This window comes from Ptychodera flava, chromosome 4 (genome assembly GCF_041260155.1).
Source record: "Ptychodera flava strain L36383 chromosome 4, AS_Pfla_20210202, whole genome shotgun sequence".
Classification (NCBI taxonomy): Eukaryota; Metazoa; Hemichordata; class Enteropneusta; family Ptychoderidae; genus Ptychodera; species Ptychodera flava.
The window spans coordinates 43,579,505-43,708,077 of NC_091931.1; the positions used below are offsets into that span (position 1 = coordinate 43,579,505).

The 128,573-nt window shown below is 39.0% G+C and overlaps 4 protein-coding genes and 1 long non-coding RNA gene across 8 annotated transcripts; 4 read left to right on the forward strand and 1 right to left on the reverse strand.

Moving 5' to 3' along the window:
* Nucleotides 1–11,930: 11,930 nt before the first annotated feature.
* Nucleotides 11,931–30,489, reverse strand: LOC139131874 (sodium- and chloride-dependent glycine transporter 1-like). The gene is made up of 15 exons (XM_070698169.1): nt 30,350–30,489; nt 27,604–27,878; nt 21,949–22,024; nt 20,168–20,327; nt 19,778–19,909; nt 18,695–18,971; nt 18,117–18,249; nt 17,410–17,648; nt 16,759–16,883; nt 16,385–16,497; nt 15,867–15,995; nt 15,208–15,307; nt 14,367–14,473; nt 13,509–13,682; nt 11,931–12,345 (listed from the first exon to the last, which is right to left on the reverse strand). Exons 2-15 carry the CDS (start codon nt 27,867–27,869, stop codon nt 12,214–12,216), a joined length of 2,163 nt encoding a protein of 720 aa, XP_070554270.1. The 5' UTR covers nt 27,870–27,878; nt 30,350–30,489; the 3' UTR covers nt 11,931–12,213.
* Nucleotides 30,490–35,256: 4,767 nt separating this feature from the next.
* LOC139131882 (kelch-like protein 8) lies at nt 35,257–83,022 on the forward strand. 4 transcript variants are annotated; one of them, XM_070698174.1, is made up of 9 exons: nt 35,298–35,418; nt 38,832–39,000; nt 50,684–51,650; nt 67,078–67,221; nt 67,383–67,494; nt 68,129–68,313; nt 68,551–68,694; nt 76,321–76,522; nt 78,837–83,022. In XM_070698174.1, exons 3-9 carry the CDS (start codon nt 50,735–50,737, stop codon nt 78,952–78,954), a joined length of 1,821 nt encoding a protein of 606 aa, XP_070554275.1. In that variant the 5' UTR covers nt 35,298–35,418; nt 38,832–39,000; nt 50,684–50,734; the 3' UTR covers nt 78,955–83,022. The 4 variants fall into 4 exon arrangements, with proteins under 4 accessions (XP_070554274.1, XP_070554278.1, XP_070554275.1 ...); XM_070698173.1 differs by lacking the exon at nt 38,832–39,000 and having other exon boundaries at nt 35,257–35,418; XM_070698176.1 differs by lacking the exons at nt 35,298–35,418; nt 38,832–39,000 and adding an exon at nt 50,063–50,220.
* Nucleotides 83,023–97,967: 14,945 nt separating this feature from the next.
* On the forward strand, nt 97,968–100,218 carry LOC139132304 (uncharacterized). The gene is made up of 3 exons (XM_070698694.1): nt 97,968–98,105; nt 98,672–99,676; nt 99,751–100,218. Exons 1-3 carry the CDS (start codon nt 97,968–97,970, stop codon nt 100,216–100,218), a joined length of 1,611 nt encoding a protein of 536 aa, XP_070554795.1.
* A 510-nt stretch (nt 100,219–100,728) lies between these two features.
* On the forward strand, nt 100,729–101,526 carry LOC139132305 (uncharacterized). The gene has a single exon (XM_070698695.1). The coding sequence runs from the start codon at nt 100,729–100,731 to the stop codon at nt 101,524–101,526; it is 798 nt and encodes a 265-aa protein (XP_070554796.1).
* Nucleotides 101,527–108,395: 6,869 nt separating this feature from the next.
* Nucleotides 108,396–117,262, forward strand: LOC139131875 (uncharacterized). Its single transcript, XR_011552207.1, has 2 exons — nt 108,396–108,669; nt 116,649–117,262. It is a non-coding gene; the product is annotated as an uncharacterized lncRNA (long non-coding RNA).
* The last annotated feature ends 11,311 nt before the right edge of the window (nt 117,263–128,573 follow it).

Consider the following 128,573-nt stretch of genomic DNA (forward strand, 5'->3'; position numbering starts at 1 on the left):
ACAAGGCCATTCAAACTGTTTTCGACAATGTAATAATGCAAGTCGAGGTTTAACTCGCCAATGACTTTAGTTAGGTCAGGTAAATGTAATATTTTGCCTTGATGCCTCCCAATGGACATCATTTGTAAATTGCAAAAAAATCATTACAACTCAAAAAACTAAATGACAGAATTACAAAATAGCTTAAGACCTTTTATTTCTAGACCCGTTCCCACATCGCGACGGGAATATTGCTCATTGCTACTTGTTTAGTTTCGGGTATCCAGCTTTCCAGTATTTGGTCCACGAACTTTTCTCTTCGTTTTCACGAAAACCTTACCAATACGTAATGGACTCCTTGTCTTCAAAATTTCTGACCGACTCAAACTGCACTAAATTTGATGTATTTCCAGTGTTCTTTTCAGTGTTTGTACAGTATACGATCTAATTGTAGTCCGATAAATGATATCATAATAGCTATAATTACTCTTGTCCAACTTATCTCCCTCCCCTAAGCGACGTAGCAGTTCGGAAAAATCATAAAAACGGTATCATGCAAAATGAGGTAGCCGCTCTCAGCCGATGACTTAACTTTATTCCGGGTAGGTGTACGACCCATAATACACTGGGGTATAGTAAACTAATGCAAAGACCATGATGTACATGACGTCATACGTTTCAGACAGATTAGGCACTCTACAGTCAGGTTCAGCTCTGCAAATCTCATTGTTATGTAGGTCATTTCCCCCACACTCATCATGACCTGAGTTCAATTAGTCTAGAACATTCCCAAGGTCACTGCCTTGATGACCTCACAACCTTGAATTCAATTAGTCATGTTTGGAATGTTCTGGAAAGTTGATTAGTTGTGTAAGGGAGATAATTTTAGAACAGTAATTAGCATGTCAATAAAAGTTCTAGATTGTTCTTACATGCCTTTATAAAAGGGACGTGCTCAGCTTCCAGTCAGACTTTTGGGATCGTGTCTCTTGTGTGTTACTAAACTCCAGCAGTAGTCATTCTCAAGACTTTCAAGACCTTCACTGTCAACGCTGGATTTATACTGTGGACTTTGTGTAGCTTCAAGCCTGCAAACCAAAGGACTGTTCATTCATCCGACTGACTGTTACAACTCTGAGACTGGAGCTTTGCCGTCCCAGCTGAGATAAGTAGTCTGTACACTTTTAAAGCTTGTACTCTATCCCTGACTTAGCAATTAGTTTATTTTCGTAATAAATTTTGTTTAAACGTTAACTGCTGAGTTCACCCTTTTGTTCGTTTCTCTGCACGTAACAAATTGGGGGCTCGTCCGGGAGTACGAATATTTTGAGCCGTTTGACAACATTTTGACAGCCTTTTCAAAACTACTGTATACTGTGAACTCAGCGAAATTCAATCATGGCGGAATTCAAGCCAGACGAATTTATGGATGACCTTGATCAGGACACATTTAATTCCCTCAGAAAAGACAACCTCATAGCACTGGCAAATTTCCTTAAAGTAGATGTCAAAAGATCTATGCGCAAGCGAGAAATTCAGTTCAAGATTGCAAAACATTTAGTTAATTCTGGCCATTTTGAAGAGTCTGCCTTAAAAGATTATGAGCCTGAGTCTTCCTTCGAACTCAAAAATTAGAATTAGAAATACAGGCAGATTTGGAGCTTAAGAAATTGGAATTAGAAAAGGAAAAATTACAAATGAAAGACAAAGAATTACAAATGGAAGAAAGACAGAGAGAAAAGGAGAGAGAATTGGAAGAACATCGACTACAGTTAGAAATGAGACGTTTAGAGCTTGGACAGTCAGGAAAATTCTTCCCTTCAGACAAGTTTGACATCACTAAGCATTTCAGGTTAGTTCCCCCTTTCAAGAAAAGGATGTTGATAAATATTTCCTCCATTTTGAGAAAATTGCTCAGAGTCTGAATTGGCCTAAGGAGTCCTGGTCTATGCTTTTGCAGAGTGCTTTGGTGGGTAAAGCCAGAGAAATTTACATTCAGTTGTCAGTAGAGCAGGCTTCAGATTATGATTCTGTGAAGGAATTAATTCTCAAGGGCTATGAGTTGGTGCCTGAAGCTTATCGTCAGAAATTTAGGGATTGTGAGAAGGTGAAGGATCAAACTTATGTTGAATTTGCTCGAACAAAAGAACAACTGTTTGATCGTTGGTGTTCTTCGGAAAAGGTCAGTCAGAATTATGACAAATTACGACAACTTGTTTTGATTGAGGAATTTAAAAGGTGCATTCGGAGTGACATCAAGACGTTTATCAATGAACAAAAGGCAGATACATTGCAGGTTGCTGCACGTTTGCCGATGATTATTCATTGACCCACAAATCTTCATTTCTCAGCAAACCATCCCAGTCCTTTTCATACAGAAACAATGCAGGTAAATTTAACTCCTCCTTTTCATCCAAGAATTTCTCAAAGGAGAGTAGGAAATCAAATGACAGCAGTTCACACAGTTCAAGTAACACTCCCACATCATCAGATCCCAAGTCTCAATCTCCTTCTGACAAACAGTTCGGTACACTTTCTTGTAATTATTGCAAGAAAGACGGCCATTTAATGTCAGAGTGTTTCAAGTTGAAAAGAAAACGTGAAGGTGGTCAAAGTGGATCTAAGCCCACCGGCTTTATTTCTTCATCAACTCAATTAGAGTCTAATAATGTGTGTAACACATTGTCTGAGGTTAAACCCCTCTTATCCCCAATTAATGAGGTCAAGGTCAATTCTTCTCAAGATAGCATTATGGGTATTTTCGAACCATTTATTCACGATGGTTTTATATCACTTTCTAGTGATTTTTCTTCCGCTACCCCTGTCAAAATTTTAAGAGATACCGGGCTTCCCAGTCTCTTTGTTGGCAGATACCCTGCCGTTTTCTGAAAAGTCATTTTCAGGTTCTAAAGTTCTTATTAAGGGGGTAGATTGCAATGACTTTATTCCTGTTCCTCTCCATAATGTCTATTTGTCTTCGGACTTTGTTTCTGGACCTGTGGCTTTAGGTATTAGGCCTTTTTTGCCTTTTGAAGGGATTCACCTTCTTCTTGGAACGACCTTGCTGGGAACAAGGTCATTACTAATCCACTTGTGACTGATAATCCTAGTTTAGATCAGGATCCAGAGCCAATGAACAAGAGATACCCGATTTATTTCCTTCGTGTGCAATTACTCGAGCCATGTCAAAGAAAACTTCCGAGAATCAAAATACTCTCAAGAATAATGTCACAGATGTTGACTTAAATGACACCTTTCTCAGTCAGGTGTTTGACACGGATCATTCCGTTATCCCTCGTGGATTTGAAACTTCCAGTAAAACTTCTGCTGACCAAGTCAGACATTTTCTAGATCAAATCTCATTGCAGAACAACACAAAGACCCAGATATTTTGTCTTTGTTTGACAGGGTAGATGATGAAGGTAAAACTTCAGATAGCTCTGTTTCCTATTATACAAAATCTGGTATTCTCATGCGTAAATGGAGACCTCCAGATGTTTTGGTTGATGACGATTGGGCTATAAAACATCAAATTGTGGTTCCAAAGCCCTATCGTGCTGAAATATTGCGCCTGGCCCATGAAACCCCCTGGGCTGGTCACTTAGGAGTCAGGAAAACTTATCATAAAATTCTCAGTCACTTTTATTGGCCTAATCTCAGGCAGGATGTAGCACATTTCTGTAAAACTTGTCACACATGTCAAATGGTAGGAAAGCCAAATCAGACCATTCCAAAGGCCCCTTTACAGCCAATTCCTACATTTCAAGAACCATTTAGTAGGATACTAATAGACTGTGTTGGGCCCCTACCAAAAACAAGATCAGGAAATGAGTACATGTTGACAATTATGTGTACATCAACTCGGTTCCCAGAAGCCATACCACTGAGAAATATAAAGGCAAAGACTATAGTGAAAGCTTTAGTCAAATTTTTCACTTTATTTGGCCTCCCTAAATGTGTCCAGTCCGATCAAGGCTCCAACTTTATGTCTGGAATTTTTCAACAAGTAATGGATCAGCTAGGCATTAAACAGTATAGGTCATCCGCCTATCATCCAGAAAGTCAGGGTGCTCTTGAGCGATTTCATCAAACTTTGAAAAACATGATTAGGACCTACTGTTTTGACACAGAGAAGCAGTGGGATGAAGGAATTCATTTTTTGCTCTTTGCTGTTAGAGAGTCAATTCAAGAGTCTCTTGGTTTTAGCCCATTTGAGCTTGTATTTGGACATACAGTCCGTGGCCCACTTAAGCTCGTTAAAGAGAAATTCCTATCAGACGATGATGATTGTCTGAATATTTTGCAATATGTGTCAGATTTTCGTATGAAACTCTCTAAAGCATGTGAATTAGCCAGAGAAAATCTTGAGTCATCTCAGCAGTCAATGAAAACCAAATATGATAAAAACACCTCAAAACGGAAGTTTGAACCAGGTCAAAAAGTTCTTGTTCTACTTCCAATTCCTGGCAAACCACTCCATGCTCGTTACTTTGGGCCATACCTAATTGATAAGAAATTGAGTGATTTAAATTACATCATAATAACACCTGACAGGCGAAAACAAAAACAGCTATGTCACATAAATATGCTTAAGCCATATTTGGATAGGGATAATCCTACTATAACTCAGCCTGTCAGTGCAGTCAGTTCAAGCCATTATGAAGATAGTGATACTGAAACTGACTTGAGTGAAAATACTCTAAACTCAAAGCTGGGCTCGGTCAAGCTTCAGAACTCAGAAATCCTGGAGAAGCTGGAGTCTACAAAGTTGGCACACCTCCAGCCAGGACAACAACAACAGGTGAAAGAACTGCTCCACGAATATAAACACCTGTTTCAAGATGTTCCAACGAGGACGAACGTCATCTATCACGACGTTGATGTTGGGGACAGTAAGCCTGTTAAAACAACATCCATACAGACTGAATCCAACAAAAGCGAAATATCTCCAGGAAGAAGTCAAATACCTGCTGGACAATGACTTTATTGAACCCAGTAAAAGTAACTGGAGTTCGCCGTGCATACTTGTTCCCAAATCAGACCACAGTTATCGTATGTGCACGGACTTTAGGAAGGTCAACACTTTACAAAGACAGACACTTTCCCAATCCCGAGGATTGATGACTGCATCGACCGAGTGGGAAAAGCCAAGTATGTGACAAAATTTGACCTACTGAAGGGATTTTGGCAAGTCCCTCTGACGGATCGTGCTCGTGAAATATCCGCCTTTGTTACACCAGACGGATTGTTTCAGTACAAGGTGATGCCATTCGGAATGAAGAACTCTCCGGCAACGTTCCAACGGATGATCAACGACGTCATATCCGGGCTAGGAGGTGTGCAGCTTACGTTGACGACGTCGTCCTGTATAGTGACACCTGGGAGGAACACATCAAGCTCATGCGGAAGTTCTTTGAGAGACTGAGTAAAGCAATGTTGACTGTCAACCTTGCCAAATCTGAGTTTGGTTGGGCGAGGGTAACTTACCTCGGACATACTGTAGGACAGGGTGAGGTAAAACCTGTTGATGCCAAAATCAGTGCCATTTCAAGTTTTCCCATACCAAACTGCAAACGACAACTGATGCGCTTTCTCGGTATGGCTGGTTACTACAGAAAATTCTGTCCAAATTTCTCCACAATTACTGAGCCTTTGACTAACTTACTTAAAAAGAAAGTAAAGTTTGTTTGGTCAGAGCAATGCCAACAGGCATTTGATACACTTAAAGCCATACTGCAAAGTGCTCCAGTGTTGTCTGCACCAGATTTCACTTTGCCATTCAAATTAGCTGTGGATGCTAGTGATACGGCTGCTGGTGCTGTTTTATTGCAAGAGGATAGTCATGGTATAGATCATCCTGTTTGCTATTTTTCACGCAAATTTAACAAATCCCAGAGAAACTACTCTACAATTGAAAAAGAGTGTTTATCTTTGATATTAGCTTTACAGCATTTTGAAGTTTATGTTACTTCTTCAAATCAGCCAATAGTGGTTTATATTGATCACAACCCTCTTGTTTTTCTGCAGAAATTTAAAGGCAAAAATCAGAGATTGCTAAGATGGAGTTTAATGTTACAGGAGTTTAATCTTGACATTAGACATATCAAAGGCAGAGACAATTTAATTGCAGACTGTCTCTCTCGTATTTAGAAATTATTGTTGTTCACTTTCAAGAAATTTTATTGTTGTTCACTTTCAAGAAATTTTACTTTAGAGTAAACAAATTTTGAGTACTTAAATCTTTTTCAAGATTACATTTGTAAAAGAAAGATTTTTCTTTGAAAAATTTTCTTTTTTTGAAGAGGGGGGTGTGTTATGTAGGTCATTTCCCCCACACTCATCATGACCTGAGTTCAATTAGTCTAGAACATTCCCAAGGTCACTGCCCTTGATGACCTCACAACCTTGAATCAATTAGTCATGTTTGGAATGTTCTGGAAAGTTGATTAGTTGTGTAAGGGAGATAATTTTAGAACAGTAATTAGCATGTCAATAAAAGTTCTAGATTGTTCTTACATGCCTTTATAAAAGGGACGTGCTCAGCTTCCAGTCAGACTTTTGGGATCGTGTCTCTTGTGTGTTACTAAACTCCAGCAGTAGTCATTCTCAAGACTTTTCAAGACCTTCACTGTCAACGCTGGATTTATACTGTGGACTTTGTGTAGCTTCAAGCCTGCAAACCAAAGGACTGTTCATTCATCCGACTGACTGTTACAACTCTGAGACTGGAGCTTTGCCGTCCCAGCTGAGATAAGTAGTCTGTACACTTTTAAAGCTTGTACTCTATCCCTGACTTAGCAATTAGTTTTATTTTCGTAATAAATTTTGTTTAAACGTTAACTGCTGAGTTCACCCTTTTGTTCGTTTTCTCTGCACGTAACATCATATTAGATCGACATTGGTAGAAGACCTAAAATACGCTGTACATTTGACATTTGAAATACGGCAGACTTTTTACACTTTCGATCAACACAGCACATTCTAGATTAGACTGAAAGATCCGTCGCTCGAGGACGCTCCCTACGCTCCCCTCCTCTACGAGGCGGGGGGTTGGGGGGGGGGTTGGGTTTGAGAGCGCCCTCGAGCGACGGATCTTCCAGTCTAATTTTAGATCCGCACGTTTTGATTTTAAAGTCTGACATTGTGAACAATGAAAAATGAATAGCAAATTGAACATTTTAAGCATGTAAGTATTATGTATAAAATGTATATGTTTTCGGTCTGCACAGTGTATCACCCCTATTTGTAACAATCAACCCTATTTGTAACAAAACTTAATTTTCAAAAAAAACTTTGCCGTATATGTTGAAATATTAATAAAATATGCATATTTGTATGTTTGAGGGCAATTTTCTTTTTTTTTCCTTGTCAAAACTCATTTTTCCGAAACTGCTTTTGTTACAAATTGGGTTGATTGTTACAAATAGGGGTGACATGTCAACCCTATTTGTAACAATCAACCCTATTTGTAACAAAACCTAATTTTCAAAGAAACTTGGCCGTATTTGATGAAATCTTGATGAAATATACATATTTATATGTTTGGGGCAATTTTCTGTTTTTTTCCATGTCGAAACTCATTTTTTTCCCGAAAATGCTCGTTAGATTAAATTTCGTTGCGCAGGTTCCTAGGGATAAAAGGCCTACTCGTAAGATATAATCAAGTCGTGCAGATACATGCCAAAAGTTTGTTTCGTGGCAATTTTCACCAATTTCGGTCAAAAATGATTAAAATCTTGTTTTCTGACTGAAATCTTACTAAACCTATATGGGGTTAAATTTTGTTACAAATAGGGTTGACGTGTCAACCCTATTTGTAACAATCAACCCTATTTGTAACAAAAGTTAACACCATATAGGTTTAGTATGATTTCGGTCAGAAAACAAGATTTTTAACATTTTTGACCGAAATTGGTGAAAATTGCCCCAAAACAAACCTTTGACATGTATCTGTACAACTCGATACTAACGAGTAGGCCTCTTATACTAGGCAACCTGCACAACGAAAGTTAATCTAATGAGCATTTTCGGAAAAAATGAGTTTCGACAAGGAAAAAATAAGAATTGCCCCAAAACATACTAATATGTATATTTCATCAAGATTTCATCAATTACGGCCAAGTTTTTTTGAAAATTAGGTTTTCTTACAAATAGGGTTGACATGTCAACCCTATTTGTAACAATCAACCCAATTTGTAACAAAAGCAGTTTCGGAAAAATGAGTTTTGACAATGAAAAAAAAAACGAAAATTGCCCCCAAACATACAAATATGCATATTTTATTAATATTTCAACAAATACGGCAAAGCTTTTTTGAAAATTAAGTTTTGTTACAAATAGGCTTGATTGTTACAAATAGGGGTGATACACACAGCGAGGTCAACATTTTTTACATTTTTGGAATTTGAATTTGAAGAAGCAAACGAATCACACTGTGGACACGTTTTAAAATGGATCGACATTCTAGAGTTAGATTTCGGTAGATACCTATAAAAGAGATACACGTCAGACATTTTAGCCAAATTAGAACATATCAGTTCGGTAGACTCGGAACTCGTTTTAGCTGCCTCGTTAAAGATGGACCCTAAATGTGCGAAATTAACGTCGGTCCGACGGTCCGAGACCGACAGATTTCTCGTCGGGCCGAAAGTTTTTAGCAACATGTCGGTCCTTATGACCCACTAAAATTTGGAATAAATGATGAAAATTTCTCCGTCAAGACCTGTAACAGATGAAGATGATGACTGACTCTGAATCAAGTGATTCAGACTTGAATGCCATGCACCTATCAATGTTTTGCACCGTGGGAGTGCGGGGCAACAGGGGATATTGATCGCACTTCGAGTCCTGGTAGTGGGGAATTCGATCTCTATGGTACGCCAGACGGAGAGGGGTGGGGGTTGACAATGTCGCAACATAGTAATTTTTTGTCTTGCGACTTTTTTGCATTTACGAAGAGTCTAATCCCTCCGATCGACGCGCATAGCATGGTGCAGCTGATTACATTCAGATCAGTATGAATTACGTCCGTGCATGCAGATTCTAGCAATAGAATGAATTGATTTTTGTGCAACAATGCGATACAATATTATAATAATACTCGTCTAGTGAGTGTAACCCTGGTAATGTTAGCATATCTGTGTCATATGACAACAACACCCATTATCACTTCACTAGTTCCACACTTTAACTGTTCAAAATTTACATGTAACAAATGTACATAACACAGCCCTTCGTTTTATCAAACTGACTCCGTTTTCTTTGCTTTGTTTGATTTTCCATTGAAGCGTTCAAAACATAAACGGTTCATAGAAGAGTTTAAGACAAAAACCTACTAAGAGAACAGTGCTGTTGACTAATCATATTTGGTTTTGAACATGGAGGTATTTTTTTACCTCTATGGTTTTGAACTACGCCCGATACAAGGACTAGATGTTACGCGACAGCCCAATTGTGCTACTTGCAGTCGACAATCAAGTTCACGTTTCGCTGCGTTTGTTTGTGGACCGCTAGAACATCTTGCTTGCCCGTTGGTCTTTAACCAAAGTTCACAAGGCCAACTGTTACGATTTATCGACGTGATAATAAGTGTACATTTTATAAAACAGAGCTGTCTTATCATAACAGTTTTGTCGAGTTGCACGATCCGTCGTGTATACTCTCTGAGGCCGAGAGTAGGCCTTCAAATTGTTTCGATGTATACCGGTACCGTTTTACGACAGGCATGCAAAACTCACGTTCATCCTGGGCTGTAGGCCTAAATGTCGCAAAAAATACGTCTTTTAAGATTTTACGGTATCATTATCTGATCGGTCGATAGTTTTCAGCAGTATCGTGTATCTGTCAAACTTTTAATAACTCTAAGCTTTCAAAGGGCGATGACACCCAGCAATCGCTCAGGCAAAACTTTTCGATCAAAAAATATACATTCATTTCTGCGAGTGGCGTTTGCCATCCATGTTGTCTGCAATTTCTATAATCGAGAAAAAGTTACGATACTTGTCCGTTTAATTAAAAGTATAACTTCACCTGTGTCTTCATGAATGCAACAGGGGCCACATTTTAGCATATTTATTTTTTGAAAAATGTTGACAGTAATCCATACGTCATATCAAAATACATACCAAGTATTTTCTCCCTTCTGTTTAAAAAAGACGTAGTAATCAATGTTTGTATAAAAAAATATTCATACACTTATGACTGTTTTCAAGGTACTAAGTTATTCACTCACTCTTCTACCACTCGCGTTAGCTAATTTCAGAAGTGATCGATTTTCAGCTTGCCAACCATTTTCTAATCACAATATCACATGCCCTGGTGTAGTGTACATTTGTACACAGCAATGTAGATAACACCATTCCCCATGGAAAGTCATGAGAGACAAACTTTCTCGCTTTCATCAGCCACATGTAGCCAGTGCATGAGCTAGTATTTCCCGGCCCCTGGGTGTGTGACATCATTTTACATTTTTGTATAGTCCGAGAGTGGGGGATTTCCATGGCTAGAAAAACTGTCAAATTCTTCTGTTAGTCCCATAGTCCCCCCTCCCCCTATGGTGGAAAACATTGATAAATTTGTGCGCATGACAATGAGGAAGATGAGGGCTGTCATCTTTTTCAGATTCCAGATCATGCAGATGAATGATTCATGATCATTAGCCTACACTATTCTGCAATCTATGTTAACAATAGTCCTTTTGAGTGAATACTTACTGACTCTATTGATAAAAGGACACGAAAAATTAAATATAACAACATTCAAAAGCATAGTATTGGTGGAGAAGTTGACTTTAATGGTCGTTAACAACTGCATTTATTGAGGACCGGCAGTTTTCTGTAAGGACTTGAAGCTTTGGCTTGGTGCAGGCCATTATGACCTGAAGCTATTTTCTCTTAATTTCGCACACTGACGCTGACCCGAACTGCAATCTTCTGTTTACAGTGGGACTGTCGTGACTGAAATTTCTGTGTAGTTAGTTTGCTTTGTCCATCGTAGTAAGACTCTAGATTGTCACATGTGCGGACCTAAAATGTGTAGCGGGTAAAATTAAATGAGAAATCATTGACTTCTTGCAATGGTTGACAAGATAACAAAATAATGTATGCATTCGCTCATTACTTTCTCTTTATTTGCTACTCCTGCTGAATGAGTTGAACGACGGTCGCTTTGTCTTATAGTGACCACCAATCTAATAGGACACGGTGGCGGGAGGACTGTTTATGGTTTACCTAGCGAGTAATTTCGTTCTTGTGGTAATTTTCGCGCCCGTGACGCACTTTTAATATATCAGGTGGTAACCCGGGAAATTCACATTTTCTGTTTTAGTCGAAAAAAGCTGATTTCGTTAAAAAATGGAAGTGCATGCTACCTTAACACATAAACATTGATACATGTTTGTTACAGGCTGAACCACGGACTTCCTTATTGCAATAATAGAATCATAAAGTGGACCGGGCGAGTTCAGACCATGGGCATAAGCTAACAGAGACGTTTCTTCAGTGTTGTATATTTTCGTCTGACCTCGAGATACATGCTGCCTTATCGATTTGCTTTCAATTAACAGAATATGCATTGCTCAGTTTACAAGTACTTTTCGCATGTCACGACATGCAATATTTTCTAATTACGACCCTCATACACAGCGTCTATTGTTTTCAACTTTCTAAATTTCATCTGCAAAAAAATGCTTCCATATTATCTATTGTGTTCCTCGTGAAAGTAAATACTCCCATACACTGACTTTAAAAAAAAATGTAATTAAGCGATGTATTTAGATATCAGACACTGTCGTGTTTTTAATGTATTAAACCTCATATTTCGTTACTCAGCTAACCGTACTAGCAGCTCTGTGGATATGGGGTTTAAATTGCAGATATTCGGCCTCAAAAAAGTTTTGAAGAGACAGCGAACGAAAATATACAGAGATTACTAAATAATGGAGACACGTGAAGTAGAGTATCGCTATTATAAATGTTTAATGAACAAAATTTGACAAAAGTAATCTGGTAATAAATAAGACGGTGTCATGACAAGTAATTATGTTACTGAAGGACTTTAAAATACTACCACAAGAGTGTAACATATTTCTGAATAACACTGAATGTAACAAGGTGACTAATAATCTACGCGTAAAAGTACAAAAGAACAATAAAATATCAGAAATAATTTCTAAACTTTTACAAATGCCTTTATTGCCAGTGATAACAAGATTTTATAATTTCTCCAAACACGATATCATAGAGCACTTGATGCTGGGATCGTATCTTTCTCAGAGTAACTCATCGATTTCAAGGCATAGATACCAGTGCGATGTTTTGGCAGCGCTGGGCCCCACTTAGCGGTTGGTGACAACAAGAACTTCATTTTCTGTGGAAGGAAACAAAACACTTAACAAAATATTTACCATCGTGATTGAAGTAATAGGATGGTAAATGGAATGTAACTGTCGAAGGATCAAGAGAGGATTCACAGTGTTCTCATGGAGGGATTTGTACAGTCACCTGTAATCTAAATATGCCCATATATGGTCAAAGGGGCGTTCCTTGGTATTCAAAATGGCCATATGAGGGCGCCGTTTTTAAATATATAATGGAGACAAGTGAAAAAAAATTTGTGATTGGTCAGATTTTCTCTTTCCATGGTAACTTTGGCAAAATTGGAACCGGTGACAGTATACCTTTAAAGAAATCACATCAAACTTTTTTCTCATGGTCCAAGACTTGACATTCTATTTTGTGAGTAGACGGACCATGTGTACTTTTTTCAAAATATCCCACTCTTTTAACCTTTCAACTCATTCGACTATTGTCACAGTTCCATGACTCAACTTTAGATGAAAAGATAACAACAGTAGACTTTACGGATTGATATTCTATTCAGATCGTTCATCCATGGTAAAAGTGACTTTAAGGTAGTATGCGCCTCGACAGTGAAAGACGTAAACTTTTGCTAAAAGTTTTCTCAAGGAATCTTCCCACCATACCCTTTCAAAATTATATTGAATAGAATTCGGGGTTCACAGTGCAAATTTTGGTACTAGGGAAACAAATTATTCAAGATTTACTGGTATTTGAAATTCAAAGTGGCCGCAATCCCTGTGTTAACTCCATGAAGAAAAATACATTTTTCGATTTTCGAAAAATACGGTGAAAATTTTTCTTCTACCCAGAGCTTTAAAATGAACCCCCAGAAGAGGTAAATTTGAAAAGAATTGTAAAAATTTGACAACCCGAATATCTGTCCCCGAGGTGCATTCTACCTTAAGTGATCAACAATAACAGTATTTCCTTTTAAACCGCAGACTTCCTGTTCAGAATACACTTCACTAGGTGTATTCATAGACATCGTGAAGGGTTTATTGGGTTGCAAAGCGCCCTCGATTCACTTGTTGCCAGTTCGTTAATAAGCAATGTTTGGTTTTACAATTCTATTGTCGAGGGGCCGTTTAGCACTGAAGATTATGCGCTTACCTGTAAAAGCTATCAAACTCACAACTTGACGAGTACTAGAGCTCTCTAACCCTGACTTACCTCCAAAAAGTTGTCACCCTTGGCAACAAAGCAGTATTGCACAATCATGAACAATGGTATCATGGCGATGGAGGCAGCTGCTGTCAACCAACCAATGATTTCACCCCATTCCGGGTAGGTGTACGACCCATAATACACTGGAGTGTAGTCAACCAAGCCAAATATGATGATGAACTGTGGGCAAAAGAGTAAGTTGAGGTCTCAGAAACATCAAAATCGAAATATCAGCTGCACCTGTACCTTTTATCAGAATCTGTCACTCTTCATGAAGTTAAGTAAAATATATCATTTCTGCGATGTAATGACCATTGAAGTGCATGTTTCTCAATATGGCAAAGCATATGAAGCTGAGACAGTCACAGTTGTAAGTGCATCCTGTTGTACTCCTAGTAATATGCCAGTCTCATGAGTTGATCGTTTTCATGCTCATTAGAGAAAGGGCATTTCATGTCGCACCTAGAAATTGCAAGATTTAAACTTTGCTCAAACTTTCGATAGGAACCTCGAAACATTCCCTGTCGAAATCAAGAATAAAAATCCGGCGCAAAATTTGAAAAGAAAGAAATTACTCAATATTTACTGACTCTTGAAATTCAAAATGACCGTCATTCCTGGTTTAAATTCTATGGGGAAATGTATTTTCACAATGAGCCGGTGAAAACTTTGATTATTCCATGAGCTTCAAAATGAGCCCCTACAAGCGGTTGACCGAAAACGTATTGCAAAAGTTTGAGAGTCCGAATATCTGCCCTCGAGTTACATTCTACCATTAGACGAATGATCAACGAATATTGCATGTATTGCGCTAGAATCAAATCAATGTATTTAAGAAAACCAAACTTGATCAAAGAGGCTTACCAATATAATGGCAGGTGTGAAGAAACACCAACAGACCGTAAAATATGGCCACAGAATCGGTCGGAAGCCTAACATCATTTCAATGTCTTTCCAGAATCTACCAACGCCTGAAAGTTGATAAAAGTAGGTAATACACGATATCGGTTCGAAAAAACAAAAACATAAAACACTAATAAATGTCATTCCAAGTGTGGCTGATAGGTTCTGCCAAGCTTGATGCACAAAACTGTTGTAGTCACAGGTTCTTTAGCATGCAACACCTTGATTAGGGTCTTCTCGAATCAGCTGTCTTGCCTCCTGAGATAATCCAAGCACAAGAAATATCTCAGTCCAGGCATCATGGTGTTAAGTTATGTTACCTCCAGCATAGGCCGGTCAAATTATAGATCCTAATCTTACCGCCAGTGTTTCTCATGTTTGTATTAAATTTGTCGTCATACACTTTGGAGAACTGTCAGAGATTTGGAAGACCGACACGAGCATTTTTTGTTACAAAGAACATTCAGTGAAGAAATAATGATTTAGTAATCGAATATGTTTTCTGTTGGTGAAAAGACCCGAACCTTGGAGTGACAGGATGTACATGTACACTTGCAGACTGATGTATTAGATTGAACTGCAATTGTTCCCGTAAATCTCGTTTCCAATCCTGCATTTCGTTTTGCAAATTTGCAAAGCGAGTATTCATCGCAGCTCAAACATTCACTTCTTACAGACATTCAGCAATTTTTCTAATTGCCACATTTTGTCAAAGTACCGCCCCTTCAATCAACGAAATAATTTGGTCGAGTCCTTTTTCATACACAGTCCACTGACAGTGGACGGACATTTGAAAACTAACCGTAGATCCCCATGATTACAATGCATTCAAAAACAGAGACCAACATCAGAGAGATGCCGGCGCTGTACCAGTCCATAATTTGCAGAAGATACATTCCACCCTGAAAGGAAATCAATAACGGATTTGAATGAGTGATAATATGTACCAATCGGGAAGAGGATCGATAATCTCTGATTGATAAAATGATCTCTCTCACACACACACACACACACACACACACACACACACATATATATATATATATATATATATATATATATATATATATATATATATATATATACCAACACAACATGTCGACGTTGGCTATATCTTGTTAGTTTGAAAACAAAAGTTAAAAGTATCTCTGTTTCCGATACCAATATGTTTCCTTGTTCTTTCTCTCTAAATGATTTCGTTATTTCGATAACATAAACCTCAACTCTAGATCTAAAATTCACAATCAGCAATGCTTTTTACCTTCTCTTGGCAAGGGTGGCATCGCCAAAAGGTAACCCAGCAAGGGATGGTCCAGCATAGCAAAATAACATTAACTTGCCATCACAGCAGATTTCTAGACACCCCCTCATGTACTCAGGCTAATGACCCTAGCGATGCTTTCAAGTCCTCATAACATTTTCATTCACATTTAAAAGTTTGACATTGAGCATACAGCTCACCTCTGTGACCATGGGTAAGCCAAGAAGAAACAGGACCAAGCAGATGATAAAGACCCAGACACTCTTCCTTCGACGAAGTGATGGAAACTCATCCATTAAGGAGCTGATCACTGTTTCCACCATGGTGAACTGTTAATTGGAAAGGATTGGGACCATTGAAAAAAAATGTGTCGATAACAACCACTTTGCTCTCCAATAAATATTAGAATAATGTAACATTGTAATAATTTGTTTATATTGTATCAAATATTGCAATATAGAGACGATCCGATGTAGCTGAGTTTTCATGCCATGACGGATTCCTCTTTGAACCGTGTTTTTTTCTGGGCGTATATGTATGTAAATTTCACAAACAAACAAACATTCACACACATGCACATTCAAACATAAATACACACATACATACATACACACAGAGAGACACATACACACACAGAACGTGTGCATGAGTGTATTTAGGTTTGAGGTAAGCAACTACTAGGCTCAAGGCTTCCAAGACCTACACGAATATTTCATACCTGAGTGTCAAGGCCAAGTGTGAATACCATGAAGAAAAACAGAATTGACCAGATCTGTGAGACCGGAAGTCGGGAAACCACTTCAGGATACACAACGAAGAGAAGACCCGCTCCTGGGAATTGAAAGGTAAAATGGGAATCTTAGATCTCAATCTAGTCTAGGACCTCGAGTCCGTCTTTCGGCCGAAGTCCTAAGGACGAAGTCGAGGCTCAATGGCATTGAAGTGGATTGCGCATGTCCATCCCCTGCTTTCATACCATCTGTGTGCACGTTGATCTCAGGCATGTACATGGAATTGTTTACAAACTGGTGTGAATCAACACACTTCCTTGATGTCCGTTGTCTAATTTACTAAAGTAGATTATACGCTTACCTTGCTCAACAACTTTGTCGACTGGTGTGTTTAACTCGTGAGCCATGAAACCGATCACTGAGAACACCACAAAGCCCGCAAACACACTTGTGCTACAGTTGATCAATGGGATCATCAAAGCGTCTCTACACAACAAAAACAAGATATATCATATCATTCATATATATATATATATATATATATATATATATATATATATATATATATATATATATATATATATATTACAATAAATGTACGCTGTAAAGTTAACACGATGCCACGAAAGGCGTAACGATGTCTGAAGAAGAAGAAAATTATCAAGGACGCCAGCTGAATAGGAAAATTCGCATTGCTTAAAACACACTTTATTGCGGCATTCTATACTTCGCCACGTGTACCGTCACAATTAATATCCGGGCTGGCATAGGCACACACAAATGACCGCGGCTGATGGATGAAGATATATCCTGAAGGCATGCAAAAGCTACCTCGATGCAAATGTGAACTATTCATGGCTGCAAAAATTGTCTATGGCTCTCTCTCAGTTTTGTTTATGGTCATCTTGCTGTATCTCGTTATTTATTTTAAGATCCCAATAAAGTATATTTGTCCAACAGGAGTGTAAATAATGAAGCCAATTGTATTGTCGTGACGAGCTGCACGTATTACCTGAAACAGTTGTTATGGAACTTGTTATAACTGGCCATGGTCAGCAGTCCTCCCCAGGCAGGTCCGAGCGAATAGAATATCTGCGAGGCGGCGTCCTTCCATACCCTGGCGTTCTTCAGAGTCGTCCACTTTGGTTTCATGTAGAATTTTATTCCTTCGCCGGCACCAGGTAGCGTGACACCTCGGATGAACAAGATGATCAGAACGAGGTATGGAAAAGTCGCGGTGAAGTAGACCACCTATAGAGAGACGAAAACGGAAAGATTATTGTGTTCAATTCAGAATGTTTTACCGTGAAGTGTGATAGTCTAAATGTCTGCATATGTACGCATGTTTAAGAGAAATCATTCAATTCATAATCTGACTGGTCTTAAACAACATCCATTTAGCAATATAAGCTTGTCAAAGTTGCCATACCCACCCCTAGGCCGACCAAGGTGTCGCAAGAGGCGTAGGGCAACTTCAAATTCTAACTGCCATCAAGACACTTTCCCTGTAGAACTACTATGCCATACAACACTGGCATGGTAATATTCGCCCGTTCACAAACTTGAGCTCAGAAAACAATGGCCTTGTAAAACATGCCCCTGTGTATAAAATTTGCAACCCTCCAACGGGACTCCCTACTCAGTTTATTTATGTCCGGTCCACACCCTGAGGGGCGCTCGGGTCTTTTGTTAATATTCCAATACAGAGATCCAACAAACCTTGCCGGAGGATTTGACACCTTTCAAAAGACAGAGAAACACCACAGTCCAAGCGAAAAGGAGAGACAGAGCAATCTGCCATCTTACTGGTCCAAGATCGTCAAGACCGTCGCTGAGACGTAAAACTTCGTATCTGACATATCAAAAAAAAAAACCAAACCATTATCACCGAGAGTTTATTGATCAGTATCATGAACGACATATTATAAATGCTTCTATCGTTTTGACGAACAAGTGAATTAATGCAAAAAATATTCATACACGTGAACAAGTGTTACAGATAAACACATATCAAACTTTGCAAGTTACATATATATATATATATATATATATATATATATATATATATATATATGATGTGTGTGTGTCTGTAAAGTACAGGACGTCATTAATAGCTATTGGCAATTTAATCGTTTTTTCGTCACCACAGAAATGGAAAACCTGAGTGGTTACCATGGACACAAGTGGCCGAATTCCTTAAATATCAATACCTATATTAATTGTTTAATACCAATACTTTCACAGGAAAGACAGTACTAAAATTCATGACAACAGTAGTAAGATAGTTAGCTACGTACGTAAAAAATTCCTCACTGGGGGTTTGCCTCTTCACGGTTTCGTTCAAGGTCACATTCATGGTGTCGAGGATATCCTGCGGTATCCATTGCCCGTTAAGGACGGTTCCATTTGGCACAGGCGGGTATCCACAATCCTCGGTATTCCACGTGTTGTGGCATCCAACCCACGGCAAAACGTCCGCAAAAGAGGCAAACATGTAGTAGACAGAGTAGCAGATGATGACATTGTAGTAAATAGTGACAATACAAGATATCACAACCATTGAATATCCAACACCTGCAAGCATTGAATCAGACAGAGGTACAATTTAATGCAACTAATATAACCAAACCAAATCGTGAAAATTGGAACGTTACAAACAAAACTAATTACTTGCGGAGTTTTTTGGCAAGCAGTTAACTATTTTGTTTCATCTCTTGTTTCGTCTCGTCTCTGTATCCGCGCGTTGAAAACGGGGAAGGCAAAATCAGCAGCGTAACTGGACTTGGAATTCAGCTTGACTTGATAGAACAATGCTAGGAAGGCGGGTAAGGGGTATGATCCCGTCGTTTGCAGTGATTTGCCCATGGTAATAGTCATGTGGCGGCAGGGGAAGAGGGGAGATTTTCTCTGTTTATAAGGGAATTTCCCTATGGAGAGTTGGGAGAGAAGAAAACTTGTGGATGGGAGGGGAAACTTTTCAACTCATAGCTGGAGGGTATCGCGAATATCTTTCACAATCATCCTGCCAAAATTCAAGTTTGTCAAAAGCACCGTTTTTACATATTCTCGAGATCGTTCGGTTTGCCAGCTCTTTGACAGATTTCAAAGAGTTTAATAAAAAGTGAACTGGTGATTTTAGGTTTTTTATTATTGTCTTCATCGGGATTTTTCTGTTGACTTGTATCGAAAGATTTATTATTCTATAGACTAAAATGGGAGTACTCTGTGTGGATCTGCTGTCTTCTGAATGTGTCTTTTACCAAACACCGATCGGATGGCAACATCAAGATGAATTGAAGTGAATAGATTCTCTGAAAAGCTCTTCGGATAAATCATGAGTGACTATATTAACCGCAAAAATGACATTTTACACATCTCACCTTTAAATAGCGGACATATTTGCCATACTGTAGTCGGACCTTCGCTGGCAAACTGACCAAAAGCCAACTCCATGAAAAACAATGGAATCCCAGCGAGGAATAACATGATTGTATATGGAATTAAAAACGCTCCTGTAAGGAAAATAAATCAGTCTATAAAAATGACGTTAAAACAAATCCAATGACCAAACGAGTCCGGCGTTGTTTGATATTTAAGTTTACGAAAGAGAGTTCTTTCACATGACCGAGTTAGTACATAAAACATACAAATGAACATGTCAACGACAGACAAGTTATAGGAAACGATCTCAATTCAACTAGGTATTGTACAATGAAGAGATATCAAAAATGTGTGTGAGCTATGGCAGGATTGTCTTGGGGTATACTTACCTCCACCATTAGCATAGCAGAGATATGGAAACCGCCATATGTTTCCAAGTCCAACTGCGTACCCAATGCATGAGAGCAAGAAATCCACCTGTTTGGACCAGTTTCCACGTCCTATGTTCTCGTCACTGTCATCGGAAATGGAATCATCTTCGCGATACTTCTGTACATGAATAAAGGAAAGTGCATGTGACAGATAGAAGAACGATCATACGGACGGTTTTGTTTTTTTTTTGTTTTTTTCTCGCTGTTTCTATAATAGTATGGATGAGGTCTCGCCATGATAACAATAACTCCATAAAGAATTTACTCTTTATGCCTCTAGAACTATGTCTTCTTCGTTTAACTATTTTGGTCGTATGTGACCTGAAAGTACATGTGACAATACGCCCCCTGGTGTTGTTCTCACTGAGATCGACATTTCTTTCGACTAATACATAATAGAAGAGGGTCCCGGTATGTTTAATCTTCTTGTTTTTTCGACAGCTGTTTCGCATACACGTAATCCGGCCTACATATCACACTGTGTAGTATACATTCGTTTACCTGATATCAGAATGCGTACATCATTAAATAGGGTTGCGGTATGCACGCGCCTTATTCCGTCGAAAAAAGAATGAGCTTGATATTTTTTTTCAAGTGAAAAGTTGCACGCACTGTATTGATTTAATTGATTTTTCCCACTTTAAGAAATGAATGAGCTTAGAATATTGTTGTTTCCATCTTCGTCGTTATACATTCATGAGTTGCCCAAAATAAAGAACCACGCTTCAGTATGCAGTAACCATATACATTTTTAGACTTTTCTGAACTCGTAATTTGTGTACAACATTGTGTACCATCCGAACTGAGTGTTTTCTCTCTTTCTACAGAAGGAGGGGTCCGTTTCTAGACCTCTGTTAGATAGTCCCGTGGCCGAATAAAATCTTCCGGCGTTCCGCACGATGAGGGGCAGATGCAGTTCTGACGGAGTGTGAGGCGAATAACGTGGAGATATGCAAGGCATATACTCAGTTAACGGCCAGGATAAGAATGTAATAAGTAGACGTGAAGTCTACGCGTAACCAACGTCCGGTCGGCACGGCTTCATGGTTGTTAGGTCGCCGTAGCATATGGGCTCCCTAACCAACGAGGGAGTGTCCCTGCCCAAGTAAACACCCTTGGCTAGCGAAGTTTGCACGTAACCGTACACTGCAAGAATCCTAAGCAAGGGCCGGACGAGAACAGCACCACTCACTCACTGCGTTACGAATGAACGTTTTCTTATGGCCTATAGGCCTAACTTATACATTAAGCCTAAGGCCTTTGCGTTATTACGTGTCTTCAACACAAGAAACTTTTACACGTCGTATTAATCATTGGAGTCGTCTTTCCCTGTGCATACCATTGTACACCACCAAGGATCCCCTTCGCAAATGCTGTCTCATTTGCTTTGCTTCACAAATGGCGCGTAACGATTTAAAAAAGACAAGTGGCGCCTGCAAGGTTTTCTTGTCACCGATATTCTCTCTTTAGCTCTTGAAATAAAACTCACATATGTTACCGTCTAATCGTACGGTTTGCACATAAATATATATTTTAGATACAGGAAGTCAATAACGATGCCATGCAGCTATAGGTCCAAAAATGGCCCTTTCAATCTTTTTTTCAATTTTCTCTTGCCTTTCTTGACTGCGATATCTCTCTCTCTCTCTCTCTCTCTCTCTCTCTCTCTCTCTCTCTCTCTCTCTCTCTCTCTCTCTCTCTCTCTCTCTCTCTCTCTCTCTCTCTCAATCTTTTCTCACCTTCGACTTGTTTTCTACTGCCGTATCAACCTCAAAAGGTTCCATACCAGTAGTGCCGTTCTCACTCGTTTTCTTCCTGTGTTCGTAAAGAAATGTGTGTTCATGCATCATTGTCCAATATGATAGTATGGTATCAGTCAGGAAGGACGTGCCCACCAATATGATAGTATGGTATCAGTCAGGAAGGACGTGCCCACCAATTCCACTCGAAGGGTTATCGAAACCCATGTTCCAGCTGCCCACCGTTGTCTTCTGTTGTTGTTTACACAGGAAGTACGAGTTTCTTTTGTATAAGGTTAGAAGAATGTCAGTATATCGATCAGAGAACAAGGTGGAAGGATTTAGCGGATACTACACGGGTGTACATACCGCTGTTAATCGATTACGTTTCAACAGCAACAGAAATGTTGTATCATCGAGAACATCAAAAGCGACAACGTCAAACGTTTTGCAATATTTATTAGTAAAGTGACTGGAGCTGATCTTCCAGCATGAAATAAATATATAGGCCTAATTCTATTCAGATAATCCGTTCTCTAATTTCACTCTCCTATCAGTTTGTCAGTGGTTTGTTTCGCTATTGTAAACATGTTTCAAAACATTTGGGGTACAAGTCGATTTCATTGTCACATTTTTGGCAAAAGTATCACTCTGTCACCAAAATAAATGTATTTAATATATATATATATATATATATATATATATATATATATATATATATATATATATATATATATATATATATATCACATACCTCTGAACCTTTTTATTTTCTCTTTTTACATATATGTAGAATATTTGGTCCTATTATGGATGGCATGCAGTATTTGCACTGTAACCGTACGACTTAATAGTTTTCAGGAATTCATGATTCGTTATTGGCTTTTGAGTTAAAGCGAATTTCAGTTTCAATTGTATACTGACGAAGCCTTAGACTGTCGACATTCCCTTGTGCCTTTTCTTTTCTATTATTGGTATAGTCTCTCGCACATGCGGAAGTGGGGAATGCCGCAGACGTAGTGCAGGAGGCACAAAAGAGTCCCCCGTGCCTCGATCACTCTGTCATGCCTGCGGCAGTAACATTCCAAGCTCGCGCCTTCGGCGCTATGCTTGCGAACACCCCTCCCATGTGCGAGAGTCTACACCAATAATAGAAAAACAAAGGCACAAGGGAATGTTAACAGTCTAATGATAGTCTAAATGTTTGTTACACTTTGTTCATTATTTTGTGTTATTACTTTAAGCGCCTTCAAAGGTAATGGCTCTCGAAAGAGTCACCTTGCATTCATAAGTATCCTTTAGAGTACTGGTACTTTTTTCAAATTTCGAGTATACGGTGGGAACAATTTTGGACAGGTAGACCACCACGACACCAGTGGAAAACTGGTATTGTTTTAGAGCTTTTAAGGGTCACGGTGCTCCATCGTATCGTTAGACTAATATGCTATAGGGAGCTGAACAAGAACCCAGTTGATGGCTGAGAACAAAAATACTGCCCAATTATCAAAGTTAATAAAGTTACTGACCCTGTATATGCCACCACAATGAACATTTATAAACAATAATAATAATAATAACAACTGCCACTTCTATCTATATTATGTCAGTATATAAGTGATTGAAATACAAGATTTCTGTCGGCAACTTTCGTTTCGATCAAGATCAGTGTCAGCAAGAAATCCACAGGTGTCTGTAGCCCTGACCTGTTACAGTAATGTACGCGTCCAGGTACAAGACAGGCAAAATTTTCAGACAGCCATCATATATTAAAAGTTCCGTATATAGTCATGTACTACAGGTACTATAAGAATGGAAACTGGTACCATCCCGTTCCCTGCCTGCCACACTCCTGTGGTACAGATCACTGTTTACAGCATCAATGCCCTCGCAGCAGTGTATGCAGCTCTGTATACATTTTGTTGACACAGACCTGTATCACAGGGTATTATGTCAGGGCCTTCACAGGATCCACGACAGCGATGAATTATTTTGTTTCATGCTGTGGTTAGCATAGTGTTGTACTGAAACATTGTGCCATCATACCTCGTGAAAAAACACTGATCATGAAAGAAGCAGCAAAAGTAAATCAGGAAGCACAGGTAAACACTGAAAATCATTTAAAGAGACAGCTTTCTAGCTGTAACATTTTAATATTATTTTTACAGTGTGTGTTGTCCATTACGCTGGCTTGTTACTACTTTTCAGAACACGTTACTGCATACTCGTGCTATAATACACTAACTCTTGACAAGCCAAATACTTATTTTAGGCGGTAAACTGTTTACAAAAAAATATATATAGATTCTGAAAAATATCATCAAAATAGCAGTTACTGTCCCTTTCACAGGTCACCAATAAAAATAATATTACAGGCTGTGTTCGACAAAGTGATATTGGCATTTAGCATGTTTTGTGAGTGGAATGTTCTGAAAGAACATGCAATTGTTACACAGAACAAGCTGCAGTCTGCCATCATCATCATTTATGACAAACAACAGAGAAAACTAAACCAGGACTGAGAAAACAGAATGTCTTAAAAATAGGAATCATACTATCTGAAATATGGATGTATGATAAACACTGTTAGATATTATATTATAGCTTTGTCATACCAGTGAATTTTGTGACGTCATACCCCTGATAAATGTATCTGATTATCTAGCATTGTGGCTCCACAGCAAGCATAACTATACAAAGTTTTGTTCGTAAACAAATAAAGGAGTGGATATTTAAAAAGGGGGCAATATGGGGTGAACCATTCAATACATTAAACGATAAATCTTGATAATGGTGCACAATGTCCATAATAATGCCTTACTGTAAGAGTTATCAATTATTTCGAGTCCTCTTCCCGCATGCATTTATCGTCTGCTCTGTGTGGCTTGCGCCCAGCTGTCTCGGTCCGATACGCTGCAATGTGCAGTACTACATTGTTTACAACATGACTCGCTTCGTTGATGCATAGGTGAAACAGAACTTAGTACGCTTGCAAACTCCTAGATGGTGCTGGGTTTAACACGAGGTATATTATGTACGTCAGTTGCCATGTTAAAGGCACATGAGCTGCAACTTTTGGCATTATTTTCATGATTTTATATTTAGATGAAAATCAGTTCATAGAAATGTTCTTACTCAGAGATGTTTACTCAAGTAATAATTATCCACTGAGTGAAACTGCATTGGGAGGTTTCAGTGAGATAAATAAAAAACGGGTGCCGCACCCAAATATGGCCACCGCCATACAACTACATGATAATCAACATAAATGGTGCATGTACACATTTGAATCTTTACTACAAATACAACATGGTGCACACCACTGAAAGGACGGGAAAAAGAATCACTCCACTTTACAAAAAATTCTCTGTTTTTAACATAACATGGCAAGATTTTGAAAATGGCGGGAAATTTATAATGAAAAAAAATCTGTTCAATTTCTTGCCTATTCTGCCACAAGCAAACGTTGTTGAGGCATAGTTAATGACTATTTCATTCAATTTGCAGATTGCAATGACTATCTGAGATACCTTGTAGCTGGACAAATTTCACAGAGTTGCAGCTCATGGGCCTTTAACGAGGTAAGTGTGAAAAGCTATTCGAACAGCCACAACACGCACTGGCCAACAACGGCAGTTGTCATCAACCTCAGTGTCGGTAGCGTCTAGGGAAATGACTCGATTCAAAGTCTCGGTTCAAGGTCAGCTACGACCAGCAATCAATACGACCGTGGGCTCTCCGTTTATCTAACATCTCGGTTACCTATTTCCGATGCACCGGTTGTAAATCGGCGACATTTCATTATCGGTTTCGCTTGATACCTTTCAAGCACCAGTTTACGTCGAGTTTTCCCGTTCGCTAAATTACGATAGCTCTTCTCAAGAAGCCATCGAAAATTAAATCTAAAGACACAATTATTAATGAAATTTAAACATTTGAATAACATTGTTGAACTCTGTTGATATTGTTTGCAAATGAATGTTGTACTACTTGTGGCAATTACTGATAGTATCGATCAGTTGATACTATGCAGCTAGCTGCAACAAGCGTTGGTGTCGATGCATTAACATGCAGTTTTCTTTCACATGATATTGAAAGTTGATGTTTCAAGTTCGATATAGACGGCAGGGATGCAATTTCTTGTCACGGTCAGTTTATATTTTATTTTATATTCGTTTTCTACATCTACAAATTCGTTGGCATTACCAAAACTATAAATAATAGCAATTATAGGCTGGGATGGGGTATTGCTTAAATGAAGGCAGATTGTATGACCTGATTTGTAGATTTTGCCACCGACACGTTCATAGAGTGTAACCACGGTGTGAATAGTCAGTAGCCATATTAAAATTGGTATCTTTTCTCAATATATCAACGTCATTTTCTTGTACTAAAAACTTTTAAAACAATGTTGAAATGCTTCAAATTCAGCTTGGTTGCACAGCTTGCGTATGAATATGCACAGCGTAATTGACACATACAAAGGTGTACAAAATTCATATGCAGGCTGTGATTATAAGCTATATAATACAGATTTCAACATGATAAGGGTGTAAAACAAATGATCGGGGTGGACAAAAAGTACTAAAATACTGTAAAAAACAAGATATCAAAATCTTACTTTAATATTGTTGGCCACATAGTTATGAGGGGATTTGGAAGTTTTTGATCATGTAGAGGGTTGGGATTTGAAATTCTTAGGGTGTTGGGGGAATCTAAAACCAAGCTTTCAATAGCGATTCCTCCAGCGTCCCCCACCCCCGTCCACAGGTTATCGTAATGTTGCTTGGATAGTCGTTCGAGGCGGGCGGCCGCAGGTCGCCGTTTACTTGGAAAAATCTATTTTTTCCAAGTAAACGGCGACCTGCGGCCGCCCGCCTCGAACGACTATCCAAGCAACATTACGATAACCTGTGCCCCAGTATTTGAGAATGTCATCATCTTTTTTGAGCCACCGATGTTTGAAAGTAATTTTCTATCGCAAATCTTCATCAAGGATAGCCTCTAAATAGTATTTCTACCAATCCTTAGACCACAAAATCTCCGGTTTATAGAGCACATTTTAGACTGGACACACGACCCCAAGGACTTGCGAAGTCAACCGTGAAGTAACACTGTGACTTCTCTCCTGGCTTGACAATCAAAGTTCTCACGAGATCAAGCGAGATCGGGACTTCGCTGATGGTTCAGCCAACGCATCAGCTCGATAATTAATTAATTACCATAACAAAAGCCTTAGCAGAGTCAAAACAAGAGAGGTGTAGTGGCACTGCGCGCACTGTATACTGGTCTATATCTTATACATGGTGGGTCTGAGCTGAGCACTGCCGGATTACGTCCATGGTCAGAGCACGGTGGCTCATGTAGGGTCTGTGGTCTAAGATGTGCACGGTCTAGCTGTCTTGCATGGTGAGCATTGCAAAATTGATTTGATTTTACGCTAGAAACCCTGAAACGTTTCAGCGAATAGTTTTCATATTCTACTGCTGCGGCTTGCAAGCAAGAAGGTGATGATGTGTGCATGTTTTCATGGAAAAAACCTGAAAAAGTGCAACCTTGTCCATTTCAATCTTCGACCAGGAAAACGGTACCATGACGGTACAACAATAAACACCACGCCTAAGCTTATAGTATACCGGGATAGCATAGTATACTTACTTCATATAGTTTGCCTCGTGGACGATCAGACCAGCATGGCCCCGTAAGATACCACACATCAGGAGATCTTCCTTGGTTGCGACGCTGAGGGCGGCAGTCGAGTCGTAACCATTGCTCGCAAGGATTTCACTGTAACGGTCAAGCTGGGACTTCTTCAGAATTCGGCGGACCGAACTATTGATGTTAGCTGGTCGAAGAGGAGGTGGCTCCTGCTGGCTTTGACTCGGAGGGGCATCTTCGTCTTTGGAGATCTCTTTGTCACTCATGCCGATTCACTTTGGAGGGGAAAAGAATCTGAATTCAAAGAGGGCTTCTTACTCACAGTGAGGGTTTTGTTTGCCAGTGGGGACTAATTCTCAAATATTGTGTAGTAAAATATCATATTTTAATTTCCAAATTCAGCATGCAGACTTCTGAAACAAGCGATATTTATACCCATCAAGTCAATGGATGATTACAAGTCTTCGAACAATTTCGTAGTCCTCTCATATAATTGTATTGATAATAAACGATGATAAGAATAAGACTGGGTGATTAGAGCAAGACTGGGATGATTATGGTTTAGATCTCCATATCATCCAGACACCGTTGGCTGATATCTTGAAGCGGGCGTGTACGCAGGCCATGGAATAAGTTTAGACTTTATACAAATCTAACATAGTACGTGTAAGACATGTCTAGCATGGCCTCTGAAAGTTTTTTTAATACCATATCCGCCAGTAGTCGTAACTTATAATGGCATTTCTACAATTTTTTCCCACTTCAACTGCAAGTTCTACGCCTCAAAGAATGTTGAAGCGTCTATTGTTCTCACGAAAATTAAAAAAAACTCCACATGCTCCTCAATGCGTTCAACAAATCAGAAAGGACAGAGCATGTTGGTTAACCTATAAGCGGACGTGTACGTGGGCCATCGAAGAGGTTGGAGATTTTTTCCAATAATGATATTATGGTAAATATATAAAATAGTGAAAAAGTCGTCAAAGAGTTACAGCTACTGGCCCTTCAAGGTATTCTATCATCGTTGCAAAATCTTCTCTGATCGATGCTAAAACATCATACATCAATAATATTTGTAGATATGTACCGGTATGCAAGTGGTCTGAAGTGCCATGGGTATAAATTTGTGTCTAGCTTCTGCATTAACATGCTCTTTACTTTGTAATTTCCCTCCAAAATTGTGGTCTCTGAATTTGTCACCGCCAAATCGAGACATTTGATCACTTCCATACACTGACGTAATATGTTCACAAAACACTGCTCTTAACGTTAATATGCTGACTTTAAGGGCACAAAATCGATTTGCCACGTTCCCACAAAATGCTGTCAAATTTCCGACAGGGGAATCGTTATATTGTTACACAACAGTGGAAACTATAGTCGACAGTCTGTTTCAACACATTCATAGATTCAGGGAATCGGGTGGCGCTCATAAGCATTACAAGTGTTTTTACAAGTTATACAGAAAAAATAAGTTCTAAAAGAAAAAGTGACTTTTTGAGACAAGCATGTTTTATGATCGTATATGTCACTTCTAAAAGATGTCAAACAAGAAGGCTATAAAATCCACTCATCCATTTCTTCCTGGGCTCCACATGGTAGTAAAGAAAGGTATACTTTTTTCCTCGATACTTCTTGAGGAGTCTTGTGAACAAAAGTAGGTGGATGCATATACAATAGAGATTTACACGGAATGCGAAAGACTAAGTGCACATGAATAACATTCGTCAGATCAAAACAAAACCATCTACGATCGATATGTGGGGCTAAGACGGGTAAATATCGTCGAACAAAAACAGGGCTTATTGAATTCAGAACTGCGTATAGTCCGTTTTTGTCCGTCGCATTATGGAGTTTTAAAAATACGCGAATCCCAAAGATCGCATCTACCATGCATCACGGTCATTGGGAAAGTGCACCTTTTGCGGGCTCGACTACACCCATTTCAATTGAGTCAACGAGCCTATGTTGCGTAACGCCCTTATATCCTTGAGATTCAAGTCAGACCTGGAAATTATGGACACTTTTTTCTGCAATCTGATTGAAACCAGCTCTAGAGATGTGTCTGTCTTTTGCAAATCGTTTTATGACATTCTCTTCCGCCAGCCCCCACCCCCTCCCATTCCGCTTTTAATCAAACTGAAATATCTGAAGGATGTAGGGAACTATTTTCGAGGTAAACAACCCGATGAAGACTGTGGATTATTTCGTAAGTCTTTTGTAATTTGGTGGCTAACACCTTTGGGAATTTGTCCTCTTTTTTAAAGCAACAAACCAAACTGTCGGAACATCGACATTTCTCTGACCTGACATCGAAGATACCACGGCCAGCCTATAACTGAGTTCGCCAGACACATCTGACGCGGACCATCCTTTACGATTGTTGACGATTTTAACGATAAACACAGTCTAGTCCAATACTCCTACGGTGGGCATTTACCTACTGATTTGAGGACATGAATTTGAAACACTCAACTTCTCCAACGCAAGAAGAGATTTGTCAGTTACTGATGTCATTTGTATGATACATGATTGACAGATACACAGCAGGTAGGAGTAATTAATTGATTTCAATTAAGGGTGTTGTCATTGTGAAAAATCGGATGAGAGCGCCGTAAATTTGGGGAAATCCAGCCCATCCCAAAGGTGTGATTTGCCAACTGTAAGGAAATAAAATTCAGCGCAGATTTTATGGATTGCAAGGAGAAACCAAAATCTCTAAATACAAATCGTCCAGAAAACGTACCTTTGGCCTCGTCACCTCTCAGCTGGTCGTTGGACAGGTGAAATGAAGCCTGGAGATCGGAGAGGAGCGGCAGCTGTGTCCCGGCCCACCCTGGTCAGTGTTGACGATCAGTCCGCACAGAATGTTCTACTTGGAATTAGAACAGATCTATAGGCGGATGAAGATGGACAAAGTTCGGAAGCTACCTCACACACAGGGTTACTGGTTCGATGACACCAGGTACATTCACATTGTCTAGAGTAACATATAGTTGAAACTTTGTCAGCTTCATAAAATTCTTCTTTGGAACACCACATATGAGTAAATACACAACGTTTTTATCTTGAGGAAGTGCTGTGCACCCCTCCCACACAAATGGAATATCTTACAGATGACGTTAATGCAACTTCTTCCCAACTTAAGTTGCTCCGTAAAGGAACTCGAAGATCGATCGATCCCGCGATGCACTTTTATACGGCCTAGGAACTGAAAAGGAATTCGTAACTTATACAAGTAGCTTTCAGTCATTAATCAAAGATAGTCTGGCATGTCATTTGACCAAAACATACGATGACGTACATCTAATTTCGAGTCGCCACCAACAATTAAGAATTTAATTATACTCATTCAAACTCTTAGTTAGAGTATTGCAATGCACAATAGGCTTTAAAACCATGGTCTTTTCTTCAGAGATCTCGGAACAATGTTCCAATTGTCCTCTTGTCCTGGGTCGATTGTCGATATCGAAGGTTGACCCACCCAATTCGATCTACTCCGTGTAGACTAGTACTTATAACGTTATTGTCTTGGCGCCAATTCAATATCTTGCGCTGGGGTTTTCAATGAACAGTATAACCTTCTCGAGGGTGCTCCTAAAGTACGATAATTTTCCTACACTTTTTTAAATTAACCTCTGTCTCCGTCCCCACTAGGTCCCGCTCGTTTCAGTATCGAAGCATTTATTAAGAGGTGACACAAGACGCACGAATCGATCAGACGAGAATCCACAATGAGCAAAAATTCAAAAAACCAATAGAAGCATCACTGTTGCATGCATGTTACATCTAGACTTACCTATGAGTCTATCTGTCTGTATGTCTGTTTGTCTGTCCGTTCGTCTGCTACAGTAAGATTTAATCAATTTTAACAAGCAACTAAATACATTGGACCTGTACCTGTATTTCTTGTATATCTGTCATTTTCAGAAAATTCACACATTCGGGGTATAGATGTTAGCCCGTTAAGTCTTGCGAACAATTATTCTTTGTAGTGACCTTTCTCTAGTATGTTTTGACATGATGTATAACTCCATCATGATTGTTGATCATGAAACGAAATGGCCAAAACATTACAGTAAAATTGATTAACTTGTTTTTAAGAGTTTAAAGAAAAAGGACGTTTACAATTTATTGATATACGGAGACACATGGCAAGACACTTGTAGTCTACGTGAGTACGTGGTTCGATGGCAGGCTCCATCCCGCATCCAGCTGGACTGGAATGGAATCTGTTGAGTCTATACGTGATTGGAACTAATTTGGGAGAATTGGGTCTTCATATTGTTCAAATTTCTCAAAAGTGTTAGATGCCCTATAGCTGAACGTTTCAATTTTACAAATTACTCATAAAAGCAAGCGTATAGCTTAAAAAGAAAAGCAGATGAGCTACCATTTGCAGATTAAACCGACATAACTTCACTATCCAATTATCCCCACTTGAAATTAGTTCCAATCGTGTTTTGTGTATTTTCACAGTTTTTCGGCATAATAATAATATTTTCAATCACCTCACATTCTGAAGGCTGTTCAGAATATTTCCTCGTATTGTAATAACTCCTCCTGCGCGGTCTTCTTGTAAAGCGTATACGATTGCCACAAACTTTATTCAGCTTCATATTTTCTATTATATATCCTGCAATTGCCTATAGTCATGACGCCTGTGTGATCCTGATTATTTCATTTACATAATTTAGTGCAAGCCGAGATATAATAGGGCGTTCAGGAGTACATTGAGCTGTGGAATATTTCAAAGACGTACAGGGCGGGTATCTGCCTCGCTGAGTGAAACGCTTTTGAAAATTTATCTTATTTTGTTGCTAATTTATGCACTCTTACACCTTGAAAACTTGGAAAGACAACTTTGGTTGCGTATGATGATGAATAGAGATAGAGATAGCAATGATGATAAAGTGAATACCAGATTTTCTATATTGACTGATTCGAAGTAATAGAAAATGTAGGGGATTTAACATAAAACATCACGTGTACTTCAGTCCATAAACGCCAGAAAAATCTTTTTGTAGGTTTTATGTTCACTCTTGCTATAGTAAGGGTTTTTCCAGAACCTGAAAACAAGCTACTGGTATATTATAGAAAAAAGACATTACGGCTAATAGCAAGTGAAACAGCCCTGAAAAGCAGCCGGCATGTCATGTAAATAACTTGTATTCATTTGCAATATTTAGGTACAACAATATAACATCTCTTACTCGCCTTTTATCTTTCACTGTAAGTCTCACAAAAATGCATATATTTCTTGAGACCATATTACCTATCTCGTAGCCAGTCAATATGTGTATACATACTGTTCCACTTGAAGTTGTTCTGTCGTATTTACAACTACCAATCAGCCTGGCGACTTAGCACACATCTTTGGTTATACTTCTCTGCTGGAGAATACTGCAAATTATTGTGGTCAGACCGTAAGCATGAATTCTCAAATATTCTGCTCTTGACGAGAGGGAACACTGTAATCTATATGACTATGTTCTAACGTTCTCTTGGCACAACAAACTGGCTGAAGCAATTTCACGTGATTTGCGCTAACCTTTATGGATCATTGGATGTGAGGAAGAGCCTGTTTTAGCTCGCGTGTTCACGCACGTTACTGATGTCTATGTGCCTGTCTGTGTGTCAGCATTATTGTCTGCCTGTCTGTCTGTTGGCACAATATCTCAAGAAAGACTCATCGGATTGGAATCAAATCTGGTACACAGCTTCTCTTTTGAAATTGCATGGCAAGGATGTTACTGTTATCAGTTTTGATGGTTATGGCTTGCATAATTAAAAATAATTTGCATAATTATTTGCTCAGAAATAAAATATTATCAGAATGACAGTATCATATCTTGTGAATCTTCTTTTTGATGTTAATCAAGGAATCATACGATAGAGTTCAAGGTCATGTAGAAGTTTTATGACGATGGCACTGCTCCTTACCGTGTTTAATGAACTTTCCTAATTAGGGATATATATCTGGATTGATTTTACCAAAGTAGACGAAACTTGCTCTGTAGATTGAAGATTTTATACCAAGCTCATTATTAATTTGCATATTCCACGAACTTTTATAATTAGGGGTATATATGTAGATTTACTTTTCAAAAGTTGACGAAACTTGTTATATCCATTGAAGATCCTATGATAAAACATTCATGAAAAGTCGTTTAGCATTTTTAGATCAGCCCATAACTAATTTGCATATTTAACGAACTTTCCTAATTAGGATTATATGTCAAGATAGACTTGACCAAAGTTGATGAAACATGCTATGTATATTGTAGACACTATAACATTAACATTAATGACTGTCATCTAGAATTTTTACATCGGCATATTTAATAACCTTTACCAATTATGGACGCAAGACCGGAAGAACATGACCAAAGATGATGACATTTGCTATGTTGATGATATGATGATGTAAAAGTAGTGAAAGACATTTAGAATTTCCTCTTTAGCTAATTACTGATTTACATATTTAATTACCTTTACCAATTAGTGAAATTTAACTGGAAGGACTTGGCCAAAGTTAAGGTTAAGGAAACTTACTGTGTGTATATTGACGAGACAACATCATTGATGTAGTGAAAGACCTTTTGCATTTTCACGCCAGCTTATTGGAAATTTGCAATATTAATGAATTTTCAAAATTTGGCACACAAAACTTGAAAGACTTGACCAAAGAGTTCTCGTGATGTTGATTATAACAATTCAAATGAAGTTAAGAAATTGTAATAATATCAGATAAAAGTGTCAATGTACAGACAACTGCAACATATGCTGACACACGGGAGCACTTTCAGTCCATATCTGGCTGATATACCGTGACGGTATGTGTACAATATTCAGGCTTACACAAGACTGCGAATGATTTTGTTAAAACATTTATATTTTAGTTAATTTTTGTTTAATATTGATCCATTATGATACTTCCAATTAGCAGCATTGTATTTTATCGAGTCCCATTTCAGTCCCACAGAATATCCTCAGTTTATTTTCAAGTCCCCCACCAACATCAAGAGGTGTTTGTGAATGGAGCCAAACTTCTGTTATTCTAATATTAATAACATGGAAAGCGGAAAGTCAAATAAACGCAACTGTGAATACCTAAAGTACACAACTAAAAGTACAATGAAATGGTCTGGAAAAGTACTAGGTATTTGGCGTGAAAGATGAAAAAAAATATTTATAATGCTGCGTTCAAAAAAATGGTAAGGGGGGGGGGCTGGAGGAATCGCGATTGAAATCTCTTTTTCAGATCCTCTCTCATGACGGGTAATCTTAATGAAATCAAGAGTAACTGAATTATATTCCAAATTGTTACTGTTGCTCACGGTACTTGCCTAACTTTGAGGCATGACTTGGAGGCCGAGATGTGACGCCACCAATAGCCAGCAAGTAACAATTCTTTCGGAAAACAAACCTTCCAGCTAGCTGCTTTGCGTTATGTCTCTTCTATTCAAAATGAAACAATTTGAGCTAGAGTTGGTAGGAGAGCATTTTACAATAGCTTGATAAACTGTACTCATGAAAACATTTTGCAGTGTGTTTAAATACTTCGTAAGCATTGACAGGCCCAGCTTGGCACATCGTTACCCGCGCATGCGCGTCCAACATGCCCAGGTGTGTTCGTAGTATTTTTTTCAGTAAGCTATAGGGTCTCCTCAGCCTAAGGACAACATACAATAAACAGTAAAGTAAATTCTCCGTGGTCTTCGGAGCAGTGAGGCGAGTAGGCGTGCTGCAGTAGTTACGGCGCCGGCAGTGTGTGGCTCATTGCCTCGGTAACGGAATTTCCGAAGTATTGTGGTGAGTTTCACAGTCTCTAGACACTTGACTGCTTGTACGCTGACCCCAAAATCCCCCACACGTTTTAATTAAAACGCGAGGGAAGTTTGTTGTTCCTGGATCCTGTTGAACAAGTTACTGCTCATGGTCAAACTCCTGTGTCATTTATGACCGAAGGTTTTACCATGCTCAGTTTGTGAAAATCTATAGCCAAGAGCTCAAAATATTGCCGCCTAGCCGCCTGTGGCAGTAGGTCGTAGGTCAGTGTTTGTGTAAACATAGAGGGTCTGTGTTGTAAGTTATGATATTTCAAGGTAGAACTCCCCAGGAAAACGGATTTTTGGTTGTTGCCGTGTATGCTGATTTTAGCGGGAAGCTTCCCCGGCCGTAGAGAAGGGCAGATCGTCCATGTAGCCATACAGAAGACCACATCTTCTGTGAAATTCGTGAAATGGTAAGGAATGAAGGAAAGTCAAACACACAGTAATTAAGCTGTTTCGTCAAAGATCACATATCGCCACAGGCAGTAGACAAGGTCACTTCGCGATCGGTACTGATTCACAGTAGCCTAGCCCTGCGTACGATGCTGTGTGTTCCGCTACAGCTGAATACAAGAGAAGTCGGCCAGTTGCGAACTCGGCCAGTTGGAGAACTCGGCCAGTTACGAACTCGGCCAGTTGGAGAACTCGGCCAGTTACGAACTCGGCCAGTACAGTATGCACCCAATTAGAATATATGCTCCATTATAGTGTTTCTTTTTTTGAAGTTTTACTAAGGTTATATGCGAAAGCGATCTAAATGTCATTCATAAGATGAGCGTAATGTTTGCAAACTTCACAGATCACATTTCAACGCACGTAAAATTAAAGATGGCGGTGTATCACGATCGTGGTAGCGAGTTTTGCAGCCTTCGTCATAGTTACACTTGAAGTTCGTTAAAAAGTCATAGGAGATGGTGAAGCAAATTAGTTAAGAGTCATCAAGCCATGAATTTTACTGAAGAAATGGCATAATGTTTGCCTGAACTTTAACACGGTACGCGCGCGATCTGCAGAAACACTGAGGCAGACCGTACATGTTTTGCAGGGTGGACGTGGAGCTCTTTGACTTCGAGTTGTTTACTGAATGTTCGTAGTAGTATTAAACCGACAAAATAACAAAAACTATGGTAGTAAAAAGTTAAAATTGTTTGGCATATTCAACTGTTAAGAGAATGCGTATGCAATCATATTGCTTTGTTGTGAGTGGCCGACTTCTCCTGGCCGACTTCTCCCACTGGCCGAGTTGGTCGGCACCGGCGCTGGCCGAGTTCGCAACTGGCCGACTTCTCCAGTTACCCTACAGCTAATAGCCCCGCTCGTGGTGAGCGGGGCTATTAGCTGTAGCGGAACACACAGCATCGTACGCAGGGCTAACAGTAGCCCAGCTTCCCGTGCTGTGTGTTCCCGGCCTCCCACCACATATTCATGATATTGTGGGAGGCCGTATAACGCCGGGAACACACAGCACGGTACGCAGGGCTAAGATTCACAGTAAACAGAGAGAGAGAGAACTGCACTCTGAATCAGTACCGATCACGAAGCGACGTGTCCAGTGCCTGTGCATATCGCACACTCTCTTCGAAATGCAGACAATCTCTATATTTTCAATTGATGGTGCTGTTCTCTTTTCTTTTGACACCATCACCTCCCCATCCCCAAATGAAAATTTTGTAGTCACAAAACAACATTGATATGATCATGATTATAAATGCACCTGCATTTGTATTGTAGAAATTTACCTATACACACTCACAACATGCAATCTCTATACTATAGTGGCACTGCTATCAACAGTCTTTGTGCAGAGTGCCATAAATTATAAATTATCAAACTGACCTTTATTTCCGTACATCCATGAAGAATCACACCATTTTGTGCCACAGGCGCTCAATGGCTCACAGGCATCTTTATACACCCAACAATCCCCAAGGTATGAAAAGAACTTCTTTCTTGCAAAAAACTGAAAACCCTCCACAAAACTGGGCATAGAAAAATGATAGTTTTTCAGTGTCATGTTCCTCTCCAGGAAGAAAACTAAATTCAGCAGTGTCACACAGTAAAGATGATTGTGTGTCTAGAGACCATCTCTTATCCTTTATTTCAACAGCTACAATCAATGAAAAAATGTTTGTTAAAATGAAAAGCTATGTTAATTCAGGTAGATCGCGCCTCGGGGACAGATATTCAGACTCTCAACTTTTGCAATTCTTTTCTAATCTACCACTTGTGGGAACTCATTTTGACGCTCTTGAAGAAAGAAAAGCTTTTACCGGCTCAGTTTTTTGAAAATCGGAAATTTTATATTTTCTTCCTAGAGTTAACACAGGGATGGCGGCCATTTTGAATTTCAAATATCGGTTAATCTTGGGTGCTTTGTTTCTCTAGTACTAAAATTTGCACGGTGACCCCCAATTTTTATTCTTGATCTTGAAGGAGCATTGTTGAAAGATTCCTTTAGGAAAGTTTGAGCAAAAGTTTAAGTCTTTCACTTTTGAGGCGCATACTACCTTAAGTGTATACGTTGATATTCTGATATCTCTCAGCGTGATTACAATTGATTCCCATGGTTGAAGACACAGTGACATGTAAATAGGCACAAAAATGTATACGGGCATCAATCCTCCACTCAACACTTGAAGTTGGTTCTTCTGTGTCATAGAGAGGACAGGCAGCACATGTCCAGTCACTGTTGACTTGGTATTAGCATGGGCTGAGGTTTGGCATTATGTTGCTTTTATACATGTGTTGTGTACAGTGACATGATATAGTTAACTAATAATGAACTTTACACCTCTGTGCTACATCACATATACCTTTATTTCACTAGCATGCACCAATGTAACTGTGATAAAACCAGCAATAGGGCAATCAATGTCGTCAGCATCAAAAATATTCCAAATTTACCAAAACTTGAAAAAATGTTTATTTTACAATGTTGAACTCTGAAAACATTCAACCTGTTAACAAAGTACATCATGTACATAGGGTGTTATTGCTGAAATAGTAAACCTAACTGAGTTGTGTAATAGACAATTCTGCGGAGATCTTGAAAATAACTCCCCTTGCATACTGAATACAAATTTTACTGGTATGACCATTAATAATATGGAAAGGGGAAAGTCAAAATTGCATAACTGTAAATATGTAAATTAAACAAATAAAAGTACAAAGGAATGATCTGAAAATGTAGCCATGTGGCTTGCAAGATGAAAGAAATATTGATTAATACATATGTTCATCATTTACCTTTAAAGTTTAGCCACAAAATCAGCTTCTTTATTCAACTCATATTTCAGAAGCACTGGGTGTTGAAATGTACAAAAACTTGTAATTACAGCGGATAAGGGCAAGAAAAAAATAGAGACTTGTTAAATTGTTTCTGGTTCCTTACAGTTGACAGATGTGATGCACAGTGATGCAATTGTTGTGATTTCCTTCCCCTGGTCACTTAATAGCATATGAGATAACTGCTCCAGACATTTGATACTTCACCATGACTGCCTTTAGTGACCTGTCTTCCTTTGTAGCATTTTGTGGATTTTAAGAGAGGACAACTCTACATGTACGTATCGAATCTATTGACTTTCTATACAAGACTGTGAAGCGTGTATTAACTGTTCGTTTTGGAATGCTATGATGTACATGCATGTAAAGTTAGAATTTTGTCGAACACGCTAAAGGAGGAAAAAGAAGGAAATGCAGGTTTTCAAGTGATATAATAAGTGACAAGAATTAAACAAATCTAATATTTTTGGCCAAAATATAGCGTGAATACGTATTGTAGCCAGTAGAATTTCAAACTCCATGACTCTTGATAGTACAGAAAAGTGCCTGCTGACAAGTCTTTTCCATGAATGGTGATATGGCCTGTTTCACCAATTATGACTACTAATCATTACATAATAGATTCTGGAAAAAGATGTATATGGCCACATGTCATCAAATGAGGTCAAAGGTCATGGAGCCCTGATTAGCTTGTATAAAGTGAGAATCAAATCATCTGCATTATTCACTCCGCATCCCTCTATGATATCTACATGTCTTTCTGAAGAATAGTTTCTGGGGTAAGTGATGACAAGCATGAAAGCTTTTTTACCTGCAGGAAGTACTTTTTCATAAATTTGCCCCACCCTGTGAATTTGTATGGAATATGCTTTTGAAAACTTTGGAATGACTGAGGATGCTAGTAAATACTTGTCACCTTCATTTTAATGTAAATTAAAATACATATCACCTATTAACTAAAAATAGACAAAAATGGCAAGTGCTGGTCGTAAGAAATATCGTTGCACAGTTTCCCATAGTTCTGAACCATTAACCCAGCCATCAGTTAAATGCACAGATAGAATAGATATTTGTTGTTCATCGGACTGGGGTTCTTGCATGGCTTTCAAATCTGTCAAATGAGTTAGTCCAACCCAGTGAATATGTGTGGCAGAGTCGACCAAATTCTGATTACATCTAAGCTGTGTACAGGTTGCCTTTCTCACTAGTATGCCCCTCAAAAGTGAAAGACTTAAACTTTTGCTAAAATTTTTAAGGAATATATCAGCCATTCTCTTTCAAAATCAAAAATAAAAATAGGGGGTCACCATGCAAGTTTCGGTACTAGAAACAAATTATCCTAAATTTACCTATAATTGAAATTCAAAATGGCCGCCATCACTGTTTAACTCTACAGAGAAAAATAGAGTTTTCAGTTGTCGAAAAACTGAGATGGCAAAAAGTTTTCTTACGCCAAGAGTTTTAAAATGATCAGAAAAGAATTGTAAAAGTTTGAGTCTGAATATCTGAGGTGCATTCTACCTTAACCCTTTCACCACCATGGTTTGTCCCAAATCCATTGGTTTCTATGGTAAAGTTGGACCTGTATACAGGGAACTGGGGGGGGGGGGGGGGGTAAAAGGGTTAAGAGCAGACTTTACCTTTGTTGTGTTTTTATGTCAGCCTAATGGTACCGGTTACAAAACCATCGTGAGTCCCATACAAAAGAGTTTTGCAGACAAAGGCGAATTCCGGAAAACACTCTTTCAAATGGTTCTCCAAGGTTCAAAATCATAAACTCAAATCAAGTTTTGGATATTCATGAAATCGGTAAAAGTCAGTATTGGCATTTCTGAATACTTTTTGAACGTACTTGTGAAAATTGAGACCCTAAGAAAAAACACCAGTTTCGCAAGATCACATTGCAATACCTGTATCTAAGGAATCACTCCCTTCCCAAGATATGGAAACTGAATGTGACAGCCTGCCTTCCCCTTCCCCACTGAAACAAGCAGTTAATGTCACAACAGTGTTGTGAATTGACTCATAAAAAAATACCACCTCTTTCAAGTTGCTTGTGTTTATTGCACATTTTCATCACTAGTCAACATTCTCACAATTTCAAACGCTGCATGGTCACTTTATCTGATTTACACTGCTCTGAAATAGGGTCAAGTGATACCACTTCAGTTGGTTAACATTTCTTATGCAACGTAAAACGGAGAAAATTGTTCAATGCTGATCTCTGAACTGGTGCTCTTCAAATGTTTAGAACTGATGAAAGTTAACCGTTGTTAGAATGAATGTCATTTATTCTTGCAATGCAATTTTACTTTTGGAAATTGGTGAGTGTGTGGTTTCATTTCACAGCTAAATGGTCGGCCAAGGCTTGTTTCAAAGTCAACAGGAGAGGAAGCCTGTGTATAGTTTGCTGCCCATAGTTTGTTTTGGATACACTGTTGTAGCATGGTGGTTCAAGGTCAATGGAGGTCACAGGCTTCCCAGCAGCGTGTGACAATGATTGGTTTTGTGCTGTGCTCAGGGCAATGGCGATCTGGCGGTCACAATGCAAGACATTTCATTGTTTGTTTGTTTATTTTATTTGTAACAAGCTAAGCTGCTGTGTTTGTGCTTGGATACACACAGTGATTTAAAGTGACAAAGGTGCATTGTAATGTATATACATGTACAGTACAAGTTATGTTAAAAGCTACAATGTGTCTTTGACAGTGTGACACCTTCAGTGGCATATAAATTGAAATACTGGGAAGATTAAGAAATGTTCAAAATATATTTATAAATGGAACATGATGTATACATGTAGGTGAACACAGGCACATGGCTCAGTGCTTGTCAGTGGTCTTAAGGGACAAAGTCAGCCATTTTTTCATGAATTTTGTTTGATACAAGATACTACTTATATTATTTGACATGTTGAAAGATAGTGAATGAATGGGTGTCTAAAACCGGGGTCGAATATATGCATGGTCGTGACCATGCACATATTCGACCCTGGTTTTAGACACGATACATGAAACCATCATGACAATGAATTAATGGTCATGACCATTAATTCATTTTCGCGATGGTTCATTTAATTTGTCTAAAACCGGGGTCGAATGTATGCATGCATGGTCACCCATTCATTCACTATCTTTCAACATGTCAAATAATATAAGTAGTATCATGTATCAAACAAAATTCATGAAAAATGGCCGACTTTGTCCCTTAATAAACATGCGATGGAAATTATGAAGGCTAGTCTGCTTTGTTGTAAACAAAGGCAACAAACATAGTGTACCCATGGTGTGCCATGTATCCCACTATCCTTGGACTGACCTTTGGCACTTGATTCAGCTGAGTCGAGCTCTCCCACTTGCTGTTTGGTGAACTCACTAATTAATATCCATATGAAACATGTTTATACTGATATTGATGGAAGTTGTCTTCCCTGCTTTTCTTCTGATACCATATGTATTACCAAATAAATATTTTACCATGTATTTGTCAAAGTAAACATAATGCTTTGATTTGTTTTCATATATATGCCACCAGCAATGGAGTTCATCAAAACATGTCTGCTTAGATCTCGTGTGGTCTATAGTTCTGGCTTTATAATGCACACCTTTGTCAAGGGGGTAGTAATTGACCAATGAACATTCACTGAATGAAAATGAAAATATCTAATACAGAGTGTGAGAAAAAATAGATCCTACATTCGACTGCTCTGACCGTCCCAGCAAGTATCATATGATATACCTCGTATTGCTCACCCTTGTAACGCTATGGAGAAAGTGCCCTCAAATTTGTGCAGTAATATACAGTGTTCTCCCCCAGAGCTATTATAGAGTGGTGGCCGCCACTCTATAATTTTTGGTAAACAATAGAAACTCATTACCATAACAATTACATTTTTGTTATGCAAATTAGCCGCCACTCTATCAGAAAATCCTGGGGAGATCACTGTATTACGTATCATGATGCACAGCCCAGCTGCCCATATTTGGGCAAACTCATCCATTTGTGCTTCTCCATTTTTGTACATAGTTCAGAAATTGTCGTCTGCACTTTCAACAATTGCCAACAAGATCATTCAGTCGATGGTGAAATAAAGATAATTATATTCAAAGTCTGTATTTTGATAAAATATATAAAAAAGTGAAGAGCTGTTGAGTTCATCTCAATACAATCTGATCAATAATTAAATAAAAACATATTTTTATAAAATTTCATCATTAAAGGGATATAGTCGTCGGAACTGCGCCTGTGCCAGTTTCTTGTTTACAAACAATGTATTTTGTGCACGATATCAAGATGCACCTCATCATCATAGCTACAACATTTAAAGTATAGATGATAGATTATGACAGACATGTTTTAACTGTCATCAATCACCATTGTGCCTTGGATACATTGTTGCCATGGGTCATATGGGTCCCATACGACCTTTTAGCGTAGTTCCGACGACTATATCCCATTAATGTACTCGCTTTTTAAGAATAGAAATCGATTTTCAATACAAAGAGAGCTGTTGGATTGCTCAAAGTTACAGTAGCCAGTGTCAGTGACTCAAACCTCTTCAAAAAAAATTATGTGTGATTATACTGAATGTTATATGAAGAAACACCTGAGCGAACTCTACTTTCAGCATGGATGACAGTTTTAGCATGCATCAGTTACTATGGTATTCATGGTTTTACTCATCCTGTGTGGTCTCATTAGTCACGACACCGTGAACCTTTGATTCACCAAGGAGAAATTTTTCATCTTGCATAATACATGTACATACAGTACCCGGAAAATATCTGTATTTTACTATAGTGTCATGAAAATGCTATAAATGATTTATTCTGGGTCTATTGTGTTTTTTCATATGTTTGTATAAATCAAGGACAAGTTGGGTTTGTGACATATTTCCAGAACTCATATACATGTATGTTGTTTTGTAAATACACACATACACGCATATATATATATATATATATATATATATATATATATATATATATATTGTTTTGTAAATACACACATACACGCATATATATATATATATATATATATATATATATATATATATATATATATATATATAAATATATATATATATATATATATATATATATATATATATATATATATATATATATATATATAATATATATACCGTACTCGTCCGAGTATAAGCCCCCGGTTCAGCAACACTAGACAGCAATAAAACTAGGGGAGGGGCTTATACTCGAGCAACCCCATGTTTTCTGGCATGGACACTTAATTTATGCTAATTTTATGCACGATTTTTTTCAACACCACTCGATCTTTCTATCGCTTTCAAAATCGACTTACACATCCAAAGAAATTGATTGTACAATCTCTGAATACAGAAGTGAAATTTTGGTGAAATTTCAGCGTCGAAAAAAACCCCAAACTTGAAACAAAGACGTCATGTATGCTGCTGATCAACAGGGTCAGTAATGTGAACTGGCATGCATTGCCTACACGGAAAGGCAACTCAATATTCCAGTATCAAACTGTCTACATCTTGTGAAAACAACAACATAGCAGTGGAAATTGTAATAGTCACCAGGAAAAGTCTTCACAAATGAAAGGATAATTGCTTCAAACAAAAGAAATTGCATGTTTCAAGCATGAAAACATCGTGGCCGTGAATGAAAATAAACAATGGCGGACGTGAGTGAGACTATTCTATTTAGGTGACGGGGGGTGAGCAGGGTCAAAGAATCAAGATAGTACTGGAAAAACGCGTCATTTCCTTACAATATTGTCAAGGGAACTCCAGTTTCCCATTGTTTTAACATCTTTTAATAGTTTCTTTATTATCTAAAAGTAATTTTACCAAGTTAAATGACCAAATATACTCTCCTAACCTTTCTGTATTTGAGTTACACTAGGGTAGGGGCTTATACACGGATGTAATGCAGTTTCTAAAATCCTCTAAAATCAGTAGGGGGGCTTATACACGAGCAGGGGCTTATACTCGGACGAGTACGATATATATATATATATATATATATAAACCTATCTATTAAGGATATCTTCAGGAATGGAAAAGAGTCTTTTAATAGACAGGTGAAATTCTATTCAAAGTGTAACTTTTGGCTTGATAAATCTGTCATTAATAAAGAGGTGTCCTGATTAGAGAGGACCCATAAGGACAGATAATATCTGTTAAGTTTCATGCATCATGCAATCTTCAGACAGATCCAACTTTACTGTATGTCTCTTCTCTCATTTATATGCTGGGGACATACCATTATACCATGGACAGTGAAAGTGTATAGTGTCTTTGATTATATTATGTATATCATAACCATATAACTCAGAGAGAAAAGACATACATGTAAGGAAAAGGTAGATCTGTCTGAAGATTGCAAGATGCGTGAAACTTGATTAACAGATATTGTCACTTTGTACTTTTACTCATTTATGTTATTCTTTATAATAACATCGAGTCTGACAAAATTTGTGTGTTAAGATACATGTGTATCATGTACTATTCAGATCAGCGTTACTGATTTTACCACCTTAGACGATATCAACAGGTAAACACGGCAGATGGAGGAGTTAATCCTCCTTGCCCTCATATTTTTCTCCCTCTTTGACACACTGCCTGATTCACCATACTGTTATTAATCATAAGCACACATTATGAATTAATATGATTCATACTCAATGTGTACCCAAGGTTACCTGTGGTACATTTATAGATGTAGCTGGTACCCAGTCCTGCTAATTTAAGTTACACATCAGCTATATGAACCATTCATTCATCATGCGACACGGTACTATCCAACACCATGTCATTTCTATTCCCTTGTCTTTGGATCAACACCTGGTCCAGTGTAAAATGTGCATTGATAGTGTGACCTGCAAAAAAGCATCCATCAAAGACCTCAGTATTGCTGTAGAACTTTTACAACCAGGTAGGGTAAGTTTCCTGTGCTTTAGAATATACATACAGTGTTGTATATGCGAATGAAAGTTGGCTCCAATACTACTTGCACTGTACATGAGGTTAAACTCTTTTGAATACCAAGAATAGGGGACCAAATCTCAATTTTTTTTACTAAATCTCATCTTTTGATAATTTTTAGTTTCTATCCAGCTCCATCTCATACATGTACATGTATGATCACGATTTCTTCTGTTCAGACGATCTCTCATTCCCAGGTTGTCCTGTACAAATAAATCCAATTGTAGATTATCCTTTGGATGTAAGACAGCTGTGCTGTTAATCGCGTTCTGATAGCATTGGAAGTGGATTGTAAAACAAGGCCGTGACCCCTGTAATGTCGTCTTACTTTTGGTAAGCAAGACTTGGTGAGCCTTCCCCAGTGTTTGAAAGAGTGTAGTTACTGCAATGATAGCCTATAGTCAAGATAGTGAAATGATCATTGATCATTGATCTGTGAATTGATTTTGATGCCAAAAAATTATGGAGCATAGTGTGTTAAAAAGTTATAGAGAGAAATTTTAAGTCAAATACGTTATTACGTATCTTGCTGCTGTTCTTGTCCCAGTCAGAGTATACAGTTTTAGAGATGCCAAGTGTATTGTAGAGAGTTTTAGAAATGTCTAATGTATTTCAGAGACTGTAAGCTTTATGTGGATACCGGTATATTCATCATGCATACATGTACTTCCACTCCCATGGGAAAATTACTTGGCCATCAATAGCATGCCTGTAAGGCTATTGATACATGTATCTGCACGAATAGTGATTATACATAATGTTATTAGCTTTGATATAAGCCATGCTTACATAGTTGACATGCTTGTGCTATACCGCTTAACAGTATCAATGTCACTTGTTAATTTGATATGAAAAATATACCTTCAGTGTACTGACTGGTTTGCACTTACATGTACTCGTATCATGAGTGTCAGCTAGGTAGCTGCAGTGCTATAGCTCAAGGTTTTGCCTGGGTACGATTTCGCAGTCTGACCCATATACCTAGGCAAAAACTCGAGCTACAGCACTGCAACTATGGGCATGAGGTTGAGTGTGCGAGCTGGGTAAGGGTGAGGCTGTCAAAAGTGACAAGCTTGTCATCCAGATACATTTCCGAGAGAAGGAAATTTTAAATACATATACATAGTAGTTCGAATTTTAAAGATCCTAAGGATTCCCATGGCGGTTAAAATTTGCTGTGTTTGTTTCCGTAGTCGTCATGTTACTAGTGGTCAGACCAGCTGGTCTGGACGTTAGTTACACTCATCAATGGTGTGTGTACTTTATATGCAGACAGTGTGGTGAATAAGCTCAGATTCTGCCGGAAAGTTGCTGTACCATACAATACACCAAAAGTGAAAGTGTGATACACTGTATGTTGTTCATTGACCTCATTCAGTTTACATCAAGTGAAATACTCCAGTATTTGAAAAGGATGCATATTACATATAAGCATCAAAAGACACTCAACTTCATTTCATGAAAAGCAGTGAGAATAACACTTCACCAGCTGATCTCCAGATGTTGTTTAAAACATACCCATGTGTGATTTTGCCTTATATCAGTCCAAGTGCATACAGATATTGTATTAGACCCACTGATTATTTCCCAGTATTAGTGTAAACCAGTTCCTTTCACAAAACAAACCAAATGTCTTCAAGCCAAGGTGAAACTGCTGCTACGTTCAGACAGGTAAAAATTGAAACGCTTCCGCAACACTATTTGTAATTTGTAAACACAGGGGATTAATAGTTTGAGTCCGCTTACGTCCACACTCACAAAATTAAGCCATTGTTTTGGTGTTTAAGACGTCTTAATGCGCCCTCTTGAGTTCAACAGGTGTGTATGGCCAAGAATACGGCATTGAAACAAGATGGCTGAAATGAATGACGTGGTACTGGCTTGTCTTCTTTTATTTTACCTGCTGCATATGCGGTCCAGAAGGAGTCGTCGTCGCCCTAATGATCTGAATGCAGACCAAATGCAATCGTTAACCAATTTGATAAGTTCAGAACTGTAATGAAGGAAAGCGGCTCCACACATTGCCTACACTAGTTTTTCGTTCTCTGTGTTCATGGTTGATTTTGTGTGTTTGGCTATTGGTGTAGATATAAGCCATGGCAAGACGTAGCCGTAATCTGGCTGTCAAATGACAGCGTGATCTTTTGACGCTACGTTTTGAAACCAGTGTGTGGTTTCTTCCTCAGTTGCTTTTTGATATTTTCTCTCCTTGGATTTTTGTTTCATTGTTTGTGGCTTAACCATTGTCAGTGTTTTGTTCGTCCAGTGAGGAGGCTAGAGTATTTATATTCGAGTCAGTTTGTTGTTTTTCATTTTGTTCGGTCTTTTCTGTAAGATTGTGTACATGTACGTGTGCATTTATAAGTGTGTTGCCAATGTTTTGATTTCTTTTGTATGCGATGATCGTTTTCATCTTGAATAAATTATTTAGTGTTTGGTCATTTTCTATTTCTTGCCAGTTCTTCAGGAGTGCTTGTTTGATGTCTTTTGTTTTGATATGTGTACTATATGTGGGAGAAAATATCACTTTATTAGTGCTGTTGTTGTGTGTTTGTTCGTGATTTAAATGTGTTCTTCGTGTTGCGTAGTTTGTTTCCCCATTAATGTTCGATATTGCTTGTTGTGTATATCCTCGTTGTAGTATTTTTCATTAAATGTTTTGACTGTGTTGTTCAAGTCCTCTTCGTTGTTACATGTCCTCATGTACCTTAACGTTTCGCCTTTCATCAGGCCCTTGAAGGTTGATTTTGGATGACATGATTTTCTGTGTAAGAACTGGAATGTATCTGTTGGCTTTGTGTCCGTTCTAGTGTCTAGTACAATGTATGTTTTCGTTGTTGTATCGTTGACCTTTGTAAATAACTAGGTCAAGATATATTATTTCGTGTGAAGAACTTTCATATGAAAATTTGAAAGTAGGATGCATTTTGTTAATTAGTGTTATGAATTCGTTGAATTCGTGCTCTGTTACAATGAAGATTAGGAAAATATCGTCTCTTAATCTACACCATAGTGATATTTTTGTTGTGTGTTCACATATGATTTTCAGTTCTAATTGTGATACGTGGTGTCGGCAATCTCGGGTGACGATGGCGATCACATTGCCCACATGTTTGTTTGTAGAATTCGTTGTTAAATTCAAATGTGTTGTTTTTTCAGAATAATGTTTAGCATAGCTAACAGGTATTCTGTTGGTGTCACTACTGGGATTGACAGACGGCCGATTACCGAGGATCTGAGACAGTTCTTTGAAGAAAGGTATCGATATTCTGCCTCTGCCGCTCCGTCTGTTGCTGTCGACAACGTTCTTTGTATTTTAGCTTCAGTGCCTTGACTTGAGCTTGCAATGGCACTGATCTGCTGTCCAGTTTAAACCTCTCTGTAGAGCCTTTTCTGCAAGTTTTTGTACACGAGGCTGTCGCGACACGTTCCGTTTAGCATTCTTTGAATTCTTTCTTCTGCCCAGACTGAGATCAGCAAACTTATTTCGTTGTCTGACCAGTTATTTCCACGAGATGTAGAACTGTGTTCGGCAGCCATGGCGAAAGTGAATATTGTATGTTGTTGTTGTTTGTTTTATGTTACAAATATCTGTCGCGTGAGGGCATTTGAAACACCTCTGAAGTGACGCAGTCCGTCCACACAGCGATATGCGGACAGAGTTAATCCCTACAATGGCTCAGGTCGGGCCGACTAAACCGTCTCAAATCTGAAATGCTTCAGAACCACTTCAGATCGTCCACACATAACTTTTTGTGCCAGTATTGGCCCAGAGCCGTTTCAGAGGCGTTTAAATGGCCTGTGTATGAACGGCACATGCATTTGCTACAGTATTGTTTTCACAGCCATACTGATTTTACTTACCATTTTACTATATCTCTACAAAAATCTAATTATTTTGATTGTCTACTACACACAGGTACGACAAAAATGTGATTTGTCCTTATGTCAAATTCCACAGGTTTATGAATACATGTAAATTACATGTCAATGTATAATTCATATGTAATTACAAATTTTAAGTAGATATCAGGGTTTTCACATCGTTACCTTCCCAACATGCATGACCAAGTTTGTAAGACCAAAGGAAAGTTTTCATCAAATTTACATCATAACAATTTTTAATGCACATGTATTTTGTTATTGCCATTGGATATGTACACATGTATCTTTAGCATGCAGCCCCATGCTTCCTTTGCTGTATCTGAAATATTTTTAGCATCTGACACATGAATAGTTCATCACATTAAATTTATACATCTATCTCCTTGAATCATTGAATACCTCCTGGGTGTTCAACCTGAAGGTAGGGAAACAGTTAAATTATGAATAATTAATTTCCTAAACACTCAGATTACTTTCAGCTGCTGTTAGTTCTAAAACAAGGATGACCTACTGTTGTTTGCGGATGAGGCTTTTCATAACAGTGTAATAGCAAGTTGGATCCAGGAAAACATAAAGAAAATTCCAATTCTGTTCTTTTTAATGTGAGGGTCAAATAATGGGTTACAAGACTGTCTTACTCAGGTACTCAGAACCACACAAGGTACATGATAAAAATGATGTAGTGTTTGCATGATTCATTAATAGTAGACATGCACATGTTGTGTAGAGTTTGCATGTATATGTGTAAATAGCATTTGTTAGTGTAGACAAGTGAACTCTGGTCAGTAGTACATGTAGCTCTCAAATCTAAACAATAACAGTGCATTTTACATGTATAGAGTCTTGTTTTCGACAAGCCAGATACATGTAGTACAGTGCAGATGTTGCAACATGCTCAGAACAAGAACTTGCAATTGACATACAAAACAAAAAAAAATTGTGTGAGAATCTTCAAAGTTACAGTTTCTAGCCCTTTAATTAAACACACATACTGTACTTCTATTTGACACAGTGTATGTGTAACAGGGTTCTCATCATAACATTATTTCCAAATAAAGTTGTATTGCTTTGTTGACCTGATGCCAGTGTTCTTACTGCATTTCAGCTGATGGTTTGTGTCGTGCTGCTCCTTAACAGGCAATGAACGGCAGCTTAAATGTTCAAGGGTAACCGTCTCCGAGTAGGAACAGCACACATCATGGGCGACACATTATTTGAAGAACCAAACCCAAGCAGTGTCTTTGAAGCAAAGTCTCTGTGTAAGGACTCATTCGTTGTGCTGAACGAGCTGTTCGAAGCAGGCAAGCTATGTGATGTCCTGCTCAAAGTTGGCAAGAAACAGATCAAATGTCATCGTATCATTCTTGCGAGTGCAAGCTCATACTTCCGAGCGATGCTGACGTCTGAGATGACGGAGAGCAGACAAGACATCATTACCATAAAAGATATCGACGAAAATGCAATGACAGCATTGGTTCGTTTTATGTATTCGTCTAAAATTACATTGACGACTGATAACGTCCAGCCATTGCTGTACGCGTCTTCGATCCTCCAGATGGAGATTGTGGCGAGGGCGTGTTGTGAATTCATGAAGACCCATCTCCATCCATCCAACTGTCTTGGAGTGCGAAACTTTGCTGAATTACATGGAAGAACTGATCTGGTCAAGGCAGCAGACAGTTATACTTTTGATCACTTTCTTGAGGTGATCCAGAATGATGAGTTTTACAACATCAGCGGCAGACACTTCGGACTGATCCTGACCTCATCGAATTTGAACATAGAGTCAGAGCAACAGGTCTATGAGGCCATGATGAAATGGGTGAAGTACGACGTGGTGATGCGACAGCAGCACCTGCCAGACTTGATGTCAAAGATTCGACTACCAATGCTACCTCCCAGCTACCTGATGGACATCGTGGAGAGAGAGGAACTGGTGAAGAAACACCACTCCTGCAGGGACTTGGTTGATGAAGCCAAGAACTACCATCTATCCAGTGCCAGAATCGTGTCTCATCCAAGCCCCAGACAAAGATATTCCCTCAGAAGTAAACCCAGGAAGAGTACTGCAGGTAAGAAATGACATGCAGCCCCTCAGATGATTTGCCCTCTTACATGTACAGTACTTGCTGATTATGCCTTATTTGTGTCCGAAGAGTGTCACCTACAAACTGTACTAAAGGTTTGTACATAGGTTTGGGCAAAGTGAAAAACCCAGGCCTAGTCGGGCCCTCTGGGTTGGCGATCTAAAACTTAAAGCGAATTCATGTGTGCGCCCTTGCTAGTAGATCACCCGGCTACACGGTTACACATGTAAACATATCAATGCGCCTATCTGAACGTATCCCATATACGTTTAGGTGTGTCCAAGTTTACAGTTGTAGTGTCTAAAAATGGGTGGAGAACGGCAGGGAAAGACATTAACCCCAACATGTGCGGTTAATTACCTTCTCGTGTCTATTTATAGACAGAGAAGGTATTAGAGTTGAAAACCAATATGCTGCTGTCAAGAACTTCCATCTGTCAAGACTTCCGTCTGTCAAGATCCGTTGACGTCATGCCATTGTGATGGGTCATATCATAAACTGGTGGGGTGTTCATGGCTCAGGTTGAGGTGTGGGAGAACGATTTTGAGCTATGACAAAAATCAAAAGGGACTTAGCGGCATAGCCACAGTGTTAAGCCTTTCTCCAAGGTTTCTTAGTTGACTACAATCTATTACAGACTACTGAGCTGACGTTAGGGGTACTCACTTTGTGTTTGCTCACTCTGTGAGCGCCAGTGTTTGGTACTGAGTTGCGTGGATATCCCCTCATGGCCTCACGTGATCTGGGCCTGTTGCATAATCTGCAGAGATGATCATATGCCTCCGAGTCTGAAAACTGTCATTGTGTAAGCCTGTCGGCATTTTCCTTGCATTTTTTCTCATTTAATTTTGCAAAATATCGGCGAGTACCTCAATATTTCAAGATAACCCTTTCTTCCCAATCGTTTCCTGGAGTTTCAGAGTCATATGAACGAAAATGAGTGAAAGTTTTAGACAGGAAAATCGGACGTCGGCCATGTTCAATGTTTACAATACAATCAGAAGTTTACGTGGAGGAATTAACCAACAAACACAGGAGTGTTCATGATGCCCGCCCTCTAGAGGCAGACCCTCCTATATGAAGTACCACATTTGATGCTTGTGGAAAGCTTGACCACACAATGAAGCATTTAAACTTTTAGAAAATGACAAACTGAATAAGAAGGTATTCAGAAAATGTCAAATACTGAGGAAAAATGCACAAATATTCAAAATAAACAGGTTAACTGATTGATCAGCTATAAAAAACAATGAAAATGTTTATGATCAAAAGTTTTTGAGATGCGCACATTTTAACAAATACAGAAATTATTAACATTATAATATAAGACCAAACTATTTTTCAGGGATGGGTCAGGTTGGAAATGAGGGGTGAGAGACAAAGGCACTCCTATTGCTGCATGTGGATGCAGCCACACCATTTCATTTACAGCATACTTATTCACTGTGTTGTGTTCAAGTTCCATATTGTACTGACTGTCATACAAGGATAACATAAGCAAATCAAATCAAATTAGAAAAGGATCAATGCTGTTGTGTGGATTTTGCTGAACATGGCTGATATTTCGCCCTATATATTTGGTATCCAGCAAAGGCATATTTTGATGTAAAGTCAAAATTAACACTACATTGCTGACAATATATTTTACCGTTTCTGCATGAATTTTTCTTTTTTAAATTATAGTATATTAGTACTTCAAACAGATTAACAGTTATCGTGATGTCAACCCATAATTTTACATCACAAAGACTGTAATTCTGCCAATTTTTTTGTTTTTCAGTCATTTTATAAATTTTGCACTGCACAAGATGATTGAACAAATTGCAATGTTTGAATTTGTAAACTCAAAGAATAAAAATCCTTTGGTCACAAATTAAATTATTTTTTGAAAAGAAATTTACTCTTAAACACTTTTAGCATATATTCTTTACACGGTCATGTATTTCAAGGAAAATATGCCTATTAAAAACATTAATTTCTTCACTTTCAATTTTTTTCAATACTATGACAATTATCAGCCATGAGGTTATACAAACACAAGACCAGATAAGCGTTTTTCATCATTTCCACAGGACTCTTTGGAAAATCCATTAAAAACAGTTAAAAGTGACTGGAAATGCACTTGGTATACATTTAATTTACAGATGCCAGGTTGTGTATTTCACATGCACTCAGGTCAGTAAGGAAGTGCGTCATTACTATTTTGGACTTTTAATTCTTATTTCTGAATTGTTTAACTTTTTTCCACATTGAACTATCTTTAGGCAGTTTATACTGTAGCTTAGAATTTTCAGAAATATCTTTTTTATTTGACAGAAAACTAGTTTGTATGCGTAAGTACTTCCACGTTCGGCACACAACACGATATGAAGACGGTAACAAGTGAGAACGGCCCCGCGAGCCGAGAACGGCCCCATGCTACGTACGTTTTGAGAAAACGGTCCCGGGACATAGAGCATGTCGAGCACACGTGAACCGTCGCGATGCGAAGTCTGCTTGTACCCGGAAGAGAATTAATCAACCCCACACTCTCAGAAGGCATGGCAGGCTGCGATCGATGCAAATTGCAAGTGCCTATTTCGCCGCATGAATTTCAATAAAACAAATAATAGCAAAAGGCAAAATCGAACCTGCACAAACTATATTCTGTGTTCGGTGGCAAAAAAGTAATCATCAATCGAGGGTACACAAAATGCTTGATTTTGGCAGCGATCCCTGGCGTCGCGACAGGGCCAGCTGAGGCACAATGTAGCTTTGTGAAATTCGGTCTCTGCGGGAATTTCCAATGTGTTTGAATTCGCTTTAAAGTTTAGATCGCCAACCTAGAGGGCCCGACTAGGCCTGGGTTTTTCACTTTGCCGTAGGTTTGTGCTGGGCTGTCGTTTCACTATCCACTATTTTTTTGAAAGAGAATACAACAACTTTTGAATTGTGAATATTCTTCACAATTAACAATGAGATCCAGGTTTAAATCAGTATTTTAGTGATTTTCAGGTTTTTCCATGATAATAACCACTGATAAGTGATCTATTTTTTTGTTGCAAAAACTTCGCACTATTTCAACTGTACATAAAACAAATGGAGAAAATCAACTGTTTTTTGTAACAGAGTGTGCTGATGTTAGCGTGGATGTTCTGAAACAAACATGATTTCTGTAATCTTCAAACATACCAAGGTATTACAGGGCTCGAAAATTCTCGCCGCCCGACGCCCGTGACAAGTGAATTTTGAGTCCGGGCAAGTGAAAACAGCATTCTCCCAGCCCGACGGACAAGTGAATTTCAATGAGGCCACTGTACGTACGCGCTGCGACTCTCTAGTTCTTTGAATGTACCGCTTTCGATATGGCCGGCCCGATAAATAGCTCTGTTCTGCTTGGTTACAAAATGGCCAAATATTGACGTCTTTGCACGATCTTATGTTTTTTTCTTCTCATAAAATCATGTCACGATGCCTTCTCAAGAGAAAACTACAGCTAACAATAAAATGTTGTAAGGTGTTGAAACAATTTACCCTCCTTCCTACAAAGTTACAATGTATTGAAACACTTTACTCTCCTTTCTACAAGGTTACAAATTCCCTGGTACGTGAAGCAAACATTGTTGCTGTCCGATACTGCAATCACAGTCCCTCTCAGTCCCTCGTGGACGGACCATGCTACAATACATCATGGACGACCATGGATACACTGAGGCCTGGCTTTGCCTCTGTGAGTCCCGCGTACCGGTCGTCCTTTTTAGTCCAAGTTTTACCTACTTTACTTAAATCAAAATTTGGCCTGCAATTACTCAGTTTGATAGTAAAAACCATTATTTCAAAGGAAACTTTCACAAACAGAGTCAGAATAAAAGGGGAAAGGAGAAAAACTTGAGGTTTTCTGAAAGGTCAAATCTGGGTCATCTTATGTGATGTCATGAATGAAACCCCTTAAGTACACAATTATGGTTCAAAAGAAACCACCTAGGGAGGTCTAATAGGTACAATCTTATGATAAAAGGTAATTTCTTGGTGCTTTCCAATTTAATGGCATTTAGCTTGACTGTCAGTTTTAAATTAAATTTTATTAACAGTTATGGCAAAGGGAAATTTTCAACAGTAGTTGCAGTAAGCATATCCATTTCAAATCATCTAATATTTCTGCAGATTCCTCCAGTTTAATGATGTGATAGTGAACATCACCAGACATTTCTTGATGATATCAAAATATCAAATGAAAATGTTCCTGGGCTACAATGTTATCATTATCATTAAAACTATTATTACTCTTTAAAACATTGGAAATGAATTGAACAATATCATTGTGTCTTGTTTTAAAGGATTTTGACCTGACCCTTTTTGTCTCAAGAAAAATACTTATGCTGAAGATGCTATTTAGCCCGCTTGATCACAACTACATGTATGACACAACACCGCAATACTTGTATCTACACTGCCAATATGCTACCGAATGCTTTCTTCTGCATGGAAACATTGTATTTGTGTGGCTAACAAAACCACATAAGGAGCTTGTAGTGTATATGTATGATAAGTTGTCATACTGTGAACACTGACTCAATGCTGCAGAAGTATTCTGTATCTGTGGTAATATACACTTCACATTGCTACCTGATTTTTAGAATTGCCACCTAATTATTTCTTGTGGCAAAAGTTTACCACTAGAAATGAAAAAGTATTTCAATCCCTTCAATGTCATAAAAAACACAGATAATTAATGTAATAAAAACTAAACAAATATTTCTTTAATGTTAAAACTATCATGAACAACATACAAAACATCTTGATTTGTAAAATTAGGAACTCCTGAATGCCGAGAAAGCTCTTGCTACACTTGAGATCATAAACTGTTTAAAAGTTGCTCAAAGTGGCTACAGATTTTGATTTGACTAATGAGTTGGCTAATCATTTTGGTGACTTTAACAGGGGAACCCTGCAGTTTATGCACATACCATGTGGTAGCAGTAAACTAAATGATACTGAAAGTTTCACATGGGCACAATTTGACACAACACCGGTGGCCTATTATATACTTACCCTTAGTGCACCTACCTGACTTGCCTATTTAACACAGGGTACCAGGTCATGATGACACACACTGACAATTTACCGGTGTTGTTTTATTGAAATACACTACATGTCCCCCAAAAATTTAATTTGTCCCCATTAAGACCTACTATGGGTCACTGTGTCCCCATGCTAGCAAAAGCTGGCTGAAACACTGTGCATGTATACATTACATAAGATATTATTTTTGATACACAGAATAAGGACACAAATTTATCAGTAAGTTACAGCTACGGTTTCTTTACAATGACATGAATAAAACCATACACATTTACTCCTTAAATCATCTGAAATTCAGGGCAAGTGAATTTTTCTTCCGGACAAGTGAAATTGAAAATTCACTTGCCCTATGGCAAGTGAATTTTTAAAAAAATTTTCGAGCCCTGGTATTACATGTCATTTTCAAATTGATGTTCTACTCCTTAAAACAATTTGAAACACACAATGGCAGCTTGTCAACATGCAGTTTATAGTGTAAAATGCACTGTTATTGTTTACATTATGATGAATTCTAGTCAAGACTGAAATTCACTTGTCAACAATAACAATGCAGTCTGCACATGTTCAGGCTGAGTTGGAAAAGCTCAACACTGTAGTTGACATTAAAAACAAAATCGTGAAAAATTCTTCAAAGTTTACTGCTGACCCTTTCATTAAACTACAAGTACTGTACATCAAAAAAGACAAGATCCTGATTCTGACGCGTTCATCCAAATATTGGAAACAAGACCAGGGCATGATACCGAGAAACATTGTATGCACTATGTTAAAGCACAATTTTCCTACAGCATTACATGTACATACATGATGTAGATCATAGTATATACATTGTATGATATGATGGTTGTTTTGCCTCAAGGAGAACTACATGCAAAATATTAAAATGCAATGTGTCACAAAAGTACCTGGGAAAACTCTCAAAGAATGATATCACTGTCCCTTTACTATTAAAATTGTTGTAAAGTGAAAAGCAAAGATTTAAAAGCAGATGAGATGACAAACTCTATCAGATTGTGCATCTTCGTAGGACTTTGATAGATATACATGTACATGTATTGTGGATCTTGGAAAGGATTTTCTAAGATCTCTCAGAATATGGTTTGCTGCTTCGCTTTTATTTACAGTGTGCCTGCAATATTGAGATGATATTGAGCCTGGCTTTGCATCATGAATCTTTGTGTTCTGCTGGCTGACTGAGCAAAGCTACAGTAATATTTGCTATTAGTCTAATTGTTGAGGCTATTTGTACATCCTGGACAGGGTACAGGCAGAGGGATGGGGTCAACAGGCAGTAAGGGGCTGTAAGGAAGTTCCTTTTGCTTCTTGTGACTTGGACTTAATTCAAAATCAGAAGATTGACAATGCCCCCAGAGCTTGTAACTATATTAGACTCACGAGATGAAAAACCGTGGTAACACAAAAGTTGCTGTTCAATGGTGTTTATTCAGGCAGGGACCCGTTCCTAGGTTGGGGAGACTGTACTACTCAAAACCTAACCAAACTGTGTTGATGATGTGGTAACATTGAAACGTTTTGAACTGATTTGAGAGGAAAAACACAAATTTTTTGCTGTGCTCTAAGACAAATAATGATCACAAAATTGTTAAACTGATAGTGAGGAGAGAGCAAATTCATGAGGTTACACTTACAGTACTTGTTAAAGTATATGTAACTTGCTAGAAAAGCTTTAGAATGTCAGGATTTTACCCATTTTGCTCATTGTACCAGCTAGCAGTCAAAGAGCTCTAATCTAATGTACATGTACACGTCACCCCGTTCTCTTGATATGCTACTTTTAACAACAGTAGAGAATTAAGCTGTCAAAACAGTTTTGAGACATGCTTTGAATGAACCTAGTAGAGATGCTGTTACTTTTAGATCAGGCTGACGGCATTCCATGTAATCATTACACTAAATTGAAAGGAATTACCATAGAAACTGCTTTATTCAATGTTTTAAACATTGAATGAAGCAGTTGCTATGGATACAGTAGATTCTACAAACCATGAACCTTGTTAAAAATCAATTGACAGTATAATTGACTTGTCTGATTTGAAGCAAAAGCTACGTAAGCATATAGTATTTGCAGAGGTTTTAAGCACCAAAATATGCTCTCGTTGTTCATGGCATTTCATATGATCATGAATAGCATATATCTCATTATAATACTGGCAGGACAGTTCTATTGGAAAACTGCTGATTCCAATCTGACATGCATTGTCTCCTCCTAGATCCTGAGGATACGAAAGATTATTTCTCGGACGAGATGATAGTGTTCAATAATAAATGCATGTGTGATAAATTTGATCAATAACAAATTGTGGGTTGGCAAGCAGTCTTTCTCAATCATTTTTTGCCCATACATGATATTGATGTAGACCTGCCGGGGATGTAGTCAAAAACCATCCTAACGGCCATCATGTGAAGATTACAGTACAAGAAACTCTTTGTTATGCAAATATTTCAACCAAGGGAAGTCTTGCTGTGCTATCCAAGTCCTTGCTACCATATCATTGTTTGAAAAATCCCTTTATAATTGGTATCACATAAATGGTTTTAAAAGGTTACATGTACAGACAGTACCGTATGTTTGGAAAAGGGCATTTTATTATTTCATGCATTTTGTGAGCTCTATCTTTCTCATAATCCATTTGTGCTCGATGGAACCTTGTACATGTAAAATGTTGTTGTTTTTTTTGCCCATCAAGTCTAGGAATATAAACAATGGAGGGCAATTTTGATATTCCCAAAATAAAAATCAATATTCAGACCGTTTATGGACAGTGAACAGATGACATGTCAAATCAAATGAAACTTGTGAAAGATTACTTAATCTGTAAGTTAATCTAATCTGAGTGTATTCTCTGAACTAAATTCTTGTTGTTGTGAGCCCTTTGCCAAAAAATATGGCATTCTAAACATATCTTCATGTTGTGTAAGAACATTTTATGTCTCATTTAATGATTCCAAGTGCAAAAATGTGGGTTGGCATTGATAGTTCAAATTGTTCTAGGTGTCTGTTGTTAATTCGTTCATATGTTTTTCCAAAACCAAACTTGCATCAGAACACAGCTCTCATTGCTTCACTGATTATCACTCACCATCTGTAAATTTTCTTGGCTACATGTTTTGCCCATTGGTTACCTTTCCAGCTTTAAGGCTCTGGAAATTGTCCTTTGGAATGAACACAGTGCTTCTAGTCAGATGTCAGTTAAAAAGCATACAATGTAAAATGACCCCTGACCCCCATTTCTACCGTCAATGCAGACCCTCATGGGAAGAAAATGGTAAGGGACAAAAGTACAGCTCTGAAAAAGGCTATTACGTGAGGTGTTGGGTAGGTATATGTGATATAGTTGTTGAACCACAGTATAGTCCCTGGTGAGATTATTGTGTCAACCACAGATGCAAGGTTGCTGAACCAGCTATACTGTAAATTAAATAAATCTTTATATGCATCAGTTGTTGTGAAAGGTTGAGACTGGGCCGCTGACTTGCCAAATCCTTTCATGTACAATACATGTAGGTATACATGTACTCTGTGAACGACATTACAGAGTACATACAAGAGAGAACAGTAGATTGTTCCACCAGCTAGACATGAGTCAGCTGTTGATCGGGGCAGAGACACCTGTTTGCAGAATCACAGTGTTGGAAGAATTGTATCCATAGACACATCAGTTCATTTCATCCATTGGCATGTGCTCCTTGCCTTTCTTGATTTGTTTCATTCTGTATGTACTAAAACCTTGAGCTAGGCTTCATGTATCAATCAATCAAACAATCACAGGCATTTATATAGCGCCAACTTGAAATCCATTTTGAGGTAATGTTCTAAGGTGCTGAACGAGAACAAAGATCAAAAAGCTCTCTCAAAGAGATGTGATTTGAAGTCCTGTTTTATTAAAGAAGTTCAAGGTTGGCGACTGGTATGAGTGTCACAGTTGTAATATGGGTCCAAGCATTGGTAATGCATACTTACATGTAGATGGAGCCCCAAGAAAAAAACACAAATTAAGAACTTTCATGCTCATGTTTAAAGTGTTCATTTATGTGATCACTAGTTCTGCAAAACCTGAATACACTTGTGCAAAAAATCAAATCCCCAATCTGTTGGACTCATGTTTTTGGTAACTGCACATTATTTGATAGCATTTTCAATCTTTGATAAAAAGTACAGTGCCTTCCTGATCATGTAGTTCAAAGGTGGAATAAACTTCCATGGGTAATAAAAACATGCAGGGCAATTGAAACTCATTGCATGTAGGGTTGTAGAGAAAGGTTCGCAGCTGTTAGAATTTTTGCTGTAAAGTTTAGTTTTAGAGATGGCGTTCCAATCATGTTGTTACTGAATTTTAGCACATGAAAACTCTAATTGCAATTTAAAAGTTTTTCAAACATAAGGTAAGATAGAATTGTCATTGAATCATAATTTCTCATACTAATTACCAGAGGCTCAGCCTCTTGTTAAAGGTATACTGTCACCTAGCTGTTCCAATTTTGCCACAGTTAAAATGGAGAGCGAAAATCTAACCAATCACAGATTTTAAGCGGGTGGCCGCTTTGTAAAAACAGCTCCCTCACATGGGCATTTTGAATACCAAGGAGCATATGCCAGGTGACTGTATACCTTTAATTATAAACTAGTCCACTGCCTGTACTAGCTGTCATTCTTTACAAGCCATTCATGGCATATTTTCAGCTACCAGTACATCAAGAAAGTCTATCATTGAAGCATGTGAGATGTAAAAAGATAATATCAGAATATGGCCGATCTGAGTCCATGAACTTGGGCAGAGTAAGATTGGAAATTTTACAGTTTCCTGTTCATAGTAGATGAACTTTTGATTTAAGATACTCTTCTTCTTCACAGGTGTTGATGGGCTCGCTGAGCCCGGCTACCTAGCGTACTTTGTGCCAAGACAGTGACCCATGACACAAGTCATGATGGACGCTGGTTGTTGGCGGTGTTACAATCATTTCATCCCAAGCAAAAATATATTGGAGCCTTATAATTTATTTCAATTTTTAATGTTGTCTTAGTTACTAAATGAATTAATCACTTGCAAATCTTGATTAAAGCAAAAATATTGACGGTGGGGCTGACATTCGATGCACTCACAAGAACTGTTGGATTAAAAATGGCAGCGACTATGTGGTCATTGCAAGGGAAAAAAAATTATCAGTCAGCACCTTGTGGCGGCCTTCAGCAGCCTGCTATTAGGACTATAAGTTTTATTCGTCCTTCAATCTGTAGCTCATTGAATATTTTTGGCATCATCAAAAGGGTGTCAGCTCATCAACTTGTACAGCTGCCCAGAGTCCACATCGAAAAGTGCAGAGTTTGCACAATTCGGTCACTTCCTGTTTTAGTAGCCCCATAGCAAGTGCATTTGTTCCCGGTTTTGCACAGACCTCTTCATCGAGACGACAGTGTTTATAAAAGCAGACACAGAGTCTGCCTTGCATCTGCATGCCACCTGAAGAAAACTGTTGAATTACATTAATCACCTGTTCAGACACTGCCCACTCACTCATGACTCATTGGTTTCCTGAGGTTCTTACAAGTAGATATAAGTGTACATGTACATATTGTCACGAAAAATTGCATTTTCTTGAGAATGCTGAGATTTTATAATCTTGAAACTTGTGATTCTTCTCACTTTTGATGAGAATTAAAAGCTGATAGAGTACTAAGGCCACAAAGAATAACTACAGTGTAACCCTGCTGTAATTTTTCCTGCCATTATTTTAGTATAACATTTTATCAATTTTTATGAATTTTTCTGTAATTTTTGCAATAATTTTGGACCAAATGGACATCACATTTCATAGTCTACATTTTCTTATCAAAATTTTGGCAAAAATCTGAAAAGAATTGACTGGGGTACATTTCATATAGGCAGCAAAAATCGACTTTGGCGCTCAGAGGGTTAAATTATTCCTCAGAATCGATGCTTCTACTTTGGTCACGCAGTTTTGAAAATTGATTTGAAATTGCAGCTAACATCTACCTCCTTGCTAGAACATGGGGTCAAAATGAAATGATAAAGAGCAAATGTTAGACCCCCACCTTGAAGAAGTTAAAAAGACAGTGCTGAAATGGTTTACTTTTAGGGCATTTTTGTTGTGCATATTTTTACAGTCTGTTGTTTTCTGTAAGCGACATGTTAAAATTTTCAGAATTTGTTCTCTCAACATTGCATGTACATGTATATGTAATGCCCCTATTATTGTGGACAGTTTGTAAAATCTAGATTCCAAATCATCAGTAACAATGTACTATTGGAAGATTTTGCCTGTTCTTAAAAATTAAACAAATATTTCGCTCGCCACCTCTGTAGCTTTATACAAAAAATCTGATGAACAATAATTTTTTTCTTTGGCCCAAGTGCAGTTCTGCACCGGTGCTATTGAAATGCCTTACAGAGATTCTAGAAGCAATTTCGTTGCCATGGTAATTATGGAGACAGGATGGTGCCAGACTGAAGTCTGTCAAAACATGAGGTGATAAGACTCATTCATTATGAGAACTACTACAAGCAAACAACCTCGAGTTGTGAGAAGCTGAAGAGGTTTACTCTGTTGCTTATAGCATTGAAACTTGGAAGTCAGGTGATTATGTCAACACTCTAATGCAGCTACAGTGTAGATGTACAACTGCAAAGGCCTTGATAAAGTGCAATAAAATGAATCCAGGCTGTCACTTACAAGCCTCATTATCAGCTCAACAAGTATGAATGTTTGAAATCAAACCTGAGGAGGAGTTAGCCAGCTGTATCGCAAAGCTAATGTATAGTGTAGCGATAAAATCTTCAAAACCTGCAGTATTTTGGCACAGTCTTCAACAGATAGTGAGAAAGAGACATGAATGATGACATCAAGAGTTTACAGACTTTTAGACAGAATTTTGTAGGATGCAGCAATGAATATTACTACTCACCAAAGTACAGTCAACTACTTAATATGCATAGAACTTTTGTGATTTTCTGTACTCTACAGAATAATAAAAGTACTTTGTGCTAAATTGTTGAGCAAGAGAATATTTCACAGGGCAACAAATGCACTCCAATGTTGACAAGGTTCACTGTACAATTTGCAACCCATCAAGCTATCAGGTATTCAAGATGAGAGAGTGTTTATAGCCAACTAGCGAGAAAAACAGTTTCCTTTTCAACTTGGTTTGAAAATTTCATTAAACAAAGAGTTTGATACGAGTACACTTATAAATAATAATATTTATTTCTTGCTTATAAATAAAGTATTTACGTCACATTTTGTAGCAATAAAAGTGTTACTGAATATAAATAGTTTAAATTTTTCTGAGATAACCAGATACATATAATATAATGATAATTATTATGTTAAGGTATTTAATAGTGTATGTAATTTTAAAATGTAGTCTGTAGGTTGTTCATTATATGATGACTCGTGCTTTATTTGAAAAAAAATTAGCTGATTTTGGTGTGTGGAATTTAACTTTGTTGAGAAAGTTGTTTCCTTTGAAGTTCATACATTGGACTGACTAACAAAAAGTGCATGTTATCTTCAATACTATTAGTGTTACACTGAGTTCAGTGTCTTTCAGTGATTGGAGTTTTTAGAATATTATATATGTTTGCCCTTTTCAATTGCTAGGTCATAATTGCTTATGCATAGCTTGGTAGGTACCGGATCGTTTGCTTTTCACTCCTTTTAATAGTGCCATGTATGGTTCTAATCTACAGTGATGTTTTGTTTTGGCATACATTCGCAGTTTACTGTTTTCATTTAGCTATCAATTTTTCCAAATGACTTCATATTTGCATGGTAAATTTGTTTTCATTAACCCCGACATAACTTATGTGTTTTTAAGTGATAAAGCTTTATTATGGAGAAAGTTCATTCAGTTTTCTTGCATTAAAGTATTTCAACAGTTAAACCAGGATCCATCGTTGGCTCAAGTGACAAGCAAATGAATCCCTACACTCCCATTTCCTAGTGAATGGCTCCAACCTCGGCAATTAAAACATTTGGGCTGTACCAAAACCTGGTGGTGAAAGGGTTAGAATACGCAGGTTTAGAATACTGGCCAAAAAAATTGCTACAATTGTGACAGTTTCTTCATTCCAGTATCATCATCAGGAGTCAGGAATTGTTGCCATGGCAATCATTGCAGCACACATCTTTTTTCCTTCATGTACTTATTCAGCACACACTGTACATGTAAGTAAAACCATGCAAGGGACATATTTTGGTACACGTACATGTACCGGTACAGTACTTTCTGTCTACTTGACAGAGCCTCCACTTCATCTGGGTAGAGTAACACACAAGTCTCCATTTCAGACACATCTTATTAACTGAGTTCAGTTTATGGAATGTAAAAATGTTACACATATTTACGTACAGTATATGTCATTTTCCCCTTCCAACTCATTATTTAACGTAAAACGCATGTACTATACAGTGTGTGCTGTGAAGTGGCCATGATAAAAAAATTCCTCAGAAGCTGTCAAACACAAAAAATGTGCCATAATTAACCAAGATGAAAATAATAATGCCTGGTGTAGTATGTAGAAAAATAAATTGTGCCACCTCATCAATTTCCAAGACCTCAACCTCAATTATCAAATTGTCCATCCCTTCCTCGTTGGAGAGTTTTCATGAGAAATTTGAAGCTGTACTTCAGATCATGTTGTACCAGATTGAATGTAGGTAATATACAAAAGAAAACTTGAGTCATACCTGTACAATTTACCAGAATCAATCACCGGGGACAGTTATTACTGTTACCATTTTACCCAGTTTTCATTTACATAACTCTACATTTGTCACAGAAACAAAGTGGTTGTACAAACTTTGTCACAGAAACAAAGTGGTTGTACAAACTTTGTCACAGAAACAAAGGAGTTGTGCAAACTTTGTCACAGAAACAAAGGAGTTGTGCAAACTTTGTCACAGAAACAAAGGAGTTGTGCAAACTTTGTCACAGAAACAAAGTGGTTGTACAAACTTTGTCACAGAAACAAAGTGGTTGTACAAACTTTGTCACAGAAACAAAGGAGTTGTACAAACTTTGTCACAGAAACAAAGGAGTTGTGCAAACTTTGTCACAGAAACAAAGTGGTTGTACAAACTTTGTCACAGAAACAAAGGAGTTGTGCAAACTTTGTCACAGAAACAAAGTGGTTGTACAAACTTTGTCACAGAAACAAAGGAGTTGTGCAAACTTTGTCACAGAAACAAAGGAGTTGTACAAACTTTGTCACAGAAACAAAGTGGTTGTACAAACTTTGTCACAGAAACAAAGGAGTTGTGCAAACTTTGTCACAGAAACAAAGTGGTTGTACAAACTTTGTCACAGAAACAAAGTGGTTGTACAAACTTTGTCACAGAAACAAAGGAGTTGTGCAAACTTTGTCACAGAAACAAAGTGGTTGTGCAAACTTTGTCACAGAAACAAAGTGGTTGTGCAAACTTTGTCACAGAAAGGGGTTGTACAAAATATGTTCTAAACACAGGCAAAGACACCATATTTTTTTAGGGTTATAGCACAGGGTAATAAAAGTATGCTTGATACAGCAGTTTCTGTGTTGCTATGGCCCATATTACGATGGGCATAAATCAACAGTTCTGAACACTGCAAACATCAAATATACACTAGTTTTCCTTATGACCCAGTCTCTTCCCTTGCTTTTGAAATTTCCTTGATATATTTATTCAACAGTTACCACTAGTTGTAGATTTAAAGTCACATGCTCTTAGAAATAATTGTTTCATCTTGTAGGGATAAACTGTGTAAACTAGGACTTGTATTCATAAGACAGGCTGAACTGCTCATTACTAATTGATATGGAGACATATTTTGAAGGTTTTGTCATCATTTTACCTAAGAGTCCATATTGCCTTGACATTGCCATGAGATTTCAATGTCTGGTATTCAGTGTGAAATCTGCATATATTTACAACACGATTGACAGTTTAATACATATCGATCTTCTGTCAAAAAATTGAAATCACATATATATGTCTATCAATTTGGTTTGAAATTTCTTATGATTTCTATCACAATGCCAATAGTCGTATCTTCCTAACTTTGATGCAGAAAGTATTAAAATGTGATCCATGAACTGGGAATTGTCTTGAAACAATGATAAGATTCTGAAACCTAAAAGGATTTCTATTAAACTGGTGCCACATGTTCACTTATATTTCCAAAATGTTGAAATGAGTTTGATACTTTGCAAGTAGGTGACTTTGTTTTTGCTGAATGACATCTATATCACCCAGAGTACAGTGTTTATCATACTGACACTTCCAATTTATCTCTCCATGCATAACCTACAAAGTTTTCAATTTTCCCATTCAGGTGTCTTATTTACAATTGGCGGGCGAGGAGCATCTGGAGACCCTTTCCGCAGTATTGAATGTTATGATTTACGTCAGAATAGATGGTTTCAAGTGACCGAGATGACAACCAGAAGGCGACATGTTGGCGTCACATCTGTCAATGGTAAGTGGACGGTAGTGGCTCCATGTAACATTACCAAGTGGACACTGTGTACTGCCCTCTTGAGATCACAATTTGTTCATCTTTTCCAAAGATGCCCTCATGAGGGCAGTATACATTAGCATACTGAATGAGGATTTCTCTGGATTGTTTTGCATTAACAGGAAAAGTCTTCGCTGTTGGAGGGCATGATGGTAAGGAACATCTCAACAGTTTGGAAATGTTTAATCCTAAAACAAATATCTGGATAATTTTAGCACCAATGAGAACATACCGGTAAGCTATACATGGTACTCCACCCATTTACAACAAAACCTTTGTTAATTCTTTCCCAGAGGGCAGTCTTAGTAGGTCAATCAATCATTAAGTTTCTATATGATAAGCAATGCAGATAAACTTGAAAAGTCACATTGTACCGGTAGTATCTTTGGTTTAAACAAGGGCGATATGTTCTGCCAATTTTCTCTTTGTATTATTTCTTTCCTTTTACCACTTTCCTTGAAGACTGTTGATATAAAAAAGTGATTTTAACCCTTTTTCTGCCAAGTCCATAATTCACCATCAGGTCAAGGTGGTTAAAATTAATGAAACACAACATACGGTGTATTTTAAGATAATACTGTACATTTGAAAGCTGTTGAAAACATTAAAATACTGTAAACTTGATTTTTTTGGACTAAAGATGCTATAACAGGCCAAGCCAAGTGGGTGAAAATACATCATGTTTTGGCTCAATACCGCTTTTTACTGACTTGGCTGATGGGGAAGTGATACTGTCTGGCAAGGAAAGGGTTAATAGTCTTAATTTCTACGGTTTAAAAGAAAATGTTAACAGGGTATTAAATTTTTTATGAGAGATAAAAATTCTACGCAGTGCAGAGTAACACATTGTCATTTTTGTACTCAACAGGAGGGGCATTGCAGTCACTAGTCTAAATGGCCCGATATACGCCATCGGTGGACTTGACGACAACAGCTGTTTCATTGAAGTGGAGCGCTATGACATCACCTCAGACAGCTGGTCATTTGTAGCACCTATGACATGCCCCCGTGGTGGCGTTGGTGTGGCACCTCTACAGAATCACATATATGCTGGTATGTGTGCTTGGATGGAACATTACAAAAAGAAATTTGATTGCATACTATCGTTTCCTCTTCTAATGAACTGAGTATCAAAGTACAGATATGTATGTTGCTTTTGCTTCAGAAGGAAGACTCTCTCTCTCTCTCTCTCTCTCTCTCTCTCTCTCTCTCTCTCTCTCATCAAATGTCTGCATGTGCACCGGCTTTTTGTTGCACTTACCAGTGTTTTGATTTGCATACTTGTCTCAGTTGGCGGAAACGATGGCGCCACGTCACTCAGCAGCTGTGAGAGATATGACCCACATGTAGACAAATGGACTCAGGTGGCTCCTATGAACACCAGAAGAGCAGGAGCTGGTGTTGCAGAACTCAATGGCCTCATTTACGCTGTTGGTGAGTGTGTTCGACACGCTGGATTGTGCTCTTTCATGAATTTCTATCAAACCATTATTTTCACCTTTGAATCAATGGTATCGGATGGCTTCTTAAGATTTACTAGAATAAGGGATACTGTGCTTAGAGTTGGAAACTGTCAATTTTTAAATTGCTTTCACAGATATTTCTTGTAGCAGATGCAGCTTTTTACACACTTGGGGTAGGTTCGGTTAGAGAGAGACAGAATAGGCCGGAGACAGCTTTGTATTGTGTCTTAGTATGACCAAGTTCAAATCTTGACCTTTATTACTATCACAGGTTCATATATACAGTGTAGTATGAATAATCATTAGAATCAATGAATGACACGACTAACTAATGACACGCCCAATGCATAATCTACATAATTAGTAAGGAATGGGTGGGCGGAGCTACACCATACACGTGATTCCCAACATCCTCCCGCCAGCAAGATAAAGAGTTTCAAAAATCTTACACAACTGAATTCAAAAATGCAAAAAACAACACGAAATAAATCTCAAGAGTAAAGTGTCTATGATAAGCGTAAGATTGGAAAGAATAATCTGAAAGATCAATGGCGGTTGGTGTCTAATCATGCTTGATAAGAAAGTACGCCTGGTACGGATTAAATCACAATCTGCTTCTGTTTGTGGCGCGTGATACAAACTTCAAAGAGAACTCTAATGCAAATCCTTATATAAACTATACTTAATTAAATCCTTCGTTATAAGCTTTAAACACAGAAAGAAACTACAAATAGGATGACGGAAATACTTTGTGTAAACGTTACATTAATCTCTAATTCAAAAAATAACTGTAAGTTACAATCTAACGGATGTTCATAGCGAAAATGAAATCACAACTGAAATAAGTTCAAAGTTACAAATATCACAAACTACAGTAAAACTCTAAAACTACAAAGCAGTCACTGAAGATAGTGAATGTGAGTCTGAAACAAAAACTTACTAATACAGAATTGATGGCATTTCTTTAGTCGTTGACGGGCTTTCATAGCCGCTTCACGAACTGGTCGTGAACTAATCACGCTACTATTTGTAGTATGTGCACCTTCGTCAGCGTCGGCGCACGTTTCATTATTTTCAACTTCTGAATTAACTTCTAATGGATACAATTTAGTGATAGGTCTACTAGTTTTGCCGGTACGCGTTCTGATGCAAGCGGAACGCACTAAACCATCATTTCCTGTGTTAAGTTTTTCAACAATGGCAAGAGACCACCTTATCCGTGGGACAGATTTGTCTTCCACTAGAACAACATCACCCACCCTTATCTGATTCTGAATGGCTCCCTTCCCTGAAATTCGATCTCTTTCACGCAGTGTGTTGAGGTAATCTTGAGACCATCTTTTCAGAAATGAGTGTGAATTTTGCCTAAATACTCCTCTGGAGACGTTCTTGGCTACCAAATGTTGGGTCATTTAGCTCCTCTTCATCGATTGAGTAATATGGCAAAGTTGTGATAAGACGACCATGCAACAAGTGTGAAGGGGTCAAGGGTGAAAGATCGTTGGAATCGGTGGAAAGATAAGTCAGTGGACGATCGTTCAACGTAGCTTCAATTTCAGCAAGAACTGTCTGTAACTCATCGACTGATACGAACGATCGACCGAGAACTTTTTTGAGGGCAGTTTTAGTCAAGCCGATAAGTCGTTCCCAAAAGCCACCAACCACGGTGCACGTTTTGGAATGAAAGTCCATTCCACGCGACAGTTTGCAAAGTAGTTCCGTACTGGTACTGATTTCATCATGTTTTCTATTTCCGCCGCGGCTGATAAATATGTGGATCCGTTATCCGACATAATTTTGCGCGGCAGGGAGCGTCTGGCGGCGAACCTCCTGAAGGCTCGTAAAAATGTCTCGCTACTGAGGTTTGCGACTAATTCTAAATGTATGGCTCGAGTAACGGCACACGTGAATAAACAAATGTACGCTTTTTGCTCAGACTTTCCTACTGAGACATACACTGCACCCGTAAAATCCACGCCAGTAACAGTAAAGGGTGGAGCATCACTCAATCTACAACTCTGTAGGGGTGCGGGGATTGGTTTTCTGTAGGATTTGCCGCACACTATTCGACAGACAACGCATCTTCTCAATATTGATTTTACAAACGGTCGAATTTGTGGAATCCAAAATCTCTGCCGAATGTGTGTGATTGTTGTCTGTGATCCGGAGTGTTTTATTTGCCAATGAGCGGCGATCACTATCAATTTTGTGAAGTGATTTTCTCGGGGAAGGAGAAGCGGAAATTTAGTTTCCCAACTTAACGGCGCGTTGTGAAGCCTACCACCAACACGAACGAAGCCTTCTTTGTCAATAAACAAGCGAAGTTGGTGGGCTAATGGGCCAGCTGATTTCTGTTTATCGTTAAGCGCCTTAATTTCTGTGGAATAAGTGCACCTTTGAGTATCACGGATCCATAAACTTTCAGCGGCGTCGATTTCTTGTGCGGTCAAGGAATCAAGTTTACGGTCCTTTTCCTCGCTCTTCAGATTGTTCACAAATCGTAGAACATAAGCGCTTACGCGTAATAGTCTAGTCAAGGAGCTATAGTCAGTAGAATCTATGATTTCGGAGATACCGACATGAGTAGCAACAGGTTGTTCACGCGTACTTTTGCAAGCTTCTGCTGCGTTAATTTCATCAGTGACGTGTAACACTTGACTATCAAAGACTTCGCAAACTGGCCAATCTCCCAATTTTAGCCATTGTGGTCCACGCCACCATAGCGTGCTTTCAGCTAGTTGTGACGTCAGAATGCCGCGAGACAATAGATCGGCTGGATTATCAGTTGTAGGACAGTATTTGTACTCACCAATGAGTTCATTGGCCTTGATTTCAGTAATTCGATTGCTAACGAAACATGGCAACTTCTTATTGTTTTGCAACCAGTATAGGACGGCCTGACTATCAGACCACAGATAACACTTGTCAATACTAATTTGTTCGTTGAGACTGGAGTGAACAAATGTCAGAAGACGAGATCCTAGCAAAACTCCCCATGAGTTCTGCTCGTGGTATTGTCAAAGGTTTGACTGGAGTTACTCTACTTTTGGAAAGTACAAGGGCAGTTTCGCGCGTCTGCGGATTGCGTAAATAAACTGCTGCGCCGTAGGCCTTCTTGCTAGCGTCGGAAAACGCATGTAATTCAAATTTGCTTTCATTGGTATCTGAGTTGAATGGGTAACGTGGGATTTGTATTTCGGAAACTGTTTGTAATTCGTGGCATATCTTAACCCATTCGTTTCGAAGATCGCTTTGTAGCGGTTCGTCCCACTGAACTTGTGCTTTCCACAATTTCTGGACGAAAATCTTGGCATTGATATGTACGGGAGTAATGAAACCGAGAGGATCGTACAAACTTGCAGTTGCTCTAACAATTTCTCGTTTCGTAACAAGTGGTTCACTTTCTGTTGTTTTGTCTAATTCTTTATCTGGGTAGCGAAGTGAATCTGATTCTGTATCCCAGCGTAAACCAAGTACATTTGCTATGCTGTCTGAACACGGAATATTTGCCTTTGCAACAATTTCTTTCAACTCTGCGCAGTTAGTAGCCCACTCGCGAAGATTGAAGCCGCTTGATTTCATGAGATTAATTGCCTCAGTATGATAATCTATGAGTTTCTGCTCAGAGTCGCGTCCACTCAAAACATTATCAACATAGATATTTTTGCTTAGATCTACGGCAGTTTCAGATCCATCATTTTCTAAGTGAAACTTGACGGTTGCGTTCAAAATGAACGGCGAACATGCGGCACCGAACAACACGACTTTAAAGCGGTAAATACGAAATGGACTGTTTGGATCGTCAGGGTCCGATAACCACATGAATTTAGTGAAATCACGATCGGACTCCTCTAGGCCTACTTGTAAGAATGCCTTCTCGATATCTGCGGAAACGCCAAATTTGTGCATGCGGAAACGAGCATAATCGAAGCAAGATCATTTAATAGTGATGGCTCTGCATCTAAGCAGTCGTTTAAACTGGGGTTGTTTCCGACCTTGCAGCTAAAGTCGTAAACTATTTTGATAGGCGTTGTATCGGAATTTTTCTTTACGGGATGATGAGGTAAATAATGGCCTGAACTTACATCATCATTAGTAACTATCTCTATGAAACCGCGTTCCAACTGATTTGTGATTAGTTTGTCGTACACTTGTCTAATCTCCGGTGTTAATCTTTGTACCATCGCGCGGGTTCGTTTTTCGCAAACATTTCTATTTGTCGGCAATGCGGGGTGGTCTTGGCGCCAGGGAAGTTTAGCAACGTATCGGTTGTTTTCAGAGCGAAGTTTGTTTTTGGTGTAACTATCATAAGTAACTTCCTGTTGACTAACATGGTCGTCAGTAATCCCAATACTCTCAACTTTCCAGAAGTTTTGAAGCAAGCTATTTTCCCCTGAAGTATGTGTGGCAACATGCATTACAGTAGAGGTGGGGAGGGAACTGGAATTTGGATGTGACAAGGGCCCAGACAACAAATAACCCAATTTAGAAGACACAGCAGTGGGTCCCTGTCCTCGGATAACGTGATCTCCAACAAATGAATAATAGAAATCTGCTCCTACCAAAATTGAAACTTCGAAATCATACGCATCAGATACAGGGTGTGCTAATTCCAACTCTCGCAAATATGATAATCTGACAATACTAGCACTAGACTTCAAATGGTTTCTAAGTGGTGTAGTTATCTGAGGTACAATTAAAGCACGTATATTAACATTACAACCATTAGGTATAATTACCGTAATTTCTGCAATCTTCATTGATCGTAAACCAGTGGATTTCGCTCCAAGTGTGGAGACGTTTATGAGTTCAGAGTCACAGTTATTAAAGTCTATACCGATTGCTCTGGCGGTACGTTCAGTGATGAAACTTCTCTGCGACCCGTCGTCAAAGAGCAGCGTTGCCGATTCAGACATCGTTGATCCTCTAGCCTTGATGTCTGCGATGGCGGTCTTCAGTAGCACCGATGAATTTCTGCTGACATCGGACGATACCAAGGTGCGAACGTCATCCCTCGTTGCGGCTGGGTGTTTTGGTGTCTCTCCGGTGCATATTGCTGTGTGGTGTTTGCGCTTGCAGACCTGACACTTGAATTTCGATTTGCAGTCTGAAACACGATGAGTACCACTAAGGCAGTTGAAGCACAGTTTGTCTCGTTTGACGATTTCTAGTCGTTTTGTCTTGTCGGTGACAACCGTGCAATCTGTAGGTTTATGCCCTGTCTTCTTACAAAACGCACAATGCTGTGGTTTCGATGCTTTCTGACGAGTTGTTGTCAGAAAGGCGGCGGTAGCAGGTGGTTGATCGGTAAGATCGAGTTCAAAGTCAATAGTAGTCTCACCTGCTCTGTCGGCTTCTATTTCTCGTTGAATTGATTCTCTTAGACTCGTTAATGTCCAAGCTTCATCTCCCTTGTCTCTGGAGATCTGTTTTCGAACGTTCGCAGGCAATTTCTCTAGGATTATCGGAATCAGCAGATCTCCGAAAGTGTCATCTGATTTGCCGAGTGCGTTCAGTCCGCGAATGTAGCCTTCCATATTGTCGTGAAATGTTACTAAACTGTTCAGAGTTCCGGTTGGCTTCTCGAGTTGCCATAACGCCTTCATGTAAGCGTTGATTATAGTCTGAGGTTTACCATACCTTTTCGTGAGTACGTCGACTGCTTGCAGGTAGTGGTCGTTCGTCAGTGGTAACATTTGGATGGCTCGTTCTGCTTCGTCACGGAGATGTGCCCGCAAATATTGGAATTTTTGGACACCACTTAAACTTGTATCGTTGTGGACGGCAGCATCAAATCCATCCTTGAAACTTTGCCAGGTGAGAATGTCACCACTGAAAGGAGTCAGCGTCAGCTTCGGCAAGTTGACTTTCCTTGTCGTTTGTTGACTGGAATCTGGGGGTTGACTTACGTGAGTGCTCTCTGGTGTGGGACTGCTGGTGTTGGCTGGGGTTGAAGGATTTGCTAGGCGTTGTAGAAATCCCTCGAATCTCACCAAGTCCTCGTTGACTTTAATCACGTAATCGTCTGCTTCTTCGAATTCTCTGTTGTAATCGTCGTCGTCTTCGATCTCGTTGAGGATTTGTTCATCTAAGGCTTTGATCTCCTTGATTTTCGTCGCCATACTCGCGATGGTAGCTTTCAGCGAATCGATCTTGCTGGGTTGTAGTGGAGTATTGGAGGTGACGATTTCTTCAGCCTTTTTGGTAAGTTTGGTCATCTGCGAGCGGTGGCCCCTTCTGCAACGTTTGTCTCTCTCTATGTCGGACATCTTCGTATCCTGGTCTCGGCACCAACAAATGTGGGGTACACACTTGGGGGTAGGTTCGGTTAGAGAGAGACAGAATAGGCCGGAGACAGCTTTGTATTGTGTCTTAGTATGACCAAGTTCAAATCTTGACCTTTATTACTATCACAGGTTCATATATACAGTGTAGTATGAATAATCATTAGAATCAATGAATGACACGACTAACTAATGACACGCCCAATGCATAATCTACATAATTAGTAAAGGAATGGGTGGGCGGAGCTACACCATACACGTGATTCCTAGCAGATGCAGCTTTTTAAAAATTAGCTCAGAACTCCCATAAATTACACATTTTTGGAAAACCTAGATATAGGGGAACATTTTGGTTACCATAGTGTCACCATTGTTTACATAACTATCATGTAACAGGTAATTTGCATAACCTTTTAAAAATCGGTTTTCCCTATGTTTTGTTTCAATGCTTTGAGACATGTGGCTGAAATTTGTGTGAGTGCAAGCTGTTCTAAGGATCTTCCAAAGTTTGTCTTAGAATTTACTTAAACCTTCTGAAACAATTTTTATGCCAGAAAAACTTGCAGAGCGTTGAATTTAACCCCAGTTGATTTCTTTAAAATTATGCTTCAAAAAAAACTAAGCAAGATATAAAAAAATGTGAGACACACTTTGGAAGAGTGTTGTGACAGCTTGCATTCCAGCAAGTTTGAGTCAGATATTGTGAAGTATTGAGATAAAACATAGGGAAAACCGATTTTTGAAAGGTTTTGAAAATTACCTCTCACGTGATAGTTATGTAAACAATGGTGACACTGTGGTTACCAAAATGTTCCCCTATATCTAGGCTTTCAGAAAATGTATAATTAACTGGGGTTCTGAGCTTATTAACCACCTGAGAATCGTTAGATTAAAAAGGTCAATTACTTGTCTTGGAACCTTAAACCTCAATTTTCTTTAGCTAGTATGAAAAAAGTCAGCATTGTTTGGCGCATTTTCTTTTGAATCTGCAGGGATAAAAGAGTTTCTCACTTTTTCAGAAAAAAGTTGAGAATTACATGGACTTTCTTTGTACCAGTGATGGCATTCTGTGGTATGAAGCCTACTTGGTCATGATTTTTGGTGAAGTAACAGTGTACTCAATGCCCAACTGTGCAAAACACAACAAACATTCATTTTCACTTTGGTGGGCCTGCCCAGAATTGGGATTTTCCTCATTGAGTCAAACACATACATAACCCAATGTCGTGAGTTGCCACATAATATCTCAGATCACACAGAGAGTCCATTCTGTGTCTACATCAAGTGTGACTTTGATTTTATTCAATGCACAGGTGGATTTGATGACAATGCACCACTGGATACTGTGGAGGTGTATGACCCACAGACAGATGACTGGAGTTCTTTGGACAGAATGGCAAGCGCCCGCGGAGGTGTTGGAGTCACAGCTCTCGGTGGCAAGCTGTATGCCGTAGGTGGACATGATGGATCTTCATACCTCAACTCTGTGGAATGCTATGACCCGGTTGCCAACAGGTGAGGTCTGGATTTTCAAGACAAGTGAACCAGAATATCTGGTGCTGCAGTGAAGTAATAAAAAAAACAGTTGTGAAAAAGAGATTTTACTCCTGGAATAGATCACAAGCCTTAAAGTGCTTAAAATTTGGCACATGTTTGATAAAATATTAGAGTACATGTACAGTTATTATCCTGATATTGCATTTTGTAATTGATACTATGTTGTGTAAGAAACTTTTTGCATTTGATCAGATACAGGGGGTGTATATGTTTTTCACATCTCTGTTGTTCGGCTGCAAAAGAAATTGATGTGTTTTATTGGCAAATTTATTTTGATTGATGCAGTGTGGTCAAATTGTTGGTTTCATGCATCATGGACAGCCCATAAAGGGGTGTATTAAGTGTCTTTTCTCATGAGGTACATTGGATGTGAAACCAAGAGATTCATCTGCATACTAAAGACCATTATGGTGAACTTTGACCTTGGATTTCACCATCGAAGTTTGGTACAGCCCTATTTGCTTTGTATGATGCAGTTGCCATGGATTCAACCGAGGGTCATTGAGCAGGTGGTAGGGCCTACATGGGTTGTATGCACTCACAGTAACTGAATTTCTATTACTTAAAGTGGCACTCCCACTTGGTAACATTTTTAAAACACATTTTTTTAATGCCAACGGTCGATATTTGACATGGCGACTGTGCGCAGATCGCAAGATATCGATAAAAACATGTCCTCAAAAAAGTTAAAGTTTGAATTCTGGTGGCCCACCTGAATTCAGCTTCCGAACATAGAACGTTCGGCACTGGGGCCATTGTCAACTAAGCTATGGAGTACAAGTCTACGCTGACGCTGCTGTACGCCACAGCAGTACCACTCGCGTCGGTGAGCGGTCATGTCCCATGGGAGAAAGCCGAGTCCTACTGACTCGGCAAAAAAACGAAAAACAAAGTTTGCTGATTCCACCAGAATTCACATAGGTGACTAGCACAGATAGGTGCGGTTGATACATAGTATGCATAGTGGCCACCGCGTGGTATGCGCGCATACCACACGCGGCGGCCGCTATGTATCGAACCACGCGTAACTGTGTGGCAGACGACAAAATGTAGTCATCAGAGGCAACTAATATTTTACACGTAAAAACTGATATGTGGTATTGTTTAAAAATTTAATACAACTGATTGAGAATAATGAAAACGAAAAAAACCAAGGAGAAGTTTTAAAAAAGAATTACCAGAGTAAAGGCATCGCAGTAGGAGGTAAATTAATTGCGTCATTCAAACGTTTTTGGACTCCTTAGAATATTGTCAATCAGCACAACAACACACTTTCGGGTCATAACAGAAATGATCGTTAAAACTTCGGGATGTGAAAAATACGCTCAGGAAATGAAATGTTTTTATCGATATCTCACAATCCGCGCGGAGTCGCAACGTCAAATATCGACCGTTGGCATTAAAAAAATGTGTTTTAAAAATGTTACCAAGTGGGAGTGCCTCTATTACTTAATATCATTACCTTTGAGGCGAACTTATTGCCAATATGATACAGAACCAAACAAACCTAAATAAAATTTCCCCTGAAAATGAGGGTACCGGTTTCCTTGCTATGATGTCATGGGCCCCTATCTGCCAGTACTTCAGTTGTTTCTATGGAAAACTACCCAGAAGACATGTAATTATGCTCTACTTTCTTCAAAGGTTTTCTGCATTTCTGAAATGAACCAATATGAAGAAATTACATAATTTCCATTATGCTTTTGTCAGCTACATTCTTTTCTTTGTAGTAGTGCCATTTTTAGTAGTTGCACTACTTTATGGCCCTCAGAAAGGTCGTTGTAGAGTGCTTTAGTACTCGCGTAGTGTAAGTGGATCGCCTATGCATTGCTCCTTTGTCTGCATAGGTCTAAATGGTTTTCTGAGTTTTTCTACACTTCTCAGCTCAGCCTCTGTGGCCCTTTTTCTCCTGGTTTTCGTTGGTCATTTCAGGGCTTTTTCTGTCATCAGCATCCATAATGATACATCAAACATTTTAACCTACAGTATTCACCACTACTTAACGCTTGAACCCCCTGTAAACACATCCACAATCAATTCATCATTGATAACATTTGGTTTTGGCCAAACCATGGTTGTGAAAGGGTTGACCTACCGGCTTATACACTACAAATTTTGTTCTATACATGTACTGGTAATCTTGTTCTAATTCTATATTCTCTCCACGCGAAGTCCAGCTTTGCTGCAGATAACAAAAGCTTTACGCTGAAATTAAAATGTCAAGCTTCAGAAGTACAGATAATGATCACTGTAATGATTTTTTTGCCTACAGGTGGGAGTCAGTATGCCCAATTGACGTTTGTAGAGCTGGTGCTGGAGTTGTTACCTGCATGTGTTCGGTGTCAGATCTCAAAGACATTGGACTCATTAATGTTGTCAGCTGTGTGTGACAACACAGGAAGGTGACATCAGTAGAAATCCACCTGAGCAAGACATTGGTTGGATCCAAGGACTGACATAAATAGACCCTATAGGTATAGGCAAGGCAATGTCCATAGGAACATGCACACCTTTGTAACATAGGAAGGCAAGTCATGCACAAAGTACTTGTCAAGATAGAGTTGCACCCAGGACACGCTTTCCTCTTTTGCCAAAAGTAGGTCAGAGGTCGTCAGTTGCCAAGCAATAGTGACTTTATGCCAATGTTCGAAATGTCACCTGTTAACAGAAAATGATGACATGAATGTCAATGCCACGAGATAGTAGATTTCCTTGCGCACTGTAAAATAGACCCACACTGATATATGCAACCCTGTCACTCTGAAGTTTTTCTTTACATTTGCAAAATCAGAGATGTCCATAGACTAATCATTGACTAAGTAAAATTTATAGCAGTTAAGTTTTACTTTAGTGTCAAAATATATTTTCGTAATTTCTGGTAAAATTTGACACACACTTCATCGTCAGATTAGTGTCAAAATTGTGCAAGACCTTGTAATATTTAACTCATAGTTTCTGTTGACCTGAGCTCTCACTGAAATTTTTGAATGATGGAAAATTAATTAAGTTTTGTTGACGGTTTTTCTCACTCTTCATACAAGATATCAAATGTTGCATATAACCCAATTCATCACCGTGCTGTGAATTTAGCCTCGTTTCCAATCAAATGGACTCATGAATAGGGTATACATGCTTACAGTAGGAGTCTACTCATTATCTTGAGAGGGGTGGTCCTGCCTCCATGTTTTTTGTAATATTAACTGCAGACAATGATAAATGATAGTATCAGAGAACCATTTAAAGGTATTCGGTCACCTGTTTTTTAATAGCCAATCACAGATTTTACACGGATGGCCGGTTTTTAAAAAGGGCGCCCCACATGACCAGCCATGGCATACTTAACAGCGTCCTCTACATGTCCTTTGACGTATCAAATATGGAGGACCGACAGCTACAGGTGTTGCGGGGTAGTATGCTAAGCCCGCCCCTTTACCATATATGGAATATGCAAATTTATGGTGACTGTGTACCTTTAAGCCCATCACTAGCAAGTATTGGTACAGCCTCATTGTTTTCCATGTCAAAAGTGGACCTTTCATGAGAGAAGGGGACAGTTTAAGGGTTAGAAGTGTTCTCTGCATTGATAATTTGCAAAATAATTTGCTTTGCATGAACAAATTCAAAAATTCTGCACAGTCTCAAACATAAAACTTTGTATGAAAAAAACATTCCGACTTATCTTTCTGCCTTTTTTGAAAAAAGACCAAATATGTAGCTGCAAGAGGTAATTGAGAGTTAGGTCATTTTGTAAAACCATTTAAAACATTCTGGTGGAGGAGAAAATTATCAAAAATTTGTTACTCTTGAGCTTGTTACTAAATCGAAACATAGATTTTTGTCAATCTCTAAGTGATTAAGAGACATGTTTGTAGATCATTACAGGGGGCATTCATCACAGTCATTTCAAAATACCACAGCATTACAAAACTATTTACAAAGTCATAGAAGCGCCCATGAAACAGTCATACATACAAACATTAGGATGGTGGCCCCTGGACACAATATGTTCCAATCAGCAGTCATTTATTGAGCATATATCTGCATTAGAGACAATTAACTGTGTGAAATGTAAAATCTTTACCGGTTGAATTTTTTCAGCTTTCCAAAGATTGCCTGGTCTTTAAGTATTGAAGTTCATGAAGAGTAACACCTCCTATGGTAGTGGCAATGAGACAGGGCTTTCTTTTATACGTTGACCCTTGCTTTTCTAGAGGGTCTGTAGTTTGTATGACATCATGAGCTTGCCTTTAGGAAAACCATTTGGGTTTTGTTTGTGGTCCCCTAATCCCCACTTTGAATACGATCCAATACCTGCTGCTGTGTGGTCCACCTTGGATGTACCAAAAGTACTTCCATGGGATTGCTAACTCCAGCCATGTCTTACCTGGTGCTAGGTCCGGTGGCAACATTGATCAATCTGAAGAGTTGTCTATAAATCACAGATTTTGCGAGCTGTGCAAACTTTTTAGTCAAAATACCATCATGAATACCTCCCATACGGTTGTTCCGATGCATATGATAATACATATATAAACAGGGAAAAGCCATTTCAATGGTTCCTATATGAATATATTGATAGTGTTCACAGCCAAGGGTAAATTTATTATATGGAATTTCTGTCTCATTGAAAGTTTTAAAATAAATGACAGTGCTTGTACATAAATACTTGCATCTCAATCATTGTTAGTTTCCACATTATTATTAAATTTTGTCCCTACTGGGGGAAGTCAGAGGGCATCAATATATAAATCATTTACCGAATCAACATTTCAATGTTTTACAGTCCAAGATAAAATGTAATCAATACATACAAATACTGCAAAAGCTTTCATATATTCACCCAAAAAAGGGGGAGTTTTTACACCATACTTTTTGATATGAATCAATAGTTGGAATATTACGAAAATTGAACAGATATCATACGTACTAATTTGCTACAGATGAAGTTGTACTTGCAATTGCTACACGATGGTATGTTCTTTTCCTTGAAAGAGGTCTGCATTCTTGAGTAAGACCAAAATTCATCTAGTTCAACAGCCTCCTCTTCAATTGAGGTCCGAGGGTGTGTTGGCAACCCCTCTTACCTGTACCATTGCTATGTGGTGAGATTTACAGCATAGGATTTCAGTAACCGTGACAGTCATCACATTTCTTTCCAAGAATAAATTGATACATGTTTACAGGCTTACTAAACCAGTTATTCTTTAATCAAATGCAGGAGATGAAATATCAGAAATGAAGAAGAACAGACCTTTCATGGTAATATTTAATTTCTATTTAGCATCACTGGTGTGTCACAGTAAACATCAGTTAGAAAAACTATGTTTTTTACTTGAGTGGTTGCTTATTTGTTATCATGTTCCCGCAGGGTCTGTTGAAACTTTTCTGAATCATTTCATGTCAAATACTGGCATGACAAATAATGTGTGGACGTCCTTAGTGGTCCTAGAACATCTCAGATTTGAAAGTCTTGCCAGCCAGACCTGTACAGTTGTATGGATTAACTCCATCCCCAACACGCTGTCTGAATGGACTGAGCCGCTTCAGGAACATTCTAAACGCCCTCACACGCCAGGTATATTTGCAACATTCAACTAGCTTTCGTCATGGTGGCTGCACAGAACACTGCTTCTTGGGGGAGCAATCAGTGCAATTAAGAGGTCAAATTACTGATTTCAGTCTACCCACATGAATGCATCCAACAAATGCTGAACAGAACATGCATGGACAGCCATGTCAATAAAAAATGATCTGAAAGTTTGGCTATGCAAAAAGGGGCTCAATTGGACAGCTGAGCAGTATCGGGAAATCAAGTTGCTGAAACTCTGATACCAGGGAAGTTGTAGACAGCATCAGACGAAGTGATACAGCTAGGATCTTGATGCCTTTCTTCAAGGAAATGTCTCAAAACCAAAGAAAAGCCACAACAAGGGCCCAATACTTGTCAGGGAACCATACGAGATACCCAGAAATACAAAGATGCGACAGAAATGAAAAAAGGAAATTGAGGTTTGACTGTCAACAGTAGCTTGTGTTGTCATGGCCTTTGCATTGCTTTTATAACTATGAAAAGTCTGAGCAGCTTGAACATTTCACTCAGTGCACGGGTGCAGGTGATGAAAAAAGATTATTTGAGTAATGTAATCCAAACATGATTATTGAATGAATCAGTGTAAATGCACCAGAGATGTTGCATGAAAGTTTGATTTTTACAAGTTTAATCTTCTTTTCTTTCAGAATTAAATAGCACTGTACAGCATGATCAACATTATTTTAAAAATTAGTAAATCACACATTAATTTAATATTCAATAAAAGGTCATAATTTACATTTATATTTTCAGATACATATGTATGAAAAAAAAACTTTGTGGTTCAGTCAATTTGTTATGATGAAGAGTCTGATATTTGAGATGTATTCTATTTCACAATAAAAGTACTGTTAATACAAAAAAGGTACATTGCAATCCCTTTCTTCAATTTTAAATAAGACAGTATTTGCAACTTTGATGATTGTTTTTCAATTGCAAGTTCTTGTTCTACTCCCAGAAGCACGTTGAAATATCCACTACTTAGCTTGTCAGCACAGCAGCCGCTCCTTGTGTACATTTTGCACCCGACTTCACATGTCAACAATAACAATGCAGTTTACACATGAATAGGCTGGGTTGACAAGATGGAATACTGTGTAGCTGAACATGCTGTTGGAAGTTCAACAAGAATCTGTAGACAACACACAAAACAAACATAGCGAAAAAAATCATCAAAATTAAAATCTGCTGGCCCTATAGGGAAGTATGCACCCGGGGTATGCACCTCAAAAGTGAAAGACTTAAGCTTTTGCTCAAACTTGCCTCAATAAAACTTTGGACCATTCTCTCCCAAGGCAAGAATAAAAATCAGGGATCACCGTGCAAATTTTGGTACTAGAGAAACAAATAACCCAGGATTCCGATATTTAAAATTTAAAATGGCTGTCATCCCTGTGTTTACTCTATGGAGAAAAATAAAATTTTCGAATTTCAAAAACCTTAGACTGTGAAAGTTTTTCTTATACCAAGAGCTTCAAAATGAGCCGTCACAAGTGATAAATCATAAAAGAACTGTAGAAGTTTGACAGTCTGAATATCTGTCCCTGAGGTGCATGCTACGTTGAAAGGAAGCCTCAGATATAAAGCAGCTATGTATGGATAATGCTTTCAGTGCTAGATTTTGGTACCTTTCCATGGTCTTTAAAGTGGTTAGTGGACCTATGTACTGTGAAATGAGGGTGAAGCATCACTAGACTTCAATATACATACCAATTGACAAGTTATAAAACCTAATCTGTGCTTCAGTCTGAGATCCTTAGGCTGATCCTGAAACATTGCTGATTGCACTCAAATTATCTTGGCCAATGCTGTTGATAAATTTGCCTTGTTGGAGAAACTCAACAACCATCAGATTACTGCAAATCTGCCAAAATGACAGTTATTCTGACAATGCCTGTTCACCTATTTTTCTAGTTTTTGTTTTACCAATTTAATTTTTGCCTTGTATATAGTCAGCAGCCACTGTACTTTATGTACTCAAACTTTAACTATGACGACCAAGCAAAAACTAACCATAGAAACCCAAATTAGACGAGTAGGTGTTTGATGGAAAAAATCAGAAGTCAAAAGGAAATTTGCTCATCAGCTGTGTATTGCTTCTGCTCTCTCTCTCTCTCTCTCTCTCTCTCTCTCTCTCTCTCTCTCTCTCATAGCAATGATGAATTTGTCTATGTAGAAATTCTATCTGATCTTCACAATTCTTGCCTGTTGTTTATTTTTGAATCTGCTTTCACAACTTTTATCAAATATTCTAAGCCCCATTTCATATTTGTTATGGCAAAATTGGACACCCTTTCTCCATACTACTGAAATTCTGGGAGTGTTGATGTATGACCCGATAGTGACTCAAGCTGGAAGGCAGCAAAGCTTTGCATCGTGTGCGTCAAACACTTCATGTATATCCTAACTCTGATAAATCTGATATTCCCTTACACTGCTGGAATCAACTTTCAAAAACTTCGTGAAAATTATTGGCAAGCACGTTTTTAATTAGGTAAGCCAGCGACATACATTAGCGACATACATTAGTGTACAAATTAAAGTCTTACATGACTTGTATGTAAAGGAAGCTGAAACATGGTGTGAACCCTGAAAAGATTTTTGAGACCGTTACATTAAGTGTAATATGCACCTCGAAAGTAAATGACTTAAACTTTTGCTCTAACTTTCCTCAAGGAATCCTGCAATCATTCTCTTTCAAAATCAAGAATAAAAATAGGGGGTCACCGTGCAAATTTTGGTACTAGAGAAACAAAATAACCCAAGATTTACCGATATTAGAAATTCAAAATTGCCACCATCCCTGTGTTAACTCTATGGAGAAAAATTAAAAAAAATCGAATTTCGAAAAACTAAGCCGGTGAAAAGTTTTCTTTCACCAAGAGCTTTAAAATAAACCCCCACATGTGGTATATCAGAAGAGAACTGTAAAAGTTTGAAAGTCCGAATGTCTGTCCCCGAGGTGCGTTCTACATTAAGTGTAAGTATAGTCATGAAGGTAGAAGAACTTCGACCTCTAGCAATAAACTTATTATGAATTTAAATCGGATTGTCAAGTATGAAACCCCAAAGAAAGCAAGGAAAAGCGATTTTCATTGAATAAAGATGGTTTACAATGACAAAACTGGTCAATTCTGTGCGAAACATCAACAGACGATTGAACTGGTCAACTTGGATATGTACAGATGTACTGTCTTCGCTTGGATCATGAAAAAGATTACCCTTTGAGCGCCAAAGTCTATTTTTGTCACCTTTATAAAGTATACCACAGTCAATTTTTTTCTGAATTTCGCTAAAATTTTGATAAAATACTGTAGCCGATGAAATGTGATATCCATTTGGTCCAAAGTTATGAAAAAACCTTGCAGAAAGTTCACAAAAATTGGTCAAATATTGCATTAAAAGTTTGGCGGGAAAAATTACAGCAGTCGAAGGGTTAAGCATTGCAAATGACGCTGCCGATCATTTAACAAGTCATAATTTGCCCTATTGTAAAATCGACGACGTCATACGGCAGTCGGTTGCCCTGTGTTCGGATACATCCTAACCAGAGGGTTCCAAAAATAATTTAGTGACAATATAAAACCAAGAATCCCGAAGAATAACCACATTTGAACTGAATACGCTCCCGTGTTTCAGTATATGTTGCAGTTGTTTGTAAATTGATACTTTTCACTGACGTTATTGCCAGTTTGTAACTGCCTTTAAATTGTCATAATCGATCAACATCACGTGCAGTATTCATCATGTAAAGCTTCCATTTAGAAAAATGTTAGGACTGCTACACAAATTAGTAATTAGCTGAAATGAAAATGCTAAATTTCTTTAACTGCAGTCATACTATTGAATAATCACTTTATGTAGCAAGTTTAATAGGTCAAATTCTTCAAGTCTTATTTTTTAAAATGTGAAAGCTCATTAAATATGTAAATTAAAAATTTGAAAAGACTTGAACTTGAAATGCATAATGTCTTTTCTACAATAACAATGTCGCATCAATATACGTAATGCGGCCCAGTCCTTCGAATTAAGGCCACTATTATCTAATCTAGCAATTAACTGACTCCATTGTTGTACTTGTACTAAATTTCTTTCACCACTGTCAAAACATCATATCATCACAATAGCAAATTTCATCGACTGTTGCCATGACAATCTATTCTTATATTCCTTATTTATAGAGGTCATTACTCATGCAAGTTAGTAAATAGCGGATGTATACGTGCCGATCGACTTTCATTAATCTTACATCATAATATATCTTCAATGTACCTGGCATGTTTCATCAACTTTGGTCAAGTCTATACGGATTCCAAATTAGGAAAGTTCGTTAAATATGCAGCCTAGATATTTGCAGATGTAAAAATGCCAAACGATCCACTTTCACTAATGTCGTAGCATAGTATCCTCACCATGTGTGGCATGTTTCGTCATCTTTGGTCAGGCCAAACCAGATACATATCCCTAATTAGAAAAGTTTATTAAATATGCAAATGAACAGTGCCATCGTCATAAAACTTCTACATGACCTTAAAATCTGTCGTGAGGTTCCTTTCTTAATATCTGTAAGAAAATTCATAACATATGATAGCTTCATTCTGAAAAAAAAAACTGATTTCTAAACAGATGTTTATAAAATTTACATTAATTATGCAAGTCCCACCCACCACAAACTGATCAATACTTGCCACTCTTAAATACAATGTACATACCAGCTTTGATTCCGATCCATATCGTGCCTTACAGAGAGACAGACAGACAGACATTGGTACGACAGTAGCTCACGAGTGTGTGAGTGTTTTGTTTGCTTACTTATTGGGAAGGACTCAGCTCTGTCAGTAATGGACCATTTTATGTCTTTTAAGGTTGTTGTCTTTCAGTTGACATATGAATTTCTGGTTTGTGCTGTTTCCATGTTTTGGTATTTTGAATGTTTCCTTAATTCAAGTTTAGATGTATTAAAGCACATCGCTTCAAGAGTACTGGTGAAAAAATGCACTTGATATTGCTGGACGATAATTAGAAAACGATGCTACAGCCTTCGACCACAACTTTATCTCAATTATTTTTGTTTCTTACTGTATCATTTATTTCAAGAACTCAGAAAATTGTAAAGCAGAAGCCCAAGGACAACTATTACACAATTAGTATAAAAGATTCTACAACAATGGCGACCATGAGAAGCACTTGAAGACACTTCTCAGAAGTCATGCGCCAGAAGACACTTCTTCTAAATACATCCAACAAAGGAGCTGCTTTGCTTCCATGCCATCGTTTGTCGTTTGCTTGTAAGCCGTTTGGCGTTTGCTTGCAAAAGTCATAAAATGATTTTGTACAAGAGCCTCAGATACTGATTTGTCGTGTTGACCCAGAAGTCCGAAAGCATTGTAGTATGAAACTTGTATATCATTGATGTATTTCTACAAAAACAGATGCAGAAAATTAGATAATAATTCATTTGACGAAACGAATTCGATTTCTCTACATCATTTGTATGAATCAGCTCCTCAGCAGTCAGTGCGTGTGTATTTACATGCAGGTGTACACGAATGTGTTTTGAACTTGTTTGTACTCGACTCCTCAAGTCGTTTACTGTCGAAAAATAGATCCTTCGTCCGTCGAAATTTCAATAAAAATGTTCCAGAATTCAAACATTCAAAGTTCTTTCGTAGAGGGTAAACATGACACAGGCGTGCCCGGGCACTGGCCAACTCACTGCTTGACGTCATCGATTTTAGAATTACAAGTAGGGCAATGATTTGTTCGTTGGGTGAACATATAACAAGCACCGTCAAAATACTCATATTTGTTCACGACTCTAGCGAAAATAGTGTAACCATCTGTAGATGTCCCGAGCTGTCGACCCCGGCCCTCTTTATATTCTCTTTTGGCACACCGTTTGTCTGACGAGACACCATGCGAGAGAGCTTTCACAGTTTTCAGCCTTGCTGGTAACATCATGGGGCAGTCCGGCAGTTACCGGCGAGGGACGACCGCCTCGGAAGCAAACCTTCGTGATCATGGCTCACAGCTGTCAAACGACAAAACGTACAGAGGTCAATCGTCTGTTGAAGGTAGGCCCATGCTTATTTTGACAAGTTTCATTGTCTTAAACTACCCATTTTCCGGTTTCCTTTTGCTCATGTGGCTCTAAACGTGGCAATCCAATTCAAATTCATATAAAGTACATTCTTTACTTCAGCATAATGTAATAGTCACCATGGCCTTACAAGGTTCATGTCATGTAAAGAGTGCAATATACGGCGATTCGGGTTTATCTGTACAGAGAATCTGCGTAGAGAGCCTTCCATGCAAAAACTCTGCGTAGAGAGCATTCTATCACAGATAAAACCGGACTACAAGTATGCTATCTTATTAAACTATTACAAATTCATATTTCCTCTTTATTTAAGTGTTAGCTACAGACCCTTTAACCTTCAAGGGGTCTGGGTGTTTAAACTCCATCGTCTATTTAGGGGTCAAGTCTCAAGTCACATGTAGTTTTGAAGTTTTATGTGTAAGCCATCGTATACTTGATGGTGGTGTAAACGTACGATAGATCTGGAGCCCATAAGTGTCTGTTGGTCGGTTCACCGGACAATCAGAACGACAACTGACGTATTTTACGATGAGGTCAGTTGAGAGGCAGGAGTTGCTAGTACTGTTATCACAGGAAACAGTACGCTTATTGTTCAGTTAAACGCAAATGTTAATATGAAATTTCCAAATTTAGGCCAGGTTACTTATTAAACAAAAGCAAACGTCATCCACATTAAAGCAACCGTGTCAAAAGTTGAAGCCTACATCGAACAGATTGATTGGTTGTTGAACCTCGATCGATTGATCCAGTCATTTATTACCACGACGGCAGTTTCATGTTCCACAGGGGTCTTGGTAGGTGTAAATCAAATATTTCTTTCAATTATCATGTCATTGACTTTTTTCGAAATTCATCATTTCGTAAGTTGCAAGTGGTCACGCTATAGCGAGTATGTTATTTTAAAGTTAAGCGTTGTCAAATGTATACAGATATGTTATACAAATACAACATATATGCCGTCCATCTCCAAGTACACTGAAGTAAAAATTGGCCTACGGCTCTATTAACATTTATGTTGAAAATAGAATTCAAGCCCGGACGGAATTCATTTGTCAATGCTGCACAGTCTTTATTTACAGCCAAATACGTACGGGTACTCACATACTAGTATTTTATAGGAAGTGGACCAATAAACTCTGGATAAAAATACTGGGATAATGTGTCAGAGGTGCAGTTATCGGGACTTTAAAGCACTAATGCCTTACCCAACCACAAAAAGCATATAAGCAATATGCATGCATTACATGTACACAAGACTGTCATCGATTAACAAAGAGAAAAACCAGCGAACATCATAACCTTGCTATATTCATTTGCTTATATTCGTTCGGCTGGCCGGAGCAAATCGATACGATTTATGTAATTTGCATTATATTTTGTAGCGTCACGTAGTACACATATTATATCGACTTGACCAAAAACACACATATCTGTGTGTACATGCTGTGTGTCTGTCTGTGTGTGTGTCTGTGTGTCTGTCTGTGTCTGTGTTGTCTGTCTGTCTGTCTGTCTGTATGTATGTATGTATGTATGTATGTATGTATGTATGTATGTATGTATGTATGTATGTATGTATGTGTGTGTGTGTGTGTGTGTGTGTGTGTGTGTGTGTATGTATGTATGTATGTATGTAGTATGTATGTATGAGTATGTATGTATGTATGTATGTATGTATGTATGTATGCATACATGCATGTATGTATGTATGTATGTCTGTCTGTCTGTCTGTCTGTCTGTCTGTGTATGTATGTGTGTATGAATGTATGTATGTATGTATGTATGTATGGTATGTATGTATGTATGTATGTATGTATGTATTATGTATGTATGTATGTATGTATGTGCGTATGTGTGTATGTGTGTGTGTACTTGGCTGCCTCTCAATCAAGTTATTAATTATTATATCTATCTCTCCTTATCAGCCATCTACTCGTATCTAGATTCTTGTTTCTTTCTCTCGGTGTCTCGCAAATTATATTTCGCCCCGCTTGCTCCGAGTCAGTTTCATCGAACTTCCATTTTTCATTTTTCCTTTGACAGGCGCAAACAATTCCATTCCGGTCATGAGCATCGAACACGCTTTGAGCCTGCAAAATCAACTGAAATAGACGACTCATATAGTTTACCAAAACCAGGATTGTTTGCTACCTTGGAAATCGACCATGAAGGAATTAGTTTTGAGTTGCCAAACACTGGAATTTCCGTTTTCGCACCACCTGGATCGGTACCGAAGGGTGAAAAAGTTTCTGTTCTCGTTGGTGTTTCCTGGGAGGACGATAGTGGGGCTTTCATTACCTGGGAAGACAGCTGCATGCCTGGAAGCACTACAACCGGTAGGATTGTTAGCCCAGTGGTTGTCTGTCTATTCGTCGGATTGCTCGAGAAACCTTTGAACTTGCGTTTCCCCCACTGTGTCACCAACGGTTCATTCCTTCGAAGCCTTGTCGTTCTACAGAACTTTGGGACACAAGAGGATCCTGACGTCTGGAAGCAGGCGGCGATCAGCAACGAGATCTCAATTTGGGACTTTGAACACCACACCTCTACGATTGTCTATGAGGATCGTTGCCTTTTTTCACTCGTCAACCCGTGAAAGTCTTATGTGCATCCGCCAGCCCAAATGACTTTCGGATTGCATTGAATATGTGTGTTCAGGTGTATTATCAGTCAACGTTGGACAGTAAAGAAATTGAACTCAGAGTCTACGCTGTAGACAACAACCCAGATAACTTTATGGTAAGAAAGCCAGTTTTACAAATTGCCAGAAACGATAAACCTTAGAAACATCGTCGCCACAGGCAAGATTTCAGTTTGATTTGGTGACCCTGCTCCATTATCGTCGAATCTCCACATGCTAACGCCTTGGCCGACGCTTTGACCTCTTGTAATAGGGTCTATGCCTATACGAAACTCTGGACAATAATTTCTATTTTTGTTGATGATGCGGTTTTATCGCGACCTACGTAGACACACATAGTATTTACCTACAGGAAGGACGGACGGATGATGGTAGGATTGAAATTGTGTCACAATAGGAGCGAATGTCTAATGATTTCCAAGTAGAATATACGTGGAAGCGACTACAAACATCGCATTTCCACTAAATAACGTATTGTTATAATAATATCTCTCTTTTTTTTCGAAGAACATTGAACACGAAGAAGCTAAGATTGGAGGGACTAAGTGCTCTGCAGACAGAATTTTATCATTTACCGACAATGAACTTGACTTGAAAATACAGATCGTCGACCTAGAAGACGGCTGGAAGTGCAATGACCACGTTCAGGTATAGCCAACATTACCTTCAGAAACAAATTATAAATTTATATAGAAATTTTCCTAATACTGCAAATTACTTTTCTAGATGCTTTTCCGATGAAATTCTTCGATGAAGTCATTATCTTATCGAATGGCAGATAAGTAGTAAATGTACACAGCTTGCAGAATGCTACGAAACGAACGATAGGAAGATGGATAAAGAGCGTTCAAAGTAGCACACAGGCATAATATGCAAACTTTGTCATATTCGTCGTTTACTACTTAAAGTGTACTGCATGATTGCGTGTTGCCAGAAAGGCATCTTCCTCATTTTGATCCCGAATGTGACGCCTGACTTGTGAGAGTCTGAAAACCTTTACTGTTACTTATATTTTGAAATAATGATCAGCATTACGCAAGCATCATTACTCACGAAAAGAGATTATGCCTTTGCAAGACAAGGCGCACTCCATCGTACATCAGATTTACATGCCCTACAGATCTCGTTTTTGAGATGCATATACATGATGCATTGTAGGATGAAAACTTAGGACCTCCAATTCACTTCGCACGCAGAAGCAAATACCCTGTTCCTAGGGAGAATAATTTGTAATATAAGAGCAGGAAAATGAACCCTGAATAATGGAATGAAAATACCCAGCAACTGTTCTCCTTGTCTAGGACTGGTCCCTGAATAAATTTGAATACCTAATGCTGAGTCAAATGTACATACAAGGTCCTGTTATTATCCGTAACTCTTGCCATCCCTTGATCGCGTTTGTTTGAGGTCGCCTTTTGTGATCAAATTGTAACAAAACCAGAAAAGCACCAGGGCTTCTGAGCGCAGCAGCGTATAGTTTGAGGCTTAACATTTTCCCTCCTCGGAGGACGCTGTTCTTATAATGCCAGACACCCGAACAGATGCAATATTATGACAGAAATTTGAGCAAAAAGGATATAAGAAAAAAATAATCTGAGGAATCTAATTAACCAGAGTCTTGTCTTCCTCCGCAGATAATTGACTAACTTTTCACTATGGTTTGGAAGTCGTTGGCAGTACAGGACATTTACATTTAACTTGGAGGGGGCGCCAGACGACTTTAAATGTGCTTTCACAGTATTTCAGGGCAAACCTACGAAAGGTATTTCGTTGGGCGTCTCCATCACAATGCTTCATGTCATGAACTCAATGCAAGTAAGTAATCCTTAAGGTTTTTAAGAGGGATAGATTGGGGGAAATTATATCTACGGCAAGAGAATATGTCTTGCCTTCAAACTTCACAAACAGAAGATCTCAGTATCTTTAATATGGTGAAATTTTCGGGTTTTGCACAATCACAGTATAATAAAAAACGTTCCTTTCTTCACACTATTTGTGTACATAAATACGAAACAGGCCGAGTTACTTTTGTGAAATTTATATTACGCATATATTAATGCTATTGTATATGCTCCTTTCCATTCAAAATTCGATTGATTGTTTTTAAACAGAAAACTTGTTTGATTCTCTTAAAGGATAAAACTTGGGAGCAAGAGATCGAGGACGTAGGCAAGATTTTGAAGGCAACAGCGGGAATGTTCCATAATGTTCCGTGTTCTTCCCTGTCTTGTAAAGTCTGCTCACCACACACAGGCAATCAGACTTCCAAGCAGCGCAATACAAATGCAACTAAGAAGTTGGATACGTTAACATTAGCAGCATGCACACTGGACAGACGCACCAAAAGCCACACTGACAGTCACTACCCGCGCCAAAACAACGATGCAGAAATAGAATTGATGTCATTCATGTAAGATTGTGACTGTGACAAACGCTGATGAGCACTACTTCAAAGCTTCCTTAGGCCGCCGTTCTGAGGAAATTGTACTGTGTTTTCTGGTACTACAGGAGGGGTAATAAAACGAGCGCTATAGTCCGAATGAAGACCAAGAACTAAATGTTTAATAACACACCACATGCTCAAGCTGACCTTTGCTTTTTATGTATTTTAATGCTCTCGCTGTAACAATGCACAATGAAAAAGTTCATGGGTAAACAGGTGCTTATATTTTGAAACAAAAAGAGGCGAACAATAGTCATGGCATACCAATTGACGTCCTTGATTGCACTTGAACCTTTTTATCAATGAAGTGTTTAAGTATCCGCGCTGACGGACTGCAAAATCTTGCTCCTTTCCTCAAAGTTGTCGACGACACCCTACACGTAACCGGGCATCAGTTCACAACTAATGCCCAGTGGTCCCTGATGTCAGTCTTTATGAAATGGCACCCTGCAATGTGACTTAATGGACGTGTGACCATGTGACTTGGCATTCAGCAGCATGTTACGTTTTGCCCATTCTTTATTATTATTGATGTCAGCCAAGTTATTCTACCTTATACTAACATTATTGAACACGGTCAAAGTCTTGTGTATATCAACTTTTGTTGGCTGTTTATTCAGGGTTAAGAAGTCAATTGCACTTAATAGGTAATTTTGCTGATATTCCTTTCTGGTATCATACAGATATTCATAAGAATATGACTTCGACTGAGTGACTCAGATAAATACAGGGACTGTGCCAGCACTGTTCCTATACCCTATCTCTTAAATAATTTTCCATTTGGAATAAATGTTTCTGCTTGCTATTAAAATGGAAATCCAAGAACAATCGTATCGTTTTTCAAACTGGCTTCTAAATGACGTCTTCGTCACATTTTTTTGTTTTTGCTTTGCAATAATTATTTTATGATATCACTGGTTACGATTTTGGTTTCGTTCGCTTTGTAAATTTATGTTTTATACATGTGCCATGACTTTTTGTCACCCCGTACAGCAACGAGTTTCCTGATCACAATTTGCAACGCCAAGTAATGCTATACTCTCACGCAAAATGTTAATCTATGCAATTTTAATGCTGACATAAACTGTACTATCGATTCCTTTAAGCCTAGTGTTAAGACATACCTTTTTAAGGAAGTGTAACTTTGTTTTTATTTGCCAGAGAGACATTTTATTTTTCATGTTCATCTTTTCAGAAATACATTTTTAGTCTTGTAAAGAGCACTGAGAGGCAGTGTAGTGCGCTTTTAAGAAATAAAATAATAATTAATATAAGTATTACCGTACTCGTCCGAGTATAAGCCCCTGCTCGTGTATAAGCCCCCCTACTGATTTAAGAGGGTTTTGAAAATGCATTACATCCGTGTATAAGCCCCTACCCTAGTTTTATTCAAATACAGAAAGGTTAGGAGAGTATATTTGGTCATTAAACTTGGTAAAATTACTTTTAGATAATAAATAAACTATTAAAAGATGTTAAAACAATGGGAAACTGGAGTTCCCTTGACAGCATTGTAAGGAATGACCACGCCGCCCTGGAAGATATCCCAGAATCCACCACTTCGCCTTCGCTTCAAAAATGACGGCCATCTAGCGATACCGCGGTAAAGACGCTAAATTTTCAAACTAATTTTAAGAGCCACTGTGTATTTTCTAATAAACTCATTTTCACGCCTACGACATTTTAGTGCCTGATGTACAAGGCAGTGGTATTTTTTTACGAATTCTCATTAGTTTCTACGCGTGAATTTTTTGATCGAAAAATTGATGTTTTGTAAAGTTTGGTCAAACATCAAATGTATTCACTTTTCCCCGGACGTTTTTTTTGATGAAAGTCATATGGTCAACCCGGTCAATGTAGTATCATTCGACTCTTAATGGTACGAAATGTGTCAAACTGTCATCCGACCCCTATCGACCCCTAGCGTTTTCACGTAATGGGGGCTTTCTTTCTGCCTACTTTTAGCGATTTTCTAAAATGTGGACGCCTTATGTAAACATATCCAGGCCGTCAGGCCTGCAGTTGAGGACGGGGCAGCAGGTCACCTCGACCCCTGTCCGTTTCGATCCAAGTAATTCACACCCTCTTGTCGTTGTTTGTGGTCAAATCAATCCCGGTGCCTTAGTCACTTCGACCTCAGTCACTTTTCATGTTACATGTACCTGACAACGTTTTACTGAGTACATTATGCAACTTGTTTCTGTGAGAAAAACTGCTGGCTTCGCTACAACAATCCACGGGGCTATGAACACTCTGATACTTGTGGGAGGCCTGGGGTACCCCGGCCCCATTGTAATTTACTGACTGGGGAACGTGTCTCACTGAAGTACGGATGGATAAAGCATGTCATTTACTGATTTTTGGAAGTAAGGCATTCGTCATTATCGCAATTGCTTGCCATATGCGGCAAGATTGGATAAGCGCGACCGGTCCGCTCGCCTTGGTGTCTTGACGCCAAATGAGCCTATTTCCGGTTTAGGCGTTGGGCTTACAGCAATGCATTATAGGATATCTTCCAGGGCGGGCGTGGAAAATGACGTTTTTCCAGTACTTTCTTGATTCTTTGACCCTGCTCACCCCCATCTCCTAAATAGAATAGTCTCACTCACGTCCGCCATTGTTTATTTTCATTTACGACCACGATGTTTTTATGGCCGTTTTCATCCTCTAAACATGCAGTTTCTTTTGTTTGAAGCAATTATCCTTTCATTTGTGAAGACTTTTCCTGGTGACTATTACAATTTTCACTGCTATGTTGTTGTTTTCACAAGATGTAGACAGTTTGATACTGGAATATTGAGTTGCCTTTCCGTGTGGGCAATGCATGCCTGTTCACATCAGCATACATGACGTCTTTGTTTCAAGTTTAGGGTTTTTTTCCGACGCTGAAATTTCACCAAAATGTCACTTCTGTATTCAGAGATTGTACAAATCAATTGTGGAAAACCTACCGACTTTATTATTGTTATTTGTTGTTGTTTAGACCAAAACTTAATTCTGTTTATTGTTGTTTACCGCGTTTATTTTGATTCCGGAAATTGGCAAAATATGACATTGGTCTACAGTCGATGCTCTGAACACTACTGCGCATGACATAAAAACTTCGCTCAACAGAGACTTTTCTAGAGCTTGGACACAGCTTTGAGAATCTACGTACAGGCGATGGCTGAACTTTGACCGAAATGCCCATTTTTCAGGACACTCATCAATGTGCGTGTACTACCGGTATGATTTATTTGCGCGGACTGTGTTAACATGGACATATTTGTCACAAAGTTTCCGGCAACAGTTGGTTCATAGTTTAATTTATTCGTGTTATTTTGTCGTGATTCTGGGGTTAAATTCTCATTACTACCAGATTTCCCATCATGCTTTTTAAAACCTACAACGGCAACGCACATGGATGCGGCGTGCTGCTCTGTACCGTGAGTTTAAACGTAATAAACCAATGTTTTATTGTTGATCGAGAACTGTGAGTTTCTTCAGTGTCACTGGGAATGATCGGCGGCCAATATCTCTACACTAAATATTCCCCACACTGAACGGTGGCGACCACGACGGGAGAAAGAGCGTGAGTACATCATATAGGACTTATAGCGTTGTACACAGTATTGCATCATCAATCAAATTAGACGAAGTTACCGTGGGAAAGCAGAACTGACGCAGTTGCTACGAGGTTTTGCAGTCGAATAACTGTTGATCGCAGTGCTTGCAAACGTGTACAAAACATGGCATTTACCGAGGAGAGATTCAAACGACAGCTGGCAATTGCCGAAATCAAACTTGATGAAATTGCAGAGCTATCCAACAGTGAGGACACGGTAGATATTACCACGGCATATGAACAAATAGGAGAGTTGATCAAGCGATTAGACAAATTGAAAGACGAGACAGCCGAATATCTGTTGGAAGCAGAGTCGGACTTAGAACATGTGAAGGAGTGGACAACAACACAGAAAAAGTCCATCCAGTTATTTAGGGAGGCGCGGCAGCGTATCAGAAAGCAGCTGCTGGACGAAGCAATGGAAAGAGACGTACAACTCAAGCTTGAAAAAGAGCTACATATCCAGCGCGTGGTAAATGAGCAACAATCAAAATACAGAGCACAACAACAAATGGAAATTGAGATGGCAGCAACACGCCAACAAAGACGAGGGAAGATTGGTATAGACAGAAATTAGATTTCGAGAGACAGATGAAGCCAGCCGTGCCGAACGAGTTGACCACAGGGGGGAGCATGCATCGTCAGCAGCGCCCTCAACACAAGCAGTGAAGCTTCAGAAATATACTATCACGCCATTCTCAGGTGACTACAAGGATTGGTTACGCTTTTGGAATCAGTTTACCGTAGAGGTGATGGTTCTAATCTCGCTGAAATTAGTAAGTTTAATTACTTACTAGAGCTAGTGAAAGACAAACCAAAGGAGGATATCCTGGGGCTACCACATACCTCAGAGGGATACCAGGAAGCCAAAAGAATACTAGTCGAGACATATGGGAAGGACATTAAGGTGCACAAAGCCTTGATAAAGGAACTTGAGGAACTACCAGTAGTGACCAACATTCACAAGTTGCGTGACATTCACGACTTTTATAACAGGCTTGCCAGGATAGTTTCGCACTCTCACTACAATGGGGAAACTGACTACTGCACAAAGCTCAGTCTACACTTTGATGGACAAGCTTGGCCCAGTTCGAGAAGTCCTCGTACAGAAGGACGATGATTGGGAAGAGTGGGGTTTGGAACAGCTTGTTGAAAATCTAACGAAAGTATGTTGAGAGAAATCCCCTGAGAGTTGATGACAAGCTTATCACAGGGAGAAGAGATGATACAGCAAGACACACTTCATGGAGGAAAAAAGAAGAAAAGTTACTTCTTGGCAGTAATGGAGAGTCTAAACAAGGTCGCAAGATTAAATGTGTGTATTGCAGTTCAGAAGATCATTCGAGTAACAGCTGTATAAGTACTGGATGTGGCCACCAAGAGAGCAATACTGCGAAGAAACAGAATGTGTTTCAACTGTACAGGATTTGGTCATCTTGCAGTCAACTGTAGATCAAGGGGATGCAGGAACTGTAAAGGAAAGCATCATACATCAATTTGTGACAAAGGGAAATCAACGCTCGATGTGTCGGACAATACCAAAGTGGAAAAGGGATTGAGCTCAGTGATGGATCATGCCTCAGCATTACATGCCACTGTTATCGCCAAAGTTGGAAAGGAGAAAGTTCGAGTCATGTTTGACACAGGTGCAGGGAGTTCATACATATGTACAGACTTGATCACAAAATTGCGCTTGAAGCCATCGAAGACAGAACAACGTTGTATTTAACAGATGTACGGCACTGTAAGGAAGATTGTTGAGGTGTACAGTATCACATTACAGTCCTTAGCAGTTGATGGTTTCTCATTCAATGTGGAGTGTGTGAATGCTGAGAAAGATCTATTAACCTACCTGCCTAACCCAGGCATTCCTGCATTGAAGAAACAACATAGACGACTCAGTCGGTTACATTTCAGTGAGGAAGAGACAACTGATGTTTCAATGCCAGTTTACATTATCTTATGTGTCGCAGACTACCAGAGGATTCGCACGACAGAACCTCTAGTCCTTGGAACTCACCCAGATAAGGATCCAGGAGCCGAGTTCACGATGCTGGGTTGGACAATTTCTGGACGGCAGTCAGGGAGAGAGAGTCAGACAGAGAAACAGTTCTTTCTGAGATCCAGCCAAGAAGAATTTGAGAAGCTGTGCTCCCTGGATGTTCTTGGAATCAAAGACACAGATATAAAGGAAAGTGCAGCAATTCACGAAGAGTTCAAAAAACAGTTGAATAGGGCAGAGAGTGGATACTATGAAACAAAACTACCTTGGAAGGAAGATCATGTTCCACTTCCTACAAATAAGAGCTTGTGTACAGCTCGACTATACAGCACAACAAATAGACTAGAGAGAATTGGGAGATTAGAAGAGTACGACAAAATCATGAGAGAACAAATCAACATGGGAGTGATTGAGCCTGTACCAGCCAATCAAACGGGGGAGACAGTACATTATGTCCCACATCAAGCCGTCATTCGAGATAAAGCAGAAACAACAAAGATGAGAATAGTATATGACTGCTCAGCTAGAGCCAACATGAGAAGCCCTTCACTCAATGACTGCCTAGAGACAGGGCCACCGCTACAACCACTTTTGTTTGACATCATCGCAAGAAATCGCATGCGAAAGTTTTGCATCACAGGAGATATTCAGAAAGCTTTCCTGCAAATTAGAGTGCACGAACAAGACAGGGATGCCCTGCGAGTTTTGTGGTACAACAATCTACAAGATCGTGAGGTGACAGAGTACAGATTCACACGGGTTATCTTTGGAGCGACGTCAAGTCCTATATTCTCGGTGTAACATTGCAGAAGCACATTGAGGACTATGAACAGGAATATCCAGCAACAGTACACAGCTTGCTGGAAGATACATATGTTGACGATATTCAAGGTGGTGGAAACAAAGAAGATGATGTTGCGACTTTCAAGGCGGAGTCCACCAAAATACTGTCAGAGGGTGGTTTCAATCTTCACAAATGGCATAGCAACATCGATCACCTCAGCGCAGAGAACGACAAGAAGGAAGAAGATACTTACACAACAAGGTTTGTTGGCAACACATCTGGCAACGAGACAAAGATTTTAGGTATTCCATGGAACAAGGAGGAGGACACATTGACAATCAGTTTTGAATCATGCCAGAAGAGCAGTGAACCAATCACAAAAAGGAAGATGTTAGCTGATATCAACAGCATCTTTGACATACTTGGATGGAGTTCTCCAGTTACTATCACTGCGAAATTGATCTTCAGAATGGGATTAGGAAATTCCAGATGAAATTCGACGGAAATGGCAGAAGTGGATAAACAGCTTGCAGCGTACACCAACCATAACTGTACCACGCTGTGTGTTCACTGGCAACCCAACACATTATGAGATGCATGGATTTGCGGATGCAAGCAAGACTGCTGTTTGTGCTGCAATATACATCGTTGCGTATGAGAACTCAACACCGGTCAGCCAGAATCTACTCACAGCTAAAGCAAGAATTGCTCCTAAACATATGAGCATACAAAGGTTGGAGTTGATAGCTGCACATACCCAAGCCAAACTACAGAATAACGCAGCAATGCCTTGGCCAATTTCCCCATCACAGCTTGTCACAGTTGGGTAGACAGCACCACTGTTTTATACTGGTTGTCTAACCGTGGAGAATGGTCAACATTTGTGCGCAATCGGGTCAAGAAGATTGGCGAGCTGACAGAGTCTAAGTGGAGATATGTGCCAACAGCAGAAAATCCAAGCGACCTTGGAACTAGAGGGTCAGCACCAAGTCGACTCGGGACGATGTGGTTTCAAGGGCCAAGCTGGCTCTCAAGAGAAGGTGACAGACCAGTTCAACCAGAGATTTCAGAGTCAGAGGGAGTCAAGTCAGAGAAAAAGTCAACGAAGAAAAGAGAAGTGATGCTTCTACTGGAAGATGCAACTCAGAATGACACGAAAGCATGGTCACAAGAGCTTCTGAGCAAGTTCAAATTCTGGAAGCTTCTACGCATAACGTCATATATGAAGCGTTTCATAGATGGCTGTAAGGGGATGAGACGAGTGGGACCACTCACTAAATCAGAGATCACAGCATCAGAGAAGGTATGGATCCACATAACACAGCAAACAAACGACATGACTTCAGATGTCACATTAGCAGCAGATGAAGATGGAATACTGAGGTGTCATGGCAGAGTTCCAGGTTACAACCCTATCTTCATCCCAAGAAGATCTGCCCTGGCAAGACGTATCATTGAGCACTGCCATCTTCAGACATTGCACGGGGGAGTTGCAACAACAATGAGTAAGGTCAGAGAGAAATACTGGATCCCAAAGCTACGATCCATAGTCAAATCTATACGACATGAATGCAGCTACTGTGCGAAGTATCGTGCAAAGGTGTTGGATGCTCCAGCTACATCGGCCTTGCCCACCTACAGAACGGAATTCACTGAGCCATTCGATGTGACAGGTGTGGACTTTGCAGGGCCACTCATGTACAAATCAGAAAAGCATGAGACCAGAAAGGCTTACATTGCCCTCTTCACGTGTGTCAGCACTAGAGCTGTGCATCTCAAGCTTTGCGAGACCTGTCTGTAAATGAATTCAAGCGACAGTTGAAGGAGTTTGTTGCACGGAGAGGATCACCAAGTGTCATGGTGAGCGACAACGCCAAGACCTTCATCGCGACCAAACGATGGTTGTCAACATTACAAAAGGATGAAGATTTGTTCAACTATTTGACAACACATAACATAGAGTGGAAATTCAACATGTCACGTTCTCCATGGTGGGGTGGATTCTTTGAACGACTCATCGGCATCATGAAGAGAAGTCTGTCGAAAGCTATAGAAGAGCGCTACTGAAATTTGAAGAGCTCGAGAAGTTCTACTCGATGTGGAGACGTTCATGAACAACAGACCATTGTGCTATATGGAAGAAAACTTCGAGCAAGTAGTGATCACCCCAAACCTGCTGTTGCGTGGACAACCAGCGCGGTTTCTGGAGGAGAGCATCAATGACATGGATGACTCGAGAGATGTGATGAGTAAACGGCTGAAGTACTTACGATCCTGCAGAGAGAACGTTCGTAAACGTTGGTTGAATGAATACCTTCACGCCTTGCAGGAACGTTGCAGTAAGAGAGTTGAAGCAAAGGATCAGGAGTTACCAAGAAAGAACTCGATTGTTCTACTCAAGGACACGACCAAGAATCGAGCAAATTGGAAGATAGGACGGATTGTAGACAACATAGTGGGTAAGGATGGAGTGATAAGAGGATACAAGATCCGGACAGGCAGTGGCTATGTTGTTGAGAGGCCACTCCAGTTGGTGTGTGATCTGGAAGTCAGCGGAACTAACGACGCAACAGGGGTCTGGCACTATAGCTGAACCAGAAGCTGACCCTGTGATTAACCAGACATGCACTTCAGCTGATGAAGAGGAAAGATCTCAAACCAACCAAGAGTTGAGACGCCCTGCTCGGCGAGCAAAGACTGCTGCGGTAGATCGCCTAGTTGGTGTCAATGCTAACGAGAATGAGGACGATTAGGAAACCTCTATATTAAAGTAAAAGTAACTTTAATAGGGGAGGTGTGGAAAACCTACCGACTTTATTATTGTTGTTGTTTAGACCAAACTTAATTCTGTTTATTGTTGTTTGCCGCGTTTATTTTGATTCCGGAAATTTGGCAAAATATGACATACTACAGTCGATGCTTTGAACACTTACTGCGCATGACATAAAAACTTCGCTCAACAGAGACTTTTCTAGAGCTTGAGAATCTACGTACAGGCGATGGCTGAACTTTGACCGAAATGCCCATTTTTCAGGACACTCATCAATGTGCGTGTACTACCGGTATGATTTATTTGCGCGGACTGTGTTAACATGGACATATTTGTCACAAAGTTTCCGGCAACAGTTGGTTCATAGTTTAATTTATTCGTGTTATTTTGTCGTGATTCTGGGGTTAAATTCTCATTACTACCAGATTTCGCATCAGGCTTTTTAAAACCTACATTGGCAACGCACATGGATGCGGCGTGCTGCTCTGTACCGTGAGTTTAAAAGTAATAAACCAATGTTCTATTGTTGATCGAGAACTGTGAGTTTCTTCAGTGTCACTGGGAATGATCGGCGGCCAATATCTCTACACTAAATATTCTCCACACAATTCTTTGGATGTGTAAGTCGATTTTGAAAGCGATAGAAGGATCGAGTGGTGTTGAAAAAAATCGTGCATAAAATTAGCATAAATTAAGCGTCCATGCCAGATAACATGGGGTTGCTCGAGTATAAGCCCCTCCCTAGTTTTACCGCTGTTTAGTGTTGCCGAACCGGGGGCTTATACTCGGACGAGTACGGTATATAGAAATAATAACGCGAATAATGATAGGTTCAATTCCCGTGAAAATCTCACCATAAGGGTATTTTGGGTCGAAAAGACCAAATATGATATCGATTTCACTGCCCAATGTTTCCATGGTAACCATTTTAGGGGTTGAAAATTTCAGTTTTTCTAATATCCAATGAAAAGTTACTTTGATTGATATGAAAATTATCTAGCGGGGGGGGGGGAGTTCGGGTCAGAGAACACAAAAACCAGACTTATTTTAATGTTTTGAGTTGCCATGGTAACTATTCTGGGATTGAAAATGTTACTTTTTCCCTAATTCCTATTAAAGAACTATTGATTGATGTAAAAATTGATAATAAGGGTTTTTCTGCTTAGCACACCAAAAAAATCACACTCATTTTAATGTGAGATGTTTCCATGGCAACCATTCAGGAGTAAAAATTACAAGTTTTTCAAAGATTCCATCTAAAATCCAGGAATCAACAGAATGTGTTATATCAAAGAGATATTTTGGGTTAGAAAGACCAAATATCCAGTGTAAAAATCCAGTAATCAACAGAAATATTATACCAAAGGGTTATTTTGGGCTAGAAAGACAAAATATGATATCCATTTTTACTGCCCTGTGTTTCCATAGTAACCTATTTGCGTTTTAAAATTTCAATTTTTTTTCCCAAGTCCATTAAAAGTAATCCCAGTTACTATGCAAATGCTCTCCTAAATGTATTTATAACAGCATGAACTCCATGTTCATTTTCGTTTTATGTTGCCATAGTAACCATTTCGGTAACCACAGTTTTTTTATTTCAAACCATAGACCCTCGAGAGGGTCTATCTTAAAACATAATTCACTGTTTTTTATTTATTTTATGGATTTCAAAGTAACAACTTTTGTTCAATAATAATAATAATAATTGTAATTTCTTTGCCTTCATTCTAGAAAGAATAATAAAGATAATGTATATTGGGGCCATTTTGGTCAAAATTATGTTTTCCATTAATTTTAGTGTGTTAGAATTAATTTTACATAGACCAGAAATAATTTTTCAAGCATTTTTAATTGTGTTTCATGCAGTCATCCCAAATAAGTGTTATATAGTATATTACTAACTTATTATGCATTTACCGAATTAAGTTTATGCCTTCAAATTAATTTTATGTGCTGAAATTAATTCTACTAGTATCCGAACCCAATCCTCCTTATCACCCAATGTACCATTTTATCATATACCCATGCCCATATTCTTACATCCCAGTGACGTTCAACGTAAAATATCAGTAGTTAATGAGATGGTATAGACCACTTTGGAAGTTAGGGGGCCCTATTACTGTCATGGCCGACTGGTAGAAACGTACGTCTCCTGGGTGATGAGAAAAAGACCCCCTAGCCTAGTGAAAATTGACATAGATCACTTTGGAAAGATATAGACCACTTTTTTGCCTGGGCTTATAGATCAATTTTAAAAAGATAAAAAACACTTAAAAATATATAGATCACTTTTAAAAAGATATAGATCACTTTTAAAAAGATATAGATCACTTTTAAAAAGATATAGACCACTTTTTGCCTGGGCTTATAGATCACTTTTAAAAAGATAAAGATCACTTTTAAAAAGATATAGATCACTGTCATGGCCGGCGGGTACAAACGCACGTCTCCTAGGTGATGAAAAGACCCCCTAACCTAGTGAAAATAGATGGGCTCGATCACTCTGTGCAAGGGCCAGGCCTGTATACGAGTGTTTTTTTGGGGTCTTTTTCGCGGAGCGGGCAAAACTTGGAGTTGAACAAGAAATGTAGGAATGTGGCACATAGGTTATTTGCTTCAGAAGTTGAAAAACTTGGGAAAGTAGCGCACTACCTGCCCCTGACTTGATGAAGATAAATCCTATGGCTGCTTTTGGAGCTTATTCACAGCAGGGTAGTGATGTACACCGTACGTACGGCAGTCACATTGGATACGAGCGAGTCTTCCCGACTTTGCTGCAGATAACAGGGAACAATTGACATTCTTTGCAGTCAGCATGGACGATAAGATGTCAAGAGATAATGTGGTAAGTTCATTTGCTATATATTTAATTAATTTTCATTTTCTTCGATCTAATACATGTATTTTTGTTCTATGTTGATATGCAGTATCGACCCGACCTGGCTTCGTCTATCAAACAAGCGGGGAGGGGGCGCCGGGGCATGTACATTCATGATTTCAACAGCTGTATTGATATATTATCATTCTGTAACATTCGATAAAGGAGTAGGTAGTATGAGAAATGTGAAATTTTGCCTTTAAAATGTAAACTAAAGGAGCGATGCCGTACATAATGTTTAATGTTATACTTTTTCAAGTTCAATGAATCAAATCTGTAAATTTTAAAGAGAACTGACATATCCATTACGGTAGTCGATAGAATAACATCGTTTTTCAAGCACTAGAAGTAACGCGAGTGATACCGTCCATGTGTACTTGAGACCCGCGAGATAATAATATTATATGTTTGTGTTCGATCGCCCGGCACTCGCATAAATCGTGGAGTGAAAAAAAGTGATTATTTCTTAAGTACGGTACTAATTTTTATCCACTCCTTGCCTTCTCAAAAGAATAGCAGTGAATCCTATTCATCGACGATGATTTAGAGTGAAAATTGATGTAAGCAAGAGTGTTTTAAACCGCCGATTTTCATGGAAAGAAAATGGTGGATTTTGTCGATCTGCAGTGCATGCAATGCAGTCGATTGCCCGCTGCCAAAATCAGAAGATAACCCAGCATAGAACAAAACATGCAAAAGGTAACCTGTCAATCATCCAGGGGTCCCTGCGAAATTGTTACAATGTTTCAGTTGTTCCATTCGACATCGACCCAGCTGCTGACATCGCGATCGTTCTGCACTGGGACTTATGCCGAGTTTGTTTACAACTAACTAAAAGGCCTCTGTCGGGCTATCTTTCCACTTCTGCAATTCTGTGTCCATATAAATTGATAACCATTTCAGTCGGATTGAAAGTTAGAAGTCACTCACAATCTGCAGTATCTGTTCAACCCGTGAAACAGTGATAGTTTGTATTCAACACCAACGTCACCGTCGTTTTGGTTACACGTACACCACGGTCCCTCTAGAGGGACCGATCGTGTGGTTACTTGTCCACCAATGCCTCTTAAATACCCTTAGGCTTATAAAACAACTGCATTTACCATAATGACAGGAAAACAAAATTAATGAAATATCACAGAAGTAGCACTGGTGACGCTTAAAATGTTTATTTCGGTGGTTAAACTGTTGGCGTATAACCACTCCCGTGATGTGATTCTACAGGTCATGCCATGTACTACAGTATACATCACACACACTGCGCCGATGGGGCTAAGCTACAGGTCCGGAGCTAATCGATGTGCAGGCTAGGTCGAAGTCAATGTTCTGTTTTCTATACCTTTGATGGTGCATATATGAGAAAGTCTGACCTATTTTGAAAATCGGGTCCTGTATCGATTTGTGATGTGAAGTTATCGCGGCGATGTTGAAACTTTACATATACAACGATTCCTTTTGATAAACATGCGGAACAGCACCGCGCGCAGCGAACCTGTATGATCTTGGGCTAAAAGAAAGGGGGACGCCGCTTAAAAAAGAAAAATAAATCTGCCCTCTTCTAATCTTACTGTTGTGTAGAGGACATGTCCAGGAATTTGTCCAGGAATTTTCTAAACTGCTTTAAGAAAGTAAATGGAAGCTGTGCATGGGCTACAACTGGAAGCACATACTTTGTAAACCGACGCAATGCGTCACATACACGCGACTAGGTCAATGTCAAGCAAGGGAGAGAGACTTGTAACAATTTTTTTGATCGACAGTCACTCCGTGTGCATGATCGGAACTTTCTATGCACAAAGTCCGCGTTGTATGCTGTATCCGAGTCTATTGTTTATTATGGTGGTCGGCCGGGGCAATCGAAATCGGCCGCTGTTTTGATGTCATTTCAAACTCTCCTATCTGATCTACCGTCTGGTTTTAAATGTTCACAAACTTCGTTTGTTTCTTAAAATTGAATATGTTATCCTGATAAGTGATAAACTGTACAATAATAATTTCTTTAACAAGTTACAATGTCAGACGTAATTTTTTTTTTCACGCAAAGTAGTAAGCAATAAGCAAACGCCTATCTGCCCAGTTTTTACTTTGTTCTGCGTTGAGTTCAAAGTTCATTGACTTTAGCACCACATGTAAGGTGTCACTGAACCACAAAGAAATTATGCCACGGTGTTTTGAATGAGACCTTGCGTAGTTTAAAAGCAATTCCTACTATATCACCTTATTTATACTTGTTTTAAATTCTGTTTCAGACCTGTGTTCCTAAGGTAAAAAAAACAAACAAACCCCCCCCCCCAAAAAAAAAACACCATGAGTATGATGATAACTGTGAAAGTTAAAATAAAGTGACTAATCAAACAAAAAATCTAAGAGTTGATCGTTTCACAATATTCTTTCCCGTCAATGAACAAGAGCTTCAAACAAATCACACCCACTAATGTAAATTGCAAGCAAATTTATATAAAACACACACAACAACAAAATTTATATAAACACACACAACATTATATATACAATACTTTACATTTATATTGTGCTATTATTTGTATTCAGTATTGTTTGCTTGCTTTAAGTGTTACAAGCACCTTCACTAAATTTGACATAAATTTTTATTATGCAGTGCCATATTTTTATTTATAATGTCGATGGATTTTTAAAGAGAAAATCACCTCACTGTTACCCTCCACTATACTTATACAGAACCATGGGGGGAGGGGAGTTAATCACATAATCTGGTGCAGATTGAGATTTATTTTCCCATGCATTCAGCTGTTTAACTCTCCGTGAATCTCATTACAATCTTCTGATAATTTATCTTCTTTTCAGGTGGCTGTTGATTCTAATCTGTTGATCGCCAAGAATAAAGTGCTTAACTAGGTATAAAACACGTGAGACTTTCATCATTAGAAAACCATCCCTAGGTTGACGCCAGTGAAATAATCATGTCTCAAGGAACGTACAGGTGACCATCTACTCCACCCCACACCGACCCGTCCTCCTTGCAGAATGCATTGTTACGGTCAAAATCAACATCCCCTTATTTGGCCATAGTTCAAATTCAAAGTCATGAGTCACCATCAACTTCCGTCCTTAAATGTTTATCTTTTGTATTACGCACTGCGCACATGCAGCCATTCCAAGCGTGCTTTTAGACACTTTAAGTTAGACCTTCAGAGAGTGGACATGTCTCTGAAAGTGACCGGCTATAGTTCTCGCCAAGATTGCTTGTAAAGACCATTTTGATGAAACAGCTTTGAACCTGTTGATGCGATAGTCTTATACAACCCTACACAAAATCGGTAAGCAATTCAGTTGATTCTTTTGTGACTTTAAAGCAAACATTCTTGAAGGAACATTGAATAGCCTTATTCCATTGTGAGACTCTGAGAGCACATGTGCCTAACAAAAGGCCAAGGACCTTATTGAAGTATGCGAACAATGAATGCTATAATGGACACATTCAAGTTGGACTCTGATTACGTTTATAGTACAAAGATTAAGTGATTGTATTCTTATGCATCTTTGAGTTAGTGATTGTTTCAAAGCAGCTAATTGTTCATTAAGTCAGGGTTGCTTTTATGCAAATGAGATCTTGTCAACGAAAGTAAACGTTCAGTCACCGTTAGAGGGCGTTTACTGAGGTGGGTCACGTGACCACCCCACCTATTATGACCTTTGACCCCTGAGTCATCTTAGAGGGAGTATTACTTCCTGTTAGTTACTTCCCGTTTCTAATTTCCTGTGTCATAGAGTGTATTTACTTCCTGGTCAAAGAGAGTATTTACTTCCTGTGTCATAGTGTGAACGTAGCTTAGTTCTCACTTCCTGTATCCTTTTGTTTTGATTTGTTTTCAGTTAATCGTTCCAAACGTTCCCAAACGTTCTCAACGTTTGTAGTACCAGCATTCTACTCAGAGAATTTGTTGTTCTCAGTCTGGAAGACATGCCTATATTCGAATAAACCACGTGAAACTTAGATCGGATATTTGCTTCGTCTTATTTAGAGGGAACGCATTACGGAATATCAGTTGTAGACGACTATTGCATAGTAGTTGCAGACAAATAATTTTGAGTCTTAAGGAATTTGTTTGCGCGCTACATTTCTCATTAACGATTTTGCATCGGACTTGTGATATTCACCTAAGTCAAACCATGGAAGACGAAGAAAAGAAATCAAGCACTTCGTCACCGGAAAAGGAATTGCAAGAACCCAGGCGTAGCGGCCGTGACAGAACACTGTCCGAAAAAGGACTTAAATATGAGTTATCTACTAAGGTGGCTTCTTAGAGAAAACAGCGAGTTCACTAACCCAAAAGTCCACGAAAATACAAGACCTCATCGCTGATAAGGCAGACCTATTCACAGTCAAACTGAAGTTTGAAGTGTGGAAGGAGCTGCATGAAGTCTTTGCAGACACGGGCTATGAATACGAAAGTTTACTCCCAAAGGATCAGGTGCCAGACGAACGCCTTCGTTGGCTGGCCGATGTCGAAGACGTTTTGGGACCTTCTTTAAAGACACCACTGCATGGTTGAGCGAACAAGAAGCGAAGCCAGCACCAATTGCGAACCCACACCAATTCACCCACAAGAGGATGTAGGACCAGAAGATAGTGTCTCTCAAGTCGGCACACCGAAGCCGTCTGTAGTTGGCAGCCAGAGTGGGGTCAGCCATCATACGAGCCACAGTGCACTCTCAGCCACCAAACTAGCAGACGAAAGGGAAAAGGCTGAACTGTTGGCAATGTCAGCCAAGCTCAAGAAGAAGCAAGAAATTGAGCGTGCTAAGTATAAGCTTCAACTCCAAGAACACCGGGAGAGGCAAGAAATGGAGCGGGCCATGGCAAGACATGAGCTTCAACTCAAGGAGGAGCAACATGAACTTGACACAAAGATTGCCGTAGCCGATGCCAGAGCTAGATCTCTGAATAAGTTTTTTGGTGACGAATTCGAGGACGACATCTCCATCAACATTAAGACTGAACCACTGGAGGACAAGTCCATTGTGTCCAGAACAAAACCACAAAAGACCACAACACCAGGACAAGTGTATAAGGAGAAAACTCCTACAATAGAAAGGGAGAATGACAGTGAGGCGGATGATTTAGAAGAAGAAGTCAGTGTAGCAGCTTCCAGAATTTCCACCAGAAGCAGTGGCAGTAACATGAGTAAGACGATGCGTGACTCTGCACAGTGGGCCATGATCAGAGCAATAAAGAAAATGTCCACAGTGATAAAGAAGTTTGACGGTAACATCATGGAGTACAGATCATTCATAGATGAGTTCGAGACCAAACTAGTACCGACTGCCGAAGATGATAAAGATAAACTCACTCTGCTGAGACAGTTTACGGAAGGCACAGCCCATGAAATAGTTCAAGGGTATGCGGGTATAGATGCAAGTGAAGCATATCAGGGTGCCATGGAGGAGCTGGAAGAGCGCTATGGTGATCCACACAAGATAGCCAACGCCTACCTGAGGAAGTCTTGGACTGCCTCTAATCAGCCAGACAACGTTGCCTCATTAGACAAGTTCGCCATCTTCTTGAATCGATGTAAGACAGCAACCCGATGTGTTGATGGCCTAGAAATACTAGAACATTCAGAAAATATGAAACGGATCGTCAAGAAGCTTCCTTACTTTATTCAAGATTCTTGGAGTAAACGCACAGCGAAGTTATGCAAAGCCAAGAAAAGAGTAAGATTTGAAGACTTTGTTGATCTGGTGAAGTCTGGAGCAGGCAGACTGTCATGCCTGGACTACAGCAGACAAGCAATGGCTAGTCTCAACAACCCGGTGAAAAAGAAGAAAGGCACAGACAAAGTGGAACAATCTTTCGCCACTAGCGTTCTAAGCACAGACACAAAGGTGAACCAAGGGAGCAAGAAGAGCAACACTTCGACCTCCAAACCACACAAGGCTCAACGGAAACCATGAATGCACTGCCAAGATAACAATGATTCTTTCGACAGTTGCAAACAATTGATTGCAGCCAGTCAAGAAGATACTGTTAACTTCCTGAGAAACCAAGGTGTATGTTTTGGCTGTCTGAAACCTGGTCATCGGAGTAAGCAATGCAAGCAGAAAGCTAAATGCTCCAAATGCCAAGGAAAACACCCAACAGTGCTACATCAGGATTGTCGACCGACAACTGATAAAGATGAGAATTCAAAGAGACCAGTACAGACGGAGAGTGTCACAGTACACTGCACCATGGCAGAGGTGGACCAAGTACAGTCCTTTATGGGGACCGGTGGTCAAGACGATGACACCGGTGGTGATGATGATAACTGCAAGGTCCTGCTGACTATTATCCCTGTCAAGGTGAAGTTGAAAGGCTCAAATAGAATGGTACAGACTTATGCCTTTCTGGATACAGGTAGTGTCATATCATTCTGCACAGAAGCGTTACAGAGAAAACTTGGAGCCATAGGCAGAAAGACAAAGCTGACGGTAAATACAGTGAATGGCTTAGGCAGCCACACCTGCGACAAAGTCACGGGCATAGAAGTTTACAACCTAGACTGTTCAGAGCCACAGGTAGAGCTGAAAACAGTATACACTAAACCAGAGATAGGCGTCTCTGAAGACTACATTCCCCGCCAAGAGGATCTCATGAGATGGCCGCATTTGAAGAATATAAGGCTTCCAAGAATAGATGCCGAAATAGGACTGATGATAGGTACCGGAGAAACAGCAGTATTTACCCCTCTGGAAACAATACGTGGTCCGGACTCAACCCCTCACGCATGCAGAACACGCGTAGGATGGATCCCCTGGCACGTAGTCAGATTGAACGAACAAGGGCAACATCCTCCCAGCTACAGAACAGAAGTTGTGGCCGTAGAGGATATGGAAGAATTGGATAAACTAGACAGGTTAGTGCGACATTCCATTGACCTTGATTTTCCTGAGCGCATGATAGATGACAAAAGGGAACACTCCCAAGAAGACAAGAAGTTCATGCAGAAAGTAAAGGAAACCATTGAGCTAGTAGACGGACACTACAAAATGGGACTTCCATTCAAAACTGAAAGAGTTCGACTACCCGACAACCAGCAGTATGCCTTACAACGTTTTAAAGGCCTTGAAAGAAAGTTGAGAAACAACCCAAAGTTCCATGCCGACTACCAGAAGTTCATGACAGACATAATTGAGAAGGGATACGCAATACAAGTCCCTAACGACGAGTTAGATCGAGACGACGGAAAGGTATGGTATATACCCCACCATGGAGTATATCATCCGAAGAAACCAGAGAAGATCCGCGTTGTCTTTGACTGTTCAGCAAAGTTCCAAGGTGTGTCGTTGAACAACCTATTACTACAAGGGCCGGATCTGACGAATAATCTACTAGGAGTGTTATTACGATTTCGACAGGAACCAATCGCTTTAATGGCAGACATAGAGGCTATGTTCCACCAGGTAAAGGTTAGAGAAGAGGACAGTGACTGTCTACGCTTCTATTGGTGGCCAGATGGAAACATAGAAAGCCCTCCAAGAGTCTATAAAATGATGGTTCACCTGTTCGGTGCAGTATCATCCCCGAGCTGCGCGAACACAGCACTACACAAGATGGCCGATGACAACAGCTACCTATTCAACAAGGAAGTTGTCAAAACAATAAAGAGAGACTTCTACGTAGATGATTGCCTCAAGTCGGTAGAAAATGCGAAGAAGGCAATCGAGTTGATGCAAGATCTGACTGCTGCTTGCAAGAAAGGCGGTTTCCGTCTAACAAAGTGGGTGAGCAACAGCCGTGAAGTATTGGAGACTATACCAAAAGAAGAAAGAGCTAAGGAAATCAAAGACCTGAAGCTGGAATACGACTGCCTACCAGTAGAGCGTGCCCTAGGTACTTCATGGTCGGTCGAGTCAGACACCATAGGATTCCAGATCAACATTGAAAGCCGGCCTCCAACGAGAAGAGGCATACTATCATTATCAGCTCAGTATACGATCCCATTGGACTCGCAGCTCCGTTCATCCTACCTGCAAGAATACTACTTCAAGACTTGTGTCGTAGAGGTATTGGCTGGGATGCAAAGATCAAAGAAGACGATCGCAAGAAATGGCTAAGATGGCTATCAGATCTTCCAAACTAGAAAACGTATCAACTCAGAGGTGCTACAAACCAGCAGACTTTGGCGAAGTCAAGGTACGTGAAATACATCACTTTTCTGATGCCAGTGAATATGGATACGGTGTTGCATCGTATATCAGACTCATAAATGAAAACAGAAGAATTCACTGCGCCTTCCTTATGGGAAAGCAAGGGTTGCACCACTGAAGAAAATTACCATCCCACGCCTGGAGCTGACAGCAGCTACAGTGGCCATGAGAATGAACAGAATGTTGGAGGAAGAACTCGACATTAAGAACGACAAGGTATACTTCTGGACAGACAGCACATCGGTGATTAAGTACTGCGCCAATGAAACATCCCGATTCCACACCTTCGTAGCCAACCGGATCACATTATACGTGAAGGTTCGGATAGTAAACAGTGGAAGTACGTCGACACAAAATCCAACCCAGCAGACGACACATCTAGGGACTAACGGTAGACAAGTTCCTGCAAAACAAAAGATGGCTGCGCGGACCAGATTTCCTGTGGAAACGAGAAAGTGAATGGCCTACACAACAGGACATCTCCAGAGCGCTATGTAATAAAGACCCAGAAGTCAAGCGGGAAGCATCCGTGTACAGCACCTTACTAGTAGAGCAAGAGTTTGGGGTAGAGAAGATCTTACTACGCTACTCCAGCATGATGAAACTAAGGAAAATAGTCGGATGGTTCCTGTTAGCGAAGAAAAACCTTCAAGATAAATGCCGCAAAAGAAAGGAAGGTGATGAAGACACCAGCGCAGAAACTAGCCAGAAGAGTTGTGAAACAACAATCCCACCTGTTTCACAAGAGAATCTGCAAAGGGCAGAAGATGCAATCATGAAGTACGTGCAGCGAAAGCATTTTCCAGATGAAATGGCACTCCTACAACGAAAGAAGCAAGTCAGGAGATACAGCCCATTATATAAGCTGGACCCAATTTTGGATAAAGGAATAATACGAGTTGGCGGACGCCTGGAACGTGCCTCAGTGTCACCAGACAGCAAGCACCCGATAGTGCTGCCTAAAGACTCACCAGTGTCAACAATCATACTCCAAGAAACCCACAAAGAAGTCGGACATCTTGGAAGGAACTCGATGCTGGCGAAGCTAAGAGAGAAATATTGGATTCTACGGGCGCCTACAGCAATCCGCAACCTCGTAACCAAATGTGTCATCTGTAGAAAATATAGAGCAAAAGTTTGTGAGCAGAAGATGTCAGACCTACCTAAGGACCGCATCACCCCTGAAGAGCCGCCATTTACTCGCACAGGTGTAGATTACTTCGGACCACTGGAGGTCAAACGTGGCCATGTCACTGAGAAGAGGTATGGAGCGATCTTCACATGTATGGCGACTCGTGCGGTACACTTAGAGGTAGCCTGCTCATTAGATACAGATTCGTGCATCAACGCCATCAGAAGATTCATAGCACAAAGAGGACAAGTTAGGTCCATCAGATCAGACAATGGGACTAACTTCGTCTCAGCCGACAAAGAGCTGAAGGAAAGTATCAGGAGATGGAACCAAGAGAAGATAGCTGAGATGCTCCACCAACAAGACATCAAATGGGAATTCAACCCCCCAGCAGGTTCCCACTTTGGAGGAGTATGGGAGCGTCACATCAGAACCATAAGGAAAATAATCTTTTCCTTGCTCAAAGAACAACCACTTCGCATGTCAGATGAAGCACTCCGAACGCTGTTCTGCGAAGTGGAAGCCATAATTAACAGCCAACCAATCACCAGGCTGTCAGAAGATCCGAACGATCTAGAGGCATTAACACCCAACCACCTGTTGATGCTGAAACCAAAACAGGCCCTGCCACCCGCTTGTTCCAGAAGAATGACAACTACGTACGCCGTCGATGGAGACAAGTGCAGTACCTGGCAGATATATTCTGGAAGAGATGGATGAAAGAATATCTCCCGTTGCTACAAGAGAGACAGAAGTGGCTCGAGATCAGAAGAACCTCAACGTTGGAGACGTGGTGTTGATCGTCGACAACACAGCGCCGAGGAACTCCTGGTCCATGGGCAGAATCACCGAAGTGATGAAGGACAAGAAGGGACTCGTCAGGTTTGCAGAAGTCAAGACCAGAGCGGCTACTCTACGACGTCCAGTGGATAAGTTGTGTGTGCTCCTGGAGGCCGACGCTATTGAAGATTCGTCTGAAGGACACAAGAACAGCTAAGAACTTTAATCTTTTTTATTAGTGATATATGAACAGTATATTATTCATGTTTGTTTAATTAGATTGAGTTTTGACCAGTTTAGAATATTGGATTTATAATTGTTCCGAGTCACATCTACACAATTAGGGGACCGGAATGTTACGGTCAAAATCAACATCCCCTTATTTGGCCATAGTTCAAATTCAAAGTCATGAGTCACCATCAACTTCCGTCCTTAAATGTTTATCTTTTGTATTACGCACTGCGCACATGCAGCCATTCCAAGCGTGCTTTTAGACACTTTAAGTTAGACCTTCAGAGAGTGGACATGTCTCTGAAAGTGACCGGCTATAGTTCTCGCCAAGATTGCTTGTAAGACCATTTTGATGAAACAGCTTTGAACCTGTTGATGCGATAGTCTTATACAACCCTACACAAAATCGGTAAGCAATTCAGTTGATTCTTTTGTGACTTTAAAGCAGACATTCTTGAAGGAACATTGAATAGCCTTATTCCTTGTGAGACTCTAAGAGCATGTGTGCCTAACAAAAGGCCAAGGACCTTATTGAAGTATGCGAACAATGAATGCTATAATGGACACATTCAAGTTGGACTCTGATTACGTTTATAGTACAAAGATTAAGTGATTGTATTCTTATGCATCTTTGAGTTAGTGATTGTTTCAAAGCAGCTAATTGTTCATTAAGTCAGGGTTGCTTTTATGCAAATGAGATTTTGTCAACGAAAGTAAACGTTCAGTCACCGTTAGAGGGCGTTTACTGAGGTGGGTCACGTGACCACCCCACCTATTATGACCTTTGACCCCTGAGTCATCTTAGAGGGAGTATTACTTCCTGTTAGTTACTTCCCGTTTCTAATTTCCTGTGTCATAGAGTGTATTTACTTCCTGGTCAAGAGAGTATTTACTTCCTGTGTCATAGTGTGAACGTAGCTTAGTTCTCACTTCCTGTATCCTTTTGTTTTGATTTGTTTTCAGTTAATCGTTCCCAAACGTTCCCAAACGTTCTCAACGTTTGTAGTACCAGCATTCTACTCAGAGAATTTGTTGTTCTCAGTCTGGAAGACATGCTTATATTCGAATTAACCATGTGAAACTTAGATCGGATATTTGCTTTGTCTTATTTAAGAGGGAACGCATTACGGAATATCAGTTGTAGACGACTATTGCATAGTAGTTGCAGACAAATAATTTTGAGTCTTAAGGAATTTGTTGCGCGCTACAATACTGTATCACTATCTGTGAAACATTCAACATCAAGTTTTTTTCGTCATGGACTATCATTTCTGCAAAAATACTTGACTCATATTTGGACATATTTGAAGGACATTTTCAAAGCTTGGGAGAATAACCGTTTTGTTCGTGAGAAGATACAATCAGTGACTGTGACACAACATTTCCTTGCTTCACAACTAAAATATGATACATCAGGAAAGTAATGTGGATCCATAGTAATATTTGTATGTTCCAACGCAGTCATCGAAGTATTCATGATGGAAATTTAGGTTAAATACCTGAAAGATACAGTAATTAATTGTCACTGAGAAACAATGCTTGGGTCACAGAGTAGGACATGGAATATTATTTGAAGATCAGTTGAAAGCAGAACTATGATTCAATACTTAGAAGGTACCTTTCAGGTTATGTTTTATTTCTGTCATCATGAAGAAATAAAGCAAACTGTATGAGGAATTATGTCAACTTGTGAAGTATGTGGTATCTCACCATGCACTTGGACAACCTTATTTCTATTACTTGTTTTTCTTTGCATTGAACCCCCCACCCCAACCCCACACAAGATCTTTTAAATATAGAGAAAATAAATACACTGCTAATCCTAAGTACCCAAAGCTTCCTTCTTTCATTGATATGATTTGGTTTGATATCCACATGTTTAGAAAAGGTCTGCAAGTACAGCTTCTGCTACTTAATAGCTTAATTATGAAAAAATATCACATTTTTGCATTCATACTATAGATTGAGTCCCCCTCCCTTTACCCAAAATTAATCCATAAGCTGAGTTGCAACGCTTATAGATTATGGCACAGATGCAACCATCATGAAGGTTTGTAGATTTCACTCAAACAAACAAAACATTTAATATGTAAATGTTTTTTATAGCCATGACATCTATGTAAAGTGCTATTCTTTCAAGTTATTCGAGGTTAATGTAATGAAGTGTAGTGAAATGTTTTCACAATTTTCATGTATATTCCAGCAATATACTGTATAATGTTTTAAAAGAATACTTTTTTCAAAACATCAATTCAGTAGATTTAAAACTGATCTTGCTTATAGGTAGTTTGACAATTTGAAAAAAAAATCTCCTGATCAATAGTTTTGCAAATGTATTCTAATCATTCTGTTTGTAAGACTTGTAGTTGTATATTTCAGGCACTTTTTATAGTCTACAAATGTATGTGATTCATATTTGCAAATGAAAACAAAGAGAGAAGAGGGTACATTTCCCCCTTCCCCCCCCCCCCCGTTTAAACTTCAAATATTGAATTTGAAATTGAACATGACAGATCAACAGTTTGTTTCGATTTTAAATTGCACCTTTCATGTCTTTTTACATGGTAAAAAAACAAACAGTTTCTGGTTAATATCTTTTGAAATGCAATAAACCAAGTCAATTTAGTTCATTTGAAATGATTCAGTGGTTGGTTTGAATTTATTTGTTGATGTTTGTGTGTAAACATGTGTTCAATGAGTAAGAATGTTCGTTTGTTTGTGTGCTTGTGTGCGTGTGTGTGGGTGTGTGTGTGTCTTCTTGTCCCGAAGGCCAAAAAGTGGGCCCTGCTGCCCCGAGGCCATCCAGGAAGATTGGTCTTTGTCGATGAGTGAGATCACACTTTCCCTGTTTATGGATATCCCTCCACCCATCTTTACCCTTTGAAGGCCCCTCAGCCCCTAGGGCCTTATTTTGCCCTCCCTCTGTCAGGAAATGAGAACATCCTTGTTTTGTTGTTGTTGTTGTTGTTGTTGTTGTTGTTGTTGTTGTTGTATGCCCCCCTGACATTCCAAATAGTGAAACAGCAATGAATTATTTTAGATTTCCTCTTTTAACGTGGGTGCAGTTTTTTCAAATTAAATCAAAGACATGCTCTGCAAGACAAATATATCTATTTATGAGACAACTGAATCAAAGTGTCAAAACATGAACTGTTGTAGTTTCAGAATGCTTTTGCAAAGTGGAACAAGAACTTGCAATTGATATACAAATCAATCATTTTACGGGAAAATAATTAAGAACATATGTGCTACCTGCACTTTTTATTCCGTTCACTTGTGTTTACTAAAAACGGCAAAACAAATTATAATAATTCGAGTTAGAATGTTCGTGCAAGAAAAAAAATGTTTGGCACACTTTACAAGCTGCCTTCAAAAAGTTAATCCAAGACTTATATTGACTTCACAATACTTAAATCTTAGACATTTTCATTTTTCAGTGTGTAAAGTGTGCCAATTTTTTTTTTGTTTGCGAACATTTTCAGTCATATTCATTTACTTAGATATCTCATAAAAATAATTATTGTTATTGTTTTTTTTTTTTTTGCCGTATTCAGTAAACAAAAAACATTCTAAACCAGAACAGTTTAGTCTGTTAACAAATCGTCTGCATGTGAAATGTAAAATGTTAGTGTAACAAAAATAAATTTGCTAACAGTATCAGTGCGGTCTACACATGTACCAGCCAAGCTGATAAGCTCATCACTCTGTATCTCAACACCATTGCATTGAGGATTAAAACAGAAACCGTAGTTGGTATTAACCAAAAACAATTTAATACTGAAGGGGAAAATCATTAAAAGTTACAGCTATTTGTTATTTAAAGTTGAAATGAATCTTTAGTGACTTGGTGTTGATTTGTTTCTGTGTCTGTGTATGTGAATGTGCATGACCCTTGTGACCTAAAGGCCAAAAAGTAGGCCCCCCTGCCCCGAGGGCAAATTAAAAGAGTTCTCCTTGCCATTGAATTGGATTACACTTGTTTTGATATAGGACCTGCAGGACTTTATTAAGGCCCCGTTGCCCCTCGGGCCTTTTTTCTTTGATGCCCCCCCCCCTCCTCAGCCAAGAAATTATAGGTTCATTTCAATGAATCATTTGCCTCTATTGAAATTTTGAAAATGTTTCAAACAGACACTCTTTAAATGATGGAATGTGTCCCATTCTACCAACACATGTAAAGAAAAAAAGTTAATCCTTTTTTACCCACCTGATAATTATAGATTTTACCTGAAATGGTCCAAGATTTGGGGAGTGTTTTTTTTTTTCAATTTATTGAAGCAATTGCTACGTGGAAAAAGATGAATGGTGATACATTAACTGATCAAGTTAAAAGAGGAAGAACAAAGCTGCGAAAACTATTGTTCATGTTTTGACACTTTTGATTCAGTTGTCTAATAAATAGATATATTTGTCTTGCAGAGCATGTCTTTGATTTAATTTGAAAAAAACTGCACCCACGTTAACAGAGGAAGTCTAAAACATTCATAGCTGTTTCACTATTTGGAATGTCAGGAAAGCATACAACAACACAACAACAACAACAACAACAACAACAACAACAACAACAACAACAACAAAACAAGGATGTTCTCATTTCCTGACAGAGGGAGGGCAAAATAAGGCCCTAGGGGCTGAGGGGCCTTCAAAGGGTAAAGATGGGTGGAGGGATATCCATAAACAGGGAAAGTGTGATCTCATTCATCGACAAAGACCAATCTTCCTAGATGGCCCTCGGGGCAGCAGGGCCCACTTTTTGGCCTTCGGGACAAGAAGACACACACACACCCACACACACGCACACAAGCACACAAACAAACGAACATTCTTACTCATTGAACACATGTTTACACACAAACATCAACAAATAAATTCAAACCAACCACTGAATCATTTCAAATGAACTAAATTGACTTTGGTTTATTGCATTTCAAAAGATATTAACCAGAAACTGTTTGTTTTTTTACCATGTAAAAAGACATGAAAGGTGCAATTTAAAATCGAAACAAACTGTTGATCTGTCATGTTCAATTTCAAATTCAATATTTGAAGTTTAACGGGGGGGGGGGAAGGGGGAAATGTACCCTCTTCTCTCTTTGTTTTCATTTGCAAATATGAATCACATACATTTGTAGACTATAAAAAGTGCCTGAAATATACAACTACAAGTCTTACAAACAGAATGATTAGAATACATTTGCAAAACTATTGATCAGGAGATTTTTTTTTTTTCAAATTGTCAAACTACCTATAAGCAAGATCAGTTTTAAATCTACTGAATTTGATGTTTTGAAAAAAGTATTCTTTTAAAACATTATACAGTATATTGCTGGAATATACATGAAAATTGTGAAAACATTTCACTACACTTCATTACATTAACCTCGAATAACTTGAAAGAATAGCACTTTACATAGATGTCATGGCTATAAAATAACATTTACATATTAAATGTTTTTGTTTGTTTGAGTGAAATCTACAACCTTCATGATGGTTGCATCTGTGCCATAATCTATAAGCGTTGCAACTCAGCTTATGGATTAATTTTGGGTAAAGGGAGGGGGGGACTCAATCTATAGTATGAATGCAAAATGTGATATTTTTTTCATAATTAAGCTATTAAGTAGCAGAAGCTGTACTTGCAGACCTTTTCTAAACATGTGGATATCAAACCAAATCATATCAATGAAAGAAGGAAGCTTTGGGTAATTAGGATTAGCAGTGTATTTATTTTCTCTATATTTAAAAGATCTTGTGTGGGTTGGGGTGGGGGCTTCAATGCAAAGAAAACAAGTAATAGAATAAGGTTGTCCAAGTGCATGGTGAGATACCACATACTTCACAAGTTGACATAATTTCCTCATACAGTTGGCTTTATTTCTTCATGATGACAGAAATAAAACATAACCTGAAAGGTACCTTCTAAGTATTGAATCATAGTTCTGCTTTCAACTGATCTTCAAATAATATTCCATGTCCTACTCTGTGACCCAAGCATTGTTTCTCAGTGACAATTAATTACTGTATCTTTCAGGTATTTAACCTAAATTTCCATCATGAATACTTCGATGACTGCGTTGGAACATACAAATATTACTATGGATCCACATTACTTTCCTGATGTATCATATTTTAGTTGTGAAGCAAGGAAATGTTGTGTCACAGTCACTGATTGTATCTTCTCACGAACAAAACGGTTATTCTCCCAAGCTTTGAAAATGTCCTTCAAATATGTCCAAATATGAGTCAAGTATTTTTGCAGAAATGATAGTCCATGACGAAAAAACTTTGATGTTGAATGTTTCACAGATAGTGATACAGTATTCTGCAAGGAGGACGGGTCGGTGTGGAGTGGAGTAGATGGTCACCTGTACGTTCCTTGAGACATGATTATTTCACTGGCGTCAACCTAGGGATGGTTTTCTAATGATGAAAGTCTCACGTGTTTTATACCTAGTTAAGCACTTTATTTCTTGGCGATCAACAGATTAGAATCAACAGCCACCTGAAAAAGATAAATTATCAGAAGATTGTAATGAGATTCACGGAGAGTTAAACAGCTGAATGCATGGGAAAATAAATCTCAATCTGCACCAGATTATGTGATTAACTCCCCTCCCCCCATGGTTCTGTATAAGTATAGTGGAGGGTAACAGTGAGGTGATTTTCTCTTTAAAAATCCATCGCCATTATAAATAAAAATATGGCACTGCATAATAAAAATTTATGTCAAATTTAGTGAAGGTGCTTGTAACACTTAAAGCAAGCAAACAGTACTGAATACAAATAATAGCACAATATAAATGTAAAGTATTGTATATATAATGTTGTGTGTGTTTTATATAAATTTTGTTGTTGTGTGTGTTTTATATAAATTTGCTTGCAATTTACATTAGTGGGTGTGATTTGTTTGAAGCTCTTGTTCATTGACGGAAAGAAATATTGTGAAACGATCAACTCTTAGATTTTTTTGTTTGATTAGTCACTTTATTTTAACTTTCACAGTTATCATCATACTCATGGTGTTTTTTTTTTTTGGGGGGGGGGGGTTTGTTTTGTTTTTTTTTTACCTTAGGAACACAGGTCTGAAACAGAATTTAAAACAAGTATAAATAAGGTGATATAGTAGGAATTGCTTTTAACTACGCAAGGTCTCATTCAAAACACCGTGGCATAATTTTCTTTGTGTTTCAGTGTCACCTTACATGTGGTGCTAAAGTCAATGAACTTTGAACTCAACGCAGAACAAAGTAAAACTGGGCAGATAGGCGTTTGCTCATTGCTTACTACTTTGCGTGAAAAAAAATTACGTCTGACATTGTAACTTGTTAAAGAAATTATTATTGTACAGTTTATCACTTTATCAGGATAACATATTCAATTTTAAGAAACAAACGAAGTTTGTGAACATTTATAACCAGACGGTAGATCAGATAGGAGACGTTTGAAATGACATCAAAACAGCGGCCGATTTCGATTGCCCCGGCCGACCACCATAATAAACAATATACTCAGATAGAGCATACAACGAGGACTTTGTGCATAGAAAGTTTCCGATCATGCACACTGAGTGACTGTCGATCAAAAAATTGTTACAAAGTCTCTCTCCCTTGCTTGACATTGACCTAGTCGCGTGTATGTGACGCCATTGCGTCGGTTTACAAAGTATGTGCTTCCAGTTGTAGCCCATGCACAGCTTCCATTTTCTTTCTTAAAGCAGTTTAGAAAATTCCTGGACAAATTCCTGGACATGTCCTCTACTCAACAGTAAGATTAGAAGAGGGCAGATTTATTTTTCTTGTTTTAAGCGGTTTCCCCCTTTCTTTTAGCCCAAGATCATACAGGTTCGCTGCGCGCGGTGCCGTTCCGCATGTTTATCAAAAGGAATCGTTGTAAAGTTTCAACATCGCCGCGATAACTTCACATCACAAATCGATACAGGACCCGATTTTCAAAATAGGTCAGACTTTCTCATATATGCACCATCAAAGGTATAGAAAACAGAACATTGACTTCGACCTAGCCTGCACATCGATTAGCTCCGGACCCGTAGCGTAGCCCCATCGGCGCAGCGTGCTATGTAGTACATGGCATGACCTGTAGAATCACATCACGGGAGTGGTTATACGCCAACAGTTTAACCACCGAAATAAACATTTTAAGCGACACCTGTGCTGCTTCTGTCAAATTTCATTAATTTTGTTTTCCTGTCATTATAGTCAATGCAGTTTTATAAGCCTGAGGGAAGTTGGTGGACAAGTAACCACACGATCGGTCGCTCTAGAGGGACCGTGGTGTACGTGTAACCAAGACGGTGACGGGTGTACGTGTGGTGTTGAATACAAACTATCACTGTTTCACGGGTTGAACCATTGTTGAAGATACTGCAGATTGTGAGTGACTTCTAACTTTCAATCCGACTGAAATGGTTATACAATTTCTATGGACACAGAATTGCAGAAGTGGAAAGATAGCCCGACGGAGGCCTTCTAGTTAGTTGTCAAGTAAACAAACTCGGCATAAGCCCCATTGCAGAACGATCGCGATGTCAGCTGGGTCGATGTCAAATGGAACAACTGAAACATTGTAACAATTTCACAGGGACCCCTGGATGATTGACAGGTTACGTTTTGCATGTTTTGTTCTATGCTGGGTTATCATCTGATTTTGGCAGCGGGCCGTCGACTGCATTGCATGCACTGCAGATCGACAAAATCCACCATTTTCTTTCCATGAAAATCGGCGGTTAAAACACTCTTGCTTACATCAATTTTCACTCTAAATCATCGTCGATGAATAGGATTCACTGCTATTCTTTTGAGAAGGCAAGGAGAGGATAAAAATTAGTACCGTACTTATGAAATAATCACTTTTTTTCACTCCACGATTTATGCGAGTGCCGGGCGATCGAACGTAAACATATAATGTTATTATCTCGCGGGTCTCAAGTACACACGGACGGTATCACTCGCGTTACTTCTAGTGCTTGAAAAACGATGTTATTCTATCGGCTACCGTAATGGATATGTCAGTTCTCTTTAAAATTTACAGATTTGATTCATTGAACATTAAACACTGTTTTCAACCTCTCTCTTCAAACTCGTATTCGTCGCTAAGTGTAATATGTTCACGGACAACATGCATTGTATGCCTCCAGTGGCCTGCGCTAGCGCCGCGTATATGTACGGCATCGCTCCTTTAGTTTACATTTTAAAGGCAAAATTTCACATTTCTCATCCTACCTACTCCTTTATCGAATGTTACAGAATGATATATATCAATACAGCTGTTGAAATCATGAATGTACATGCCCCGGCGCCCCCTCCCCGCTTGTTTGATAGACGAAGCCAGGTCGGGTCGATACTGCATATCAACATAGAACAAAAAATACATGTATTAGATCGAAGAAAATGAAATTAATTAAATATGTAGCAAATGAACTTACCACATTATCTCTTGACATCTTATCGTCCATGCTGACTGCAAAGAATGTCAATTGTTCCCTGTTAACACTGCAAGATCCGAGGTGCAAACTTTTTATAGACTACCCCTTCGCTACGTATTTAGGTGTTGCGAGTGTAGCGAAGGCTAGGAAAAGAAGTCTAATTACAGTGAAATATATCAATGCGCAGCCTATTTTAGATGGGACTATTTTCACATAGAGAGTCTGGTATGGAACAGCTCGGTCTTGCCATCGATTTACATATCGTGAATAATTATGCCTTTAAGAAGAGAAAGAAAGTTGAGAGTAGTAAAAGAGAGAGGGTCATCGGAACTTCGTTTAAAGGACCAGGGACCCCTACAAATAATTTAAAAACTATACTAGGGTACGTTGGTGATTGATGAAAGCTAAAACATGATAATTTTCAAGATATGTTGAGGTGATGCATGTAGATATTAAGTATGGAATAGAACAGTAAAGTTGTAAAAGAGCAGTCGCGTCGTTACTCGCCAGAGAGACACCCATCTTGTAGCGTAGTTAAGAACGTGTAGCGAGGTGTAACCAAGTGTAGGAGTAAAATTTTGTGAAAATTGGAGAAGGGGGTGTAGCGGACGTAACGAAGTGTAGCGAGGTGTAATAGGCTGTAAGATGGTCACTTTTTACTCGCCAGAGAGACACCCATCTTGTAGCGTAGTTAAGAACGTGTAGCGAGGTGTACCAAGTGTAGGAGTAAAATTTTGTGAAAATTGGAGAAGGGGGTGTAGCGGACGTAACGAAGTGTAGCGAGGTGTAATAGGCTGTAAGATGGTCACTTTTTACTCGCCAGAGAGACACCAATCTTGTAGCGTAGTTAAGAACGTGTGGCGAGGTGTAACCAAGTGTAGGAGTAAAATTTTGTGAAAATTGGAGAAGGGGGTGTAGCGGACGTAACGAAGTGTAGCGAGGTGTTAGGGGCTGTAAGATGGTCACTTTTTTACTCGCCAGAGAGACACCCATCTTGTAGCGTAGTTAAGAACGTGTAGCGAGGTGTAACCAAGTGTAGGAGTAAAATTTTGTGAAAATTGGAGAAGGGGGTGTAGCGGACGTAACGAATTGTAGCGAGGTGTAATAGGCTGTAAGATGGTCACTTTTTACTCGCCAGAGAGACACCAATCTTGTAGCGTAGTTAAGAACGTGTAGCGAGGTGTAACCAAGTGTAGGAGTAAATTTTGTGAAAATTGGAGAAGGGGGTGTAGCGGACGTAACGAAGTGTAGCGAGGTGTAATAGGCTGTAAGATGGTCACTTTTTACTCGCCAGAGAGACACCCATCTTGTAGCGTAGTTAAGAACGTGTAGCGAGGTGTAACCAAGTGTAGGAGTAAAATTTTGTGAAAATTGGAGAAGGGGGTGTAGCGGACGTAACGAGTGTAGCGAGGTGTAATAGGCTGTAAGATGGTCACTTTTTACTCGCCAGAGAGACACCCATCTTGTAGCGTAGTTAAGAACGTGTAGCGAGGTGTAACCAAGTGTAGGAGTAAAATTTTGTGAAAATTGGAGAAGGGGGTGTAGCGGACGTAACGAAGTGTAGCGAGGTGTAATAGGCTGTAAGATGGTCACTTTTTACTCGCCAGAGAGACACCCATCTTGTAGCGTAGTTAAGAACGTGTAGCGAGGTGTAACCAAGTGTAGGAGTAAAATTTTGTGAAAATTGGAGAAGGGGGTGTAGCGGACGTAACGAAGTGTAGCGAGGTGTAATAGGCTGTAAGATGGTCACTTTTTACTCGCCAGAGAGACACCCATCTTGTAGCGTAGTTAAGAACGTGTAGCGAGGTGTAACCAAGTGTAGGAGTAAAATTTTGTGAAAATTGGAGAAGGGGGTGTAGCGGACGTAACGAAGTGTAGCGAGGTGTAATAGGCTGTAAGATGGTCACTTTTTACTCGCCAGATAGTGTAGCGTGTTACGACGTGTAACCGAGACTAGAAGTGTTTTTCTTTTTGAAAATTGGAGAAGGGTTAAGTGTTTTGTAACCTATTCTAGAGATTTATTTGTCCGAAAATTGGAGAAGGGGTGAGCGTGTGTGGATGTTTTCTTCATGATAATTCAAGTAACCAAACAAAAGGTTGCAGAGTGTTTTTATAAATTCTTAAGAAATTACTCGAGCATTTTCCGCCTGAAATTGTCATAGTCTTTCCAAATTGGCGCAAAGGAATTAATTATTTACCCTCGCGATACGTTATCGTTTTTCGACACGATAAAACCTGCACAATTCTTCTCGAATTGGAACTTATAATACTGGCGTCACTAAATACCAGCAGTGTTTCGACAACATTGTCTTACTGGTTTACACATTTACAAATTCAGCCGGTAACCTATCTCTCTCGTGTAAGTATTCTGCGTAATATTTTCCGTTGTATTTCAACCACTTCTATGTAATATTCAGCTGTTATTAACATTGTATTGTTATATCAACTTATCGTTATGGTGTTTGTTACCGACATGCCCAAGATACTGTCTAAATGGACATACACACACTATAACCAGGACTAACTCAGGCAAGGGAGACAGGACTCAATCACGCAGCTAGACACTCACAGGCAGACTCATTGACTGGTGTATCAGTAGCTGGGCCGTGAGGCCTAGGAATGGTTCCGTATTCAATAACAAGATCATGGACGTACTACAGACTAGATCAATAAAAAGTTTCACATACTATTTTCTCATGTTTCTAGTAACGAGATCGACAGTGGCAGGATCTTTCTTTGTCATGACAACATCCGAAAACAAGTAAGTCTTTTGACCGCAAATGAAAAATGTTGTGACTGATTCTGAGGCAGTTCACTGCTAGATTTCAAAACGAACAAATACGTGTTGGAAAACACTCGAAGCTCCGTGTACACACGCAATAGATAATTCTTGCATAGTAAAAATACGTCAGTTTCGAATTCATTCATATTCTTCAACAAAAACAATCTTCGTCAAAGTAGGTTGTCATTATAAAATTCCCGCACAAACGTGTCAGGGGTTGCTGGGCAAGCCTGAATGTCACGAATTTGAAGAAATTTTCCGATATTATGTTGGGCCGGGCTAATTCATGTTTTTAGTGTACGTAACCTCGATTTGTACACTTGACTTTTCCACCTCGATGATACATGTATCGCGTATTTTCTGCAAGGAAGTTGAATATGTGACAGTTTGCAACTGACAAAATGCCACATTGAATAGACAAGTACACTAAAACCTAATGGATCATCTGATACGTCTAAACGTCAAACGGTGCAGTACGGCACCTGTGAGATCGTGTTTAAAATTTGCAACATTATAATGTTGCACATCGGCGCCGTCGTGTTTCAAATAATGAGATGACGTAATTCTTTGCTTCAGACTCGATCACAATGGTGCACGAAAACAACTTTTTCAACGACGGCATTTCGGCATTCCTATCAACAGTCGAGATCGATAAAGCAGCCAT

Excerpts from the sequence above, each read along its gene's own strand:
- LOC139131882 (XM_070698173.1), top strand. The coding sequence starts at position 50,735 with ATGTTCAAGGGTAACCGTCTCCGAGTAGGAACAGCACACATCATGGGC. Across the intron at positions 68,314-68,550 it reads ACAGAATCACATATATGCTG|TTGGCGGAAACGATGGCGCC; the intron begins GTATGTGTGCTT and ends TACTTGTCTCAG. Across the intron at positions 68,695-76,320 it reads TGGCCTCATTTACGCTGTTG|GTGGATTTGATGACAATGCA; the intron begins GTGAGTGTGTTC and ends TTCAATGCACAG.
- LOC139132305 (XM_070698695.1), top strand. The coding sequence starts at position 100,729 with ATGTGGTTTCAAGGGCCAAGCTGGCTCTCAAGAGAAGGTGACAGACCA.
- LOC139131874 (XM_070698169.1), bottom strand. The coding sequence starts at position 27,869 with ATGAGTGACAAAGAGATCTCCAAAGACGAAGATGCCCCTCCGAGTCAA. Across the intron at positions 22,025-27,603 it reads CACGAGGCAAACTATATGAA|GAAGAAAACGAGTGAGAACG; the intron begins GTAAGTATACTA and ends TTACGAACACAG. Across the intron at positions 12,346-13,508 it reads AGGGTGACAACTTTTTGGAG|AAAATGAAGTTCTTGTTGTC; the intron begins GTAAGTCAGGGT and ends TTCCTTCCACAG.
- LOC139132304 (XM_070698694.1), top strand. The coding sequence starts at position 97,968 with ATGGGGAAACTGACTACTGCACAAAGCTCAGTCTACACTTTGATGGAC. Across the intron at positions 98,106-98,671 it reads TTGTTGAAAATCTAACGAAA|ATGTACGGCACTGTAAGGAA; the intron begins GTATGTTGAGAG and ends TGTATTTAACAG. Across the intron at positions 99,677-99,750 it reads ACAATCTACAAGATCGTGAG|AAGCACATTGAGGACTATGA; the intron begins GTGACAGAGTAC and ends GTAACATTGCAG.